This window comes from Pleuronectes platessa, chromosome 1 (assembly GCF_947347685.1).
Source record: "Pleuronectes platessa chromosome 1, fPlePla1.1, whole genome shotgun sequence".
NCBI lineage: Eukaryota > Metazoa > Chordata > Actinopteri > Pleuronectiformes > Pleuronectidae > Pleuronectes > Pleuronectes platessa.
The window spans coordinates 26,591,865-26,736,043 of NC_070626.1; the positions used below are offsets into that span (position 1 = coordinate 26,591,865).

General features: G+C 41.9%; 5 protein-coding genes and 1 long non-coding RNA gene across 11 annotated transcripts; 5 read left to right on the forward strand and 1 right to left on the reverse strand.

The window, feature by feature from the left end:
• Window positions 1-8,565: 8,565 nt before the first annotated feature.
• skor1a (SKI family transcriptional corepressor 1a) lies at window positions 8,566-14,927 on the forward strand. Its single transcript, XM_053444191.1, has 8 exons — window positions 8,566-10,344; window positions 10,941-11,016; window positions 11,110-11,181; window positions 11,351-11,413; window positions 12,356-12,430; window positions 12,580-12,654; window positions 13,275-13,340; window positions 14,830-14,927. Exons 1-8 carry the CDS (start codon window positions 8,566-8,568, stop codon window positions 14,925-14,927), a joined length of 2,304 nt encoding a protein of 767 aa, XP_053300166.1.
• A 5,836-nt stretch (window positions 14,928-20,763) lies between these two features.
• On the forward strand, window positions 20,764-68,299 carry LOC128436496 (E3 SUMO-protein ligase PIAS1). 3 transcript variants are annotated; one of them, XM_053418230.1, is made up of 13 exons: window positions 20,764-20,815; window positions 41,247-41,754; window positions 54,707-54,791; window positions 54,883-55,021; window positions 55,136-55,270; window positions 55,777-55,882; window positions 56,563-56,636; window positions 56,937-57,097; window positions 58,485-58,618; window positions 59,040-59,262; window positions 59,907-60,046; window positions 60,835-60,875; window positions 63,518-68,299. In XM_053418230.1, the coding sequence occupies exons 1-13, from the start codon at window positions 20,792-20,794 to the stop codon at window positions 63,884-63,886; spliced, it is 2,139 nt and encodes a 712-aa protein (XP_053274205.1). In that variant the 5' UTR covers window positions 20,764-20,791; the 3' UTR covers window positions 63,887-68,299. The 3 variants fall into 3 exon arrangements, with proteins under 3 accessions (XP_053274205.1, XP_053274197.1, XP_053274201.1); XM_053418222.1 differs by lacking the exon at window positions 20,764-20,815 and adding an exon at window positions 37,959-38,418; XM_053418226.1 differs by lacking the exon at window positions 20,764-20,815 and adding an exon at window positions 37,963-38,418 and having other exon boundaries at window positions 41,247-41,742.
• Window positions 61,119-62,240, reverse strand: LOC128436510 (uncharacterized). Its single transcript, XR_008338080.1, has 3 exons — window positions 62,138-62,240; window positions 61,320-61,392; window positions 61,119-61,247 (listed from the first exon to the last, which is right to left on the reverse strand). It is a non-coding gene; the product is annotated as an uncharacterized LOC128436510 (long non-coding RNA).
• Window positions 68,300-68,832: 533 nt separating the features above from the next.
• LOC128440949 (relaxin-3 receptor 1-like) lies at window positions 68,833-69,988 on the forward strand. The gene has a single exon (XM_053423733.1). The coding sequence runs from the start codon at window positions 68,833-68,835 to the stop codon at window positions 69,817-69,819; it is 987 nt and encodes a 328-aa protein (XP_053279708.1). The 3' UTR covers window positions 69,820-69,988.
• Window positions 69,989-73,769: 3,781 nt separating this feature from the next.
• On the forward strand, window positions 73,770-82,203 carry LOC128440316 (mortality factor 4-like protein 1). 2 transcript variants are annotated; one of them, XM_053423010.1, is made up of 12 exons: window positions 73,770-73,959; window positions 74,279-74,325; window positions 75,096-75,163; window positions 75,299-75,385; window positions 75,513-75,593; window positions 75,773-75,798; window positions 76,399-76,487; window positions 77,167-77,268; window positions 77,650-77,738; window positions 78,355-78,527; window positions 79,400-79,484; window positions 81,608-82,203. In XM_053423010.1, exons 1-12 carry the CDS (start codon window positions 73,920-73,922, stop codon window positions 81,690-81,692), a joined length of 972 nt encoding a protein of 323 aa, XP_053278985.1. In that variant the 5' UTR covers window positions 73,770-73,919; the 3' UTR covers window positions 81,693-82,203. The 2 variants fall into 2 exon arrangements, with proteins under 2 accessions (XP_053278985.1, XP_053278976.1); XM_053423001.1 differs by lacking the exon at window positions 73,770-73,959 and having other exon boundaries at window positions 73,999-74,325.
• A 4,376-nt stretch (window positions 82,204-86,579) lies between these two features.
• Window positions 86,580-124,818, forward strand: uacab (uveal autoantigen with coiled-coil domains and ankyrin repeats b). Of its 3 annotated transcripts, none has more exons than XM_053442674.1 (19): window positions 86,580-86,793; window positions 106,235-106,365; window positions 109,914-110,002; window positions 111,496-111,560; window positions 113,213-113,270; window positions 113,569-113,639; window positions 113,989-114,095; window positions 114,856-115,037; window positions 115,876-115,913; window positions 116,405-116,461; window positions 116,785-116,892; window positions 117,242-117,274; window positions 117,498-117,590; window positions 117,979-118,009; window positions 118,127-118,176; window positions 118,552-121,257; window positions 121,508-121,660; window positions 121,917-121,982; window positions 122,376-124,818. In XM_053442674.1, exons 1-19 carry the CDS (start codon window positions 86,746-86,748, stop codon window positions 122,445-122,447), a joined length of 4,158 nt encoding a protein of 1,385 aa, XP_053298649.1. In that variant the 5' UTR covers window positions 86,580-86,745; the 3' UTR covers window positions 122,448-124,818. The 3 variants fall into 3 exon arrangements, with proteins under 3 accessions (XP_053298649.1, XP_053298811.1, XP_053298731.1); XM_053442756.1 differs by lacking the exon at window positions 86,580-86,793 and adding an exon at window positions 105,236-105,635; XM_053442836.1 differs by lacking the exon at window positions 116,405-116,461.
• The last annotated feature ends 19,361 nt before the right edge of the window (window positions 124,819-144,179 follow it).

Genomic DNA, 144,179 nt, shown 5'->3' on the forward strand with positions numbered 1-144,179 from the left:
CTGGTGATTTCCAGACGAGCCTTGCGTCTTGAAATGCAAAGATGCTGTGGCACTGAATTATTCATGTTTATAATTCAATAGATTTTCAAAAACTCCACAGCTGCCAACCTGAGCCGGGCAATAGTTAGAGGGTCCATGGATTCATTAAAGTATTTTAATGTTAATAAGGTCCAGAAATAAATACTGATGAAAGTGGCCAAACTGTACACGTCCAGTGATCTAACAGTTCATGGAAGGTGTCTCCTTAATGAAGGTCAGATCCCCAAAGAGCAGCAACATATTTGTAACTTCAGGATCCTCTTCTGCGACCTGCGGAGGCAGATCAGTAAAGATGGAAAGTGTGAAGAGGAGAGAAAGAGCCTGATTAAAAACCTGTAATATCCAGAACATCCATCAACCGGTGGCCTTCATCCGGATTTTCACTATAAAACACGTTGAATAACATTTAATTAAGACAAGAATGAAGCCGAAACAAGTTCAAAGTTCTTTCCATTCATGTCCAGGCCTTCACATATATACGGCCTCCTCTGTACATGCTTTGATATCTACCCCTGAAAACCTTTCTGAACGGATGTATTCACAAAAAGCTGAAACGTGAATGATAATGAAGTAAAATTCTTTGGTTTTTAATATCAGAATGTTTGTAATATTTCCACCAGACGTGAAGTTATTTTAAAGGACATGTTTTGACACTTGGATCAGCGTATTCAAACAAATCTTATACGTGCTCGTGTCCTCTCGGGGCTTCTGTACAGATGCTCAGCCTTCACGCTGGCCTCACTTTGTTCTGCACTCAAAGACCCTGTATGATATTGTTTATAATGTGAGCTATTGACAGGCTGCTTGGGTGTTTCATGATTATGTGGCTGTGTGCAACATGAAGGCTTCTCAGGACCCTGACACACACCTAATCAGCACGTGGTCCTTTTCCATTGAGTCGTGTGTATTATCAACTTTCTCAAAAACATCTCAGAGGCCAGGAGCAGGTGAACCGGTTTGATTTCAGAGCTCGTCCCAATTTGGATTTTGTATAATTATGCAGAGAATTCATTCCCCACTTTATTTGATCATTAAATGAAAAGCGTGGTCGAGTGAGATGATCTTGCGATCAAGGCTTCCGTCACTGATCCTCCTGCTGTGACAGATATTTCTCTTGCTTTGTGACCCCCCCCCCCCCCCCCCCCCCCTCGTTTTTTTTACTCTGCAACATATTACAACAAATACTCTCCCGAGTCAGAATGCTGCTTGTCCTTGTGTTTCGGTTTCTATGATAAGAATCTGCAGAGGAAAGAGAAGCGGCTGTAAACTGTGTGAACTCGGTGCCACAGAAAAGTGTTTAATGTTGGAAGAAGTTCATTAGAAGTTGATCAGGAGCAAGGTTGTGCAGCATCGGTCCAAAACCCCTTAACTGGCTTCAACCAGGACGTTCATCATTTCGCTAAAGTCAAATGTACTGTAGTAGATTAAATTAATTTATACATTTTAGAAAACCTTGGTCACCTGCATGGTGGACCAGTACCGGAGTTTGCTTTCTGACGTCCAGCCCCTTCAGATAATGTCAGGGAGTTCCGTGAGTGTCGAGCCGTTTTCAGACCTGAGCTGCAGTTGGAACTTCACAGAATCCGGTCCTGGACTTCTCCACAGTTCACACATGAACAACACAACAGGTTCTCTGCTCAGACACGTTCACAAAAGCAACAAATTCTCGGCACCGGCTTCCGCTCTTATTGCCGAGACTTGACGTTTAACCCTGAGATATATTTTTTTCAGCAGTGGATCTCCTGCTGTCTTCTCCACCGGAGTTTCTGCAGACTTAATACCACAGGGCCAGATGGAGGAGGCCCACAAAGACTCTGGAGGCTCTTATGTACACACCTGCATGTCCTCCAGAGAACCTGCATGTCTTGGTGACTTAGTGCATGTCTGAAAGCAGCTTTAGAAATCTGCTGCTGTGTTCTCTTATGGCCTCTAGACATTAACCAAGTCAACTGGCATGAGATATGCGGAGTTTGACGCACGTCTGACATCAGCTGCAACTTATATTTCTCTTATTTCACTTTTATCATATTCAAACCTTGAACAACTATTGGCGTCGGGGGTCAAGCTGCAGCTCAGATGTTTCCTGCTGCATGTAAACTGCAGCAGCATCAGATGATCCACGATGTGACCTTTAGAGATAATGTGTGTGGAATGAGAAGCGGTGACGCTCCATGATCTCGTGTGTCGGGCCTCTCTCCGGGATATTGACCCGCTGCGTTGTCCGGAGATGCGTCTTCATTTCGGGGACGTGCATGTTGCCAAAAGGTTCCCACCAATATACAGTGTGTGGTTCCCATCAAGCTGCGTCTGATGATGACCGCCCCTGTAACACAACCATCTCCCACAGCCCTTCATCAGTGTCCTGTAATTAATATGTCACTGTTTAATTTTCCAGTCGTCTGCGGAATCGTTCCCCCCCCCGATAAAATAAATGGTGCGATCGAAATGCTCTTTTCACTGGAAAGAAAAAACAAAGTAGGGTGGAAAGCGTTAAAGTGAGCCGAGCAGCGAGGGATCAATAGACCCTTTAGTCCGAGAGGAGGATTGATTGGTCTCTAAAATGGGATTTATAGGGGTCAAGGTTTTATATGGTGCTGATACAAGTGTTAATTATAAAACATTTGGCCTCAATTGCTGCTGTTGTTAAGTCTGTGCTGATTGATGCAGGTTTGATTCATCTTTATACGTCTGTATGATAAAGTGCACATGTTTGAGGAATCAGCCTCTTAACATGAAACAGATGAAACGCACACAAACACACACACATACACATACAAACGTATACACACACTGGACAAAATATATAATCACGATTCAGCTTCAATCCCAACTCACACACACATAACACATGTGTAATTATGGCGTTTCTTTAACACACCTACCTTTTGTTCTTTCCTGCAGTGTCAACAAAAGCTAACACACATTTTTTAAATATATATTGGTTTTAATTAGACGATAATACAACAACTGATGATGAACTGATTAAATAAGAGACTTGGACTTTTGGGCAATGAAAAAATAAATAAAACACAATACAACACATGCTTTAATTCCTATAATCCAATTTCTCAAGTTCACAACATTGCCGTCATGTTTTATGAAGTCAGGCTACAGCTCAGTTATTTGTAGGATAAGTGAAAGTTTTTTTTTGTATTACACCTTTCAAACAAAGTGCACAACCCAGCATACAGAAATACTATAGAGTAAAGTGGAAAACGTTTTTTTCTTTATCAAAACATGAGAATAAAATCAATTAAAATAAAAACAAATGCACTGACATTGAAAAACTCTTCACTGTGGAAAATATTATTTTTTTAAAGTCTTTCAGTCAAATATTTACTTAAACAAGTGAAATGTGCTCACGTTTCCACAGGAGGGAAACAATCTTTTTACTGTATCTCCTCTGATGTTCATGCTTTCAAATGAGTTTAAAGCTTGTAAGATGGAGAAGCAGAAGTGAAATAAAGACAATGAGATACAAACAGGGGGGAAGTAATTGTAAGTGTGTGTGTGGGGGGGGGGGGGGGGGGGGGGGGGGGGCGGTTGCTGGAGCAAAGGAAGTGAAAACAGACTCAGATCTTGAGGATGAGCCGAACATGAGAACTTGTATTTGATGGGTTCAGTCACAATAGATGTTGGGAAAGCATAATAAAAAACATATAAGTTGATTCTTATCAAAATAAATGAAACATTATTGTTTCTTTTTAAGTTTAAAGACTTTTGGATCTTGAGTGAAAGTCGTGGTTCAATCTCTTTTTAATGAACAGATAATTACAGGTTATAATAGAACATGATATTAGAATCGAAACATTTCGGGTTACAGCTACTGCAAAGTGCAGAAAGAGTATATCAAAATATTTAAGACCTATTGGACTTTTGTCTAATTTTTATTGATGATAATTATAAATGTGGTTTTATCTCCAGTATCCACAGTGTCTCCAGTCTTCTGTGGCACAAACGTGCGTAAAATTACGCAAATGACGCGTAGATCTGACGCGTATGGAACGCTATGTCCTCCCGTCGATGTTGAATTATCCATCAGGTCTGAGGTGACTCGTGAAGTTTCAAACCTGAGGCGCATGAATATTTCAGGTGCGAGGTTTGTTTAAACAATCGAGCGCATATGAACGAGGCCCGACTCGTTTGTCTCCAGCGGTAATAACAGAGAGGCGCCTAAAATTACCGCTGAAATGTCTAATTAAAAACTCCGCGCTGCGGATCCAGCCGCGTCGGGCTCACGTTTCCCCGGAATAAGGAGCGACAATGGCCGCATTCAAGTCGGCGGCGTAAATAATTAAAAAGAGAGGAATAATTACAGTATAAACTTGTAATTATTGGCGGGGGCTGCAGGGGGAAGCCTCTCCGCGGTGAAAGAGGAGAGGATGCGCTCAGGATCAGGTTCTGCATCAATATTGCAGGGAAGTAAAGCTGGCGCAGCTCGGACTCGAACGCAGGCTGATGGTGCTTCACTCACCCTCATCACACACACACACACACACATACAAACACACACTCATACTTTTTTATATAAACCATTGGATGGTTTATCTCCTTTGGCGGATTCAATACCTCAGTCTGGATGCAGGGCCGGTGCTAGATTATTTGTGGTCCACTGGCTCCTCTCTCAGCCTCGTCTGTGAGGATTTACTGCCTCATATTCTAATGTAACAATAAACTGAAAACTCTTTAGAGCTGCTTTCATGCACTGAGTTCTGGACATTTTATTGAAGTTGTCCAGAGGATGCAAATATTAGAGTTAGTTGTAGACATTTTCTGGAACTTTTTCTGCCAGCCCCCTTGGAAAGTGTCTGTGACAGAAGGAAAAGTCTGTGGAAGAACTTATGACGTTTCTAACACGACGGATGAAAATCTGAAAGAATACAAATACTGTATCTCAGGATTAAAAAGTTGAGAGGACGTCTATTAAAAGGTCAACTTGGGAAGAAGAAGAGATCTGAGGTGTTTTGAAGTTCAGGGCCGACGTTGGTGTGGATGTGACTTTCACCAGCTTCATCTTCTGTTTGTTTAGTTTCTTTACTTGCAGAAGAATGAAGTCCTACAGAAGAAGGTGGTGAACTTTGGTCGTCAGCAGGATCATAACTCGAGGTTGGTGATTGTTTGGTTCAGCGTGAGAATGATGCCTGACAAAGGACTACAGCTGAAAGGTTCCTCTTAGTAAATCTACTTTTATAAATGTTTTATTTTCTTTAACTTTCGCGGTTAATACACTAAACTCGTTTTTGTCACCAGCCTTTGAGGGTTAAAATGAGGATTTTGTTAAGGTTCATTGTCCCCTTTCGTCCTTTGATCCCCGTCATAATTACTGCTACCACTAGGGGGCGTAGTATTTAACACATCTGTCTCTTTAAAATAATGATAAAGCTTGATTCTAACTCGCCACTTATCTTCTCCACTGGTACATACAATTATATTCAATAACCGTTGATGCTAACTTTAGCTTTGTAGTGATTTAGATTAAATCAATAATTTATTAAATGTTAGAAAAAAAACAAAATTGCTAATCAGTCTCTGCTCTCAGGTGAACAGATTGAAATTATTTATTTTTTGTTCCTCGTCAGTCAAACATTCAAAGACGCTGCATTTATTGTTATAGAAAAAAATCTATTATTTGAGAAGATGGAAACTTTGAGCTAATTTAATCAGAATTGTTTTTATATTTCTCTATCAGGAAACTAATCGATGAATCCTTCCAGCTTCAGAGGAGCAGTTGAGTCAGTGTCACTGTTTAACATGATGAAGCTGTCATGAAATGTGAGGCTCAATTGGGGCCCAATAACCATTTTGCAGCTCCTGATCCCTGCAGGACGTGAATCCGGCCATGAAAAGAAGAAGAAAACATTTTCTTTTAAGTGACATCTTTATTAACGGAGAATGATAAATGACTAACTTTTATATTTTCAGCCTGGATGCAGCCTCCACAATAAAACCAGGTAGGATGAAAAAAGAGCAGATGGACCTCTCACTAAATTTTTGTATATATATTTTTTGTTCTGTAGGTTGAAGCCTGGTTACGCCACTTGTCTGCTTATTAATAATTAATTAAGATTTTCAAGGCAACAAATGGGCTGAATATGTTTTCCCTGTTTGCATTTACACATTATTTGTGTGTTTGTACGCGTGTTAGTGTGTGTGTGTGTGTGCGTGCGTGCGTGTGTGTGTGTGTGTGTGTGTGTGTGTGTGTGTGTGTGTGTGTGTGTGTGTGTGTGTGTGTGTGTGTGTGTGCGTGCGTGCGTGCGTGTGTGTGTGTGTGTTGTGTGTGTGTGTGTGCGTGCGTGCGTGTGTGTGTGTGTGTAAGAGAGAGAGAGAGTGACGTGTGGCCTCAGGCATCAGCTCATCGCAGATCACTTCATTTTCAAATCATTGAAAACAAACGCTCACAAATTATTCTGTGAACTGATGAATAAAAACACCCTCCAAATACAAACCATCTTATATTTGGTTTGTTTATTTGAATTCCTACATCTCCTCTTCCTCCTCTTCCTCTTCTCTTCTCCCTCCTTCCATCACAGAGGCCTCGGATTGATTTGCCTGGCCGGTGTGGAAGCCTAACAGATGGTGGTGTAACTTGATAAATGAGCCCGGGCCTTTTGTCATTCCTCTTCCCCTCCATCGTGCCACTCGCGCTGCCTCTGTTTGTCAGCTCGCTCCTGCTGCGGTGGAAATAATCCTCAATACACACTGTGCGTGATATGGGCCAGTTATAGCCTAGTGGTTCCCAATGTGGGGTCCGGGGGCCCCCTAGAGGGTCCATCCTTGACGGGCTCCAGGAGGAGGAGGAGAGGGGGTGAGGAAGATTTGCATTATTAGAATTGTACTATTTGAATGCAGATTTTATTTGTTTGATTCTTTGATAATGCTTTTTCTCTTAATTGTAACCTATCTGTGATAATAAATAGTTTTTAATTGGAGGTCAGCAGGGCCCTAATTTAGTGTGACATTTTATTTGTTCTGGTCACGTTTGTGCGTAAAAGATGCACTTGTAAATTAAAACGGGTGTGTAGTAGCTCTGCACGCGAGGTGTGTGTGTGTGTGTGTATCTCTAGTGTGTGTGTGTGATAGTGTGTGTGTGATAGTGTGTGTGAGAGAGAGAGAAAGAGAGAGAGAGAGAGGGAGGGGGCGAGAGAGAGAGCGAGAGATGCCATGTGCTCCATTCCTACTCGCCATTTACCTCCCCGGGCTCGTGCAGGATGGAGGTCCTGTCTGCTGCTGCTGAAACAAACTGAAATTAACTGACTCCAGCTCCGAGTCTCTGCTGTCACCGCCTCGTCTTCACCTCCTGGACTCACTGGGCTTGGTTTTACATTTTCTCTGTTTTCACACTATTTATCACCATTTTCCCCTCCTGAACCCCACTGGAGCGTGTCGTCTTTTACGCAGAGAAAGGTATGTTATTATTTGTATTTGGTTCGTAATTAATAACCAGGAGCTGTGTTTGTTGTGTTTGTGTTTATTTAGCGTCACATCTAGAAGCATGTCAAACACTGGCTATCAATTGATCTGAAATAGTTCCTATTCGCGTCAGTCATTAAAGGAGAATCGATACAGCGGCCGCGGGCTGTTTACGCGCATTTCCGCGGCCTGCGTAAAGTGTCTGGAGGCAAAAAGTAAGTATGCGCAGGAGAACGTGAGATAGGCCCGATTCACCCTAATTCCGAGCAACTGGCTCCGGCTAATCTGCGCAGAAGCTTTAATTATATATAGGGCTGGTCTTTTATTAACAATGCGAAGACGCACGCCTGGATCTGTGTAATTATCGGGAAAGCAGCTTACGCTTGTTCTTTTCCTCTCCGCTAAGCGCATTGCTGCGGCTCAGGATGCATCTTCCTTCTGCCCTGATCCGCGCGTAAGGATCTTATGTGAGTCTTAAGCAGTTTCCCCATAAGTGCTGAGCTGATTTTGAGGATAAGGAGGAGCAGAGGATCCGTCGCCGCCGGTCAGGATACAGGATCACCTGGATAACCTGAGCGAGGAGGCCGAGGGACGCACGGAGGAATGAGACGAGAAATAATTAACCACACGACTGATTGATTTCACTTCTCACTGTCACCTCATGCAACACAGCCCGATGTTAGATAGTATTCTTTTATTTAAATGGATCAGAATACCTTAATTATTATTGTTAATATCCTTATTATTATCCTTATTATTATTAACCTTATTATTATTCCCTATGAACATCCAAATTAAAAGACATGTTTAAATACTATAATTGTAATTATATAAAATTATAACTGTAATATTATATTTGTAAATTATTTTATAAGGCCTTTAATTAATTGTTACTTATTGCAAGTAATTTATTCTCCTTTTACCTGAATTATAGAAACATCCTTCTTCCCTAATTTGAATTAGATTTTAAATTTTTCTAATTCTCTGTAGATTTGCGTGGTTTTTGTTTGTTGCCGTTTTAATTCACTCAAACTCATAAATGTTCAACATGTTGGGGACATCAGGTTATTTCTCCTCCGGTTCACTGTCTCGTCTCTGACTCGCAGGCTTCCAGGGATGGAGTCGATGCCCGGACAGCTTCGAGACGCGGGACGAGACGCCAGCTCTTCCCCGAGGTCCAAGCAGGACGCGCCGAGCTTCACCAGCAGCCTGAAGCCAAACCAAGTGAGCGAGACCTCCTTGTACGGGGTCCCCATCGTGTGTCTAGTCATTGACGGGAAGGAGAGGCTCTGCCTAGCGCAGATTTCCAACACGCTGCTGAAGAACTACAGCTACAACGAGATCCACAACCGCCGGGTGGCTTTGGGCATCACCTGCGTGCAGTGCACCCCGGTCCAGCTGGAGCTGCTGCGGCGGGCCGGGGCCATGCCCATCTCCTCCAGGCGCTGCGGCATGATCACCAAGCGGGAGGCCGAGCGGCTCTGCAAGTCCTTCCTGGGGGCGCACAGCCCCCCGAAGCTGCCGGAGAACTTCGCATTCGACGTGTGTCACGACTGCGCCTGGGGCTGCAGAGGCAGCTTCATCCCCGCCAGGTACAACAGCTCCAGAGCCAAGTGCATCAAGTGCAGCCTCTGCAACATGTACTTCTCCCCGAACAAGTTCATCTTCCACTCGCACCGCACCCCGGAGTCCAAGTACCTGCAGCCGGACGCGGCCAATTTCAACTCGTGGAGACGCCACTTGAAACTGACGGATAAAAAACATTCGGACGACATTAACCACGCGTGGGAGGATGTAAAGGCCATGTTCAACGGGGGGAGCAGAAAGAGGACTCTGCCCATGAGCGGCTCGTCCATGTCGTCGATGAAATCACAGGCCTCGTCCAGCTTGGCCCGAACCAGCTCCCCGGAGGTCCCCCACAAAACTTTACGGTGCGACGAGGACCAGGGGAGCACTAACCTGAGTCTGGCGAGCGGCGCACGGAGCTACCCGATCATCCCAGTGCCCAGCAAGAGCTTCGGCATGCTCCAGAAAATCCCCCCGCCTCTGTTCCCCCATCACCCATATGGCTTCCCCAGCTACGGACTGTGTCAGAAAAAGAGTGATGGAGTCCCTGACCCAAGCAAACCCAGTGTGCCCGGGATGTTCTGGCCTGGCGCAAAGGACACCCTGTACCCTGCTTTCCCCATGTTCTGGCCCACACCCGGCGGCCTCCCCCTGCCGCCTTACCCGGGCTCCCCACCCAAACCTCTGCCTGAGCTGCCCGGCGTCCGGCAGGGTGAGCTCGATCTATCTGACCAAAGTGACCGGGGAGCGAACACACCCAAAGACACCAGCTCCCACCACCCCCACCACCAGCAGGACGGCGGGGAGCGCTGCCCCAGCTCCCAGTCCTCATCCACCAGGAACGACGAGGACAAATCCGGCGACGAGACCCCCCCGAGGAAGATCAGCTACATGTCGGCCTTCAGGCCCGTGGGCAAAGACGCGGAGACCATCGCCAAACTATACAGCAACCGGGACAGCTACGGCGTGCGTCCTGGCTACTTGTCCCCGGATTTTATCAGCGAGAGCTCCAGCTACAGATCGTTGTCCCCGGACCGGGACAGCGTGGTGGACGAAGACGACGACGACCTGGACGTGGATGTGGAGTCCAACCGGGGACTGGACGAGGATGAGCCCATCCAGATCTCACCGGGAGGGGACCACCGTGACTCCCCTGTGCCGGAGCGCGACTCCTCGGGTGCTGAGGAGAGCCAGGAGCAGCCCGACGCCTCCAGCCCCGGAGCATCAGCAGCATCAGCATCAGCATCAGCAGCATCACCGGAGGAGAGCGCACACACTGGGTCATCAGACGAGGACCGGCAGATGCGTAATGGCTCTCCTCTTCATGAAGTAAGATTAGATTAAATGAAACTTTAATGATCCCCGTGGGGGAAGTTGAATTGTCGCAGTGGTGGAGAATATGATGGAGAGTTTATAGAAGAGAGGGGGGGTCGATCAAAATGTAATCAAGATCAAGTGAAGTGGAATTTAAAAAAGATAAAGGTGTTTGATGGGACGTGTGTCCTGGTTAATAGGGAGACTTGGTGATGGGAGAAAGTGCCCCTGTCCTGCCGAGGTGCCATTGCGCAAGGCAACAAGGCCGCTGTTTACCTCTGATCCATCAACCAGCCTCCATCTTAATTTACCCTAATGTTACCGCAGCTTTGAATCTGGATAATTAAACTATAAAACCCTAATTTATCCTGATTTATTTTTGATGCATTCATATTAAAATGCTCCTCTCCCCCCTCCTCTTCAGACACACGAGCTATTCGACCACTTCAGCCTGTTTCGGTGGTTTCATGTAGGAATCACTCACATGCGGGCTCCGTGTGTTTGTTCCCGAACAACCGAGGTCTCCAATTAAGTGAAGAACCGCAGTAAATGACGTGTAATTGCTGCGCGTTGTTAAAAGGGCCCGCATGTTGTGCGCTTGGTTTTTGCAGGTGTACGCTCATGAAAAGGAAAAGGAGCCTTCGTCCTTTGGGTCCAAACAATCGAGCAGCCCGCGCAGATCCAACGGTAATTATTTACCCAATTTATCTCATTGCTCACCGACGCAAATTGAGGCGTTTTTTTTTGTCTGAGAGATATTTGCCCTTGTTTTGGGTGCAGGAGCTCATCACGTATCAGAGATACACAACCAACGCACTGCAGCAGCCTATCAGGATCACAGGGACAGACAAGGTTTTTAATGATTACACTCAGATCTATTACCAATTTAAAATATTCAAGAAATACCAGATCTCTTTTAGTTTTCCTCGTGTGTTGTCCACGGACCTCTTTCACATTATGGTATTCACGGAGATGACTTAATTGCAGGTTTAATTGCGTGTTTTTGTTGTTTTCCGCGCAGCCGACGGGGCTTTACGCATCGACATCAGCGTGCATGAAAGAGATCTGGAGAACATGGCGAAAGGTAAGAGGCTGTTTTCAAAGGCAAATAAAGCGGAATTAGCAAAAAAAAACAGGAGGCAGGTGATTAATTATCCTGGAGAATTATTCCTGTTTTCATTTGGACGCCAACAGGCCCGTTCTCCACATTTAAACACGATGTGTTTGTTGTTTTTAAACGTACGAAATTACGTTTAATCATTCCTTAATTAAATATTGTGTTAGATTCATATAAATCCAACATTTAACTCTGTAAAATCGTTAATTGCTGAAGATAAAATTAAAAATATTCATACCTCACGTACATGTTCCTTTTCCTCCGCTAAAAGCCCAGAGCTGACGTGCCAAAACCTGAAACAGTGAATTTACATTTTCAAGGCCTAAAGTGTTTTCCATAGTTGTTAACCACTTAATCACGAGATGTGGGGGTTTTGACTTATTATTGTAAGAGGAAATCGTTTAGAGGCTATTAATATTTTAAGGAACAGAGCCATAACCCCGAGGCTCGCCAGCTAATTATTTTACAACGCTTGGAAAAACCCTGGGACTCCATTATTATCGTCTCAGGCTCCAGGCAATGCATGGCAATTACTGTGGCAGCCAGCGAGAGCAAAGCAGGGAAACGGTTGTTATCCGGGATGTGAACGCACCGGAAGTCGCTTTGCTTTGCTGACATGGACCCGAGTGAAAATTCAAAAATATATATCACAGGTCAAATCAAGCCGATAAGGACAGAGAAGGTGCTTTTCATATATTTGGTGTTAAATTCTCTTCCCTGATGGTTATTCATAAGCTCAGTGTGTGTGTGTGTGCGTATGTGTGTGCGTGTGTGTGTGTGTGTGCGTGTGTGTGTGCGTGTGTGTGTGTGTGTGTGTGTGTTGTGTGACAGATGGGGAGTGTTTTCAGTGGGTTTTGGGGGAATTATGATTCTTTAACTGACATGTTTTTTAAAACGTTTCCTTTGCAGAGGAGTTGCAGAAGCAGCTCGTGGAGCAAGTGGAGCTGAGGAAAAAGTTGGAGAGAGAATTCCAGCATTTAAAAGGTAGGAGCAAAGTGAGTCTGAGTCAAAGTCACAGAAAAGTATATTTTCTGGATCCTAGAAGAAGAGTTTTTGTCCTTGTGAATCCACGAGTGTCTCTACATTCATCAATGTCACAGAGTTTGCATCTGACGTGGCCTTCGGTTCTTCAGATAATTTCCAGGACCAAATGAAGCGTGAGCTGTCCTACAGAGAGGAAATGGTCCAGCAGCTGCAGATTGTTCGAGGTTGGTCTCCCTCTAAACTTTGCTCCTTGGTAGATCCTGACTGTAAAGAGGATGCAGATCAATGCTCTTTATGAGAGAAAACAATTCAAAAAGGAGCGTTTGAATATCATAGGCCTCATCAATCAATCGGGAAACCAACATGCAAAAGGAAAAGTGACACTTGCATATTGAAATATTGACCATTTGTGTGCAGCCCATTTCCTGTAAACTCCGTCTTTTCTTTCTCCTCCTGCTGTTGAACTGTGCGTTTTTTTTAATTTTATAGTGAGATATCAAAAGGTGAACCTGACACCGCGTTGTTTTGTATGCAAAGGTTATTTTCTCCTAAATCATGCTCTGGAAAATTGAAAAGACAGCCCATTATGTGGCAGTGTATCAGTTACATGCACGAGACAGCAACTAATGCCAGCCGGTAAAGGATTGGTTTAATGTTACAGTCGTTTAAATACAGGGTTCAAGTACACAGAGGGGTCACTCTAAATACCATGAGGGCAAACAGCATACATTACACTATCCTTCACCTCACATGCTACACAGCAGCTCACGTTTTCTTTCTTTTCTCCTTTTTTGTCGAAGTTATTTGAAATTTGTATCCGTTTTATTTTTATTTGTTTTAATAGACACTTTGTGCAGCGAGTTGGACCAAGAGAGAAAGGCTCGTTATGCAATACAGCAGAAGCTAAAAGGTAAATTTATCTGCTCCCAAAAAAGAAACATTAACACATGACACTTATTTAAAAAACCTACAACTATAAATAATATGCAAGTGCTACTTTTCTTTTGATTGAAAATCTCCTGTGATGGACATTTACAGTGAGACAGCATTAAAGGATTGGTTCACATTTATTCAACTTAGACCTAAAGCCATATTTATACGTCCAGATGTATATTTAAAGTCCTGTTACTCATTTTAGTTGCTCCTCCTCTTTCTACCGAGGATTTCATTTAATTATTAAAATAGAATAGAATATAATAGAAGACAAGATAATTTGAGGCTTCAACAGTCGAAATCCGCTCTTTTAATAAATATTCCCTTTGTCGTTACTAATATTCCAATGTTGCTCAGCATTGGAAACACTTTATTGTTTTTTAAATTTGCACAACATTGCAAATAAACTTAGAAATATCCTAAAAAAATATCAATAAAACATTACAAAAATGAATCAAATTACAACAGAATCACATGACAACAAACAAATATAAATACGTCATCTTCTGCAGCGGTTTAAAGAACCAACACGTTTAAGAAAACTAAACAAAAAAAGGTTAAAATCAAATCGTTGACTGAGGCTCTTGAAGGATTTTCTCCCTCATCACTGAGATCATCAGAAGAACAATCAGGACTCGACTGCCAACTTGGCAAATGCACACAACCGCCCAGGGGCCGCAGATCCCCGGGGGCCTCCAGGTTTACTCCATTTAATTTGAGTCTGCATCATTTGATTAACTGCAAATTTGTCAGAAATGTGTGCGCCGCTGAAGTGTGACTGCAACTGGGTCTGGTTCTCCATCCTCCATCTCCTGGGCCTGGACTTATCAGGGGTTTTCATGAATCTGCTTTAATTCTTTAATTGTGTCGAGACGTTAAATTCCTGAGGCTGTGTAATGTTTCCTTCATAAAGGAAATGTAAGGCTGCATTCAACTTTTTTTTAAATTGTCAATAATTAAAAATCATCAATCAATCTAAAAATCAATTATCAATTTCTTCTTTTTTTCCCCCAAACATGTTGAATTTATTGTCATAGAAATAAGGGAAACTAAAGCAAATATTCAAATTTCGCTTTTATGCTTTCAAATGCACATAACTATTAATAAACCATCAATTATTTATGAGTATTAAATTCATTAACTGCTTCCTGGTTTCTGGGCAATATGGATATAATGAGATCTCCATACTGGGCTCCATAGGGGCCCCAACAACAAATCTGTGCCCCAGTGCTTCATAACAGGTGAATCCAGTCGAGGCATCAATCTCAAAAACCTAACAGTACATGTGGACGTGTGAGTTTTTACTTTAAGACGCTTTAGAAAATGTGAATCAACCCTTTGACAACGTCTCAGGAGAATAAACTCCAGCTCACAGCTGATTAGCTGGACGACAGATTGTGGTAGTGTTCTGTGTGTGTATGTGTGTGTGTGTGCATGTCCTCACTGGTGGACCCGTTCCTCCCCAGAAGCTCACGACGCCCTTCACCATTTCTCCTGCAAGATGCTCACCCCTCGTCAGTGCACGGGAGCCTGCACCTTCAAACCCCCGCTGCTGCCTCCATAGTGCCCCGGCACGACCCCTGCACCCGAACCCCCCCCCCCCCCCCAGCACAGCCAAAAAAAAGAAAAAGAAAACACACCCACCCACACACACAGATTCACCTCGAGAGCTCTCATGTGTTCACCTCTCACCTGTGACCCCAGGATTTACCCACCTGCTGTACAGACACACCACTCATCTCAGCACTTGAGTGAAGACGTCGAGGCCTCGGGGAGGATTCCGGCGGCGACGTCTCCTCAGAGACACCGAACTCTTGAGTAAACGAGAGATCAGGATTTACTTTTAAAAACACGGAGTTCATTTTACGTTGCGAAATCAAAGGGATTGTGGATCCGAGGCTGCGACGCTGACACCAAGGAGCCCCTCCGTCCGTCGGCTCTTTAGCTATTCTGAAAAGAAGAAGAAAAAAAAAACAATATGCATATACATAAATATATATCACGTGACAATGTGCAATGGCTTGTATATTTGTGATATTAAGTTGAAGATGTATCTCATTTATTTAGATTTTGTTGCTTGATTGAACACGTTGAGTTTTTACATCTCTGTGTCATTTATCTGTCTTTGCTTTTGTGTATTGTTTAGATGAGTTGTATGTTGTTAAGCACTTTAAATGGGCAACATTTCTGAATTTGACCATGCCGTCCGATACCAAATTCTCAAAGTGGAGGGATTGCTTTTGTTTGAATGGAGCACATTATTGTGAGCACTTACTTCAGCAGCCGTTCAGGTTCGATATCAAACGTTAAAAACACTTTCTGTCACCGAGCTGCGTCTCACACGAACTTTGATGAAGTGATGATTAAAAGTCTTGAGCCATTTCTAGGTACCATGTACAGTTTACAGTATTTTATCACATAGGTTCCTCTGTTTCAGGGTTTTTTCTATCATCACACGCCTCTGTGAGTCCAAACAGACAAAAACCAAAACTTTTTCCTATCATCTGATGGTGTTTTTTAAGACTCTGTATAAAATACACATTAACTGCCATTCACACAGCTGCTTTTCTTTTCCTCTCATTTGTTTGAATTTGGTTTGTTATTTAAAAAAAGAAAGAAAAAAAAATACAAAGAGTCCTTCTAAAAAGAAATAAATCCTGGTTTCACAGTCTCATCATAATTTGACCATTCATGTATGTACCCATGTCAATATGAATAAAACGTGAAAGCTACTTTCTGCCTTATATCTTTAATGTCTCTCTCTCTGGTGTGAGCCTGACACCTGCTGGCTCCCGTACAGAACGACTCCTCCCGAGACGGATCATATTTCCTCTCATTGTATCTGAGATCCACATGATCTCTTTCATTAGGCGGCTACATCGGTGCATGACATGTCCAGTCAACTTATAATGTTTGACGTGGAGTCAGGGGAGCAGGCTGATCTAATAGTGAAATCTAATTCTTCTGATGGAGGGACTAATAGATATTGATTACACGGCCCTCGGTCCCTGGATGCTTCATACTGAGATAGATACTCACATAATGTCACTGACGCACAGTGAATGTTAATGCTTTGTGAAGGTAATTGCCCTCTGTGGCAAAACCAGTTCCCTTTGAATACTAACAAGGTCGAGGCTGAGCCGAGCTGAAGTCCTGAGGCAGCGATCGGCTGCTCTGCTCCTTTTTTGTTTAGATGTTTAACATCCAAACACAAAACCTGATTCAAGTGGATGTGTGGTGACAGTCAGGGATGGATTATGTGACAATGGGGATAAGTAACACCCTCCTCCTCCTCAGACATATAGAGGAAGACCCACAACTGCATGAGTGTGATTGTTTATCTTAAGTTTCTTTTCTTTCTAGGTGTTTTGCATCTGTTTGTATTGTATGTTTCTTGAATAGGTGCTTTATCAGATGGTGTCAGGAAAGTGACAGGAGACACAGGGGATGGAGACGGGTTGACTCCCAGCACACAGTCTGCTTACTGGTTGACAGTTGGCTCTTTACCATGTGATGTACTGGGGCTCGTTTCTCTTGACGCTCTGCAGCTCTATGAGGTTGTTTCGTGTGTATTTGTGTTTGTTTTTTGTTTATCTCTGACAATTTTGCACATTTTTAAAAAGTCATTTTGCATCTGTTGCCTTTTCGTGGTGGTTTTTATTCATTTTATAGCCTCATGTCTGCTGATTGTCTTTGTCTTTTGTGTGTATTTTGTATCTGTTTTGAATCTTTTAGTTATTTTGTGTCTCTAGTGATGACTTTGCATATTTTTCTGACAGATTTGTGTGTTTTTTGTAGTTTTCCATCCATTTGTTGTCATTTTTTTTGGTTTCTGCATCTTTTTTTAGTTGTTCTCTTATTTTTTCTTGTGTTTTTTTTTTTTTGCTGTTGTGACACCTCTTCGATCCCCAGGCATTTGCCCAGCAGGCCTGTTCATTCATATCTCTATACGATGAAAAAGTGGAGTGAACTATTTCCTAACCAATGTGATCTTAGGCTTTTCTAAATCTATCAAGAAAAGTAGAGTCTATGGTGAGTTTAAGGACATTGGGACTGAAAGCTGCTGACTACCGGCATGATCCATCATTTCATTATCGCTTCATTATGGTGCAAATTAAAAATTTAAAGTAGGATTCAAAGAGTTTATCCAAAATGTGTTCCCACATTGCTCCAGAGTGCAGGTGCTGTATGTGAGACCCTGAAAATAAACTACATGCAAACATGAGAAAATATGCATGAGTCTCATTACCACACTTCACACTGTACACTGATATATTATATTCAATAAGTAATTGAACATTAACAAACAATATGAATTAGAGAGATGGTGCTGATGGGACCAACAGTTTAAACAATAATCAAAACAATTAACTAAATACATCAAATATACTTTGTTACCTTGTAAATCATTTGATAGGATAAGATTAAAATCCCTCCTACACACAACATGTCGTTATACACTGTGTGTGTTGTGGATGGGTGATTTGACCGAACATTTTGTGACACATACTTTTCCTGTTTAATAATTTACATTGTGGTGAGTAACTTTTTTGTGTTGAAGTATCTTTAACATTATGGGTACTGAGTGTAGAACGATGAGCTAAATGTAAGACACTTGGAGGGGTCGGAATAATTTGTATATTCATATATTAAATATCACGACAATGTGGCGGTGGACTAGTGGCAGAAAAATTGGACTATGGCCAGAAAGTTATGGACACCAGACTGAAAGGTCTCTGGTTCGACTCCTCGCAGTGGCAATAAAAACATACCTGGAAGGACAACACCTGCATCTGTTCTAAAGTCCAAAGAGGACTCTCCCTACCCCCACTGTCTAAGTGCCCCTGAGCAAGGCACCTTACTCCCCCAACATCTGCTCCCAGGGCGCCGTGCATGGCTGCCCACTGCTCTGTGTGTCCTGCTATGTTCACCAGATGGGTCAAGAGCAGAGGACAAATTTCCCTCCTCTGTATGTAGTGTGACTGTGCATGTGTGTTTGGGATTAATAAATGTATCTTGTATCTAACAGAAGAATACATCCATCATGCTGACTCCTGGTGTTGGTTCAGTCTCAGCCTCTGAGTTGTTGAGTGCATGTAGACAAACTGACAAACATTGGATCTACACACTGAACAGTAACAGAGATGTTTTATCTTTTAACTTGTTTTATGAAAGATGATCATTGTGCACAAAGCCAAATGTTTTTTGGTGTAAAAGTGATTTGTTTGTTTTGAATCTTTACATTTAAGAATCATTGCTTTGGAACAAACAGGCTGAAGTTTAGTACAAAACACTGAGGAGAATCTGGAGCTGACGATTCATTCCATGTTATTCAGCTTTATTTGAAGTGATAGGGCGCCACCTACTGGCTTAATCAAGACTTAGGCTTTAACCTTTATCTTCTGAGTGTTTTTTTAATATTTAAAGATGATCGAAGCAGTGGTGTCAAATTAGTTTAAAGATTTATATTTTTTAAGGAGAAACCTCTTCATTTTATTCAGGGTTTATAAATAGAGTTTCAGGAAAACTGTGATCATCACATCTCAATTTTTTTGTTTAATTATTTAATGTATATTTAATTTAAGTTTTTTATTTTCTTTGTCATCATTTTGCATCTTTTTGTGGCTGTTTTGCATCAGTACTCATTATGTATCTATTTATTTGTAGTTGTTTGACATCTTCGTTTGTTTTGTGTCTCTTCTTTTGTGGTTTTCCTTCACTTTGTTTTGCTTTTTTCATGTTTTTGTTTTTGTCTGGCTTGTTTTCTTTGTGGTTGTTTTGCTTGTCGTAATGTTTTGCAGACAAATCTATACCTCTTTAGTTTTTCTGTGCCAATGAAAAGTCTGTGTCTATAAATGTTGGAATTTTAATATAGCAGTCACCATGTTATTCTAAACTGTAAAACAGAAACAAAGGACATGACGTCATTATCCTCAGTCCTGCTTTTATTTTGTGTTTTGCAGCTTTACTGTTGCATCAAATAAAAGACTAAAGTTCCAATCCTTACCAAGCTAAACCCCACATAACCAAAGTAAACATAAAGGGTTGATTATATCATTTTATTCAGTTTAAACTTGGGAGAGAAAGATTTACAGCGATGAGTTAAATTCAGCGAGCAGAGTCTGACATGTCGGTCACAGAATCCTTTTGTTTGGCCCGAAAACTTGAAGCTTCTAGTTTCGGACATTTCCGACAGGTCATTTGCGTTTCTGTGGCTTCCTCCACAGCCACAAACCATCATACAGTTCTCACAGGCTGAGTTTAACTCCCCATCAAAAGTAAACTGACCTTGATGTATGAAACATAAGTTTCCAGAGAAGAGGAAAATGAAAACCCCTGTGGAACCAATCAAAATGTGCCCGCTGCCCTACAGAGCTGCTGATATGATGCTGTAGTCTCATTCTTTGATGAGAAGTTCTACTCCAGCCTGAACTACTTTACTTTACTTTACTCTTCAGTGTGGACGTGCAACTTTGAGGAAACTCATTTACATTATTTAAAGTTATAAATGATTGATGAGGGACGTCAGAGAAATCATATATTAGAAGGAATTTAGTGCCACACTGACGAGTGCAGACAGTGTAGATGCTGAGACGCTGACTTGTAATAAAATCAATGCTGGATTTATACTTGTTGTTTATTTGGATCCACAATCAAAGCAAACAAGTGGTGACAAACAAATGTGTGATGGGTTCTGTTTCCCTCTGTTTATTATAGAACAAAAACAATATGAAGCACAGCATGTGGAGAACATGTGAACTCCAGTAGTCCATCGTTACTTGCAGCCTCATGCGAGATTTAAAATGAGCTGCACTTCAACCAACTATACAGCAGTAAAATGCTTCAGAAGTGTTAATGCAAGTGATTTATAATCTTATTATATAAAATATGATAATGCAACAGTCACAGGGAGCATTTTTCTACATTGATTATTTTTACTTTACTGTATATTTTCCTCATTGTACTTGTAATTTTACTTTACTTACTACTGGTTTGCAGGCAGTCCTGTGTCAATCTCTGAGATTTCTGTATCCACCAAACACAATGGAGGCGACTAAGATCAAAGCCCGGAAACAAAAAATACATTATAATATAAACCTCTTTTTCCGATTAATAATATCTCTGTTTTATTTACCTGTTAGATATACTGTAACTCCAGATTTCTATTATTGTTGTTATTATTATTATTATCTTTATTATTGTTGTTGTTAATATCATTGTTACTTGTTTGGTTTCTATAATCTATTTGGAAAAGCAAATTGTAGAATTGTAGAATGTAGAAAATTATTTCTACAGTTGATTCTGTTTTTTCCTCTCCTCTCGCGTGTTCTTGAACGCACCCTGGCCGCTCTGTGCGCGTTCACGCGGCACTCTGCGCGTCCCAGTCATGTGACAGCAGCTCACCGCGCCTGCGCAGAGAAATACAAGATGGCGGAGAGTGCGGAACTGAAGGTAAGGCGCAGCCCGAAATCATCTTAAATTTCCTGGCTCTGCGGGCGGCGGACGCTCCGGTGTCACTCCGCTGCGGCGGTTTCACGCTCCGGCCGCTCAGCCGGGCTCCGTCCCGGGGTTCACCCTTCAAAACGCGGCAGAAACTTTGTTGAATCCGCCTCCGGAGCGTGTTTGTGTTGATGCTGGTCCGGGCGAACGGAGCGTTTTCTCCTGCACACCCGCTGCTGGCGGCGGGAGTCACTTCAAAAAATCTCCCTCTGCTGGCGCCTCGTCCCCGGAGGAGACAGCGGGCTGCTGCTCAGCGAGCGGCCGCCTCTGGTCGCTCTGCTGGCGGGTGCTTTCAGGAGGGATCACCGCTGAGTTTCTCGGGGGCTGGGGCTCCAGCCTGTCAGTGGGTTTGGATGTGACAGCAGCGCCATGTGTGCGGGTTCATGTCAGATAAACGCGCCTCCCGAGCGGAGCCACGTTGTTGTTCATGTTGTCAATCATCTGTTTTTACTGTTGCTCATTAATTCATATAAAGTTGGAGTCGGTGCTTCACGTCGGGTCCGAGCTGAGGCTCAGTCCGGCTGCAGCTGGAGGGACGTTACCTGTTGATACCTCCATGGAGCCCGCAGCTTCATGCGGAGGTTCGATCAGACGCATGTGAATGAAAATGTTCTAATAAATAATCAATGCTTTTGCACATTGAGCAGAAATGTGCTTCTCTTAAAGTCAAAGCTCCATTAGTCCCAGATTAGTGAAGTTAATTAAGAGACTTTGAAGAAGAAGAAGAAGAAGAAGAGATGAAGACTGAGCAGCTCTGCTTCTTTTAATATTTAACAGTTATGTTTGTTAAGTTCTGCAATAAATGGAATCAACGTTTTGCTTTTGAATCTTGAATCCGACATACTCAGAGTCCTGGTGTTTTGCATCTGATCACTGGCTGTTCAACAACATTAACGAGTCAGTAAAGTGTCAGAACATGTTGAAGTTCTCGACCTTCCTCTGTAAAGTGAGTTGAGATCATGTATATTATGATTTGGTGCTATACAAATATAATAGAATTGAATTGAAAGAGCAAAGCCCAAACTTTCTGGAGCTCTTGATCACATTATAAACTCATTTTGACCAAGTTTAAAACTTCTTCCCCCACATTTCACCTGTGATAATACTAACTCATAAAGCTGTTATTCATTCATACTGCGCATGACATGATGTTTAATGTTTACATTCTTCTTCTCTGTGAACTATATGAAACTAGATATGACCGGTCAAAGTCCACTGAAAGTTCAAACCTGTACTTACGGTCTGAGACGTGAAATCTCAGAGCTGTGGTTTTCACATGTGACCAAATCAGCTGGACAAATTTCATTGAGCTCTGTGACAGTTTGATCTTTTCACACGGAATGACCACTGCATGTTAACACCAGTCTCTGAGATGGATCACAGGGAGAAGGTTCTCGGTTCGGATCCCCACGTCGGCCGGGGTCTCTCTCTGTGTGGAGTTTGCATGTTCTCCCCGTGTTTGCGTGGGTTTGCTCCAGGTGCTTCCTGCTGCCTCCCACAGTCCAAAGACCTGCAGATTGGTTGGTCAGTTTAATTGGAGATTGTAGATTGATGTTGTGAACGTGAGTGTGATTGGTTGTTTGTCCCGTGCACAGTGTCCCCGGCCTCTCGCCCAATGTCCACTGGGATTGGCTCCAGCTCCCCATTACAGCCCTCAGAGGATGAGTGGTGGAGTGAATGGATGGATATCATTGTGCAGCACATTCCCCTCAAAACACCAAATACACGCAGGTCTGGTTGCACAGGACAGGGTTTTTAACCAGAGGCTGTTGGTCGTGGGTCAACGACCACACGTGCACCTTGCTGCCCTCGACCTTTACCTCACCAGTGTCGGCATGGAGGCGACACTGAAACCACGTTGTTATTTAACTTAGTAAAGCAGAGTTGGAACCGATCTAGCTCATATCGATCCCAGTCCTGGGCTATTTTTAGACTTTCCCCCCAGTGTGTTGCTGTGGATCCATACGTGCTCCTTTGTGCCAGCTGCTGTTCGGCTCCACACCGTAATGAACAGACCTGCTGCCTCCCTCGGAAAAAAAGCCAGATGTGCTCTATAATCTACCAGCGCCTGTATATGATAGTGTTTCTCTGATTAATCATGGTTCATTCAAAGGCAGCTCTTAATGGAGAGAGACTTCCGCTTGCTTCTATTGCTTTTGCTCTTTCTCTTCATAATATATATTCAGTGTGCGGCTGCAACTGATGTTTATCATCCCTGTAAATAAACCTGCAAATAATTAGCTCCATCTACACAATGTCAAAGGCATCGTGAGAAATGCTGATTATAATCAAATGGATAAAACCCAAGTTGACATCTACAGATTCCCTGTTAAGTCTTGTTTAGACCAGGATTCAGAAATTAAAGCTGTTTGGCGCCTGGGAAATGTCCATAGTTTGTCTTAAACATGGGAAAAAACTCAGCAGGAGATTCTCCGGGTCAGACACGTTCACAACAACAGGAAAATGTCCAGAACACAAATGGGGAAATACGGCTAAATGTGCCCCAATGGTTAAGATGTTGAGTTTAATAATCACAGAGTTGCTCAGGATGCAGGAAAGCGATTGAAATGGTGAAGTAAGGATCCATTGCGTGTTAGAAATGTGCCAACACGCCCACTTGGTCGCTGTGGATTTTCTGGACATTTTGCTGCTTTATTCTCACTTGGACATTTTCCTGGAGGCTGGCAGGTACAGTTGTCACATTCAGCCCTTCCAGAACATTTCAGGAAAATCTCCAGACCTCAGTTATTGTCTGAAAGCAGCTTTAAAGAAATAGAATAAGAAGCAGCAATTCCTCGTGGTTGAGGCGGGAACATTTGGTATATTATCAGTTGTCCAAAATAATCGTGTTCATTCATCAATCAGGTGATCTGGATGCATCATGTTGAGCTCTGGTAATTCATAGCAAGCGCCTTTCACTTTTTTTTATGAACCTCTGTAGACAAACTCATGAATCAGGAAGATTAGATCAATCAATGATGAAAAATAATCATTAATCTCAGCCCTATAATTCGCACTACGTGACTTTTTCGACTGTCCATCAAACCCCCAATCGCCTGTCCTCCACTGATTTAAAAAAAAAAAAAAAATAGTTTTCTAGATTAATTGAATAATAAAGCCCTGATGATCTATGAGGACTTAGGATCGTTGAGGATGGACGTGATTTATGTGAGATGCTGAATGAAAAATGATGGAGAAGCGTTAACCTCTCACTCTGCTGTGGACATTTTATAGAAGCATAAATATTATCTTGGTTTAAAACATCAGCACATCGTTCACTCGGTGTAAAAAGATCTGACAAACAGGCCTCAGGGTTTTGTTTCCAATCCAAACAGGTGAGGTTTGGTTTAGCAGAGATTTACTGAGTTTGTCTTGGTGATATTTTATATTGTTAAGTTACAGTAACCCCACGGACTATCCCCCTCCGTCCTCCTGCATTATGAGAATAAACCCATTGGGACATTAAAGTATTAGATAATTAAACAAGAACCTTTAACTGTGGCCCTGTGTGAACTTCTTTTTCACACCTCAAATCATTTTGTTTTTGTTTTAAAGAATGAATTTGTTCATATGCGTCACATGAATCTTTTGTCAGCCACCATCGGGCTGCAGAGCCCGGAGCTGACTGTGATACTGAGCACTGGGCTGCAGACAAACATTCAACAGTGTCAGTGTGTGGCAGGAGTCATCAGTCCATCACAAACAGAGAGAGAGAGCAGGAGCTGTGGATGGAGAGAATATCAATGAAAGGATAAAAAAAACAAAACATGCCAGGGCTGCTGTTTGTATAAAAAAATTTTTGTTCTGTAACCTTTGAAACTTCCCAAAATAATTATGTATTTTTATTACATTTTCTGGAGTAGTGAAACATGCCTTCAGACAAGGTTTAGAATTGCGTGTTTTTGTCAAACCCACTACTAATTGTCAGTCAACCAATCCATTATTTGATTTATTCCAGCTCCGACATGCTGTATACTACATGTTGTGTTCACGGTGGCCTCAGGCTGTATATTATTACATCTGAACTGCTGCATAAATCCGTAATGCAGCTGCCCCAGACAAAAAACCAGAGCCTGTGAAATCCTCTGATGTTGCCAGGCCCCCGAATGCGTCCTGCTGCCTCGCATTTTGTTTCACAGGAGTCCCGATCTGCCTCAGCTTCTTTGAACCGTCTTCTCTCTTCTCTGGAGCTGCTGCAGCAGCAACCTGGCAATACAAATGACTGTCTGTGCGCTGGCGGCTCATAGGTGGAGACAGTCTATTTGTAGAGCCTGTGGCTAGGTTAATCCCTAATGATACAGGCTCTCATCTCCGCTCCCCTACATCCTTTCAGCACCTGCCTATTTCTCTTTCTGTCATCGTCATTATCGCCAAAGTTAATATTTGGTTTCAAAGAGAATTAGATGTTTTTTTGCATGGAAATTACCGATGTGGCTGATACCTGCTCGCACCTGCTGCTCTATTTAAAGCGTACGTGCACGTGCAGATGTTTGTGCACGTTTTAAAGCTCGTACTACACGAGCGAGAGAGGCTTCTCCTTGCACCAGCTCACAGAGAAAAGTACGGAGAATGTAGAATCTGGTCGGGGAGAGGCACATTAAAGATGTATGGCAGTGCACAGCGTAATGTATAAAGCTTTGCAGTGTGAGAAATGATCTCGTCGGGCACAGAGAAAATCAGAGGTGTTTAGCATCAAAGCAGCAGGAAACAAACTGTCAAGAGGGTTTATTTTCCCGTTCGCTGCATTTAGTGAAGTTTATCGTTTGTGCCGCCGTCAGATAAAGATAAGAAATATGTCATTGCAGGCTGCGTGAAGCCCTGAATGTTCTGTACAGTCGGGGCCAATCCAACCGGCGTAAGAGCTCTGCTATTGTCTGATATTTTGTCCTCTGAGAGCTCACGCTGGCTGCAGCCATTGACTTTCAAGCTAAAGCTTTTCTCGGCTCCTGTGGTGATTTTGTTACGCGCGGTCCTGTTGCCGTGGAAACGTGTCACATCTGAGATGGACACGGGCAGGTCGCGGTTTCAAACTCAACAGTTTGTCGCCAACTGCCCCCCCCCCCCCTCCTGGCAGATTTGGAAGTTGCCCTTTTTTAAATTTTTGGAATATTAAGGGATAATTTCTGTGTGAATTAAAGCTGGATGGATAAAAATGTCTGGTGAAAAGGAGGCTGCCGTCATAAAATATTTCTTTATCCTCCTGCAGGATTTAGGAGTCTGCTGTGTTTTATCAGAGCCTCCCCTTGAAGCTCATAAATCTCTCCACCCGAGGCATGTGCTACTTCCGTGCAGAGTTTAGATAAACTTTCACTTTTTGTACTTTGCGACTCATAATTCTTTCTCCAGCTGCGGCTGTTTGGTTTGAGGTTTTGTGTATGACGTGCTTCCATATCGCTGTTTTTCACTAAATTCTGAGATTTACGTCCCACTGTCTTCGGTGCAGTGTGTTGGACGTCACACTGCCAGTAACACCTGATGGCACCGACAGGTTACACAAAACACAGGGGAGGCAATCATTTGAGAAGAAATTTATGGCGTCTTGCTGCACGAATTTACAACCTAGTGAGATAATAAAATGTTCATGTTTGCCGATCACGATAATCATCATAATAATGTCACATTATTTATTTTAAGATTAAAGACTGATTTTTGCTCCTGAGTAAAGGTTGTGGAGACAAACGCTCGATAAACAGAAAATCATTTTATGAAATCTGAGGTAGATCCGTTCTGTTTTCCTCCTCCTCACCACCTACACAATGCAAAAGTGATATATCAATATTTGTTGAACTTTTGTCTGTCTCCTTTCAGATTCTGTGTGTAAAGTGTATGGGGTGTAAGTCAAGCTGCAACCTAAGGAACAGGGATTAAAAATCAAAGCTGTTCTATGTTTGGAAACATACACAAAACACATGAATGAATCCCCTTTATGTGCCCCTGGCAAATTACCTTTAATATCAGGCTATACCATCAAATGAAGGAGACGTCTGTACGCCCAGGTGTTTGTTTTTCTTGGCAGACAGTCTCCTCTATTGTGTCGCTTCAAAGTCATATCATGACACCTGCAGCCTTTCGTCCCAGGTGAGGGGATTTGTGGGTCTGCGGGGAGAAGAAGCCAGCAGGTTAAGATGTATCTCCTCAGCCCCTGAGCTGTGAGCTTGAAGGGTTAATGGCTAATGATAGAAGCGTGCGCTTGGTGACGTAGCGTCTCCGGTGACCTGTGACCTGAGGGACGCAGCTTAAGACACTGATCACCAAACACTCTTCATTCTTTTAGGAAGCGTCCTGCGACGAGCAGAAAATCCCTGCGGCAGGATTAAGAAAACAGCCGTGTCTGTGTGTGCTTTGCCTAAAGGACGAGATTAAACAACCCTGTGGGAGAATTGGCAGAGAGGAAAGATATGGATATTGTACTTTATTAATTTTGAATAAAATCAATGCATCTATTTTATTCAGAGACGGTACAAACGAATGCAAATCAAACAACTGAAGTAATAACTAGAACGCAAACCTCCGGAAAGTCCAAACAATCCAACATGACTTCAAAGTAAGAGTCTGATCTGCAACATGTTACAAACATATAGATCTCAACACTGTCTTAAAGTCTGTGATGTCTGAAATTTACAAAATGAAATATATGTTTGTTATACAGGTCATAGTTTAAGGTGGTATAACACTGGATTGTGTTATATCATGAGTTATGAGCAGAATATTTGGAGCACCTCTGAACATAATGCAGTCCAGTTCAGCGCCATCTCTAACTGTCACCTCAGTGCTAAAACATATGATTTAATTAACACCTCTCTGCCGGGGGCCAACAAAAATGGAACCTTACAGACGTCATAAGAATATAATTTGTGGTGAAACTGTTCTATGGGATTGTACACCTGTATTATTTGTTCCTGTATACAATGTAAACTGATTGCAGTTAATAATATACAATAACAATGTGCACGTATAAGAAGCAGATGAGACGTGAAAATGAAAAAGGGAACGACTTAAATGGGAACTGTACATGAATGTGCAAAGGTCACATACAAGTGGGCGAAGCTTTATGCTTCCTCATGTCAGATGTGCTTTTCTTTGCAGTTAGTTAATGCAGATTTCTTTTCAATCAACCATACCCAAGATCCAAATATCTATGAAAATGTAAAGAAACCCTATATCACAATATCTTTCTGTGATTTGCAGCCTAATCTGGATCCGCCTGAAAAGGTCATAGTGGAAAAGTGTGTATATTATGCTCCTCAAGGGATGAAGAGGATTTAAATCGGTAAAATAGTTTTTGCGCATTCTTGCTGACAGACACCTATTAAAACATAAAATCCTCGCCGGTGCCAATAAATGAAAATGTTTTTTTGATGATTTAGTTTTTTCTAGTTTGAAATAAACCATGAAGCCGTCAATTTGGTCTAGAACCAGAACTGACCAAGGATTAGTGGTGATGTGTTTGAGCTTCTTCATTAAAGTGACAATAGACCTCATTAGAAAACATGACAGGGTCTTTGCCAAAGGCTTTAATTTAATCTTTAACTCCAAACAAAGTTTTGAAGTGTGATGTATCATTAGCATCTTCTGAACTTTGTTTTTAGTTCAACTTTTTAAATGAATAATTTACACTGAAAGCTCTTTCTCTTCACTGTATGTCTTGGTATCAGCTGGAAAAAAACAACAAATTGCACTACGTCCCCCCCCCCCATCATTCAGCTGTAGTGAGATATGGAGCGAAAGTCCAAATTGATTTGGGAGACTTCATTCAGCACAGACCGGCCTGGTGTGCTTATCTATGAAGCTCAGGAGGAAAGCGCAGTAATGCAACTGCAGTTCCCCGATGGTCCTGAGCCCAACATCAGAGAGGTCAGTCAAATGCTCAAAACTCATCTGGGCCTTCTACCCAACCAGCAACGTGCTTGCTGCACAGTCTGAGGTCACTGACTTCTGTCTCTGTTATTCCACTTCATCTCAGCGTCTGCCGACCTCAACCAAGTCCTCAGGAAGTGAAGGTTGCAGAGTGCGAGTGCAGCTCACTGGTGTCTTCCTACTTTTCATTTCCTCAAACCAGTGCACTGGGATTTTGTTTGTCTCGTGTCTTCTTTTCTCAGCCTTTCAGCCTCTGTTGCTTCCTTTCTTCAACACATGGGTGAGGTTAGGGATGAAATACCGCTCCATTGTTTGAACCATTTTGCCATCGTTCATTGAGATTTTCTTGCTTTTGATTGTCCTCAAAAACAGCAGCAAAACCCCCAGCAGTGTGTTCCTGCACTGTTTTGACACCCGATTACAAACCTCCATGTCATCACAACTTTTTGCCGTTCAGTCTTGAAAGAGATGGGTTTTAGATACGCTGTCTGCCTGTCGCGAGCTGGGACTGGAGCTCTGTATCCCCATGTGTGGCGGCACAGCATTTAACATACTAATGATTAAAAGAGAAATCCTTCTGAGCTCATTCCAGCTTGGGGGAGGGACAGCCTCATCCATATTTTGTCCCAAACTCAGTTTTTCGACTTGATCCACAATGGGCACTGGTTCTGATCCCACAGAAGCAGGAGGGAGTGAAAACAACAGAGATATTTCAGAGTTAAGCCTGAGTCAGAAAAGCTGGAAGCCTAAAACGAGGGGGGATGGGAGGACAGAGAGGGTGGAGGATGGGGAGGGAGCTGGCACTCAGTACAGAGCCCTCTAGCTGAGAGTGGGAGCTTTATATAATGGCCAGGTAGTGTGCCTGCTCCCCCCCCCCCCCCTCATCCGCCTACACAACCCCTGCACACCCACACACACAAATGCACACATCCTGCAGAACCTTTAGAGAAACTGCTTGGCACAACATTATTAGCCTCACCATCTCCCGGACTCCTGGGACTCCAAAGAACTGCATTACTGTTCACCTCAAAACAAAGTAAAATGAAATGGATTTTTTTTTTTAGCTCTTCTAGCAAACGTGTGGAGCTCAAAGGGAAAAGATGTCGGTGGCTTTAAGCCACGACTTTGTTCTTGCTATAGGTGTAATGGACGGTATAGGCGCTAGATAACCTTAACTTCTGTATGACACTGTCACATAGGTAGGACATTAGTGGTTTCTGTTGGGGATGGAAATTCTATTTAATCCTATTGATGTTTTTAAATATAAGTTTATTGAGGGGAAAGCCAGAGAGAGCCTGAGTAAGCACACTCGATCGCTTCAGTGATTTCCCAATAGGTGTTAATGGCCAAGTTACTTGTTTCTAACTCATGAAACAGAGGCCTGATGAAAACCTTTTATTCTGACCCAACTGCAGAACATTTAAAATTGTTATATATCAGCTGGCATTAAATCAGATGATTCTTATTAGGGCTACGTGGGCAATAAAGCAATATCAATAGTTATTGCGATATAATTTTCAACAATAGAAAAATAACAAAAATCCACTGCATATAATAGCGATATCATGCTTTTTATTAACAGTGAGGAGGTATAACACAATTGATCTTAAATGTTTAGCTTTTTATTAAGTGTTTGTCATTTCCCATAAAGAAGAATTTAAAACCACAAACTTCACTCAAACAGGACAATAATTTGGTATTATTTATTTTAATAAACATTTGTTTCTTGATATTAATATTGTCAACATTGCGGCGCCTCAAGTCTTATTTAAAATGATTAATTGTAAATGAAATGATTATACATTTTGTGTGATTTAAGTATTTTCTCTCTCTCTTGTGCAGTTGAAGTTACTTGTAGTCTGACATACATATGAGCTGCTGGCTCTAAATCCCCAGAGACTGTCTCGTGAAGTTTGAGTGTTTGCTACAGATGATAAATTTGCAGTTTGAGCCCTAAAAACCGCTGGCATCCTCTGTCAATAAATACAGGCAACTTTTCAAAAATTTCAATGCATCTTCACCTAAATGCCTGCCAACAATTTCTGACTAATCTGTAAAGTTTTAAAGTAGAAAGACTATGATATTGCCAAAGGCTGCAATTGAAAGTCAGAATCAAGGTGTTTTTTTTAGAGACTCCGTTTTCACCACTTTACCTTTTAGTGTTTATCTAAGAAAATATTGATGGTGCACGGTGTCACCTCAGGCAATGTGGGAAGAAAGTCAAGCCTAAATTTGTCTTCCTATGCAAGCTAAAATTGTACTCGGCCAGTTATAGTTGCCATTTTGCAAACTGGGGATTTTTAAGCTCTAGAAGAGTTCATCATCATTACCTCACAATCTATTCCTCGACTTCTCTCAGCCCTGTGAAAAAGGAAGCTGGCTGTGGGTGGTTCTAATGCACAGGCAGCGAGTGTCATAGTGTGCCTGTCATTTGATGGTCATGGGACTGAATGGTACATTTGAGGTTTTGCACACATACCAGCCATTTGGCCAGCATATGCAATCTCTGTGAGCATAATTATCTTTCGTGTTGTTCATGGGTCCTGATGGGCTGATCGTGTGTGTGTGTGTGTGAGTGAGTTCTCCCCCTTGCATGCTAACTCTTTGTGTATCAGATCTGTGGCATGCATGCACTTAGCCTTTGTGACTGCCCTTCGCATGTGTGCTCAATTGAAGTGAAGCACCTCACATGACAACCACAGTGGACTTGTGTGTGTGTGTGTGTGTGTGTGTGTGTGTGTGTGTGTGTGTGTGTGTGTGTGTGTGTGTGTGTGTGTGTGTGTGTGTGTGTGTGTGTGTGTGTGTGTGTGTGTGTGTGTGTGTGTGTGTGTGTGTGAACATTATACTCATGTGAATTTCCTGTTTGCACTTGTCAGTGGTCATTTCCCCTTTTACAATTTTAAAGCAGAATGTGTTTGGTATTATATTCTAGATTTATAAAGAGCAAAGATTAAAAAGACATTGTACTGCTCTAGTTCTGACAGCCTGCCATGGATGATAAAAACTTTATGGATATTTTGAAAGTCCATTGAAGTGATGGGTTTGTTCCCACTGCTGCCGATGGCCGATCTGTCTCTTTGCCATGTTCTCAACTGCATGTATGTGTGTGTGTGGTGCTGATGAGCAGTCAAGGAGGAAAGAAGATCCTCCACGATGTTGATTTGTGCTTTGGGAAATTGTGAAGATCATTTGCTGACACGATTACGTCACATTATTTCTGCAGTTTTTTCAGCTGCACATTCCCGCTGCCAATTCAGGCTGCCAAAGGTTGTACTTGATCCATATCTGGTGACTGTGGAGGCCTCTAAGTTCACTGAACTCATTGTTATGATCATGAATCCAGTTTGAGATGTCTGTGACATGGAGCAGTATCAAGCTGGAAGTAGCTGCTTGAAGATCTTCACAGCTCTGATTCTCCTTGCTTGTGAGAAGCTTCTTGTATTTGTACTAATGTCCAGCAATATTTTTGTATTATTTACATGTTGTTAGATACTTTGATACGCACAGATCAGGTTAAATTTGCATGTGTTTGAGTTTTGAGACTTCTCAGTATCCAGCTCAACACAAAACCACAAATGCATCATGTGTTTAAGAGCTGGTGAAAAACTGGGACATCTGGGCTGTTGGCAGATCAGTCAACTTCTCACAGATGTCCGTGTTTTCCACAAGCACCTAAACAAAACATGCATGGGGTCTGTGTGGAGCTGGAGTCTGTAACAAGAGTCTTAAAACCTCATTGATGCAAATCAGGAAATCTGTCCTCACACATTTAATAATCTGTAAATAAATTCAAGGCAATGTTACAAAAAACAAAAATTATTAGTTATGGGTAATTAAAGTTAAAATCTACAGGTAAAATACTACGATTAGATGTTTTATGTGTCTTATAATGGCTTTGTGGATTTGTGTGTCAAACACTTATTTGATTCTAAAATTAAACACAAATTTGTAAATCAAAATTTCCTTTTTAGAGCTTTTATGACACATTTGTGGACGTTTAGAGTCTAAGTGACCTTCATAGATGAGCTTTCACAGAAACTTGAGCCACTCTCCAGTTTTGGAGGCCAGTGTTTCTCCTGACAGATGAAACCTTTGAGGACGGCTCGGCCACTGGCCAGTTCCAACCTGTCTCTCCTCATCAAACAGGCCTGCGTGCTGCCTGCCTCCTTTCATTATGGCTGCGCTGCAGTCGACTGCTCTCGGCTGCAGCGCAGTGGCGCTTACAGGTGTGTGCTTACGGTTGAGGTAAGGGTCAACTGGAGTGTGTCTGTGTGTGAGGCGTGTGCGTATGAGTGCGTGTGTGTGTGTGTGTGTGTGTGTGTGAAGAGAAAAACCCTTTCTGCAAGTTAGTTGCGTGCTTTGTGTGTATACATGTACATCTAAGCCTCTTACAGATGCACTAGTGTCACTCTGAACCTCTATCTTTGTTATACGAGGAGTAAAAGGAGATACTTGACTACAACTCCCAAGGTGCATTGAGGTAAAAGAAAAACTCAACTTCAAAATGAGGTTTTAAAAGAGGCTAAAGATGACACAGGATAGATGTTCTCAGTCTAAAGTCCTCTGCGTTGACCGTAGGTCCGACTCCGGCTTGTGGCTATTTCCTCCATACGTTCAGGTTTGTGAGTGTTTCTTTATCAATAATGTCAGCAGCTATATCAGGCTTTTTTCTGCAACCATCCATTAAAACTGGTGGTCGTAAGATATTGATAGAATATTGTTAAATATCCAGGAGAAAGATCCGGATTTATTTAAAGCAAAGTGAAATTGGAATTTAAAGTGCCCCAAAATCTTCAAGCTTCAAGCAGCTCCTCCCACTTAACGGCTCCATATACTCTTAGATTGTCACCATCAAAGTTGTATCAGCCTGGATGTGCTTATTTATGAAATATGTTGAATGAATTATAATCATCTGCCTTGCCCCATTTATTTAGCTACAGTCAGAAGTGTATATGTATTTCCAGCAGTAGTGTTTGCAGCCTGACCAGTGCATGACTGTGGATCTTTTACTCCACTGATAGTGTACGTCCATCTGAGCTGCCCCCTCCAGCCTCGACACCCTCCCTCCCCCTCCCTCCTGTGTTTTTCGCTGGAGCTGTGGAGAATTTCATTTGGTCTGGAGGCTCAGCTGCTCTCTATCTTCCCCCATCCCCCATCATCTCACTCATCCATCCATCACTCTCACCAGCTCTGGGCATAGCAAATTATTACCCTGCACACCGCTCTCCAGTCTGACAAGGATCTACAGGGTCTCTGCAGGTCTCCAAAAGTCTTGAGAAGCATTGAATTCAGTTTTCTTTTAAAGAAAAATCTTCCTCAGGTTTTATAAAGTCATAAATTTAAACTCGGCGAACCCCCGATCAAGCAAATAAATTGGAAGAGATAACATTGTAGTTTTTATTATTTAAGTCAGACTCAAAATGAACTCGCAGTGCACAGGATGGATCTATTCACCCATTCTGCTGCTGCAGCTCTTTCTCAGTCCCAACACAAAGGAAAACTCATCTACTGGCAGAGGGACTGGAGTCAATTGTCTTTTTTTAGCAGGTTCAAAAAGAAAGGGTGAATAAAGCCGGTGATAGTACCGATGGTAGGAAAACCCTTAAATTAGCTGAAATATAAAGACTACAAATGATTTAGACGCTCAGAATTTGTAATAGTGTGTAAGCTTAATTATTACTAAGTATTTACTATCAAATCATGTAAATGTGTCAGTTCTAAGTTAGGATATCAGAAGATAGAAGATACATAGGAAAACCACATTGTCCAGTGTTTTACTGGTTGATATCACCATACCCATTTTTTGTTATCAGTCGTGCAGCCCTAGTGTCTTACTGGTTGGAGTTTCTTTCTTTCTTTTGACACTAACACTAAAATCTGAAGTTCACAGTTGTTGTTTCTCCTTTCTCTTCTTCTTTTGGCGCAGTGGTTTACTTGCCTGAAGCAATTTCAAAACTCTGGGTTTTATCAGGTTTCAGTTTCAGCTCCGTGTTCAAGACATCAGAGAGTATCACGCTGGTGAATCTTCAGCCGTCACCTTCACATATTGGTGTTAAATGTACCCGTCTGGGAAATTTGCAAAAATCTCTGTTTTCAAAAAGCCACACTGGCCTGTATGCTGTGTGAGTTTTTGTGCAACAGCCCCTCTGCTACCACGAGCTATTCTCTTTGGGTTGTCTCCTCTCTTCCCCCCTCCCCTCCTTTGTTTAAGCTTCCCTTTGCACCTACATGTCAGGCTGTTTCAGTAAATCATTTCAATAAAGCACAGGCTTTGATGAGGTCTGGCCTTTTCAGTGTGCCGCAGTTTGTGTTTGAATTCAGCTCCAGTGTGAATACTTAGTTTGAGGAGATCAGTAAGTAATATCAACCACGTTGGCTGCTAATGTGACACTAAAATGTCAGAACTGCGCTTTGATATCACTTAAATCATTTCTTTGTTGACTAAACAAACCGATTCAGGCAAGTGCAGGAGGATTTGCTGTTGTAGGCAACCACATCATTTACCCACTTAACATAGCAAATGTCTAATGATATAATATGAAACAATTCTTCATTAAAATCTCTTTAAATGAATACACCCATGTTATATATTTTGTTGACTTGTGCACTTACATTATCCAAAAAGCTGATAAAATCCCCAATTTTATTAATCAATTATCAAAATCTTAGTAAATTCATTTTATGGTAATCAACTGATCAATATATTGGCTAGTCTTTGCAGCTCTATAGCAAATAATGCAGATTCTTGATTTGTTAGTGTTTACTTATATGAGATGGAGCTTGTGATGAGTTTAAGACGGGGTGGGGGGGGCTCGTCCTGTGTAGAACAGTTGCAGACGTTGTAAAGTAAGCTTGGTTTTAACGTTTAGTTTGTTGTGTTCTTCAGCTCATTAACTTTCTTACTTCTTGAAGACTGAAAACAAACGTGTTTTTCTTTCATCTGTTCGTCGTCATTTTCTTCAACAATGTCCATCAGGTTCGTTCTGTCTCTGTGTTTGAAGGACAGCCCGTCCTCTCTCTTCACAGACTTGAACTGGTGCAGTAGATTCTCAGAGTCCTGGTGGCCGGCATGTCTCGTCGAGTAAATCAACCCGTAAACAAAAGCTGGGAACAATATTTTATGCAGTGGTTGCTGAGCGGGGAAGATGGAGGAGTTCTGGGGTCACCTGTCCTGGTGATGACTGCGGGAGAGGAGGAGGGAGGAGGGAGGAGGAGGAGGAGGAGGAGGAGGAGGAGGAGGAGGAGGAGGAGGAGGAGAAAGGTGATGGTGAGAGCAGGGAGCTGTGCGTCTGCCTCTCCTCCAACACCACCCGCTCCACTGTTTTCTCTCCTCTGTTTGTTTTCCCTCGTTTTTTTTTTTTTGTGTGTGTTAGGCCAGAGGAATGTTACACATCCGCAGTATGGTGAAAGTGTGTGTGTGTTTGTGTGTTTCAGGTTTATGTGAGCCAGTGTTTGTGCTTGTGTGTATTTGTCTCTCTTTTGTGAGTGTTTGCTTTGTAGAGAGTGGGTGGGGGGGTTTGGTGTGTGTTTGTGTTAAGGTGTGTGTGCGAATGCGGGCGTGTGTGTGTGTGTGTGTGTGTGTGTGTGTGTGTGAGGGAAAGAGAAATTGTGGGCAGTCAGTGTCATCATTTTTCACATCCCCCTCTTCCACATGCATATTTCATGGAACTGGTCATTTATGTCACCAACTGGGGAGAAACTACACTGTGTGTCTGTGTCTGTGTGTGCCTCTGTGTTTGTGTGTTTGTGCTGTCCAAGTCTATATACAATAAACTGAAAAAATTGAATTATCAAATGATTCTCTTAGAAAAGCCTGTAAACGTGGAGGATCCATACACAGACAGCAGCTTCCTGCCTCCTCGTCCTCCTGTAGGAGCCGTCTGCGTTTGACTGATGTGTTTTTATAACCGCAGTGTGGCTCAGACTGAAGGCATCAGAATTACATTCACATATGGGCGACCGCCTCCCGATTCTCCTCCTCCTCCTGAATGTGTCTTCACCGTATGTGTGTCGTGACAAAGGACACAAACAGGTCTGTGTCCTGCCTGATAAAAACATCTGGATTTTTTTTTTAACCATGTTATTACCCATGTGCATGTGTGAGTAATTACATCACTATTGGTGGGGAGACACAAATCTCTCAGCACATTGACACATTATGTGTTTACTTCCTTTTGGGGGTAAGAAGATTTAAGGTTTAAGGTTAGTGTTAGATTTAGATTTAGAGTGTTGCCATGTATGTTATGGTTATGAAAAAACACAGCTGCAGTTGTATCACAGGGAAGTCGACAAAATGTAGCTGCATTATCGGGCAACAAAGCCGAGTCTGGTTCAACTTCTTCGCCAACACAACATAGTCTCATCCGACAAGGCAGCGTATCAGCCAATCACAAACATGCAACAGCACGTTGCTGGTGAACTTCTTAATCTCTGCTGTGTGCGTCAACATCGTCGCCACAGTTGTGAACGTGATAACTCTCCAGGGTTGTAAAAGCCTGTTGGTACAAACCTCTCTGCTGTGAACAAGCTTTTAAATACATCTATTTGTTCCTCCGACTGGACTTACAGGATCATATTTCGTTGTCTAACCTTGGTAGGCAGATGAAACGACACGTCCACGCCCAACACAGTCCCACATGTTTGGTAAATGTCTCTGTAAATCGTCCCAAGTCTTCAAAGCTGCTTTCAGACATGCGCCGAACTCCGCAGTTGCTCCGTATTTTCTCCGGAGGATGTGTGAACGCAAACCGCCGAGTAAATAAAGCAGAGGATTAGAAAACCTCCCTCGGCTTTGTGCATGTGTGAAAAACAAACTGCGGTTGAACTCTGCAGCCAGTTCTCAGGATTTTACCTGCCGGTCATGTCTGAAAATGACTCATGAAATGTGAGCTAAGGTAACGTCCCCTGAAGGGATGGAAACACGACTGTGTGTGCACGCTGCCTTACGTATGTGGCAGCTGTACACAAGATGCAGTGTTTGTTCAGTAAACAGCTGCCGTGTCACGTTGAGCAGTGTGAAGCTTGGTCCGAGCCCAGATTGTCTCAAATGGTCTGTTCCCTGCAGGAGAACAGCTTCATGAAATCTGAGGACTTTATTATTTTCTGTGGGTGTTAAAACGGTTTAAACATTTTAGATTGTCACTGCAGAATCTGACATCTTTCTACTAGAATGATTATTTTTTACTTATGTGAGATTAGATCAATGTGAAAGGATAAATCTATTCTTCTTCTCTTTAATGATGTCGCAAAAATCCTGGATTCATTTTCATTCCTTTCAAATCGAACACAACATCCATGGTGTGTTTTTCCTTATCGTTTAGCATCAGATGTTTTTGTTGGCTTCAGATGTCTCAACTGTTGTGCAGTTGTTTGAGACACTTGCGTGCTCTGAAAGTAAGGTTTGCAAAAACATGTTTTACAGTAAGCTGCAACACTTCGAGGTTTCACTTCCTCTCTGTTAATACGTCATTTATATTGATATAACACCGTCCTGCGGCTGCACCAGAGCGAGCTGTTTCTTTCACACCTGGGCCACTCGCACTCACAGAAAATGAAAGCCGTTGAAGTACAGTTCTCTCTTTTTTACATTTAGATGATTCTCATAGCAAAGTAGCGCAGCTGTAGAAAAAGTCTTTTGGCGGTATTCCTGCATCATGAAAACGTGCCCGGAGGAAATCAAACCAAAGCTAACGAGTGAGGTGAGGCCTCTGTCATTTCTAAATGATGTGAACTAATTCTGATATGTGGATAATTGTGCATGGTTTGTGTTATGCACTTGAGTGTTCTTATTTTTCATGTCTAAAAAGCTGCTTGTTAGGTTATAAAAAAAACTGCACACACCAGTCCTTCTAAATGTCAATTGGATGCAGAACTCGAGAGGAACCGAAGAAGGCATCATAATAAGAAAAGGAATGAGGGTGTAAAGGTTTGATCCTTTTATATGGACACCACACTACACACTTTCTGTGCATAGTAACAGTAATAACCACTGTGTGTGTAGCCTAATGGAAACTGACACGCTGGGCACTAATAGCCCCGTGCACTTTGTCATTTAAGGGGCGTGTGTTTGTGTGCATCTGAATTTTTTTTTTTTTTTTTATCCTTTCTCTGTCATTAAAGGAGATGAAGGCAGGAGGTTTTTACAAGACATGTCGACCCTGTGTGTGTGTGTGTCTGTTTGTATACTGCCGTCTTTGTTAGGACCAGTTTCACTATTAGACCTTGTGGAGTGAGTCCTCGCTTTCTGACACTTTTTAATGTGTGGGATTTTTAGGCTGTCGGTTTATATAAACACGTCCCATTTTTGTCAACACAATATCTCAACAATGCCTTCAAGGAATTTCTTCAGATCTGGTACAAACTTTCAGTTGGACTTTAGAATGAAATGATTTTGGTGATCGAAGGTCAACTTACAAAAAGCACACATGTTCCCTTGTGTATGCGATATCTCAGGAACAAATCAAGGGGACCTTTTCAAAAATTGGCACAAATGTTCACTTGGACCCAAGGATGAACTGATTAGATTTCTTTGGCTAAAGGTGAAGGTCACTGTGACCTTACAAAACACATTTTTGGTCTTGTAAATACAGCATCTTAGGTAAACCTTGAGGGAATTTCTTCATATTTTGTAAATGGTGGCCTCACAAACCTCTTGAAGTCTGCCCTTTGAGGAAGTTCTTCAGATTTTGACCAGTTGCCACTTGGACTCAAAGATGAACTGATTAGATTTCAGTTGTCAAAGATCAGAGTGCACAGTGACCTCATGAGTCTGGAAAAAAATCTATGTAGACTGAAACTACAAACACAGGGAGGTAATTCTAGCGAAGGGATAAGACCTGCTTTTAGGGGTTTATGTTAGATTTAGATTTAGGTGGTGGGGGCAGGCCCATTGTTTAAGGTTAGCTTAAGACTAGGGAACGTCTTATATCTTCACTTGTCCTCATAAAGATAGAAGTGTGTGTGGATATAGATCTGGTTCCAATGTGCATGTTTCCGCATTAACACATTTACACCCTTTATCTGACCACATGAAGAAGTGGTGCACCAAAGACACATTGACGACGCCTGTGAACGTCCATACAACCTCCAGAGGTTTTTCAGGAACGTATTGTGACCATAGTCTAAATAATGGAAATAATTTTAAATTCTTTGTCAATGCTACAACAACTACTCGGGTAAAAATAATAATCATGAGTGATTGCAACTGTTTGAGCGACGTAGCAGCAGCTAGCAGTCGTTAGCCAAACAAACAGATGAAGCAGTCTCTTCCTCAGTCTTAACGTGATTCACCTGTCGATGGAGGGAAGTCGGCATTAATGGCAATGCAGGCAAACATAATAAGGAAACGTCACTATGAATGTATTTTAAGATCCATGAGTGTGACGGCTGCAAATTCCTTCTACTCTTCATTTTGTTGTTGCTTTGTTGGACCAGCGCGAACGAGAGGAGGTTGTAACATGAGCTGGATCGTGAGAGATCATGCGGTCACATATGTGGACATCTGAACAAATAGTGTGGTGAGGTGAGGCGCTACCAGCACTGACTGTAGTTATGTTCAACCCTATGCTGAACCCTCAGTGCTTTTTTTACCCCTGGAATCCTGTTGCAGCTTCTCAATCCCACTGCCTCCTGGGACGAACCGCCCCGGCCTCACGTTGAGCCTTGTGTTGAGCCGGAGAAAATCCTTCGTTGGTTTTTCTCATTTCAACTCAGAAGAACATGTTCTGCATTAAGTGCTCCACTTCCCAGAATCAATGGTGTCTGTGGTATTAGGACAGGTGCCGATCCAGCTGACAGAAAATGAAGCTGTAGCTGTACTTAGACTTTTATTGTATGCACTGCAGTCAAATGCTTTACTGCCAGGTGGTGAACTACTCTGTGTATGTGTGTGCGTGTGCGTGTGTGTGCGTGTGCGTGTGTTTTAAACATCTGTTTGGCAAACAGCCAGCTGTGCTGACCTAAGGTATCTTTATGTATGGGAAACCACAGCTCTGCCGTTGGCTTTGTTACGAAGCAGCACACCTGCATCAAACCTAATAAATATTGATGCAAATATATCCATTTAAAATTCAATCCATACAATTACTTTCATACCCGACCAGGTTGAGGTTGGCAGAAGGACGAGCGGAGCAGCCGCATTCTTCTTAAATAACCCCGTCCTGCTCCTCCCTGGAGAGACCCCAAGCCAAGCGGAGAGTATCGCTGCTTTCACACAAAGTCGTAGATAGTTTGTGGCCTCTCGTACATCTGTGGCGTTGTCAGTGTGTTGTGTTACACGCTCTGTGGCCACTGCTCTTTACACAGGGAAGTATTTAATTTCCTGTTGTGCAGTTTGTTCCCAGAGAACAGGACGTCTTTTTAATAACAATAATAATGATTCCCAAAGTGGAAAAGACAGATTGTCAACTCATTACTGTTTTGGAACAGATTCCTGGCAGTTAAATGCATCAGTCAGGAGACATTGGTTTTGACATTGCATCTTAAGAGATGATTTCTGATCTGATATCTCATTTGCCTCCTATTTCAGCAAATGGTGATGAGCCTGCGGGTGTCGGAGCTACAGGTGCTACTGGGTTATGCTGGGCGCAACAAGCACGGACGCAAACACGAGCTGCTGACCAAGGCGCTGTATCTGCTGAAGGCCGGCTGCAGCCCCGCCGTGCACATGAAGATCAAAGAGCTCTACAGACGGCGCTTTCCTGCCAAAATGGTGTCCCACTCAGAAATGGCCCTGCCTGGACCGCACCACCCTGCCACAGCTGGAATGGTTGGTGGAGGGGGCGCCGCGCTGCCAGCCGGCCTGACACAGCTGGCTTACGAGGGTCATGCCGGTCACGGTGGAGCCCCGTCACCCGCTGCCCTGCTGCCCCTCTCACTGCTCGGCCCTGGGAAACATGAGCTGACTGGACTGACGCATCATCTACCGGCCTCAGCCACACTGCACCCGGTCCATCCAGATGTCAAGCTCCAGAGGCTCCCCTTCTACGACATGCTGGACGAGCTCATCAAGCCCACGAGTCTAGGTGAGGAAAGATGTGAGTCTAGTTTTTGTGTGATTTGTGTAATTTGTGTAAAGGATGTAATGGATACTTTTAAATGTTCTTTAAACGTTCTATTTGGAGTATTTCAACACACCGCAAATATTAAAATACATTTAAATTGGCTTTAATCAAGAGTTTTGTAATATCAATATATTAGATGGCAATGGCTTAACAAAACAAATGTAATGATGACGAAACTAAGATAAGAGTTAAGCTGTTCCACATCACAACTAGTGGAAACTGGTTCAGTCTCACTGTTCTCATTGGGCCATTTTCAGCCACAGAAGGCAGCTGTGAATATTGAATTTACTTTACCAGGCGGCCAGAAACACGACAAACGCGTCTGCTGAATTTATAAATAATTAACTGTTTGCTAACAAGTTCAGCACATCATCACAAAACTCTCTCTCCTCTTCTCTCATTTTCTCTCCCACTCTCCCACTCTCCATTTGTGTCATTTCTACCTCTTTATTCTCAGGGGTTGTCGTTATTTATATCCGTATATTATTCCCATACTAATCATGGCAGCAGTTGCAGAAAACATTGACATTTTTGTTTCGTCTGTTGTGTAAAATGACTTCCTGCCAGTCCTGGGGCTGTGCTTATGGACAATGCAGTGATGAGACTCAGAGAAGTTACTGCATGAAAAAAGTATTTAATTTTAAGAAATGCTCATTTCTCTTGTGGCGTAAGTGAAGATATTAATTAGGACTTATCGATCATTTAACGTAAAAAAGCTGCAGAACTCTTCTTCTGGGATTCTCCTGCATGACCTCACAGACTTTATAAACTTTATTAGTTGTTGCTGACGTGTTTATCTCCATTGATGATTCTGCGGTTAGTGACAAGCTTAAAACCAATAGATAAATAATAGATTATACATAACATATTTTATGGATCTGAATTTTGAGAACAGCATTCAGTCGCTGGATAGGTTTCCAGAATACATTATAGGTGAATAATAGCACTTATTTAGATGTTAATTGTTATACATGTGCTGCCATGCTGTAAGTTTGTTTTAAATGAGTTGTCATTATAGTTTCATATTATGTGTATATTTGTAGCCACAAGACTAATTATTCATCTCTGTGGAGCTTTTGAATATCAATGAATCACTTCATGTAGACCATCAACAACGCATGAATAATATACATATTAAATTAATCAAAATTTTTTGTAAATTTTAAAGAAGAGGAGAGCCTAAATATTTCGAAACATTTTTAATTTAATCTTTTTACCACATTTCAACCCTTTCGTGTAACACAGCACCTTCTTTCAGAAATTTTTTTTTTTTACTTGTAACAATTGTTATAGCAACTGAAAATTCGTTTTTTTAAGTTGGGAAATAAAGCCATTTTTACTTAAGAACCCATCACTGAGGATAAAGCCCCTTTTCTGCACATTGAAAAACCACTAAAAACATCAGGATATTGTCTGCTATGAGAATGGATACAATGGGCATTACCTCCCAGGTCTAATAACTCTGCTGATGACACTGGTTTCCATCAGCTGTGATGGAAACCAGTGTCAGCCGGGTGAACGTGGTGAGACAGTGCCTCAGTTGCTTCATGATGTCGAGATAGAACAGAAAGGGAAACTTCTCTACTGACAATGGGAGAGAGAACAATTGCCTTTTTTAGTGGTTTTACCTACAATGGGGGAAAAATCTGCATTTCTTATTCATTTTTGGTTTTAAAAAGAGACATAGGAAGCAGGCTGAGAGAATAATTCACACATCTGGTATGTGGTCCTGTCTAATTTCATGAAAACCCTGCATTGAAGTGTCACGTCTGGATCCAGTCTACCCTTTAATTTACTTCTTAAGAGACTTTTAATCTTGGCTTTATCCTGGTCAAATTTGTCATGATATTAGCTGTTCATTCAGCACCCATCATTCATTTAGCATAATAACACTCTTAGGGCTCTGGGATATATTGCAAATATATGGAAATGTCTAGATTTTCCTACATTAGCATTTTAATGGAGTACGAGACCATCTCGTGATTAATTTGCCTGCAGATGCATGTACAAACACAGCGCTTGCAGCTCTGTCATCACACCATCTTTCTTCTCTTCTCTTTCCCTCTCTCACTCTATCCATTTCCTGTACATTCCACCTCCCTCTCTGCCTCCGCACTCTCTCTCTCTCTCTCTCACTCTCTCCCCCCCTCCGTCTTCCATCCTCGCTCCGTCTCTGTGGCCGTCCTCGCTTAGAATTTGCATGCAAAGTGATGAAATCACACAGGCGTACACCTGTGCCCGCAAAACACACCCTCTCCTCATTCGAAACACTCCCTCGCACACGGATACACAACCGTCTGCACATACTGTACTTTCAAAAAACACAAACGTACTTTCCAATAAATAATGCATGTTGCTCATATCAGTCTCGGAGAAGCTGGGAGAGTGGAGGGATGAGTGGGGGGGAGGAGGCAAAGCCCAGAGGAAGATGGTGCACATCATTAGATGAAACGAATTGGCTTAAAACAAAAATGGAATTCAGCCGCAGCTTAGAGGTGATGACCCTCTTTAACCTAATAATAATGGAGGGCAGTAATGAAAGCACTTGATTAATTGTGATTCCCAAGACCTCACTCGTGACCACATACTTTCTCAGACTTCCTCTTCTCTGCTTGTTGACTTCCCTGTGATTTTTCGGATTACTGTTCAATGCTACTACCCCCCCTCGATCCCCTGCTATACCCCATTGTTGTTGATTCTCCTGTTGCCTTGCCTCCCATTTCATTTCTCCAACTCCCTTCCCCCACCAGCTTACTCCCCCGGTTTACTAGATTTTGATTTTGTGCTGGAGAAGGCTGATTTGTTGGCCCTGTTTCTGCTTAGCTGTGGTTCTAACAGGGTTTTTACAAGCGCACATGTGCACGGCAGACTGAAGAATGAAAGATTATCACTTGTTTGCTGTGTCCTTGCATCTAGAATTGGAATAAATAAATCTTGTTTTCACAGCTGAACTGGTTATTGGAAAATTCAGAGGCACGTGAAAGGGAAAGTTGAAATTTGCTTTGGTCTGCTTGTAATTACACACAAGCAATTTGGTGTCAAAGAAAATAGACAAATAAGAAATGGAAATGAGTGTCAACAGAGCTGTGCAGTCGAAAGCTTAAAAGGACAAGGGTTGGTCTGTGCCACTTGTCGTAAAGAGATGGAAGATACAATCAAACTGTTTAAATGCGGGGGCTAAAATAACATGTTTTTCACTGTGTTGTACTCGTTCGTTCACAATCCAAGAAAAGAATAAACTAAAAGAATCATCTAAAAGCAGCGTCAGATCAAATCTTATACCGACTCTTCCAGACTCGTGCTGCACAATTTCAGTTCCTCACTACAACTCTTCTATGAATCCATCTCTTAAACTGAAATACAGGTTTTTTATAACATCACTTCTGAACATTTCTTTCTTCTCCGTTTTTCCTCTCGTGCCATTTTTCCTCTCATTTAAAACGTTTTGTTGCTTTCATCCGTTATCGCCGTCTGGTCGCAGACGCAGGACTTTTGGCAGAAGTTTTGTCCCTTCTGCTATCACAGCCCTAAACAAACTGCATTGTTGACGCTGTTGTACAGATCCAGACTTGTGTGTGTGTGTGTGTGTGTGTGTGTGTGTGTGTGCTGTATACAAGTATAGATTGTGACATGAATTATGGCAGTTGTGTTGCTGTCTGTATGTATCTGACAACTAATCTGTTTCAGGCAGCAATTTATTATTTTACATTATACACAGGGCTGTATTACACACGCACAGCAGGAAGAGACCTGTTCTCTCTCTCCTCTCACTGTGACATCTGCCCAGATGCTAAAAACTGCTGCCGCTTGTATCACAAATAACCTTCAAATGTTTCAGCTTTGGTTCACAAACCTGTCAGAGGAGTTGTGAATAAACGTGATAACTGATCAGTTGTATGTACTTTCAGTTTCAAAATAACTGAGAAATTATCTGTGTAAACGTGTCCCTTGTTTTCTTGCCCTAACCTGATTTCTCACAGTATCCTGGTTCCTTGTGTGCTTGTAAATGTAGTTATTTTCACTCACAACCTCCTCCCTCTCTCCCTCTCTCCCTCTCTCCCTCTCTCCCTCTCTCTCTCTCTCTCACCCCCTCCCTCCCTCTCGCTCACTCTCTTCCTCCCAATCATTATCCCTCACTTCTCCTCCCCCCCCCTGTGCAGTCTCTCGCCCTCTCTGCTGAGTCTTATCAGTCTCTGGGAGAAAGCGATCTTAGGCCCACACTTTCAGCCTTGCCAGTACAAACTGGTCAACAGTCTGGCTTCTCTTTTATTACCACAGCAACCCCACTGGTTGAATTCCAGCCTCATCTCCATCATTATCCCTCCTCCATAGAGAGCTGCACTGTGCCTCTCTTCTCATTATGTATATCATTGTGGTGCACATGCATTATACATGATTTAATCACCATATCTCCAGGAAAAAGATGCAAGCCCATTTTGCTTTTTATGAGCGTTTCGTGCATAATGGATTGTTACATGGGAAGATTTGTGTGATATTCATACAATGGAGGGAAATAACGGGACAGAAAAATGTCAGTTTAAGCGTTTCAAACATCGCTTTCATAGATGAGCCTCTCCATGATTTGTTTCTGTGCTGGATGTTGAAAACTTCTGGGGAAAGTAATTGTCAGGATTACGTTATGATTTTTTTTTTATTACTCAATTAGACAATAGATGATGTTTTTCCTTCAAATGCGCAGAAAACCAAAGTATTCATATTTAGTGATGCATACTGTGAACTTTGGTGTCAGGACATGAATCGTGTCAGTATGGTGCCACCTGCCTAATGCTGTAGTTACACTGTGAACACAATTACTTTATAACAAATGATACCTGATACAAATATTATATCTAGAGAACAGGTTTCCTCACCAACAACTAGTCTAAAGGCCATTTACCACTGAATATCAATAACTTTTATTAAATTTGATTTGTTGATCACAAAGCAACTAACAACACCAAACAGGATGTCAGCCCCATAAGCTCCGGGTTTAAGGCGCAAAGGTGGCAGTTAACCACCCTGCTGAAGTGTCCTTGAGCAACCGGCGCAAATTAGCTGTCTGTATGTCTTATCATGCCCTTAGATTGTCAAGCCAATACGAGATTCTCTGTGTCAGAAGTGTTCACAACAACAGGAAAACGTGCGAAAAACATTCTGGCGAGAAGTTGCTCCTGGGTGGAGCAGGCAGGAAGCAGGACATCGACACGATGTTGGGATCTACTACGTGTTCATCCTGAGATCTTTGTATTCCGTTAGTTGGTTTGGTCAGTTTTGCAACGGTCGCATGTTTAAAATGTCCTCAACACTCCCACTCACTCGGTTTGAATTTCCCAGAAAATGTTCTACATTTTGTCCTCACATGGGCTCACTCAGACACTTTCTGGACTTTTTACCAAGGGGGCTGGCAGGAAACGATCTGGAAACTGTCCAGAGCAACTCACTGTGACATTTGCGTTCTCAGATAAAGCCTCGCTGGAAAATTTCATGAAAATTTTCTTGGACTTCTGAGAGCAGCTATACAGTATCAGCTGTAAACAACAGATTACGATGGCCATGTTCCCTAAACATCCACTGACTAGAAAACAACAAAGCTCCTCTTCACGAGATCAGAACACAAGCTGACATTTACCAGCACATACTCTGACCCCTGCGTGATCCACAGCAGAATCTTTTTCTCGCTGTAAACAATTCGTCCCTTCTCACAACAGATGAACATCAACAAAGGAGCCCTGGCTGCTCTCAACTATAAACACGCCGCGCAAAATGGCCTTCATCGCTCAGAGCCTATTAAACCAGCATCATTTTCTTTGAAGCCTGTGTTGAGGCATCATCATCATCATCATCATCACTAGCCCCCCAACAGCTGCCTGATTGCACAGACCTGAGCTCTGATTGTAACTGTCAACATTTGTTGCTCTTTAAGACTTCAGACATATACAACACTGTTCTTTCCACCGTATATTTCTCCCTCAGCCACAACATTAAAACCAGTTGCAGTGTTGCAACTGATGGTTGTGTAGTGCATGAAGCTCAAAAGATTGTTATTTGGGAAAATACCCAGTGCAGATATACATTGATAGAGATGACGCAGACAGCAGGGGCAAGCTGCCAGACAGACTTTTAATGCCAGCCTTAACAGTCCGCTAAGCTCACAGGAATGCCTTAATGAGCGCTGTCAGTATAGAACTGTACAGCGCCCTTATTCAGACAATAAAGGGTAATCAGCGCAGTGACGGGGAGAGGAGGTAGCACTCCTGGAAAGTTCTCAATTGTCGGTGTGGGTGGAACATCCCGACCTGACCTTTTGTTGCGGATCCTTCGAGCGCTGTGGTTTTGAATTTGAGTGGCGCTCAAAGGATTTCTGTCTTTGTTTGCACTGTGTGTGTGTGTGTGTGTGTGTGTGTGTGTGTGTGTGTGTGTGTGTGTGTGTGTTTGTGTGTGTGTGTGTGTTTGTGTGTTTGTCCATCATTACCTACAATTCTGGAAGTATTTCAGACTAAAGAGCAGTTAGTTGGAGACTGTTTGTCCAACTGGTGATAAAAGCTGCGTCTCTAACTGAGAGAAAGATGTTTTATGGGTCAGTGGTTAAGGGTGGTGTCAGGTTCAGCGTTAGGCAAGTAGTGATTAGGGTGAGGTCAAGTCTGCAGGAAATGATTGCAAGTCTATGTAATATCCAAAAAGTGACTCATGACAACATTTTGTGTGTGTGCGCACTAATTTTGTAGACTTCTTCAGGACCTTTTCCAGCAGAAACACTGACCTTGTCAGGACTAGTGGACCTCACGGGGACAAAAGCCTGGTCCTAATGAGACACAAATGTGGCTGTCCACAATGGATGTCAATGCAAAGTCCTTAGGAGGATAACTAAGGACCTGTGTGTGCGCGCGTGCGTGTGTGTTATCGCGTATTCAAAAAGCTGTTTAAGGGTTAAGACTTGTAGTTAAGGGTTAAGCATTTAGTTGTAATGGTTGGAGAATACATTATGCCAATGATTGTCCTCACTAAGATAGAGGTACAATTGTGGGTGTGTGTGTGTGTGTGTGTGTGGTGTGCCTAACACAGAAAAAGTAGCAACACCACTAACAAGTTAATAAACTCCAGCTGGGCTTTGTTGTGAGGCTGTGGAGCTGAGCACATTCTCTGTAGCTTAGCTCACACGTCTTCTCTTCAAACCTAAACTCACAACCAAGGCTTTTCTTGTTTTTTATTTACTGTAAGGTCAAAATCAAACTTGGCAAGATTATGCAAACGTTCCATTATAGATCCTATTGATAGCCACAATATAAATACAGACCATAACTGAGCCTCCTCCATATTTCCTCCATGACATACTGTAAAAGTGCTGGGTTATAGTGTAGCTGTAGGAGAACGTGTATACAAATCTCAATCTTAATTTAATAAGGGTCTTGAGACCAGATGTGACAGAACAGGCTCTTAAATATAGTGGTAGGGAGCAGGGTGCAAATACTTGTTTTAACTTTATTAAACTTATAGCCTTTATCTGAAGAATCTTTGTTATACCTCGATCCCATGAGAATCATGATTATAGTCTAATGCTCTGTAATAATTTCAAAATGATCAGTTTTTTGTGCAAACTGGTAAATGGATCACCAGTTCCTGTCAAATGCTCCATGTGAAAACTTTCAATCAGTGAATTTGTGTTTTTAAAACGTATTTCTGGGTTAGAAACACAATGAGGGAGCATTTCTGTTTCCTGTAAGAAGCTCTGAGAGCAGCGCACACTCAGCAGGCCTGCACGGCTCCTAGCAGCTTTTTAGAATGTCGAGCATTGTTAGCATAACTATGCTGTTTGTAGCGCAGTGGTTTTTAAATGGGGCTCCGCGACATGATGCCAGGGAGTCCACGAAAAGTTTCCAGATTCATCCATTCAAATTATCACAATATCTGTCTATAAACACATGGAAATAATCTCTTTCTAAGACATTTTATTGTGCTATTCTCACCATATATAGCTAAATGTTCAATTATTTAAAGGGACATACATGAGGAGGGGTTCCTGGTAAATGTTCTGTCTCGGGTCCTCGGCTGAAAATAATAAAATGCAGTGTTTCTGATTCACAGCACCATAATAAATAAATACCCACAACATGAGCCATTAGACCCGAGAACGAATGCTGAATGTACCTTTTCACACTGAAGAGCCAGATGTTTGTGTTTTTTTGGTCTAGTGTGAAAGTGACTTCATACAAGTGTTAATTTAACTTTAGTTACCATAGTTTATGTTGTCGTTAAACTGCATTGAATGCAATGCAGTTTAAGACTTTAGAGTCAAGTCTTTCTACTTTTAAATAAGGTAAAGTAAATATTAATTAGATTATAACCTGTAAATGGGAGGGACCAAATATTATAAATATTTCTCAGTATTTTTTTATTCATGATACATATTGAAATGGCAACTAAGTGTAGATTCTGGCTCTTCCGTGTGTGTTTTTTTTCTCTGTAGAGGTCATTCTCCCATCTGTTACCCTTCCCACCATCTGTCTCTCCAACACATACATTTTACATGACAAAGCAGAGTAAATGCAGCCGTATAGTGGCTGGTAGACAGTTGTAATGATAAACAGTCACTGCACCGTGGCCTTTTCTCAATGTGCACTTTTAAGTTTGCGATAATGACAAATTTAACATAATTCAAAAACACTTGGATTCATTTTAATGCTGGACATCGAGCACACAATTCATCACAAAAGCAGGTCGTTGGAAATCTGTAAAACACATTTAACACCCTGTAGAAAAGTGACCGAATCTGATTTCACCCTCAACCAGACAGCAAGGTCACATCAGCTGTGATGTTGAGTCAGAACAAACTCTTGCTATACTCCATGATGCGTGGCTGGAGATTTGCATTGCTATAAGCTCTTTTTTGTTTATTGTAATTAGGCCTGTTTCTCAAAATGAATGTCCTATTGATTTACATGCAGTGGCAAAAAGGATTCTGCTCACAGCGTTAATAATTTGGTGTCTTTTTTCACTGAAGTTAAGTAGAAACCTAATTTATTGAATTTATTCTGTATGTGACAAAAGTAAGTGAATTAAAAAGCGTGTGAATCTACAAAGGCCTTGGTTCTATTTTGACTGAGAGATTTTTACCTTTTGATGGCCCCAGTGAAGCTGTTTGCTCCTGTTTCCAGTTTAGATTCATATTTAACTCACAAATATGGGTTTTACAGATCTTCTCATCAAACTCCGAAGGTGCATTTCCTTAAAGGTCAAACTGTCCCTTTAAATGTTATCTGACACAAGCAGCCATGATTAGGTGAAAGGATGGAACAATTCTGAGCTGATACCATAGTTTGCATATAAAGAATGACATGACGGCTCCCTAAACGTAAAGTCAAAGCATCTCATTCGCCCTCTGGTGGCTTGCTGCAGTAGAGGTCATAAACCCCACCTTCTCAATGTTAGCACATGGGACACGGACCAAACTGGACTCCGGCTCCAAATGGCGTCATCGTCGCAAGATGGCAGCGTTCCAATCTGGGATATTTTTGGCGTCGTTTCTTGATAGTAACAGGAAGAGGAGACTCGTCCTTTATATACAGTCCATGGCGATGCCTCAAATCTTTCCTCAGTTTTGTATAATAAGGTTTCAGACAAATGAAAATGGTATAAAGTTAGTCAAACACTGCGTATAGGGGAGTTTGCATGCAGTAGTTATGAGTGTTCGAGTGTGTGTGTGTGTGTGTGTGTGTGTCTGTGAGAGGGAGAGAGTGTTAGAGAGAGGAAGACATCTATCAAAGCCCATTTCAACCCTTTTCATATCTCCTAATCACACACATTGAAACGCCAGAAACAATTCCACTGCCAGAGAGAGAGAGAGAGAGAGAGAGAGAGTGAGAGAGAGTGAGAGAGCAAGGAAGGACAGAATGAGAGAGTGAGAGAGCACTTTCTATTTATAGCCCGTGTGCCCAGAGAGGAGGAGGAAGGCTCACTGTTGTTCGAAAGCTCGCTCGGTGCACAGGATTTTTGTTCTGCGTTACACAGGCTGCCACTCAGAAGATGCAGGAGAAGAAACATACGATAAACGAACGCCATGCAAATTATATAGCATGTGGGTGGTGAGATGGGTCATTACTGGGAAAAAAATACGGCTGTTTGAAAGGCTGATGAGAGGAGGAACATGACTGGTCCAGTAATCATGTGCAGAACTGAAGGCTCGGCCCCCCCTCATCAGCCTACATGGAAATAAATTACCCTTCTGTGTGTGTGTTTGTTCCTGTACTTATCATATCTTTCTTATATCTTTGTGAGGACCATTTTAAACATTGACCCCCCACAGAGTGAGGTCCTCACTTTTTCAATGGGCTGTTTGAGGGTTAAGATTTGGTTTTAGGGTTAGAATCGGGTTTAGGTTCAGGTTAGGGATTTAGTTTGGATGGTTAAAGTAAGGGTAAGGGGCTAGGGAATATATTGTGTCTATGAGGGTCCTGACTAAGATAGAAGTATAAGCTTCTGGGTTTGGATCACACACAGCCGTCACTCACTGATAATTCAACGTTGCCTCAAGATAATTAAAGCCACCATCATGATTCATTATATGTAATTCTTTATCTTATCGTCCCCACTCATCCACGTAGCCTGGAGGCCAAAAGAGATTCAGCAATTATGTTCACAAAATAATATGTACACACACACACACAAACACACACACAAGCACACGCACACGCACACACACACATACAGGGAATAAAACATCCCAGTGTTTTAACAGTGGCTGTGGTCTGTAATTCTTAATCACCACTGTGGGAAGCATCTAGTGGTGAAGGCGGAAAGCTTCTGCTCGGTGGAGAGTTTGGAAAGCTTCACCTCAAAAACTCAAAGTTTTATTATCTGTCCTGCCTGAGTCAGAATTTAAAAATGTACGATGAAGCTGCTTTCACACGTGGACTGTAGAGTAATCTCCTGACATCATATAGAGGGGCTGTATGTGAGAACGCTAATGTCCAAGTAAGAGGCTCTGCACAGCCCCTTAGTAAAACCCTACTAGCACTACATCAACTTTAAAAGGTCCAACCACACACACAAGTTCTGAACTCTGTTCTTTTTGTCTTTTGTACTATAAAATGAAAGATTAATACAGTCTGGGTGAATCCCACTAGTGCACAGTATAGGTGAATCATTACAGGCCACAGAGCTCCAGCGTGCAGACTGCTCTGTCTGTTACCCTCTGGATTAGGGCTGCACGTACGACCAGACTTCAGAACAGCTTTTATCACCAGGCCATCAGGTTTCCAAACTCAGAATTCACGACACGTGCAAAAATCCTCTGCATATCTGTTACCTGCCTGTTTGTTTACTCACCTCTGAATATGTTTACACTGATTTACTATACAGTATGTGCTTTTTACTTTGGTTTTACACTTGCATCCTTTAACTTATATATTGTATTGCATTAGACTTTTTATATATTGAGCTCTTTAACTTTATTTGATTTAAATTTCTTCTGTCTCTTTTCCTTAAATTATATCCTTTGATGTCTTTTACCTGTCCTTGTCCAACACTTTTCATTCTATCGTTTCCCCTGTTTTAACTCACATGTGACTTATTAACTTGAAACTTGAACTGGAAAAGTTGAAACTACATTAATGTTTGATTTAAGAGGTTCATCATTAACCTTACTGAGACTTTTTTGTTGATGTAAAAACTGTTTTTGTTGAGTCAAAAAATAACTCGGCACATAATTCAAATTAAGATTTAATATGGATTTATTTAAACAAACAAAATGTAACACAGTTTTTGCTTTACTGCTGATGAGTGTATTTTTTTTAAGCTTTTGACATGTTTGCTTTTCCACTTGATTCCAGTCTTAATGCTAAACTAAGTTAATCTCCTCTCACCTTTATACTGAACACAGACATCATCCTCCGATATTCTTTTCAGTACTAATACAGAACACAGTCAGGTTCTAACCCTCTCATCTCCTTTTTTCCTGCTAAAAAACAAACTTGTCTTGCCTTTGCAAAACTGCTGTCTCTTTAATGGAGGTTGGGTTAGAAACACCAGTTATTTCTAGCACCTGTGGGTGGGCCTATAAATAGAACATGCACACACACATTTTCTTCTTCGTCTTCACCTCTGTGTGAGCTGGTGCGGTTTTCATGTCCAGGTGTTCTTTAACTTTTGAAATTTTTATTACAAGGTGCAAGAGACACTGTGAGACACGGCTGTGCACACACCTCTTGCTCTTTTCTCTCTATGTGCATTCAGTCAGTGTTGTATTGTACTTCTCTGTACATGCTGATGCTCTGTCTTACTTGGTTTGCTCTTCCTGATCACACAGTGTGTGTCTGTGTGTTGTTTTCTATAAAATGTTAATCTTTATAGTAATATATTGTATCAGTAGTAATAACAATAATGATTATAATCATCATTTAACGAAGAGCATGAGGAGAGAGGTTCAAGAAAATACAATATAATAATAAAGAATAAACTTATAATGAAAACAAAAATTTAGAATCTTATAAGTATTTAAAAATCCTAATAAAAATAATTATAATCTTGAAAATCTCAGAAATAAATACATAAATAAATAAGTAGAAACAGAAAGAAAAACAAGCTGTGTTAATTCTTGCTGTGTCTGGTCTTGTCACTACCAATTTTATTTATAACACCGGTAAATAATAACCATAGCTATTATGATAATTTCCTCACAATAACCATAAAAATAACTATCAATAATAATATTTATTGTCATTGAAATGTTACCATCATGGAGGGTCATGGAGCAGCAGCAACATTCGGGCAGGACCCACTAAGTTATTGTTTCACAATAACACAATTCAAACTTGTAATTGTAAGAAACGTTGTAGAGCAGAACATAATTCCTTGTTGTTTTTCCGATGTCATTTTCACAGTTATTATAACTGAATCTCCTTTCTTTCTTTCTCTCTCTCTCTCTTTGTAGCTTCAGACAACAGCCAGCGGTTTCAGGAGACGTGTTTCGCCTTCGCATTAACGCCACAGCAAGTCCAGCAGATCAGCAGCTCAATGTAAGGCCGCTCTGTCAATGGTTTGTGAATCATTCATGAGGTGCACATGTCCTGCAGATGTGTGATGGTAAACTTGTGTCTGTGCTCACAGGGACATCTCGGGGACCAAATGTGATTTCTCAGTTCAAGTTCAGTTGCGGTTTTGCCTGTCGGAGACGAGCTGTCCTCAGGAAGACCACTTTCCCCCCAACCTCTGTGTGAAAGTCAACGGGAAGCCATGTAACCTGCCGGTGAGCAGCTGGGAATTAAACACAGAATAAACACACAAAACAACTCGTGCCACTGGATGGGAAACTTATATAATATATAATGTAATGTTTCTAACATGGATTTCTGTTATCCAGGGTTATCTTCCTCCAACCAAAAACGGTGTCGAGCCCAAGCGGCCCAGCAGGGCCATCAACATTACCTCACTGGTCAGATTGTCCACCACTGTCCCAAATACCATCGTGGTTTCATGGACCGCGGAAATCGGAAGGGTAAGAACCAGAGTCTTTCACAACTTCTGTTTAAGTAACGATGGTGAAACAAGAACTGTAAAATATAAACAGTTGCTTGTTAAAGTTAGGGCTAATCTGATTTTAATTATGGAGCAAAGTGAGAAAATTCATTGAAAATTATTTGAAATGTATCCTGGGTGAAGGCTGAGGTTGCAGTTACTAATATTTATTTCCTCTAATGTTGACTTATAAAGAAGTGGGTGGAGCCTGACCCGCCATCTGCAGATAGACAGTAGAGGGCAGTAAAGGAAACATCTCATGATAGAGGGTCATACTGGCCTCACGTGTCAATTAACAGTCTAGAAGTTCTTATTTCCCTCTGTCCTTCCTTCCTCTGGTACAGTTAACCTTGAGTAAATCCGTTTGAAGGACAGTCTCTGTAACTGGCCCAGAACGCAGACGCTGGCAAACCCAAACTGTCTCTCTGTGGGATTTAAACTTTGTCACTTTGCCCATGATCACTGTATTGTCCTGTGTGTCTACAGAGTTACTCCATGGCAGTGTACCTGGTGAAGCAGCAGTCGTCCACAGCGTTGTTGCAGAGACTACGGGCGAAAGGCATCAGAAACCCAGACCACTCCAGAGCGCTCAGTAAGCACTGGTCTACTCGTTTCTTTAAATAGTCAATTACATCTGTAATTACAATAAATACTATATTAGTATCAATATTACATTACATACTATATCATTATCTACCAATATTGACATTATTAAGACACTTCTGATCTGCATTTTGAAATTCGCTTCCACTAAAACTGTTTTGTAATTCCAGTTTGTTGTTAACTACAGAAGAAACAGTAAAGTGAAGTATCATGATAACCTCAAAGATGAACTGATTAGATTTCAGTTATCAAAAGCAAAGGTCGTTGTCACCTTATATAATTCTGGAGGCGTACAGGCCCAACAGAATTATAGTTAATGATTTTCTTTCATTACGTTTTATTGAACGCTTGTTAAGTCTTGTCTGTTTGATGACCAGCGGAAAGAAGCTGGTGGTGAAATGAGTCTTTTGCAAAATAACGTTTGATCTTTTGTAGAAATAATGCTTTCAAGATATTTAGACATCTCTATATGCTGTCTACTGTATAATTAATTCAGGTACAGAGGTGATTCATTCAGCCCCACACAGATTGAGGAGTTTTATTCGCAACCTCGGGTTTGAAACGAGTAGTAAAAGGGAGTTACAGTCTGAAACAATTAACTGAGCATGTTTGTAAGAATCCTTCAGCTGCTCCTGTGCCTCATGTCTGTGTTCTGCCTCTTTTCTTCAGTCAAAGAGAAGCTAACAGCCGACCCAGACAGTGAAATAGCCACAACCAGCCTTCGAGTGTCGCTGCTGTGCCCGGTAAACATGCTCCCCCCCCCCGCTCCTCGTGAACTGAGGCCAGTGTTTAGAGATCCAGTCAGGCCCAAACATGTCCGTCCATTCTTTTCCTTTTTCCTTGTCCCTGAATATGACTCAACAGGCCTTCATGTGCTTAACTCCTGGTAAAATGCATGATCCTGTCAAATTGTCATCTCACCCCTATCAAATATTTGTTTTTCCATGTGGGTTTGGCATGTTTGTGCATTTTTTGTGTAACCTCCATCCCTGCTGCGTGTTTCATCCTCATGCCCTGACTACATGTTTGTGCACACTGTGCAGCTGGGGAAGATGCGGCTGATGATCCCATGCCGGGCGCTGACATGCTCCCACCTGCAGTGCTTTGACGCCACGCTCTACATCCAGATGAACGAGAAGAAGCCCACCTGGGTTTGTCCTGTGTGCGACAAGAAGGGTCCATATGAACATCTCATCATCGACGGGTAAGTCTCCAAACCCTCACCTGCAGGGGACCTGTTCAGAAAACTGCTTATTAAATGTGATGCTGTTACTTCTTCCCTTCTTCAGAGGATGGACACTCAGTAAACTCATAAGACTCTTTAAAGGAGTTTTAGGGAAATATGTTTATCAACTTTCTTGCTGGATACAGGTCAGATTTATTTATAAAGCCCGATAAAAACAACAGGAGTTGAGCCAAAGTACAAACATGCTAAAGGAAAGGCTATTCAAATATGAATACAAAATTAAAAAAATTAAACTGTGCAAAAGAAAGATGCAGTGAAAGACACCAAGATAAAAGTAAATAAGATGAAATAATTACAAACAGAAGCAGAAAATGAAAACAGAGCTAAAGCAATATTCAAAAGGTGATGACTCTCTCCCAGGAAGTCAGTGTTGGCTGTAGCTTCACAGTCACAGAAGGAGGTGGTTCAGATTAATTTGTTCCAGTAACGACAAACGGTTCCCAAATTATATCATCCAATAAGAAATGAAGTAACAAAACTAAACTCAGAATCGTCTTTCTGACTCTATTTTGGGAGCTTTCACTTCCATCTTGTGGGCTACTTAGGCAAGTCTAAGAATAGTTAGTGGATGATTTATTTCCGTTAAACTGAAATGTTCTACTCCCTGTTCTTAACTGACTTCTTACTTTCACACTGAATACAAATCTTTTAAAATCCATTATTTGTCATTGTGCTGTAATTTGCTATTTCTGGCTTGTTTACTCATCACTGTCCAACAGAGTTCATGTTTTTAATTCACACAGTAGCAGATCAGTGATGATCCTGTGAGGTCACAAACACAATCCATTTTTCGCAATACTGCAAACATTTATCAAACCGTAGATTCAGCGAGAAAGTCATTCTCTCCATCAGAGTTCATGTTTATTTTATGTTTTGAAAGAAACAACTTGCTTCATCTCTAACTATTTTATATATGATCATCTCAACACAGAGAGTTCCACAAAAACACAGAAACAAATTCTTTACATTTCATCATGCTCAGCTTTTGAAGTATAAAATTAGTTATGAGCATCTTGTAAGATGCTCATAACAACCCTGTAGGGGTGGAGACGATATGTTGGTTGTCTGCTTTGGTGAAATTTGAACTCTCAAACAGAAAAATGAATTAAGGATAAAAACTTCTCAGACTTCTCTTGCAGCAGATTCTCTGCATCTTTCAAATATTCACATCACTCTCTCAGCCACATCTAAAGCCTGCGGGTGGTATGTAATATATATCAGTAGGAAAACATCAGAAGAATAAAGCTGGAGCATTGCCTTTGTTTAAAAAAAACACCAATCTGTGTGTTTGTGTACATTTTAAATGTGTGTGTGTGTGTGAATGGCATCTTATCTTTGTTCTCAGGCTTTTCGTGGAGATCCTCAACAGCTGCTTGGACTGTGATGAGATCCAGTTTAAAGAGGATGGCAGCTGGGCCCCCATGAGGTCAAAGAAGGAAGTGCAGGAGGTGTCGTCTGGTTCTTACAACGGGGTGGACGGTGAGACGGGGCGTGAGGGATGGGATGGATGGATGGAGACAGGGTGGGGGGGGGGATAAACAGAAATGTTGTTTCTACATTGCAGCTGTGTGAAGAGGGTGTAGGTGATTAAATGAGGATTAAAGAGCTGGGTGAGAAGAGAGAGAAGGTGCTCTTACATCCTTTGTTTGTGCTTTGTCAGTTTTCATTTAGTGAAGCATCAATCATGAGGCCACAGAGTAAACTGCTTTTCTCCATAGTAACAATCATATTGTATCGTCTACCAGAGCAGGGAGGGGGGGGGGGGGGGGGGGGGGGGGGGGTAAATGCTCACACGTCTCGGCTGCACTTTGTTTTCATAAAACCATAAACATAAGATCATAAACATTCAAACAAATGCAAACCCATGTCCCTCTCCCTCCCCGTCTCTGTCGCTCTCCAGGTTCGTGCCGGACGTCCTCGGGTTCAGATCAGCGGAGCTCCTCGTCGTCCAGCCACGGCGACGGCGGCAGCAACTGCAAGAAAGTGGAAGTGATCGATTTGACACTGGACAGCTCCTCAGACGAGGAAGAGCAGGATTCATCGTCGCCGCCACCTCCGGCCCCTCCGGCCAAAAGGCCGTGTCCCTCCATGTCTCCGACCTCGCCGCCCATCAGCACCAAAGGGTGAGACACACGTTGAGACTGTGATTTCACCTCCACACTCATTTTGGATGTCATTAAGTGTGGAAATGAGGCTCATTCTAACTGCTCGCATGGGTGGATGTGCTTCTAGATGTTAAATGATTCATGAGTTGAAACACACAAGTATCTTTAAACAGCTCCACATCAACAGCACTCGCAGTAAGCAGCCAGGAGGGCTGACTGACAAATAATGTGTGTCTTAACTTTATTCTGAGGGTTTCTATAGATCTGAAAGAGCCGAGTTTCCGAAACAACAAGACTAAATGTATTTGCTTTCTTCATGAGCAGGGTTAACATTCAGCCAATTGTCAAAATGGAAATAAACACTTGACAAACCTGGATCGGGAAGGATTGTTAACTCTCACCTAACAAACAAAACCTTGCTGAGGATTTGAATCCAGTCATTGAGACTTTAACAACAGCGTCTTCTTTCAAATTAAAATTCATTATGTGCATCGTTTGACTTAAATGAGTCGTGACTGTTATCGTTCCGAGGTTTGTTTGGAGCTCAGTGGAGGAGACGGCCCGCCCCGTGACTTCCCATCAAACACGACGTGAAATAAAAGTCTAATTATAATTTAATTGGCTCTTAATCTCTGAAACTGTCCCCGTGTGTCTGCCTTCAGAGTGTTAAACCTGCACCACCAGGCCTCTCCTGTGAGCTGCACCCCCACTATGCCAGCGATGGACACGAGCTACATCCCCCCTGTACCCCCACTTATCCAGGATTACAGGCCCTACTACCACCAACCCAACGACCTCTCAGGTAAACACACACACAGTCACACACAAGATGGTGTAGTAACAATTATTCATAATTATTAATTTGAGTCAGAGTAATAGGACATTCAAGCACTTTAATCTAATTGCCTTTAAAAGTTATAAATGCTTCCTTCACAAAGCAGGTCCATATTTACATTACTTAATAATTTGCAGTCAACTGATTTTCAGACTAGGTCGCAGTTCTCTTAAGATAAAACATTGATCACTGAGATTTTTTATTTAAGCTGTTTTCAGACATCTCTCTGCAGAAAGTCTAGTTTTTGTTTACACCACTTTAATACCAGCGTTTGTCTTTATCACCACAATCACTAGGATCTTGTTTTTCTAGGTTGGCATCTTCGTCAGCGTCTTCTTCTTGTACTCCTCGTATTCATCCTGTGATGTTTGTATTCTTCCAGTTGTTAATGTCCATCACAAGTTAGAAACGTCATCAAGACGCCTTCTCGCTCACAGTCAATTATCTGGAAAATATCCTTCTGTATTCTCACCTGGATTCACATTTTACGAGTAGGCTGAAGGGAAAAAGTTCCAGAAATAAAATCTAATGCATCAGCACTACAGTAAATCCTCCTCCCTGAAAGAACTATTTTTAAGTTTCTATTGAAATAATTCAGAAAGGTGTGGAATCATTTATATGATCATTTTGGCTGTTTTTGAGTCAATATCACTAATATCAGACAGGAAGAGCCGATCATTGCATACCTTTATATGCAATTTAAATATGTGTTTATTGATGTTCATAACTGACTCTTGCTTGTTCTTGATTTGCAGAGTTGAACTTCTTCTCTTTTCTTCAAGGGGACAATCATCAGGTATGTACGAACGCTGCTTCACATTCTGTGGAGTTGCGGAAACCCGAGGCTACAGTTTGTTTTAGAATAACGCCGAGACCCTGACTGTAAACATGCACCTGCTGAAAAGCAAAGTAAACTTAGCTTAACCATCGATGGAAGATCCCACAGTCAGAGTTAATCACCTGAGATTGAAAAACAACTTTGAATCCTGGTATTTAGGGAATTCGCTGAAACACAACATCCTGGAACGCTGTGTACCTGCTTCAGGAAACATGAGAGAGGGACGTTTGACATGTGATGGTCACTCTTCAGTTACTGTTGGGCTGAAGTCACTGAAGCAGTGATACAACAGACATCTCCTGATCCCTGAAGTCCTCCCCTTTTATTCTGCTGTTATTTGAAATCAATGATTCAAAGAGTTGGTCGTCACAAACAACAAAATAAAACACTATGTGCTCTTACCTTCAGAGATGAAGAGATTTCTGCTGCCACCTCGACACAAGGAGGGTGAATAGACTTTCACATGTGGTTCCGACTGCATAAAAAATTAAATCAATTTAGCAGCAGCTGCATTTCTAGAATCAATACCCATGTTACTGTGGTCAGTCCACAGACTGCATTAGAACTACTCTCTCCCAATAGATAAAAATAGCCCCACATTCAATGTGTAAATTGATTTTTCTGTGGTTTCACAGTAACATTGTCCCTGGAAACGATGCTGCTGTTTAAATTCCAATGTTGTTAGCAGAGGACCACGAAAGAGGTGTAAGAATACAGAGGACACCCAGACTGTAGACTGTGTGTAAAGATGGCCGACATGTCTCTGATTCCTCCCACTATTCAGAAATGATGCCAAAAACACCCCAGATACAAAAGCTGCCATCTTGCACATTTGGAGCCACAGTCAGCAGCTGTCAATCATTTTTTTTATAGAATCAAATAACTGAACAAACACTTGGACAGACCTCTTTGTCATACTACCTCAAATGATATTTAGAAGAAATTCATTTGTACTTTTTAGTTTGGTCCATGTCCCATCCATTAACACGGAGGATGTAGAGTTTATGACCTTTACTGCAGCCAGCCACCAGATGGCGATCAAGATGCTTTGGCTTCACTTGAAAGGAGCTGTCATATTGTCCAATCTTTACAAACTGTCTATGGCTCAGACAAATAAAAACAAAAATAGTGAAACAGCTTGAAACAACAGGACAGTAGATCTTTTTTTGAAATGTCATCTGCTTCTCTTTCTTTCGGTCCAATCAGTTTCTTCTAGTTACCTCATGTCTAGTTTTCAGTCCAAATTCTCGAAATATCTTTGAAATGAAAGAAATACTGTAAACGTGAGCTGCTCTGTCTCCTCTTCTGATGTGTTCACAAAGCTGCTGAGAGGAAGTGAGAGAACACAGATAAGAAAAGGGCGGGGTCGTCTCCCGTTGCTGCCGATGACATCACTTTTGTCTCCGCTGTGACGGGCTGACAGATGACCTGTCAGCCTGAATCAATCTGTTCATCAGCACACAGGAAGCAGCACAGGGAGCAAATCCAATTATGACAGATTCACATTAACCATCTTCGTGATCAGCGTTAACAAATGTTTTAATGGAACAAAGTAAAATATGAATGTTTGATGGAGTCATTTCACATTTATCATCAGTAATTCAATGATAATAATTCAATGAGAGCCGAGAGATTATTTGATTGATGAATAATTCTGAGAGAGTTAAGGGCAGAGCAGTGAAAACCTTCTTGTCGGGTGTCATTAAATTCATTGGAGCAGTGAGTGTATTGTTATTAACTTGGCAATTATCATAATATGCTTTTAAAAGTTAGTTCATTTTCTATTTTTACTAAACGCCGGTGCACTCAGGCTCTTCACCTGCAGCAGCTCACGGGAGTTTCTCTCAGCTGCAGCAGCCTCGTGTCCGTTTACAGCTGAAATGCTTTGTGATTTTAAAAATGGACGACAGCAGCGATCGAGCGGTTTACAGCGAGTCCCAGTGTGGGATGGTTGATCTGCGTCTGACAGTACGATACCAGTTTGAGACGAGAAATGAGGGGATGGTGAATTAGACAAAAGGCACATGACAGCCGAGGTATGTCACCAGCTCCTGTCTGCTCGGCTGGAAGACGAGAACATGCATATTAATAATAATTATAGGGCGAGACACAGTGGTGCTCTGTAATCAGCAATGTCGCCTCGCAGCAAGAAGGTTCACAGTATGAATCCTGATTTGGCCTCAATTCAGAATATACATGTTCCCTCTGAGTAGATTGGGGTTAATTATGTTTATTGGAGACTCTAAAATGGTCGTGAGGGTGAATGTTTTTCTCTGTATGTTGAATATGAATTCTTCACAGGAAGATAGAATGGAGATTAAGAGAAGAGCAATAAAAACAAGGGAAAGATTTGAACATGTTCTTCTCTTGACTGTCAGCTGACAAAACGAGTTCTATTAGTGAAAACATTGGTCGGAGGCCTTGTGACTCCTTCTCGTGCTTCGGTTCTTCACTGGTTACTTTCTGTGGTTGACTTTAGGTTTTTCTTATGATTTCATGTTTCTTAAAATTAAGGAAAAACCTGCAGATTCTCAAAAGCCGACTTTAAGCGTCAACAGGTTTTGTCTCTGACACGTCCTCCTCTCTCGTGTTTCCCTCAGCATTACAACATGGTGATGGCAGCAGCGGCCGCCGCTTCGGCCTCGGACGACCACGACCTGCTGCTCAACCGCTTCCTGCCCTACAGCACCACCACCTCCTCCTCCGCCTCCCAGCTGTTCCTCGACCAATCGGGAGCCTCGTCGGCCGCCTCGCTGACCGCGCCGACCAACGGGGCGAGCAGCTCGGGCAGCAGCAGCAGCCTGGTGTCGTCCAGCAGCCTCCGCGACACTCACTCCACGCACTCGTCTTCACACTCGGGCTCGCACTCCTCACACACACACCCCGGAGCGGTGGCCGGCCGGAGCAGCGCGGAAGCAGCAGTGGCAGCTATTTACGGCGGAATCCCCGACGTCATATCGTTGGACTGACTGGAAAAGAGTCATGGACACCAGTTGGGTCCGGATACGATCCAGTAACAAACCACATCACAGACAGTTTGACTGCAGGGTGACGTGTTGATCCAGAAACTAGACTGGACCCCCCCCTGAGTGTTTGTGGAGTCGTGATGACGAGGCTGCCTGACGAAGAGCACTAATGTAATGACTGGGTGATCTGGGGGTTCCCTTCACGACACTGACCTGAGGACAGGACCGAGTTCATCAGTGACAATGTGTCGGTGAACTGACCTCAGAGCAGCAACCGTCACACTGGTGCCGTGGTACCAACCTGGCACAAAGCAGCGAAGACGCTGCCTGAGCAGAAACACAAAGGAGGAGGCGACGGCTCTTTTTTACGGAAGCGAGGAGCGGCCCCGTGTACAGAGAACAAAATATATTTTCCTCTTTTACTTTTGTATGTTAAACCTGAACATTCACAGTCGAGTGGGCTGCTTCTGCCGCCATTTCAAAGAAGAGGACTTTTTCACAAAGCTTATACATATGCCTGTTGCCATGTGGTTTTATTTCTCTTCCTCTTTTGTCTCTATCCTGTTTGCGTTTCTCCATTTTTAACTTCAAGTCTCTTCCTCTCATGCTCATTCTTAAACTGTTTTGTTTCAATGACAAGAAGTTTTCAGAGGCTGAATTTACGGTTTATTCATATACTAATAATTTTATTACGCTTTTAAGTTATGTATGATATTTAAACAGTTTATGCACACATATATATATATATATGTGTGTGTGTCTGTGTGTGCATTCCCTTTGACCTTCAGGTTAATGCTGTGGGGAGTGTGTAGGTGGAAATTAGCCATTTCTGGTTTTTCACTTCTTAATTTCCAGACTCAGCAAACAGAGACTTTTAGACTATTTATATTTACCAGTTACAATTTTGAGCTGGAACTTTCTTTTGCAATTTATTTTTAATTTTTTGCCAAAATGCCAAAAAAATAATACACGGTACCTATGAACAGTGATCACAATAATCAGAGTGCAGTTGCATCTGTGTGTTGCCACAGTGTTTTCAGTCCAGTGTCCAGACACTTTTACCTTCGTCCTTTTTGTCTCTCGTCTTCTGGTTTTGTGTTTTCTCTGCTGAACTGTTAAGAAGTAATTAGGACAGACGTCAGTATGTTGTAGCAGCGTCCTTTTGAAGAGACAGGCTTTCCCTGACATGTGCCACAGCTTCACTGGAGCAGGCGACCCAGTTCAAACTAGTGCCGGTTCAGAGTAATGTTTTCAAATGAATGTCTCATATGGTCACCCACCACAACCGAGGCCCCCCTCTCTGTCTGAGCAAAAACTTGAGCTGCGATTGATTTCTGACTCTGGAATTATCTTTTGGGGGGAAAAGCGAAGAATGAGCATAAGCAGGATGTTGGTGCCAGAGTGAAAGCGGCCTGATCTTAGCATATCAACGTAGACTGTGCACAGAGCCTGTTGGTTTAAAAATACATGACCTGTCTGGAGCCTGAAACACTCCGGGAGATAAGTCAGGGTACGATGTGGACGTGTCAAAGCGAGGTGGAGGTTTTCAGGATTCCTCCCCGTTGTGGCCATTCAGCTGAAAAATGTCGGGTCTGCTCACGAATGTATTGTACGATTTTAAGAGTCGACCAACTTTTGTTCCTGCTTTCATTACAGTTAATATAGACCCACTGTGGTCTGGTCACGTGACGTGCAGTTAAACCTGGAACACCTCCCATATCCCCCTGTCCACCTCCACCTCCTCCTCCTCCTCCTCCTGCTGCCTGTGCGTCCTTGAAACTTTCCCAGAGTCCCGTCTTATCAGCTTCTCCTCAATCGCCCACTCGCGGACGTCCGAGACAGGCAGCTCACGTCAAAGCCTAATTATCCCGACCACGATAACTTAATCACCTCTGACAGCAGCCCCGTGACCTGACGTCCCCTGTCCCGTCCTAACTCAGCGCTGCAGACGACCTAGCATTACCTCCAGCTCATCCCTCCCTCCCTCGCTCGTTCGCTCCCCCTCCCCCCCCTCCCTCACTCTTGTTATCTTTTGACTTTCCTCCTCGTCCTCTCATTGGAACCGAACCCCAGTGGCTCTCAAACCGACTGAATCGTTTGCCGGAAACAAGTCTCGTGTATTTCCTGTGTTGTCCAGTGTTTTATTTATTTCGTCATCCTATTTCTATATATTATATTTTTTACATTAAGTGTTGGATGTCCGTGGGTGAGCGCGTGAGTCGGCTGTTGCAATGTGATTTTATTTAAGAGGCGTTTTTGTTATTATTTACCAGCGGAGCGATTTTGCAACAAGGTCTCGTTCAGTTGTTTGTCTTGGAAACATCTCCGAGTATTGACTTGGGTAACGTTTTATAATAAGGGCACCAAACGCATGCTTAATTAATACGCGTATGACTCATGATGTTATAATGGGTGAATTAATTCAGGGTGTATTATAAAATTTGTCGCTCACCATTAGCGAGGAGTCAGCGTGAGTTTGTGTGATTAGGTAAAACCTGATGATTCGTTGATTAGCTATCTTCATTTATTGATTTTATTGCCACCAAATTAGCTTTTGAGGCTATTTTCTAAATCAAATTGTTTGTCAGATGAAAACATGAACGTGTTGCTGAAAGAACCTCGAGTTAACAGCTGGGTTATCATGAAGATGTGAACCTGACATGAGTCATTCATCCTACTTACTCTCGAAAATTGGCTCTGGACATTCTTCTGGACTTTCACATAAAGAACTCAGTAGGAGATGGTGCGGTTCAGACAAAGCTAACACAACAGGAAATGAAAAATACCATGATGTATAAATCCTGCTGCGGATATTCATGTTTTTGTGTACCGCACTTCTACGTGGCCAAAAGCTCTAGAAGGTCATGTCTTTCAAAGTTGACATTTTTGTCAGCGTATTGTACATGAGTATCTTTTCATCCTAAAATATTCATCTTATTTCAACAACAACATTAAATCTAGAAGGGATCTCGGCGAGCGCATCACCAAGGCTCACGTCTTATATCAAAATGTTAAAGAATCTGGATCATTCACTCCAAAAGTAAAAAGGTTCTTCCTCTACTCGAACCACACCCATTCACCAAGTTTCAAGAAAATCTCTGCTCTGTATTTTGTGCGAGCGGATTTTGAGCTTAAGCTGCTTGTTGGAGATAATTCTACAGATGAAATTAAGACCAATCCCTCGCTAGCTTGTTAATGTGACCCAGAGAAAGACGACTGGTTCTCTCAGCAACATGTCCATGTTTGTCCCTGACTGAGCTTCATCACTGGATTCCAGTTAAATTAAAAATGAACGAGTTAAGTGATGATCTCTCGAGTCTGAACTAATCACATGAACCTGCGTGCTGGTGCCTTTATTATTAATGTCCCCGTGACTCGCTTTACTCAGGAGGACGTCGATCCTTTTCGTTTCCATCGCGTCAGTTGAACATTAATCACCAGTGTTTGGATGCACAGTTAATGATTTAATTTATTTAATCTTTCTTCAGAGTCTTCATGCAGTAGATCACTCAAATGGAGTGTGAGACCTTTCTGAATGTGTTTCTGTTGAAGTGCTCTAAACACTCTGTCCTCTCCCGGTGCATCGTGTTTCACCGAGCGTTCACAGCTCCCTCCTGTGGCTCCTGCTGGGTGGTTTTAGGGAGAAGCAGTCGTTGTTGTGCGGGTGGGGTTTCTCCTCCTTTCATTCTCTGACTAATGTCTGTGAGAAAAGTTGCAGTGATGGAAAAGCACAAGGCTCAGTCCCTCTGAACCTGCAGTTTATACACACAGCATACTTCTCAGCAGCTTGTGTGCAATTCTGTTTGAGGACACAGGGACAAAGTTTTATCAGTAGTTGCTCTTAACTGTGTTTTTAAGAGCTCGGCAAGCGGCTCAAATCTTCAGATGTCATCACGTCTCCGTAGATAAAAGGGAAAAGCTCAACAATGTGTATATTATGTCTGTATGGAAACCTGACACCTGAAAGTTCAGATCCACACGTGTGTATTTGATGTCCGTTTGTACGCTTTTTTTTGTGTGTGTCAATTCAGAGCGAAAGAATAAATTAATTTATATATTTTTGGGAAAAATGAAAGCTGCACGATTATGGAGAAATATAAAAAAAAGGACTGTGGCCAATACAGAGTCTCACCAAAAGGGAAATAATCTCAAAGTCAGACTCAAGTCGGCATCTGCACTCACTGCCTTAAAAACATTCATAGGTTCTGTTTCACAGCTCCGATCCAAGGAGAATCACAAACAAGGCATTTGGAGGAGGGGGATAGAAAAGACGGTGTACAGTAGACCCTTGTCAATTTGTACAAATATACCAAGTGGAAAAAAATATTTATTACCTGCATTGGAAGAAATTGTTTACTTATTGAATGTTACCTGTTTATGTAGAAAAGTTTAGATGTAATAAAATGCATTCTGTTATTTCTCCGTGTTGTTGTGGGTTTATGTCAGTTCTGAGACTGAGCACTGGGTGGCAGCAGAAAGTCGTTTTGGTCTCCTCTTCCCTCGGCTGTCTCTGTGCTAATCCAATTACGCACGACTTGCCAACTCCGGTCAGCTTTTTAAAGGAAACGACACTAGCTTAACTTAATAGGAAGTGTCTTAAGTTATTAATTAGGGTTTTACTTTAAGATTAAAAGTAATGGGGAAGCCTCATGCCCCCGAGGAACCTCCGTTACGCACAGGATGGATGGAGACCTCAGGTGTGATGTTCACCAGTTCACACCTCAACCACCTCCCCCGGCCCTGAGAGAATGGAGGGCGGGTTTTGGATCAGGCAATTCATGCTGTCAGAGCAGGGATGCTGGGGGATGAGAGGAGTCAGGAGGGTGGGGTGGATTCTGACAGACGGAGGAGCGAGGATGGCACCATGTACCCGCACATCCAGCTGCATTTGGACAGAGATGTTTTAGTCTCACCTTAACGCAAAGGAGTGAACATCATCTGCTGACACTATGGTGGAGGGAAACGAAAGCGTGTCCTTGAACAGGTCACTGGCGGAGCTGGACCGTTTCAGCAACCTGGAGGACATCGACGTGTCAGCGGACGGGAGCCCGGTGCTGAGATTCCTCATCTGCCTGGTGTACTCCGTGGTCTGCGCTGCGGGGCTGGTGGGGAACCTGCTGGTCCTCTTCTTCATCAGGGTGAAACGGGAGAGGAAGATGTCCAGCGTGAACTTCTTCGTGCTCAACTTGGCGGTGACGGATCTGCAGTTTGTCCTCACGCTGCCCTTCTGGGCCGTGGACACCGTGATGGACTTCAGCTGGCCGTTTGGAGACGCCATGTGCAAAATCATCCTCTCCATCACCGTGATGAACATGTACGCGAGCGTGTTCTGTCTCACCGCGATGAGCGTGACCCGCTACTGGTCGGTGGCCTCTGCCCTGAAGAACAGGACCCCGCGCAGGTCCTGTTCTGCCAAATGGGTGTGCGCGTTAATTTGGACTCTGGCGACTCTGGCCACTACGCCAACCTCGATCTTCTCCACTGTGAGCAACGTGACCGGAGAGAAGCTGTGTTTGCTGCGGTTCCCGGGTGGACAGTACTGGTTGGCCGTCTATCACATACAGAAAATACTTGTGGGTTTTGTGTTGCCGATGTCCATCGTGTCCATCAGCTACATCATGCTGCTGCGCTTCATCCGCAATCGGAGCATGAAAACCAGCAACCCCAAACGCAGATCCCAGGTCACACGATCCATTACCATCGTCGTGTTGTCCTTCTTCCTGTGCTGGATGCCCAACCACGCCATCACCCTGTGGAGTGTGCTGGTCAAGCTGAACGTTGCAAACTGGGACAGCGCCTATTACATAGTCCACACGTATGTGTTCCCACTGACCGTCTGTCTGGCGCACACCAACAGCTGCCTGAACCCCATCATTTACTGCCTCATGAGGAAGGAGTTCAGGAACAAACTCAGAGATCTCATACACAGAAGATAGAGGGTTTTGGGAGCGTGGTGGAGAATTTGACAGAGCGCGTAAAGGGTTGGGAACCTAACCAAAGCGCACCGGTTGCGCACGACAGAAAGACATGAAGTGAGATGAGAGACGGGTCAGAAAGCACAGACAGGACAAGCAGCCTCCTGTCGAGAAAATCTGCTCATGGAGAAAGTTCCTTTCGTCAGCTTCTTGTCTTTAATGCTGTGCGTAATGTCGCCAATTTCTATAAATAAACCTGCTTTCGTCTCAGAGTTGCTTTTGCGATAAATATTACACGCATGACTCCCGTGAAGTTGCTTGTTAAATAACTATTAGGTGTGCTGTATGTCGAGTCCACGGTCTCAGTGACTGCGTGCGTAATTACGCATGACAATTAGCCTTACCGCTGGTGATGTAATTCAGCAAGTGATGAGTGGTAGGGCGCTTTCTCCATCCACATGTCATTCAATAATGTAACCAATGTAAGATACGTGTGTTATAACAGATTAATACAAACATCACCTGTTCACCTGCTGAGGCAAAGAACCAAAAGAACTAAATGTATAAAATAGGTTGTACATGTGCGAAGAATGTGTGTCTGTACTATAATGTGCTCAAATACTCAAGCGGGTCCCACCGGCTCATGAAAGATGAAGATGAAGATGAAGGTGGAGATGAGATGTGAACAGCAGGTGGTCTCAGTGAACAACAGAACAGAGGAGTTGGCCTCCTCCACTGTTCACGCTCAGGAACGACCCGCTGACTCGAACTCAAACACGCAAATGGAAGATGAATCAGACTCTATAATGGATTTTTTTTTTTATTCTCAACACCAAGAAGTCTACACAATCACTCTTGTCGGCTTTAGAGAGTGGCCTGTGTACGCAGGAGCACCGCATGAGCACAAAAGGCCTGAGAGTGGGTCAGAGGAGCTGCAGCTGTACACGTGCACGCACAGCCGGGGGTCGTTCACATACATTCACATCAAAAACTAGGCAATTTCTGACAGGACCCTGGCTTCTGTTGTGGGTTGAATTGCAATGAATGTGAAACGTTGAATATAACAGAACACGATTTGAATCTGTTATTATTCATATTAGTTCTTGAAGGAGCCAGCAAATTGTTTTGTTGTTGTTCAGATGTGCTGGCCGGATTTTCATTTTTATGTGCTGCACATATTTATTTATTTATTAACCTGTCCAGTCGGTTTTTAAGATGTTGTTGTTAAGCTCATTGTTAATCAGTCGTGCCTGTCTGCCTTCTACTTTCATTAGAAAGTGAGATACAATAATAAAACATTATTAAAGAGTCTTAAGTTTTAAGTGACATGGTTTTAGAAACACTCCACTTGTCTGTGAGGTGTGTGTGTGTGTGTCTGTGTGTGTGTGTGTGTGTGTGTGTGTGGGTGTGGGTGTGTGTGTGTGTGTGTGGTCCAGGTATTGTTGGTGTTGTGGGGGCATAAATCTACACAGTCACATTATGGGGACTTATTTTCCCTGGGTTCCATGATGTAAATCAATACATTTTAATAAGATTAAGATTCAGATTAGGTTTAGGTGAAATTAGGATTTGGGTTATGTAAATTGTGGTTGGAGGGATAAAGTTGTAACTAGGCTGTCCCAATCCGTGTTTGTGTGGTTTGTTGTGGATTCCATATAAAGTAGTGAACAAATTGACATGTTAAAGTAATAAAAGTCCAATTAAAGGGCTGGAGAAGATCTACAGTTATGTCTTATTTCACAGAGGATTATTAGAAATATTATATATAACTAAGAATATATGTTTCACCTCAGCGGCACCGATCCTTTCTGTCGATGTCAGTTGCTGACTCTGGGAAGTTTTATCACAATCTTAACATTCTGTCGGCAACACGGCTCTTATAAGCCACTATCAGGCCTCCTCCTCTCGCACCAATTCGACGCTGAAACTGTCTTTCATCGTGTCCCTGAGAAAATAAGTGGAGGACAAAACACTTCACTGAGATCGATACCTCGGAGTGTTTTCTTCCAATAACGCCGTCTTGCTATTACAGACCATTATGAGCTCAATAAACCTGAACCAGGACAAAACCAGACGAGGATCATGAGCAAAGAAAAAGCCTGTTAGCATTCATTAATTCATTTATGAAATGAAAAGACACATTTCCTGTTCATCTTATATGAGATAAGAAGACACTGTTTAACAACAGTTTCTAAGTCCTTGAAATAGACACAACTTCATCAAACAATACTAGTAAAAGCAGCAATTATATGAAAGTATCATCAGCAAAATGCACTGAAAAAAGACATTACATACATTATTAGATTCTTAATACTGATGCATATGTGTGTGAACAGTAATCATTGATGAATATTTTATATAGAGATGATATTTTTTAATGCAGTTTGGTAGTTCTGGTTTCCTATCTAGGGTTTGGGTGAGATTTCAAAATGGGATTACAATGAAGGAAAAAAAACAAAGTTTGGCAAAGGTTTGCCACCATTTTTGTAATAATTAAAAAAATCGCCTTACTTTTTTAAATTTAGAATGATACCTCTTTAAGCCTCGGAATACTCAATTAAAGCAGCAGTACCCTAAAAGTGGACCGAACAATCGTAGATATAAAAAAAATATTCATCAAAACCACAAAGGACACACTTTTTAGACTCAATATTGTTCCTGAGAAACACAGGAGGACATCAAATATATCTGCAAACTGCCTTAAAGGTCCCAAAAACCTAAACAAGCCTCAAATGTCACTCAGTCAAACGCATATTGCTGCCAAGGTCCAAATGTCACCTTACATTTATTAAACTGCACACACTCATAGATATCAATTCCTTAAATATGCCTATTATTCCCTAGGAAACTGGTGAAATCGTCCCCTCTCTCCCAGCCAGCGTCTGGTTAATAGGAGATGAAGGAATCATTTTCTCTTCGAAACATTATTGATGTAGGTCTCAATTGCATTTCGTGAAGGTCCTTGAGTATGATGTGAATTGCAGCCGTATAAATGAAACTGAATTAAATTGAATGAACTCTGTAGAGTTTTAAACGGGTCAATTACCGACACGCGCAGGGACGACATGTAAAGAGACATAAATGGATCCTGTTGACATCAGAGTAACGACCTGCAATATGACTCACTGACAATACTTATATCATCTCCTCTGCTTCACACCCAGAACAGAAACGGGTTCATCCATGTGTATACGGACGTAAGTGTTTTTATACATGAAACTAAAATGTGTGTGTGTGTGTGTGTGTGTGTGTGCAGGTATCCCTTATGTTGTGGGGACCTAGTTTGAAATGTGACATAATGTGGACTTGTCCTTCTTATGGGGACAAAAAAAATGTCCCCATAATGCAAATCCTTGGAATTTAAGGTGAAGGCACAGTAACTATGATTAAGATTAGAGTCATTCTCCAAGAGGTCATTGTAAGTTAAGATAATGTCCTCTGAAGTAATGAAGACAGTAACGTTCTTGTGTGTGTCTTTGTTTGTGTGGGTGTCTGTGTGTGCCTGTGTGATCCAGTATTATCATTATTTCGTTGTAGTTAAGCATCAATGCCTGTACGCTCTGATTGTTGTTCTAAATGATGTGTTCCATCATTTTGAGACTTTAACTGAAATATTACAACACGCAGCTCTCATCCTGAATCCTTCGCTATACGCGTAAACAATTTTAACTTAATCGTGAAACAAACCTTTATGGAATAAGAATTTAACACTTCAGAAATGATGCCACCATTAAGACAGATTATCAAAACAAACAAGTGAAAACATTTGAGTTATTGTCAATAAACAACAGCACCAATCTGATCAAACACAAACCGGTCTAAAATACAGCAGGCCAGGGGATATGAAAGCGAAACAACAATCACACAACGTCCGAGTATGTGTGAAGTTCAAAACGCAGCGGGAACAAAAGAAGTGTTTGTTTTTCCGGGTTTCTCGGGGGGCTCTGGAACGCAGCGCCGCTCCCGGGGCTGGGTGGTCAGGTGACCCGGCGGTGGGCAGGCCAGTCTCGGCTTCTCCTTCGCTCTGGGCTCCGATGTCGGGGGTGATCGCGGCTGGAAGACATGGACTCTGGAGATGCACCGATTTGACCCGTCAGACGAGCGGCCCGCTGAGTCTGTGAATGGCGCCAAAACAGGAGCCGAAACCCAAATTTCAAGAAGGTGCGTACGGAGAGGAGAGAGCGCGCGCGCGCGGAGGGATCTGTGGGAGGGGGGCGGGTTTGTTGTTGTTGTTCCTTGCTGGAGCTGCTGTGAGCTGTGATGTCTCCCCAGCGCAACACAACGACTTTAAAACTACACACAACCGCGGATGATCGGTTTTACTACACTTAACCGTGTCGCGTGTCGAAGCTCGTCGCAGGGGAACGAAGCTAGAGGGAGGGAAACCGGACGTTGACGTCAAGCTAACAGCTAGCTGGGTAGCTAGCTAGCATGTTGTTTATGCTATGTGTTTCTCACTGTTGTGTTTCCCTCCTCGCAGGTGAAAGAGTCCTGTGCTTTCATGGGCCATTGCTCTACGAGGCAAAGGTGTGTTGCAGTGTGTGTGTGTCTACGTGTGTGTACTTTACTTGTACTTGCATCTTGGAGAGGACTATTGGAAGTAGAACCAAAACACGAAGGGAGGAAATGTTGGGGACATTTTGACCAGTCCTCAATTTTTTTAAGGGTTATTTAAGGTATAAACCTGCTTCTATGGTTTAAGTCAGAGTTATTTGTGTCAATTACCAGCCTCTGAGTGGGTGTACTTGTTCTTATATCTGTCTGAAAACCTTATCGAGTACAAACCCTATAGAGCGAGGAGACACATGTCAGATATTTAGGCCGGTCCTCACTCTTTCAATGGGTTGTTCCAGGGTGAAGGCTTTATTTTAGTGTTAGGGTTATAGGCATGTAGTTGTCATGATTTAGGAATACATGATGTCAACATGTGTCCTCACTGAGATAGCAGTACAAGGCTCTCTCTCCCCCTGTGTGTGTGTACTTGTACAGTTACATCTTTGTGAGGACCCAATGAACTTATGGAGTGATGCTATTTTTGACAGTTCTTCCTTTGTGACCCACTTGCAATGGGCTGTTTTAAACTTGAAACTTAAAAACTTGCTTTTAGGGTTCAAATTCAGGTTAGGTTTGGGCTACAGCTGGGATTAGGACTAAGCATTGGACTCTTTAAGGAATTAAGCCAACGAGTGTCCTCACAAGATAGATCTAAAAGTTACTGTGTGTGTTATGAGGTAATAATTAACTGCAAAACAAATGATTGACACATGCCTGTGTGTGTGTGTTTTCTTGTTTTACAGTGTGTAAAGATCAGCATAAAGGAAAAGCAGATTAAATACTTCATTCATTACAGCGGATGGAACAAAAAGTGAGCAGCTTGGTTTAAATACAATTAGATTTTCTGTCCGTTCTCTCCTGTGTGTCAGGACGTATGTGTGTTTGTGTGTGTGTGTGAGAGTGATAGATGTCAGTACTGGACTCTCTTTTATTCTCTCTTTTGCAGCTGGGATGAATGGGTTCCTGAAAGCAGAGTTCTCAAATATGTGGACAGCAACCTTGCGAGACAAAAAGAGCTTCAAAAGGCTAATAAGTAAGTTTCCATTTATATACACAGAGTTTTATCAGTTGATGTTGGTGAATGTGTTTTTTGTTGATTTATGGGCTGAAACAGTAAAGCCTGTGTATTTGTGTTATGATCCTAATTATCTCCTCTACAGGGACCACTATGTTGAGGGAAAGATGAGGGGTTTAGCACCAAGTAAGAAGATTGCTGCTGTGCAGCAGAAAAATGTTGATCTGTAAGTGTCCACCCTGTTTCACATCAAACAAGCATATTTCAAACACATTATTTAAGATGAAATAGTGTTGGCCCAATGGTATGTAAACTATTGAGTGGAGTAATGTTCATGTGTACAGTTTGGTCTGAGTATAGTCACTGTCATCACTCACCATGTTGTTTTTTCTTTTTGGCTCATAGGAAAGTGAAAAAGGCAAAACAGAAGAGTAAGTAAAATGTTTTTACAAGACATCTTCATATTGGATATAAGCCACATTTGGTTTATATAATGCAAATGACAGTTTGCATGGTCATTAACATGAGACAGTTCACTTTAAATATTACAAAAAAATGTTCATCGGCCATTCTACGAAGCTCAAAAATAAGCAAAGACGTTTCATAATTTGATGATATTAGATGATGTTTTCATTTGCTATTTTGGGCATTCATGTATTTATAGTGAGGTACGATGAGTCTGAATTCAGCGTGTCAGAAATAATGTTATTACATCCTGACTTTTTCCAGATGAACCGCCTTTTATCTGTATGTGATTCATGTCACACTGAATCTGTGAAAATAAAGCATATTGAGAGTTCCCAGCAGTAGATCGTGCTGCTTCATTTATAATTTATAATATAAATGCAGACCATATAGCACGTTGTTGTTTTCCTGCTCATCCATTAAGCCCAAAAGCAATGTCTCATTTGGGGAATTTGGTATTAATTTGCTCAGTAATTGGAGAAGCTTTTGATCTCAGTGTTTTTCTTTAAATCCCTTAACATCAATTTCTATGGGATTTATAATAATGAGGTATTTTTCTTTTTTAGCCCCAGGGCCGGGTGAAGGTACCAGCAGCGGAGAAACGCTGCAGGGACCACGGAAGAAGAGGGCTCGGGTCGATCCCACTGTGGAGAGTGTATGTATCATCCGTTAATGTTAACCCTATGGAACTACATGGAACAATTTGATCACTTGTGCTTATAGTCTGTCTGAGGAGAAAAGAGTGGCTTCGGTATATCTGTAAAAAGCAAAAAAGAAACAGCACCAAATGTTGGTAACTATCTTGGTCTCCTGAAGTGGTTTTCACACGCCCTACAATGGATCTGCAGAGAACTGAGTCACCTTTCACACATGTACAACACAGCAGAGGGCTTCTCTGCTCAGGCACAACAGCAACAAATTGTGTGCAGGATTCAGGTGATTGGTGGTGCGGACAGACAGAGGCAGGATGGAACATTTTAAATTCTGCTGCAGAGATTACATGATTTTGTGTAAACATCTTTTTCACCCTCAGATATTTGTTTCCTTCAATAAGTAATTTAAAAAGAAATATAATGGAGAAATTGTCATTATTGTAAAATAATATGTATTTGTATACTGCTTAGAAATCATATTTCCAACTTTGTATAGTAAAGTGCACCACATGCACGGTTCTTTATTCTCTGCACTGTCGTCCTCGTGGATTTCATTCTTATCATACAGGTCAGTACTGCTGCTCTTATTTTTATCCGTGTGGGGGTGAAGGACAGACACTGCAGTTCTCAAGCGACCATTGTGATAAGCAACAAAGAAAAAATGTGATTGTTTGTGTGCAGGAGGAGATGTTCACCAACCGTGTGGAGGTCAAAGTAAAGATCCCTGAGGAGCTAAAGCCCTGGTTGGTGGACGACTGGGACCTCATCACTCGGCAGAAACAGGTGGAAAGAAACATACATTCACGAAAACACTTCACGGTCCCATGGTTTTTCTATAGTTACTTCAGCTAAGATGACATGATGACGTCAAACTGTACGTTTACAAATCCATATGGTTGTCCTGCTTTTGAAATACAGAATTAACAACTCTTTACCATGGTTATTAATGATTATAGAATGGACCAGGAAGTGAATCACTCCATGGACACCAATATCGATCCTCAACTGGGCGAAATTTGTCTTAGAATAAAGATTTATTCCTTATCTCATATTGTTGTAGAATCAATCATACAACATTAACAGATCTCACCCTCACAGGGATAAATTCTCAATGTGATAAAATGAAAGATCTGGATAAATCAAATTTTTTTCTGTTGCTTACAGTTATTTCATTTGCCTGCTAAGAAGAATATAGAGACTGTCCTGGAGGACTATGCAAACTATAAGAAATCAAAAGGAAACTCCGACAACAAGTAAGAATACAAAACACTCCAACTCCTTTCAGATGATGTGCAAAAGGGGAGAAAAACCTGCTAAGCACCGCTACATGTGTCCACATCATCACGTCAAGTGTCACAATATGGTCAAGCATTCTCCTCCACAATGACACAACACAATCATGAGCAATTTTCCCAGCACGACGCCAGAATGTCAAGATTTGGCAAATCAAATATGCTGCTGGCCATTTCCTGCAGGTATACCACATCTTTGTAGGTGTGTAAAGGTCATGGAAATCTACTTGCTATGACTGGATACTCGCAATAAATGAATAAATGTATACACATCTCAATCTAAGTTGTGTTGATGTTGGACGGTAATAAAAAGGACTGATTTGAAAGAGTTTGAAAGACTGGTGCAGTCATGTGAACATATCAGACTCTGAACTGTCAAAGCAGCGTCACATCTCAACGATTACACAACTTTGAAGTAAATAAATCCAACTGTGAAGTCAGCTTTGACCGATTTCTTATCTCAAGCAAATTTTCAAAACTATATGATTGATGGTTCTGTAGAAGCTGTGATCTCTCTCGTCTCAGTGGAGCCGGCCCCCAGAGAAACACGTCACTCCTCTCTTCTCCTTTTACTTAGGGAGTATGCAGTAAACGAAGTGGTGGCAGGAATTCGTGAGTACTTCAACGTGATGCTGGGCACGCAGCTGCTTTACAAGTTCGAGAGGCCGCAGTATGCTGAGATCCTAGCTGAACACCAAGACATGCCAATGTCGCAGGTTTACGGAGCTCCACACTTGCTACGGCTATTTGGTAAGGATCCCTGAACAGTTAAAACACAAACAAACACACACACAATGCCATATGGCCAAAAGGCCAGGAGTGACTCAATATATTGTTTCATTATAGTACGAAAAAATATTTAATTGGACTCCTAGAGAATTCTTCTCACACAGGTACAGTAGTTGTGGGAGTGAATACAGTTGTGTGGTTCTTGTATACGCTTTGTGAGAGAAATGTGAATGCTCTCTACAAAAACTGAAGAGAGATGTGGCAATTCATAAACAATCACTGAAGCAGCAGTGTGTTAACGATAATGGACACGAAAACTGATTGTCCGGTTCGGAGTGAACAGGTGAAGAGCTCTTTGTGCAGCCCCATGGCTCTATGGACTGATTCATGCATTCGGTCTTTACTCCAGCTCAATTACTGCAGGTCCCTTTAACAGTTTTAGATAGAAAACTGCAATCAGCATTACCACAGGCCAAGTAAACAGCCCATTCAGAACAGGCAGGTATATAACAGGCATTGCGTTTCTATTATTCAGGAAAAGCACCTTTCTAAACAATTCCAATTAACAACACTTACAACCTTCATAAAAATAGATTTCATGATTTTCAGCCTGTTTTTCCTAATAAACTGCCAATGTGGTGCATATCGCGAATGCAGTGAAAAGAAAGAACAGTGGTACTGCAAATACATTTTTTATGTATCAAAAACAGCAGATTTATAGTGATATGACAGTATTATCGGCATGCCTCAGTTTTAAATAGGTATGTCCTTTTAGAAAACCTCAATAGAAGTTTGGATGAATTATTCACCTTCAATATTTATCTCACGAATTAACAAAATGTCTGAGTCTCCTCCTGCGTTGTTCCTCACACACACACTCTTTCCTCCAACAGTTCGTATCGGAGCCATGCTGGCCTACACTCCACTGGACGAGAAGAGCCTGGCTTTGCTGCTCAGTTACCTCCAAGATTTCCTCAAGTGAGTTCTAAATCCCACCACACCACCACAGACTCCATGACATGCTTGGCCAGATCTCGAATGCCATGCTACATTGACATTCAGATTAGTGCAGCCAGGCTTGTCGCAAATGCTCAAAACACAAGTCATGAAATCAATTTTCTGCTCTGGAAAACATATTTTGCTCTGAGCGACTGTGAAACAGCTTTTTATTATAGTTTGATATAACTTTTGGGCACTTCATTCAAATGCAATTTCAAAATAGCTTCAACTGATTTGTGTGATGATGGATTACTTTCCATGAATGAAGTAAAATCTGAATCAAAACAAAAACTGAGCTTCAAGATTGTGTCCTGTAAAGCAGAAAATTCTTTGAATGACAAAAGTTTGCGATATTCTTAAGTGGTTGAAATTGGGCCTAACGTGACATTTAGGAATGGTTCAAATTTAGTTTTGAACCCTGATATATTACTACAATTTACATACATTCAAATTGGCAACTAAAAAGCACAGTATTATTTTTCAAGGGAGCCAAAATGACCTTGACATTTCTTTTTGTTTTTAATGTGGAAGTGAAGTCTTTTTAGCTCTGGCACCAGACTGAATTGTTTTCCTTTCTTCACTTATTACACTGCTACATCTGCCAGCATAGATTTACTCACTATTCTCATTTGTGCTGTTAAGGACCCAGCGACACCACAGAGTAGATGTAGAAACAAGGAGGAACATTTGCAGAGATCTCTGTTAATTCAGTCTCATTATTTCATTTTGGACACGTCAGACGCAAGTGTTATGGAAGTTTTCTAGAAGTGGGTGAAAGGAGAACTCAGGCAGCAGCTGATGTGCAGAAGATTTTAATGTAGACTTGATTCATCAGGGAGACCAGAAGATGAAACAATATTCAAACGGCAACAGAGTAACATGAGCCATTGTCATCCCCAAGATGTTTCCCACAGCATCCCAGTATATCTCCCTCTACTTGCGTCACCCATTCCAACAACGCGTCCATGAAAGGCTAGAATTGCTGTCACTCTCTATGTTACATGTAGCTGTTCGCACTCTATTGGATAGTTAAGCCTAAAGTTTGCATTCCTAAATCATATTGTGACCTTGAGTTGGAGTTGGAACTGGTGCCTCTCGGTCTGGGGCATCTGAGTTAGATATGAAAGTCCATGAGAGTAGACGCTACAATGCACTGTTGGTTGGTCCTTTATCTATAACCTGACCTTAGGCACTGCAAAAAGAGAGAGAAGGGAGTATCTGTGGAATTAGACACTCACCATTCTCCTGTACAGATATAGTGTAATATACATGATAAAAATATAAAGTGGCATATACAGTAATGTGTGAGGATGGTCAAAGATTCCTCAACAGCAAGGCCACCTGTAAACCATTCAACATCAAGTATAGATAGATGCAGCCCACAGGTGATGATGACAGGACGTACACATGTCATATGAAATCAGCTCAACAAATTATATGTGAAACTGAGACTAACCAGATAGAATGTAAACAATGTAACGCAAACATGGATGAAGCGGAGGGAGTCATCAAAATCGTTTCCACACACGATCAACTCAGCAGGAGATTCTCGGCTCAGACACGTTCACAACAACACAGACATCTCTGCAGGCAGGAAGCAGGATGTAATGTACAAATCCCACAGTGGAGATCAAGTTTTAGTTTACACCATATGAACACCGGCGTCACCTTCTCACCAAAAGATCTCTTGACTTTTGTTCCAAATAACATCATCAACACACTGACTCGCAAACGGTGAATCTTGCGGAGGATCTCCTGCTGTGTTCTCACATCAGCTCATTCACTGCGGCCCGGACGAACTCTGACATTTGCATTCTCACATACAAGCCCCTGTGGAGTTTAGTGCATGTCTGAAAGGAGCTCGAGATAGATTTCACTTTTTAACCCTTAATTACTGATGCAAAACGTCTCCAGTCAGACAAGCTGCCCCAAATAACCGGTTTATATGTGGATATTTGTCTGGAAAGGCAGGAACCCAAACACAAACAGCTGTTGTGGCTGGTAACAACTCGGAAATGATGACAGGAACAAATTTGTCGCTGTCTCCAGCAATAATCATAACCACCTCCCCACAATGACAACAAATTCTACATGTCCTCCAGGTACCTGGTGAAGAATTCATCCACCCTGTTCATTGCCAGTGACTACGAGGTCGCACCCCCAGAGTACCACCGCAAGGCAGTTTGAGAGCTCCCAGCACACAGCGCTCCTCATTGAGACGCATCCTCCCAGTCGCCCAGAACACATGTAAAATAACCATTATCTTTTGAGTGCAGACTTACAGGATGAGATTTTTCACTTGAAATGATGCGCTTCCTCCTCCTCGGTCTCAGGAGCTAATCAAATAAAGTCAAATATTTGAAGTTTCACTGAACCTTGCTGAACCTTCCTCTCTTTCTCTCTCTCTTTTCTCCCTTTGTGCTTTTTTTTCTCTCACTTCTTTGAAAAGACTCAAGAAACAATGTTCTCCCTGTTGTGAAGTTACTGTTCCACAAGCAGCTCTTTGGTGTAATTGGTGCATTCCATCAGATATTTGTTATTGTTGCATGCATGTATTTATTAGTGTTTCTTCTGCCACACCGGTGCAATCAAATGCTGGACCACAAGGTCAACATTCAACAGTTTCTGTTTTTGTATCTCTATCTTGTGTATTTGTATCGATTTGTAAAAAAAAAAAAAAAAAAAAGTTTCTACACAATCTCTGCCTTGTTTTACTTTGTCCTCTTGTTCCTGTCCTGTCTATTATTTTGTGTCATCGCTGTTCTCTCTGGATTCATTCCATGTGTTTTTGCTGATAAAATGAGCTGAAAAACCTGGAGGAACAGCTCACAGTGGCATCAACACACAGCTCACCACTGCAGCACAGCACATCAAAGACTTCAAAGACCCTGTGGAACATGGTTTAATATTCATCTGTCAAGACAGGAGCAAAAACATCAATCTTTCATGCACATGTGTTCAGCTCAGGAAATGTATAGGTTGTGCCACGTGAAGGAGTCATAATCCTCAAGATGTGCAAATGTGAAAATATCCAATATACCCATAGCAATACTTTTTAACCCTTTGTTAAACCAGCGTGGGGGGGGGGGGGGGAGCCTCTCTGGGATTAGTTTGAAGAAATTCATCTCCATGACTTTAACAATGTTTTCTAATTTACTTAAAACTTTGGGAAAATGCAACCCTCAACATTTGAGTAAATATATTTAGTTAAATGTAGAGAAAGATCTTATTTTTCAGTTCTGTTTGTATCCTAAATAAATAAGTTTAAATATGGCAAACTATTATTACTTCATTGATTCATGTAAGTGACTTGCCCACGGCCCTGTCAAAAAAAAATCTCAAATGCTTTATTTTGCACTGCCCCTTTCATTTAAGTCAAACTCCTGAAGGAACACAATACTTGTCAAGTCTGGTTGTTTGTCTTCGCAGAATCATTCCCTTGCTCTAACAACTCGAGGTCTTTCCACAACTGAGCAGCTGACATCTGGTCACACTGTAACTCTTTGTGCCATCTTGATCCGGCTCTGCAACTCATCTTGGTCTTGAAAGATGTATGATTGACATGAAAACTATTAATTTTCCATGAAAACCATAGTCACTGTTTGAGTTCAATGAGAGTATTCTTGACGATGGTGAGTGGGACCTTTTTGCTTCTTCTGACATCTGTGACGATTGCCTTTGTATTGGTCACAAGAAACTGTCTGAACACCGTCCAAAGAGGTTCCACGAAACCACCCAAGTATGAGTTGTTAGGTTTTTTGTTTCCTCACCGAGGCGGTTTCATTTGTTTACTTCAGCAATGTGTGGGTGAGACTGACGCTCCACACATGACTTAGTGGAGGTATGTGCTCTCCTCTGCGCCATTCTAGTTGGTATATATAGTGGATTCGGTATTGAAGAGACAGAACTCAGACCTGAGGGGGGCCTGCATGTATGAGCTCGGGTTATGATGCAGCTGTGTCAAATCTGCCCTCCTGGGTACGATTCAGCAGAAAATCATTAATCCACAGAACGAGGATTGGATTAACCCCAAGTTCCATCCGTGTGTGCACTGACAGTTGGCATTATAATGTGGGGTTTGCACACAGCAACATCTTCTATAAACCCTTCATGGAGACGGAGGTGAAGGCAACCGGCCGCAGGTCATTCCTCTCTCCAGGTCTGCTGAGACATTTCTTTAGAAAGTATATGCAAATGAATCAGTGCACGCCTGCAGCACTTTACAGTCAATACCATAGACTGGTGGGTTTACTTGGACCCTAAGATTTCCACTGAGGTAGCAACCCACTGAATTTCTCTGGTTTTGTTTGGCCAGTACACTCCAGCAGTGTTGTAAATCAAAGGGCTGCTCTGTGGCAGTGCAGCATGATCAGAGGTGAGGATAAGAACTTTGGTCTGTCAGGTTTTTAAGTTACTGACAGTCGGGGCTCACCAACTTTAACCTTGTTTCTTTCAATGACGCATTTTACATTTCACACAGAATCAAACCATTCAGTCGGCTCATTAACTCAGACGTGAACGTATAGATTCATTAAACATGGACACACTGTGCGTATGTAAGAAACATTAATTTACATTCATCAGTTGTTAGGACCTGTATAACAATGTGTGCGTTTCTGTGAGTTACAATCCCATTAGTATCCTAAGGTCAGTGCACCTCCAGCCTGGACGCATTGAGCAGCAGTGGCAGCTCCATGGTAACTCTATGGTAATTCCATGGTAACTCCGTGGTAACACCGTTGCTATGGAGTCACAGACAAAGACGGAAACCCATTTAAGGGCCAGTAGAATTTAGTTAAATGTTTCCTCAAAGTAAACAATGCCATATATAATAGGAGAAAAGGAGGAGGAGTGTTGTTATAAACAAAAATGATATCCATTTGTTGATAGACACAGACGTTTGACTTAAAAATGCTACATAGAGTCACTCATCGTAAGTTTGTAGTAAACATTCTAACACATCTCAAATTAAGCAGTTCAGATTTTTACATCAAATCATTTAGTGGTTGAGGCATAAAAAAATATTTTTAAATGGTAAATGACTTTGTATATATATTGCGCTTTTCTAGTTTTGATGACCACTCAAAGCTCTTAACAGTACAGTTTTACGTTCACACAGTGCATCTATTCGCAGCACTTTGTTGTTCTATGGGGGGGGCATTCAGGGTTTAGCATCTTGCCCGAGGACACTTCGGCATGCAGATGGGACAGACTGGGGATCGAACTGCCGACCTTTAGGTTGGAGGACGACCACTCTACCCCTCAGCCACAGCCGCCCTTTACAAATTAAGCTATAGGTTAAGGTTTAAGTAATGATATACACTGCATTATAATTACTTGTGCATTAATATGAAAACATATATTATCCTTTAAAATAATACATCATAGCTTTTTTGTTGGTTGTATTTTATATTATTAATCTATATCTGAAGAGTAGCTACATTTGTCAAATTAATGTTTTGGTGTAAAAAGTGCAACACAGCCTTCTGAAATGTATCGAATTACAAGTATAAAGTAACAGAGAAAGACAATACTCAATAAATTACCTTACAGTAGTTGAGTGCTTTAAGCTCAAGCTCATAATTAGAGACCACAAGGGGGCAGCTATTTCTGCCCAAAGCCTTGTCCACCTGTTTTTTTATTTTCCTAACTCTGCTTAACAAATATAGTTATATAAACAAAGCAGAAGGGCAAAATGTATAAAACAATCATTGGTAAAATGAGAACAAGACAGAATGTGAATTGTTCCCATATTACTCAGTTTATGTTCACTGGCAGAATGTATGTTCCTTACATTTTTCTGCATTTATATATTGAATTGACTACAGTTTATTTATGACACTAATATTCAAAACTGACTTTTATCTTATCAAACATAAGAAGTAAGTATTTAATCACAAGACAATAAGAGTGGACGGATTGTTCATCAGAATATTGATAATACTGATAAAATGTCCTGCTTTGAATATCAATTGTCTAAATAGAGTGAATACAAATTAAACATCTATCTAACGTTAGATCACAGCTGAATATTCTCCTGTATCTTCTGCATGTTGTGTGCACACACGCGCAGAGAAGAACTCTGTGGTTCAAAGATCTACAATTATTTCAAAAGTCAATTTAAACATACATGTGACTGTGTAATAAATAGAGACTTGGATATAAAAGAGATGTCTCTGATTATTCAGTGGTTATTATAATATTTCAGATGTGACCAGTCAATGATGTACTCATCTCATAAATCATGATAAAGGCTGCATATGTAAAGTAGTGAAATATTTGTAGTAAAAATTAATTAGTGTATTCTCCCTCCAGGTTGCTCATAGATTTACATGCACCTTCCTTGTGCTTTTGTTTAGAGAAAATATTATTTTTCACATCAATACAAAGGAGAGAAATTAAAAAAGGCGAGAACTGGTTTATTTCCCTTATTGAAAAGTGCATTGCTCTTTTGTTTAGAGTCTATAAGTTATGTGTTAGAAATATGTGTTCAGTCCTCAGTGTGTGTTCAGTGTGTGTTCAATCCTCAGGTCTCAGGTGTGTTCAGTACTCAGGTGTGTGTTCAGTCCTCAGGTGTGTTTTCAGTTCTCAAGATTGTGTTCAGTCCTCAGGTGTGTGTTCAGGTCTCAGACGTGTATAGAGTGTGTGTTGAGTCTTAAGGTGAGTGTTGAGTCTCCAGGTGAGTGTTGAGTCCTCACGTGTGTGTTTAGTCCTCAGGTGAATGTTGAGTCCTCAAGTGAGTGTTGGGTCCTCAGGTGTGTATTGGGTCCTCAGGTCCTCAGGTGTGTGTTGAGTCCTCAGGTGTGTGTAAGTCCTCAGGTCCTCAGGCGTGTGTTTAGTCCTCAGGTGTGTGTTGAGTCCTCAGGTCCTCAGGTGTGTGTTGAGTCCTCGGGTCCTCAGGTGTGTGTTCAGTCCTCACAAACCAGCTTCTCTTCCTCGCTCCCATGTTGCCTACAACTTCTCCCAAAGACACTTTACCAGGAAGTTCCGCCCTCATAGCTCGCTGATTGGACAGGAGCCAGAGAGCGTCGCAGAAACCCCCGGCTCGATTGGCTCGGGGCGCCGTCAGTCAGAGGCGCGACGGGGATTTGCGGCCGGGCGTCAGGTGAAACTGGCTCCGCGAGGAAAACAGGAGCCGATGAAAGTTTCTTCGTGTGAACTTTGTGTGAAGACTTTTCCATAACTTATGAGCGAGTTCCCGACCGGAAGCTTCTGACGAGCGGAGGCGCTGACTTCCACCATGAAGAGCCTGAAGTACCGGCTGAAGAAGCACGAAGTGACCATCACAGTAAGTGAAACACTGTTTCTGTCGCTAATGTCCGCGGCTCTCCCCGCGGGAGCTGCCGCGTGTTGATAAACCGAGCTCGGGCCCGCCGGTGGGTTCTAACACCGGGGGGTGGTTATTGTTCGAGACCCTGACTCCCTCCACCCCTCCCGTCCTCCCCGACAACAACCGAGCAGACCGCGGGCTCGTTCCCACGGTGGCCCCGCTGAGGCCGTTCAGGCACCTGCCCCTCCGCTGGAGGATGATCCAGCTTTTTGCTCTGTAGATCCGAGCTTCACGTACAGCAGCAGATCCCGGTGGTGTTATTCACCAGAGAGGAAGTAGTGCAGGTCCCATATGAGCAGGTTTGAACCCTGTGCTTCCCTGTGGGAGAAACGTCTTTCACTGAGGCTTCCTTTGTGTCCTGTCAACACCCTGGGAATGAACCCAGCTCCATAAAAACTGCCTGCTTCCCAAGTTTCACACCAACTCATGTGACATGTGAGAACTTCTCTGCTGCCCAGTGATGAAGCACTGAAGTGTTTAAACTCGCATGTTACTCGAGAGATCCAGATCTATGGAACTTTTGAAATCCTGTGCTATTTCCACTCTTCATTTATTGGGAGGTTGAGTTATCAGTAACTTGACAGAGTCACAACTTTTGTTGTTCCTGAGTAATGTTGGAACTTCTTCAGCAAAGTTCACAGTTTTAGTCCAGCTCCCTGATTCAATCAGGAAAACAATCAGTATGTTAAATAATTCTTGTTTTACACAATTTAATAATATATCATCAAACAGTATATTATTAAATAATATAATTTAGAAGTAGGTCACCGCCTCAGCTATTTCTCTTAATAATTGTTAGATTACTAGTATTGTTTCTCCACCTTTCTGTGGGAATATTGGTTTGTTTACTTCACTTATTTGTAATCTTCTAGTAAAAGCAGATTCAAGAGTTTTGCATAAGTGAAACCAGCTACCAACATAACACAGTGTACTACTAGAGCTGACATATTGACACACATGTAGTGGAAACTCGACTTTGTTTCTTCCATTGCAATGAGACGATTTGTTGCTTTTTCATTAATCAATAGAATTCATCACTATTTTATTAACTTTGAGTTTGGACTATTTCACAAGTAGTGAAAGTGTCCCTTTAAGCTTTTGGCAGTTGTGACATTATCTGTCTCTGTTTTTAATCCTTGTTGAAACCAAATGAGTCAATGGATTAACACAAATGGAAGAAATATCCTTACTTGTTTTATCATATCATAATCATATATAATATAGTTAAGATTGAGCTCAGTGAAATACAGCAAATTAACGTATAGATAATAATAGAATAAAACTCACAGTGGCTATTTTTTCTGATAATATGCCTTATATATTAAATACAATGCATTTTTAAAAGCAGCTTACGAAAAATGCAGTAATCCTGAAAGTAAAATACAGAAGGAAGATATAGAACTTTTACATTGAAAAGTCCTATTTTTTGTAAAGAATTTGTTTCAATTAATTAATCATCAGGTCTTCATAAGTCCCACCAGGAATGTTACCGCGATTTTTTCCCCTCTAAAATAGTCTCAAGATATTATAATGTCGAGAGTCCTGAATTAATAACACTGCACAATTAGTGATAGAAGTATAGCAGATCCATTAGGTCCATGCTTTTCAGCTAGCTTAAGTAACCCCATCACTGCCTATAATGTATAAGTAATTCTACACAATCCAGCTATGGCCTATTAACTTGGCTTAATGGACGGTCATTATAAATCTGCACGGTTCAACATGCAGTGGGCGTTTGGAACTGCACCCAGCTCACAGCAGTTAGCATGAGAAAGACACAAAGCAGGGTGTGTGTGTGTGTTAAACTATTGAGCCTTTTTTAGGGAAGAGGGGGGGTTGCGGCCTTTCAGGAATAAAAAGGTATTGTGTCTGCACTGATGATTGTCTCACTCCTTTAGCTAGAAGCAAAGATACAAAGACGATTGAAATTCAAGCAGAAAAAGCTTGTTTTCTGGCATGCAGCATTTCCCCCAAAAAAAGCCTCAGGACAAACTGTCGTGCTGCAGGAAGTGAGAACGACATTCACTCATGTCCGAGAGATGATTCCAGAACATTCCCACGCTGCATTCCTGTGAATAAAATGGAGAGCTCGCAATACGACTTCCCTGTAGGTCCACGCACATTTATTTGAAGACACTCTAACTTAGTTCTGATTTGTCTGCTGCCAAAGGTATTTGAATATTTATCATAAATCTCACATCGGCCCATCACCACCTCATCTGTCAACCTGAAACCTTTTGATGCTCGTACAAGATGAATAAATCACCCCTGGCAACAAGCCATTACATCGACAGCATTGAGCCCTTTTGTTAATGTTGTAAATGAAGGCTTCATGCATTGTTACACAATGCTACAGAGGTGAATTCACCAAGTCTTTCCTGGTGGGGTGATTAATAATTGAGAGTATTACACAAACCTTTCCGAGTGGGTGAGGCTCAGGGGAATTCAAGGGAACCTTCTTTTATTGTGTGTACAACAAACCCATAGTAAAGAGAAGATACATTTGAGGAAACAGTGTCTTCTTCCTTGACACTGATCAGATGTATTAATTATTCTGGATATAGCTTTTGTTGAAGGAACCATGACCTTCCTTTTCGCACTTTAGTTTACTTTGTTTCCAAGGTGTGCTTTGCTTTTTTTTCCTGTAATGTCTCTTATTCTCCAATCGGATTAATGCTCCAAGTATTCACATGCACTAATATTAGCCAAAGACTGGTAACTATGCTGCCACACCACTTTAAAGTAGCGGAAAGAAACAAGAATTCCTACACATTCCATAACAGCTGTAGATTATAAAGGCGGGGGGAGATCTGTAGGTTAGTCTCAGGTTTACAACAGCCGAGTAAAAGTGACAATTTTTCTCATTTCTTGTAATAATCGAAAGGCTTCTCATGACGAGCATTATCTTGTGTAATTGAAATACTCTCAGGTGGCGAGAGGATTCCTGAAATATTCATCTTTCCTTTAGAGTCTCTTTCATATGAAGCTATTTTGTATTTTATGTCCCTCTCTGCACATTTCCCATCCTGAAGTGATTCATCTCAACTCAGTATTTCCTTGACACCGAAACCTTCTTTTCTAATAACACTTAATATATAGTATTGGATGATGATGTGGAATAGCAATCCAGTGGGACCTAGACCTCCAGCTCAGGGTGTCCCAGTTCATGCATTATTATTGCAAAGGCCTATGAGACAAATTGTGATTTGTGAATATAGGCTATACAAATACAATGGGATTGAATGATTGATTGAGTGATTAGTTTGTCTAGTTATTCTGTAAATTGGTTCTAAAATATACTGTTAAAAAAAAAAAAAAAAGCCCTTATTTTGGAAGTGATACTTGATTTGAAGATAAATCCCTTAATTGATCCAGAAGGAGAAAAGTTAGTTTTGAGATAAGTTAAAGTTGTCACACATTGTCATCGCTTGTCCCTGCAAATATCCCTACTGTCTGAAGGAGAGCTGGAGTGTGTCTGCTTCAGTTTTTTTCTTTTTTATACTGTCTCATTGAGGGAGAGAAGTCAGAAAAAATGTCTTTTCAGTCTGTATTCATCATTTATCTATTCTTTAGTCAACTTGAAATGAGGCATTTCTAAGGCAGACTGATCCACGTCCTTGCCAGACCTAAATAGAGAAGGTAACTTGTCTGGTTTCACAAGGCCTTACCTGTTTTCACAGCATAATTTGTATTCTTAAGATCCAACTCTCCAGATCTTAGTGACCCTCTGCTCACTGGAACATCAACAGGCAGGTCAGCCAGGAGAGACTTCAAATGACAGTTGAATAATAGAGGAGGAGTAGATGGGATATAAATGAGATTCCTTTGGCGCTAAATCCTCTTTGTGATGTCATCATTGGAAGTGTGTGAAGTGAGGATCTGAATGTGATGATGAGTGGACTCTGCTGAACCCGACCAGGGCTCTGGATATGACCACTAGAGCTGACTGGGACAAAGGAACTTGTGCTGTATCGATTCCCTCTGCTGTATTGATTCTGTGTTGTGCTTATTGTGTTTTTTTTTGGGGGGGGAGAAATGTCAGGTCTTATAACACCAGTTAACTTGAAATTAGGTCATGGCCAAAGAGCATATCATCTATTTTCTGGTGCGAATCTTGCTTCAGCTTTATCTTGATCCACAAATATTTGAAAGGATTTCCTAACATTGCAAGATATTGACCTCCTGTGATAAGAATGAGCTCATAAATAGTCTGGCAGTACGTTTGAAAAGAGCACCGCTTGTGCTTCTTGTGGACATTGGCATGTTGGAAAGATTTGCAGTGATTGGCTCTGACAGCCGTAACATTTCTGGAGCGTGGTACAGCCGTGCCCAGTGGATGTTCAGGATCACACACTTTACCACTGTCTGCTCAGCTATGATACTCTGGTCTTGTCATAAGCTGCAAAGTGTTGGGAGCAACACACTCTGCTGGAGGGACTACTGGGTATTACAAGAAGTGTTTTCACAAGTGGGTTCTGCTTGTATTTTGAACATAGATGCACTAGTACTAATATCACTTTACAGTTGTGTGATTCAGTAATAACTAACAATTTAATGCGTAGCTATAATACTAATAATAGCTTTATTTGTATAGCACTTATCTAAACGAGGCAACAAAGTGCTTCACACAAAAGTCCATGGCAAACTGTAGAATTGATTGTAATAAAAGATTCTGCCTAATTTAAGAATCATCGTAACATAATAATGTCAAAACCTTAAGTTTCAAAAGAAAACCCAACAGTTCCCACAATGAGCAGCACTTTGGCGACTATGTTACATGCACAATAATATTGGTGTTCAACAGGAAGAGTGGGTCGTTGGTGGTTTGATATTCGCCTCCTCCAGACTGTACACTGAAGTGTCCTTGGATAATATAAGAAACGTGCTCCATTTAATATTGCAGTTATTATGTTAAGGCAGAAAAAAGACAGAGCTTCACCAGCTGCATATACTCATATCAGACAGGTAATGCTAGATTCTAACCTCTGTAAAGGAGGTTATGTTTTTGTTAAACCACATGTTTACATTAAGTTTTGTGGTAGCAAATATGTGGTAGTGCTCAGATAGAAGACCCCATTAAATGATTTTTCACTTTCTCTAACATTCCAAGAAGTGCATTTTTTGAAATATTTTATTGATTTCTTAAAGTAGGCCTGAGAAATTAACATTGATAAACATAGTAACATTCTGATCAAGTTATGAAAATCCACCCACATGTTGTTCAAAAATGTTCACACACATAGACAAGGGGGAAAACAATACTCTGCTTCCAGCTCCATTAACGTTCAAGCTAATAAAGTCTGATCACAGACCACAGTAATTTGGTTAGGGAAGCCTTCATCAGTGATGAGTGGAGCAGTCACATAATGAGAAGCTTCTTCCACACAGACACAGAATAGTGTAATGACAGGGCCAAATATATAATAAAGCATTAAGTCCTGTGTTTTCTGACTCCCCGAAGTACCCAGCCTTGTTCTTCACTGCTTATTACAGCTTCAAGTGGCATATGTTACGCACAGCTGTTACGCACCTGGGCTATTGATTCAGTCTGTATCAGAAATTGACATTGATTTTTGCTGCTATACTCAGAGGTCACTACTGTGGCTTTACTAGAATCAGTATATTAGCGTCAGGCTTCTCTTTGTTTCTGTCTTCACATCATCACCTCCCTCGTTAATGATGGACTCTTGAGTTTCATTTTATTTCGAAGTTTGGTGTTTGTCTTTTGTCCTATTGATCACACCCAGTCTTTCCTCTGTCCTCTCCCCCGTAGTAATGCTCCATTAGGCTGAAATGTAAGAGAGCCTCCCTCCCGCAAAGTGGTGTTATTTTACAAAACAGAGAGCAGGGCTGGGTGTTGTTGATGATGGCAGAGTAGGATAGAGCAGCCAGATGCAGTTGGAATGTATTGTTGGGAAGTTGGAACGACTCTTATTTCAAGGTTTGTCTTTTTTTTTTTTTTTACAACAAAAGAAGAGCTGGGATGGGTGCAGGGAGCATGATGGCCCCAGGACATACCTCTGTGATCACTATTAGCTGTTTTGTAGTTGTGTGTCTGATAAGATTACGAAGTTTGCTGAAATATTCCTCAGACAATTACCACTCTTCTCCACTTCTGCCCACTATCTAGAAATAAAGCCCAAATCTATTGGATACAAACTGCCATCTTGTGCATTTGGAGCAAGAGTCAGTAAAACATCATGATTGACAGCTGCGACTCACGATTGGTCAAGATTGTGTATCGGTGGGACTTTGGTTCTGTGGCTCCTTTAGCCGATCACTACTCTGCACTGTTTTAGCTTTATTTCTGTAGTGGAAATAGAGTGGAGACATGTTGTCCATCTTGATATATAGTCAGTGGTCTCATGCACTAACATGGAGGAGGCAGGTTTATGACCTATACTGTAGCCAGCCACCATGTGGCGATCAAGGTCCTTTGGCTTCACATTGGGGAGCAGTCATGCTTGCATACATTTTAAAACTGAGAATTAGTGTTTATAACAAATTGACTCATATGGCAGCATGTGATTTCTCTCAGCAACATTCAAAACTGCTTTCATAAAATCAGGGAACCACTATTTTAATCACTATAATGAAATGTAAACACTATTTTCAAAACTCAACAGAAAGATGAGAAGTTTGTTTGTTCATAACAAAAAACTCCCTGCAGTGGGAACTTGTATGTTTTGCAGCCTTGCATTATCTAGTGGAAGCTTACTTTAGCAGGGTTTTGGCTTCAACTGGGAGACACCCAGCAGGCAGTATTAACCCTCTGCTGGTGGGGGTGAGGTTTGGGATTTGAAAAATCCTCTTTTCCTCCCTTTTCTTTGCTCATTTTCAAAGTATGCGTCTCGCTAGCTTTTGGGGTTTGAGTTGCGATCGACTGAAGGTTTCCTTTGAGTTAATCCGAGGTCAGACAACGAGGCTGTTCAAATCTCCTGTGACAAGTGACTGTCAGACTAAATTACTACTCTGCTTGCGGCCCCGTCAGGAAGACGTTCATTCTATACAATGGAGTGAGGACTGCTGTCACACATGAATACAAGAGATCTCACAGTGCCCAATTTTACCATTCATGTCTTAAATGTCTGAAATGGAACAATAGAATAATTTATACATGTACTCTGTCATTATGTTTTGAGATATTTCTATACCTTTGTTTCTATACATTTGTTCAAAGTAATGCTTTCAGGTGAGCTTTTGAAATGAACGATAGAAAAGACAACTATCAGTTGGAGTAAACAAAACACTTTAGGTAAATGGAACCCAGGCTCTCAGCTTTCAAATGTCCTGAGAAATGAAGTATGTGGAAATAAATCTGTGAGTTTGATATGAGGAAGACTCAAAATTGCAAGAATGTGCCCATTGTTACTGGAACATTCCCATCAGATAAATCTCCCTTTTTGTCATTATACCGATTAAACTATTTAGCCTTAACAAAGTCTGTGAGAGTCAGCGTTTAGGAGACTGCAAAGATTGTTTGATTGCTAAAATAGCTGCTAATAAATCTTCTGTCTTAAGTGGAAATAAGTGCACGTGGTAATTTGTCAGATGTAACGGATTCATTTTGGTACCATACACATCTACATTGGACACATTTTCTTCAAGATTCAAGACTTTATTTATCATGTGAATAACAATTCCATGCAGCAGATGCTGGCAAAGATATTTTTGTGTCACAGGCTCCTTTCTAGCCGTGCTCAAAAATATTTGAAAAACCACATAAGCAAAAATGAATAACAATGTGTGTTCAGTTTATTATTCTTGTAACAAATGATGCGCCACAATCTCTATTATTATTTTTATTCTGTTTATTTTCCTCTCGATCTGCTGTTTCCCCCATTAAACAGGAATTTCTATGCATTTGTTGACAGAGGCATTTTATTTATATTCCCTGTAGAAGACAAACTGGGAGACAGGATCAGCTGAAGATTGGTTTGGGGTTGGATGTTTTGTCGGCTGTATAGTGGGTGGTAGCGCGATGGTCTGTGTTTTTAGGATTATAGTCTGGCTCCGGTGGGGAGGCATGAGGTCATGGTGGCGGTCTGTGTTCCCATGTGGCTCCAGAGGCGGCCTGCGAGGGGCAGGACCAGAGAGATCACTCTGTAATAATCAACAGGTAACAAGTGTGTGTGTTCTTTTGTTTGTATCCATGTTTGTCATGCTTGAGTTATGGAAATCATGGTTTCACTATGTCCGTATATCGTTAGTATCAATTGAGTGTGTGTTGGGCTAGTGATAGAGAGATTACAGTGTTGGGGGAGGGGGGCATATTAGAGGGGCTGAGCTTATTGACTTACATTGGGTGGGCTGCAGCGCACACACACACGTCGGTACAGTGAGGCGTGCTGAGCAACAGGGGCACAACGATTCTGCTGATGAGGGACAATCTGCTGATGAAATGGCTCAGACTAAGCCTCATCAAGCTGTGCACTGTGTGTGTGTTTGTATGTTTCTGTCTTTCTGCAGATCAGACAAGCGTCTCTGCTTGGGCTGCAGTCTCCTGTTCCACTGGTCAATATGCTCTCATCCCAGCAAATACTCATGGGTCAGACAAACGCTGGTGTTGCATTGGACAGCCTTTCTGGTTTCATGCATTCTTTTTTTTGGCAGCAGGAAAGAAAAACTGCCCAAGCTAATAGAGACTGATGGGTTTAATTTATATGATTTAAAAAAAATGTTGATAGAAAGGTGTGAACTTTGCAAACAATAGTCTTTTTATCCTGGCTGAAACACCACCTTGGTTGACTATATTTTGTAAAAATGGTTAGGTAACTTGTCTGGGTTAGTTAGTCCCTGTAAACTGTGTGTTGTGTTATGTGAATTTATCAGAACATTGATTATCAATAAGCCATTCTGCAGTAACGTTATCTGTTAGCTGTTGTATAGTAATTAAGATTAAATTGAGTTTAGACTCATGGAAACTACAGTGGCTACCGTAATGTTTTTTTTTTTTAGTTCGTGGAGATAATAGATAATATCCCCAATTCAAGAAAAATATGATTTTTGGGTCAGTGGTTGAAATAAGGTTAGGGTTAATCTCCAGGCATTTAAATCAATGTAATTTCCGAAAACTGGCCCATAACAACATGTACTGGGACTGGGAGTGACAAATGCTCCTGAAGCAATGGTGCAAAACAGTTTGCTAAAGAATATTTTCGGTTCATTATGAAACTTTGGCAGACCACTACAGTCTAATTAGACTGTGGCTGGCTGCCACACACTATATAATGAATCTATCAAAGTAATTAATGGACACTGCAGTATGTGTCACAGTAATGAATCAAATGTATTGCAATGCATTCCTCTTCCACTTCGACAGCATACATTGTGCAGTGAGTTTGTCTTTGAGAATATCTCAGCTTATTTACAGTATAAATATGACATCTTGCTTAGACCTGCACACTAATGCATGATATGAAAAGGGAAGTAAAATACCAGCAGATGTTAGGTTGTTCTGGTGGAACTGTATTACGCATTGAAGATTAAAATACTGTTTACTGTGTCAGGGTTAAGCAAAAGGTTCATCCTACTCTTGTGTGTATTTCATCCTCCATTATGCCATGTTTATCCTCTATTTAATCTGTCGTCTATGTTTTAATCACCTCTGACAAGGAGGTTAGGATTTGACTTGTGTCGTTTTGGTGGGTTATTTATCTGGTTGTTGGTTTTATTTTGTTTGTTAGTTTATTTATTGAAGGATTATGCAAAAACTACTCAATAGATTTTGACCAAACCTGTTGGAGGCAAGGGGCCTGGGAAGAATTCAATACATTATGATGCGGACATGGATTAAAGAGGGGAAACAGGATTTTTCTCTTTCTTTAACTTCCTTTTGTCTTTTATCTTTCTACACATAGTGACACACTAGTTTATGAATATAGTTGCATTTAATGCGCTTAATGTCTATATCTTTGTCGTGGCAGCTTTGTCTTTGTCTGGAGTGCAGGTTGATTGGTTGTTCTTGGGGTTGTTTTGACTGTCGGGTCCTCCCTTGTTCCACATGTGTTGACAGTATCTTGAGAAGCAGGAAGTGACTTTTCTAGATATTCTTGCTGACTCAGAACTCGGTCACAGTAAAGAATAGGTGGAGCATTTGACATGTTCCTACTTGCTCTATAGCTACCTGTATTTGATTTTGTGCTGTGGGACTTGTGTTGGGAATTTGAATCTTTACAGCACTTTAATAGCACTTAAATTCGTATTATATTCGCATTAAATATCTTATTTCTTAACATTAAGTTAGTTTGCCCTTCAGAGGTCGTTGCATTCGAGATTTGGCAAATGTGATTTATGCCGTTTAAGCCACATCTGATATTCCATTGTGTTCAGTAACTGGTGACACACTTGATTATTGTGGCTAAGTTTTTAAACTGACCAAAATCATGTGTTACCACACAGCAAATGAAACTTGAGCTTCGGCATTGAGCAACTATTGTTTAATACGTTCCATGAGACTATGAACAAATATCATGTTTTATGAAGCTCAGTCCATCTGACCAACCCCCCCAGTCACATTCCTAACCGTGCGTGTGTGCGTGTGTGTGTGTGTGTGCATGCGTGCGTGCGTGTGTGTGTGTGATGACTTGTAAGTGCTGGCCAAACAAGCCTCATCATCAGTGTTTCTGGCCAAGTAGCAGCATGCCCATAGAGCTCCTCATTTAACCAAATACGGGCATGTAAGGCACAAGACTCCTGTGTTGTTTTCCCTAATACCACTTCATGTTGTTCCAGGTGAGATTAAAACAGCAGCCCTCATTCTTCACAACACTCCCCTGAGCCACGTGACATTTAAGTGTCACTGTCACGTGTATGAGCTCATGTGGTGCAAATGGTTCCTCCTGGGTTAAAAAATGCTGATTTGTATACCTTATTTTGAAATATAATAGTTCTTAAACAAAAGCAGTACCTTGTTAGTACATAATTTTTGCATTAGACCTAAATACTTCCCTTACTAGCTGATTGGAAATCATTTTATAGCCCCAGGGCTCTTTGTCTACCTTGTTCTTTTTGTTTTATCTCAACATAATCCGACCAGCTGAAATAATATCATCCATCAGCAGCCATCTACAGCCAAAACCCATAACCCCACTTGTTTTAATGGTACTACTGGGGGACATCACCATTTAAATGATGGCTATAACTATGTGTCAGATACACTGCTTACACAATTAAATATTAAACCACAGGAGCTGCAGTTACTCCATTTTTATTTTTGCTCTAAGTGCTTTTCAAATTGTCTTCTTTTTAATGTCGGTGCAGGTGACTAAGATTCTCCAAAACATTTAATTATCCTTTGCAAAAAATATATATTTGATATCACTTTCTGAAATTACTACTAATATTACAAGGCTACTACATCGATGATGGCTGTGCTTAAAAAAAAAGGCTGTGAACATCCTCACAGAGACGGGTTTAGGGGTCCAATAAATACCATGCAAACCATTAGCATTTTAGCATTTGCTAATTGTCACATACCACATCAATGCATTAGTGGTTGAAGGGGAAGTCAGAAGGTTAGTGGGTATTTGGACGTAGCAAACATTTCTACCAGTTCATCATGTAGATGTTTGTTTATGTGAGCCAGAACCAGAAACCAACATCCCCAGAGCCCATCATCTGACCAACATCCATCTTGGTTGTGGGCTAAGGGTTTATTTAGTTTTCTAAACTTGGTAGCATCTTATTGATACTTTCTTTATATCAATATTTTTGTATAATTCATTTCCACTGTAGAGTGCAATAAATTACAGGCTTGCTTCATCTAAATCAGTATTTAAATTTGTTTCCTGAAATTGTAAACTCATCCTCCTGCCATGAAATACACAAATTTATTCTGCATATTGTGATTTAGTTTTGTCTCAGTGAATTCAATTTGATGAAGGACATGATGTGCACTTACTTTTAGATGCTTTTAGCGTGTCGACAGCCCTTGGAGCCCCGTTGACATTAATGTTTTCTCTCTTCACACATTCTTCAGTAAACTTTAAAGGTCTGATGAACACATTAAGTTTTCATTATAATCCCTTTAAATGTATTTTGGGTAGAGGTGAGGAGTTATTACTGTAAGAAATTGTATCTCCACTTTACTCTGGACTGGTTTGACCTGTTTCTCACTAAAGTCTCTTTCTAGAACTGTCTTTCACAAACAATATAATGGCCTTCCTGTGTTTTTATGATCCTGATGAGAGTCTTTACTGGAAGTTGCCAGGGGCAAAGTTCGTAGGGTTTGGGCTGCTGGAAAGCCGAGCTTCTGCCCCGGCAGCATGTGTTGGAAGTAGAGGAAAATAGCAAAGACAAGCGGGGCTCTAACTTCACTGAAATGGTGTTACCCTTGCAGATTGATGGACAATTCTAGATTTTTTCGATCATTGGGCAGCACAAGTGAAAAAGTGAGAAGGTGAACAGGAAACTCCTTGTAAATCAGTTTAATATATTTGATTGTCCTCTTTACAGACTCAGAGGTAGCTCAGCTATCACAAAACAGACCGATATTATCATTTTATCAATTTGGAGGGCAGCTTGCTCTGGGTAGACTCAGTGCATGAGAAGTTATCCTGTGTCCTTCTTTGTACAACAGACCTGTCTTTATGATTCTTATTATGCAACTGTAAAACAAATTGGCTTCACGTTTGATGTTTTAGGGTGTGTCGAAGAGGGTGCATTCTTGGTAAACGTGTGTTTAGAATTTGTGCTGAATTCAGGTCAGTTTGTACGAAGGTGTATTTTGAGATTAGTTTTCTGTTGCTCGTGGACGTCTTACTAAGGCACACCACTGAGATTCACTGATGTAGAAGCAATAAAACATGAACAACTTTTTATAGGGACCTGTTCCTAATCACATAATGGTGCCTTCACAAGTGTTGCTACAGTTTAACAGGGCAGTGGCATCTTTCCAAAAATGAGTTTGCAACTACTGCGAGTATTTACACAATCACTGTTGCTGACAGGGCACATAAAGCTGCAGAGACGATGGTAGATGGTTTGGCACAGGGATCACAATGTCCTTTAAAATATTTTGTAATATATATTTGCTTTACGGGAACAGCATGGTGGTGGTATTTCTTTGTCCTGTCTGCTAGTTTCTGCATTGTTTCTGCAGGGTTTCTTTCCAGGTGCTGCAGCTTCCACCCACACTCCAAAGACAAGCAGATTGGGGTTAGGTTAAATGAAGTCTCTAAATAAACCGTGTGAATGGTTGTTTGTCTTTATATGTTGGCCCTGTGATTCCCCGGACCCGATGTCCGCTGACCTTGACTCCAGCTGTTGCAACCCTTGAATGGATAAGAGTTATAGATAATGGATGAATGGACATATTTGCTTTAAATCCAGCATTAAGCAGTTTGACTAAAATATCAACACCTTAGACAATCCTTGGTAACCCCTTCCTCTTGTTGACCACTAGAGGGCGAGTCTGTCTGTCTGTCTGTCTGTCCTGCATCTAGTCCACATTCTGCCCAGCAAGAGCGGCCCTGTGTTTAGCAGCCACCCAGATATGCCGCCAGTGCCTCATGTACATACCAAAAAGAGAGTGCCTCTTTCCTCAGGACACCTGGTCTGAACCATCAGTGCAGGCTTGTCCTGATTCCAGAGGGGCTTTCATTCTGAGGCTTCGACTTACCTGTTCGTTAATGACAGATCGACTCCAAGCGCGCTGTATCTTGTCACTTTCTCACCTCAACCCTTGTCCTTTTACACATTTATTGTCTCCGTCTGTCCTCCTCCGCTCTTGATGCATGTGCCCCAGAGGGGTTTCACTTACGCTCTGCATGCCCAGACAGTTGCACAGTTCGCCACTTCATGCACTGGGTTGTGGTCACAAATTAGAGGGGGGGTTCACGTTGGGTTGATAACGGGTGTAAAACTGCTAATGCTAACAGCAGTCCCAGGAGGAGCCTGATGATTGTGAGACGGCAGCAGTAGTCTGGAGGGAGTTTCATGTATTTAGCACAGAACATTTTCCTAAAAAAATGAATTATATAATAATACAATAATAGCTGTGGTCCACTACTCAGCAGTTGTTCTTGGAATGGCCGACTGAAACAGCATATTAGATTTCAGGGCATTTCAGGCAATCTCTCCCTCTGTTATATCCCCTTGTTTCTTAATAGATGACACTGTGACTTGCACTGTTTGTTCCTTCTTTGTTTGTTAAACTCCACTGAGTTGTGACTCATGTAATTTCTGGAGATTTCCGTGACACACTTTCTGGTATTTGAGCCGGGCCTTAAGGTTCTCATTAACACTTACGCAGCTACAGTTTTGGCTTTTCACTGCCACGGTATATTTCACCAATGAATCAACTTGTCACTGTGGCATCCACACAGCACGCGGCTATTTAAATGTCACAAACAGGTATCTCTGAGGATACAAATATAAATAGATAAGTGGTGTCATCTCAGGGCATCTTCACATTAAACTATAGGTGATGATTTATGTGCTTCATGTTGAGACGTGATACATGTCGTCAGAATACCTGATTTCTGAGGCCATTTTCTCACCTGTTGTTTTGTTTGAACTGGTTTTTATTTGGATTAGGTAAATTTAACTCACACCAATAAACTATCCAAGCTGTTTTTAGGCAAAGCATAATTTTTGCAAGAAGATGTATGAGCGGAATATCATGAATTCAAACAAGATGTGGTCAAGGCAGTGTCATCACTTTTAAAATATGAGTTTCCCTGTTTTGTTTTGATTTAATATTGCACTGACAAATAAATGTTGCCCTTGCATGGCCATTGTCGTAGGTTTTAAGTGGCGTGAATATTTTCTTTATGCCGATCTTATTCTCAGCCCTGCTCATTAAAACACTTTCTATTTTACTTATATTTTGTATCCGCATCAATATTAGTTTAGGTAGCCATGCGACCATCAGCTATGTCAGTTGTTTCACTTTCTTGTCAACTACTGGATGAATTGATATGAATTTTTGTACAAACAATAATGGTCCCCAGAGGATGAAATCCATTGACTTCATCATACCATCATGAAGTTGACATTTTGGGGATTTTAGCAAGAGTTTGAGAATACAAATTCAGCAATCTGTTGTGTATCGTTAGTTGTCCTCTCACCGAAACAGCCCAAGGAAGAGAACTGGAGGATGGTGTCATGTTTTTCAAGTTTGTTGTGAGATATCCATCTTGCCCTCATATGTACTTTGTAAGAGTTATTACAGCTACCACGAGTTCCACGAAATGTGGTGGAAACTTGAGACATGGACCAAGAAATGATACCCCATTAAATTTAGCAGCAGATCCCAACAAAGGGCCATATCCAGGAATGTTTTATTTACTTTCTTGAAGATTGAGTTTTTGACATTTTCACAGATTCATGGAGAATAATTCATAACTCTGATGAAAAGTATCAGGCATATTTTGGCAACGTACCTCTGAGTGTGCGATATTTTGCAGCATGATTCGATTCAAGAGGACTGTCGGGCGTCGGTGGAAGTATGTGCTCTGAGTGCCATTCTAGTTATTTGCTGTAAACATTCTTTTTGCCCATTCAGGCCATGAATCTATGTCTACAAAACCCATAGTGCTGATTCTGAGAAAAACAACATTGTCTTTGATGTTCTCCTTGAGATTAATTCAAAGGTTCAATAATCCAAGTGAAAAGAATTGTGGATAAATAATCCATCATTACTGACTCATCCATTAAGGCACTTTTAATGTGAAACTGCCGTCTTCCTTTTGTGTGACATCTTTTAATCCCAGATGAAAAAATATGAAAGAAAAAATAAATGAAAAACTAAAAGTACTTCAGAAGGTCTTTTAGTACTTTAAAGTACTTTAAAATACTAATATCATCCGTGTACAAAATGTCATTGGTTTACATTTCATGACATGGTGTTTTTTCACAGATGTCTCCTACGTTCACGATCATTTTAAAGTCGTCATCCTATGAAACCATATCCGTTTGGCATTGGACACCGCTATCACATGACTTGTTGTTGTATAGCTTTATGTTTTGGTCTTGGCTTCAGTCTGTTATCATATGACCAGTATGGTATTTTCTACTGGTGATTTCATCTGTGGGGACATCGGAGACATATTCGTCTGGCCAGGAGCTTAGAGAGGCAGGAAACTGAGGTGTTGGAAAGAGTCGCAGCTTGTAAAAAGTGATGGAGAACCTGAAGTGAAGATGGCAAGAGTGTGTAACTGAAGTATTACCAGACACCCAGAATAATGTGTGAGGACAGGTAGAGGTCTAACCTGGCTCATCGAGTGTCAGCTGATGTTTTGTCCCAAATGTCAGGGTTTAAAATAGAAGCTTTAGGTAATGTTTGCAGACAGCGAGGGTTGAATACCATTTTCATCATCAACATCATAATACATTAGAGAGAATACTATGCAATGAAGAGAAGAAGCTGCTGGTCCAAGCTAGTTTGTGTTTCTTTTACCTATTAACGCCCTTATTTCTCTGCATTGAGTGGTTCCGTTCTAATTTGTAGCCATACTAGTGACGTGGCTTTATGGATGTGGACGATGGTCAGTGGGTTCAATGCTTTAGAGATTTGTTCTAGATATTCATGGTGCCCATAGGATGAACCACAAAGATGAAGGTTTTTGTTTATTCGAGTTTTTAATGAAATATTTGCGAGCAATTTAATGGATTGCCTTGAAATTTAGTACAACCATTCATGTGCTACTCAGGATGTATCGTAATAACTTGTGCATCATCAACAGCACTGAGGTTAATACACATCAGACATTCCCATTAAAAATTGGAGAATCTAAACTGACCAATGGTTTGAATGCGAGTGGGAATAGTTCTTTGTCTCTGTAGATGGCCCTGTGAAAATTAGGACTTTAAACTGCTTGAATATTTTTTTAGCGTTTGAAAGTAAAGCAGGGAGATACGTTGACATCATATTGACGCCAGGATATGAAATAAGACTTCTTGGTGTTGAAAAACAAAGAGCATCTTATACATAAACCCTTCCTCTGCGACCACGTCACCCTAAAACAATCCAAACCAAATATTTTGTGATGGCACACATAATCACTGTCGTCAATTATACATTTTATTTTGTCAGTATAAGTGAGTGACTTCTGCAGTGGCAACACTAGCTTGCTAACAGCCCTATTATTAACTAGTACATAAACAGATTCCCAAACAAATACGCACACACACACACATACAGCACACCCATGTGAGATATTTACGTGACCGATGTACAGTATGCTGCGTAGCTAGGTGCCATTTTGGCGCCTTTGTCTCCATGCAAGGGTGAGCAGCTTTCGTAAGTTGACACCTACTTCTTCATGTGACGGGTCATGCGGAGGAGGTCTTTTTGCATGTTTGTGGATATCAGTGCTGCTCTGTTCACGCCAGTCTGGCAGCGGACAGTAACACAACCCTGCAAAGAGCTGATGCCGTGTGTAAATTGAACGGGTCTCCCTATACCACCCCTTCTATCCTCCGGTGGCTTCTCTGTGGCTGTTTTCCTGTGATATTTTTACCTATTGAAAATGAAAGTTGTGCTGTTGCAGTGTTAACTGTATGGTATTAGTGTAAGTAAAGCGGCAGTGTAGTTTATGGTCGGGCTACAGTCTCAGACAGACGGTTGTAAACCGGCTGACATCTAACCTTGCCACTGTGCAGCGAGGATCAGGGGGCTTTGGAGCCACACCACTCTGTTTAGATGGATGGGTCGAGGTAGCTTTTCCCCCAGTAGTGCCCTGTGAGGGTCAGTGCCAGAACCACTTCAAATGTGCAAACCATAATCCCCCTCTGACATGAATATTTTCAGATGAAGGCAAACAGGGAGCACAGCGGGGGGTGGCGGTGTAAGCAAGGTCTCTCTGGCTGGCCTTGTTTCATGCTGGCAGCAGTGATGGGCACTATCACCATTACTCACGGTGCAGGCATGTCCAGAATGTATTCTTAGCCCCTGTCTTCCTATCAGTCACTACAGAAAGGTTGGAGGGTCAAAAAATAAAGAGGTAACCAGTCTGCAGGGCTGTCTGCACCACCGACGTTTACCAGGGAGGGGGTGATATTTTAAACCTGGGAGAGCTCACATATTTACCCCACTGAGCCTGACTGACCTTGCCATTTGGTCGGGTGAAGACGCTGGAGACCAGTCATAGAAGAGAGAAGAGAACAGAGAGGAGCTCTGAAGATCTCACCTGATAAACAAGCTCCCAGCTTCTGCTGATAGAAAACAATTCAGAGAAGAAGTGGAAGATCATCACAACAAGAGAAGACTGAGAGAAACAGAAGGTTTGAGGAGAAAGGCGAGAATAGAGGGCAAGACACTTGGGGGAGGCGAGCGGTAGCCAGGCTGAGCTGACTTTTACCCCCGAGGAGGAGTTGCAGTTGCCGGCCAGGGCAGGTCCCAGGGCTGGCAGGGCTGGCCCATCTGCTTCTCCACCTCTATTCCTTCCTCCTCTTTCACTCCTCCTTCTCCTTCCTTTTACCATCATCAACCAAACTGCTGTGCAGTGATGAACTTACAGGCAGAGCCTATGAGCAACACAGGAATGCTTAGAAAATCCTGCCAACTTAATTTCGCTGCCTCAAGTGCGGGGAACTCCAGAGGCTGAGCCTTCCGTAGGAGGACCTCCACTGCAGGAGACTGTCATTGTTTTCTCTTCAGATCCATTTTTTGTTGTGCTCACTGGCTGAGTGCACTGAGGAACTGAGGGGATTTTTTTATATTGTTTTTCTCAATTTTTCTCAATTTGTGTTTTTTGTAAACCGGAACAGTGGCGTCCTTTTCAGTAGCGAGGTGCAAGGACCAGCTCCACTCACCCAAGATGAGCCGCTGGCTGAAATGCACCTCCATGCACTTTGTAGGTATTCATTGTCGGTAACTTCCGTTAGTGCTGCTTGTGTTTTGTGCTTTCATCACAAACTCAACTCCCTGAACGCTGTGCTTTAACAAGTGGTAATGCAGTGAGGAAATTATTCTTGAGGCAAATGGGGCAATAATCATCTGTGGATCAATTTGGTGACTCGTTAATTGTTTCTTAACTACCGGATAATGTGCATGTTATCAAAGTGATAACAGTATGTCATTTCATTTTTGATCTCCATTATGAAGCACTCCACCTTGAATGTTATTCCCAGAAGCCTTAAGAGTACTCTGTTTCCATGCTTTGTAGCTGTCACTCATCAGGGAACTTAGTGAATCTGCATTACGGCACATTTTTGGCACATTTTGTATTAACACAAGTTTATTGTTGTGCTACAAAAAGAAAAATCACCTTGCCATAATGTTTGTTGTTGTTTTTGTGTCAGATCTTGACTTTGTGTTTGTCACTGTTGTGTTTATTAGTCCGCTTAAAGAAGTGGAAAGTAGTGCTGTTACATGTATTTGGCTCATCTGATTGGTTTGTGAAACGCCATCAAACCCACTGCATGTCTGATGGTTCCTTATCATCATTGTCAGAACACAGACTGGAACAAGTATGATGATCGGCTGATGAAGGCGGTAGAACGGGGCGAAGTGGATAAGGTGGCTGCTGTTCTCGGGAAGAAGGGCATCATCCCCACGAAGCTTGACGTGGAAGGCCGCTCTGCGTGAGTCAACACAGACACACACACACTGTCACCATCTACAGACACAAACACATTTGCCAGCAGTTGTTTCACTCTGCAATGCCTTTTTGAAAATGTCCAAATCTCAAAATGCTAAGCGTCACAAATTCCAAACATTGCAGTGGACGCCTCACTTCGAATTCCTGACCCTGGTTCCCAAATGCTTTGACAATGAGGTCACTCTGACATTAAAATTATGTTGTACCTCATACCTTCTTTTATGACATCAAGTCTCCAAATCCTAATAAATCCTGCCTGCTCCAAATTCCCATGTGACTCCTTCATCCAGCTGCACTTCATGTGAAAGCATTTGCAGTTCCATATTATTATGGGACCATTTTTATATCCAGAAATGGCCCTGTTGGTGTCCATCTTTCTAACTGGAGGTCAGTGTGGGAGTTTATGTAAAGAATGTTTGTGGCCACTGAAGGCTTGACCACATTGGCCTGAGACTGTTTATGTAGTCCTCACAGGAAATGACTCCCTGCAAATTTCGGATCAGAACCACTCTGGTGCTTGCAACACCAAGTAATGCATTTAGACCCAGCTGCAGGCCATTATAGGGATCAGGTGACATTTTGAAGGCCCATATTTATATTGTATTTTTCAATGGGAACCTCAAGCTTGAGGTTTGTTTTTGTTTCTTTCCTGTATAAACACCTTACACAAGTTGTTATAAGAGGGGGAGGTTTAACAGAAAGATAGGATTCGAAATGATATAAGGTGCGTGGGGAAAATAGGTCAAGTTAACAGAAATATGTTCAGGGAATTCACTGATGCTGATTCCAAAAAACCACAGATATTTCAGGTATCACATGCAGACCTTTATTTTGGTCCTATCGGTGATTATAATGTCCCAGCCTTGGGAAACAATACACTGAGCTGTTTAAAAAAGCAGGTACAGATTCCAGCAGCAGCATTCTGGGAGTCCGGGCGCCCCCAGTTTAATCCCCAGATAGATGAAGTCAGTGGTGTCTGGCCTGAGCTTCAGGTTTATTTTGACAAAGGCTTTATTAAAGCATATAACTATGGAACAGCAGATTCCAAGTATTTTCAGCTGTGTGTGAAATTCTCCTGTCACACCATTGCACGGACTAGTGACTGTACATATGCATGGGTGTAAATAAACAGAATCATACAAACAACCTGTTAAATGTCCGGTCCCATTATAAGGTGCTGGAATTAAATCCAGAACCTGAGGCTGCCAACCGTGCAAAGACAGACTGTTAGAGGTTGTTGCAGCTAAACACAGTTGCACTCATTATTTAGTGTTCCCCTGCAGGGCAGACAAACCACAACTAGTTCACACTAAAATCGACGCATCACCTTAACTGGACTTTTATGGAAAGAGGTTGCACACTTGCCAGGTCTGCCCAAAACAAAAGTGAACCACAATCGCAACTCAGCAAGTCTGCTTATAGTTCAGTGGGCCACACACAGACCAACATGTGTCGGTGGCATTCTGAGTGCTGCAAACGCCTTCAGAGGAATGTCGAATGGTGATCCCATGTAATCACGGACCTCTGCGGGGCAACTAATTACAAACTGTTACCTCCAATATATAATTTGTTGGGTCCCAGATTAACCTCACTGTGTTCAGCTAATGAATTCAGCTCTAACCTTTCCATCGCGGCCTCCAGCTGAGTAAACGCTTTACATCTCTGCTGTGGCATTAGCTTGCTCCCAATGAGGTGAGCCCGCCCATCACACCTGCTCATTCTGTGCAGTTGTCAAAGCGAGCTGGCACGACCTTCACAAAGCAGGCTGGCACGACCTTCACAGCAAAAGAGGTCCACATGACATCACAGCATTTGCTTGGCCCTGCAGCGTGAAACTGGCACTGACTAAAGGTACCGGTGCGAGCCCATTATTTGTCAGAATTAGCAGAAAGTGTCTTTTTAAGAATAACAAGAGTAAGCCTTGATTTCAACCTGATCTCATGAAGATGTGCAGGTTTTGTCTTTAATGGGTATTTCTTAAAATACTAGATAATCCTTGATATTTATTTGAGTGTGGTTCACAACTCAGCTGATAAAGACTTTAATCTTGCTTAAAGTTGATAATCCCAAGGAACCTCATGATGAAACCTATCCCTGTCAGAGTGATTCATATGTTCATGTGCTCTTGGCACACTGACACTACTTTAGAAATCCAATGAAGACAAAAAAAGTCAACACACATGGACTTTAATGAAAAGGATTATGGGCATTACTTTTGGTTAAAACGAAGATTTGAAGGATTAATAACCACAAAAGGAACAGTGACCAGAGACCACAAAAATGTATTAACCATATACCGTTCTTCAGTAGTTTGCTTGGCTACTGTTTGGTGCTGATGCATGAGACAATGCGGTTCTCAAATTACTGCAGAATTCAGTGAAGTGTGGGCTCATCATGAGTGACCACTTATATGATGCCCATCAGATGGATGCTGTGGCTTCTGACTGGCACATCAAGCCATCAGTGGACCTACAGACAATGTGCAACAATATTGGAGCAGTTTGGACAGAGAGAATCAAGAAAGAATACATGCACATTTGACCCTGTCTAGAAACATTCTCTCCTTTAGTTTCTGGAAAGCGCTGTGGCTCATGAACTTGATGATTCACATCAGTTCTGCCCTCAGAACTTGGGGAGCTGTGGTCTGCTTCCTGTCTGCTGTTTGCACCGAGAGGTCAGGACCCTCCACTTCTCCTCAGAGAACCAGCATCTTGTGGCCATCAACACGGCTTTTAATACCCGCGCCAGTGTTGAGGTGGCAGCCTAGCTGTCTCCTTGGCAGATACTTTGGGGTTAGAGTATAAACAGGTTCATGTGACTTGACGGGCGACAGACTGAGATAGGTTTACACACAAGTCCTCTGCAGAGCTTCATGGCTTGTGGCGGCCATGCTGCTGCTGGTTAAATCAGAGGAGGTGAACGGGAATGTTTCAAGTCAAAAGTGATGATGAAATACAGGTTGGAAAACACTTAATTTAGTATTTAACAAGCGAATATGCTGACTTTGTGCGAATTAAACATGGAATATAAACAATCACATGTCATTGTTCATTAAGTAACTTCTCTGGTTCTTTTAACTGAACCACATGATCCACAAGCTGATGAATTTATTGTTAATAAAATGTAAATATTAAATTTTAGGACTTTAGGACTAATAGCTCATACTTTGTTGGCCAAACTAGACTGTGAACACAGAGCTAAGCTGTACTATTTGTGCAACTTTGCCAAATGATTTTATAATATTGCTGATTCATATAATATGGGGGGTTACAGCAGGAAGCAAACAAGTTGCTCCTGGTTTGTTTAAAGTCAATACAGGCCCTGAGGGTTATTTACTTTGAGACTGCAGATCCTGCTGATAGCCAGGAGCCAGGCAGACGGTTGCAGTCGCCCTCTTGTCCTTAAGTTTCACCCTCACCCCCTTTTCTTAAACCCTATCCCTTTTTCCCTTGCCCTCCGCTGCACCTCACTCTGCCGCATGCCCTGTCTTTCCTTTCCTAAAATGTCTCCATCTATCTTCTTGATTACTAGGTTTCATTTGGCTGCGACACGAGGACACCAAGACTGTCTCAATCTCATCCTGGGACACAACGTTGATGTCACTGCGACTGATGCCACAGGTGAGGATCAAAGTTGTACCCTGGAGCTGTATTTATATTATATTTGTTTGTGTTTATATTTGGTCCATGTCCATCACATCAGTAGCAAAGAGTTTATACTGAAACTACTTTAACATTCAATGCACATTGCAGAAATTGCAACTTCTCTTTGAAACGATTAAAAAGTATACCGCTTTGTGTCCCTCGTTCTTACCTTCAGGAGATTTCATTACCACATTTTTCTCTTTCTCTTTCTATTCATCTACTACACAGAGGGCTGCTAGCAAGCATGTTCCTTCTCTTCATGGCAGCTTATATTGAAGAATAATTTTAATTAAATCTAACACTGTTCAAAGAGGAATGTTAAAGTGGTGCTGTCTGTCCATTTCAATGCCGAATATAAATAATTTAAATGAATGTCATACCTAGAATATACAGTTACTGTTCCACGTTACTGCTTTCCCTCCACACAAATACTGCGAACAGTTACGTAAAATGATGTTTGTAAAAGGGTTGAGCCTCTCTTTCTTCATTTGCCTTCTTCCATATTAGCTACTGAAATTCCCTGTCACACTCGGATCATCTATGTTTATCAATGAGCATGATTGTTTAAATAAATTACAACCAATAGCAAAAAGAGGCGTAAGCTTAATTTATAATGAATTATTAAACTATTAACCGATATCCTCAGACACTGCACAGACATAGACTTCATTACTTGCTCATTAAACTATATCAATAATTTTATATTGGTTTACTCCATCTGCTAATGAGGATCATAAATTGGTATCACATTATCTTTGCATAACAGGAGCTGTCAACTGCTGCATTTTAAATTTGTCCATTGACTTTTCCAGAAGGAAAACAAACTTAATGAAGCTGGAAGTGTTTGTTAATTTAATCAAATTAAATCAGTTGGGAACTCCCTGCTAAATATTTTTAGAAGCACGTTTGTAAATTGTGATTTAAAAAAGTTATGGAATTGCTTTCACCAAATTCTCAACAAGTAATGAAATGGAATCGTGACTCCAACATAATATTTGTAAATATAATGCTTCTCAAATGGAATATTGAAATATTAATTGGTTAACTTTTTTGTTATTTACAATGTATAACAGTATGTAGCTGTTATACATTGTAAATAACAAAAAACAAAATATATATATATATATATATATAATGTTGACCTTATAGTTTCATCTGCAGTTGTGTACGTACCTACAAGTGGCAAGCAATGCAGTTTTGTATTTCTCATGAGGGAACTTGTCTCTCACCCTTTAGCCTGTGTAACTGTCGCTTAAAATCTGTTGTGTGTGTGTGTGTGTGTGTGTGTGAGTGCCATGTTTGTGCACGTGCATGCTCACCATTGCCACAGATTTAATCAACTCTGTGGGAAACGCTGCTCACAATATTCATGATAGGATAATTGCACATTGCATATGGCTCCGAAAATACACACATTCACACATGAGGGTTTGAATGTACTTCATCTTCACTTCATTTATCACTTTCAGGTAAAAATGCTCTTCATCTGGCTTCAAGAAACGGACACTCGGTGTGCGTGCAGAAGCTCCTGCAGGTAAACAACCGCTGCTCCACAAACACTCTCTGTACCCGACTGTTATTTACTCCTGTGAGGAAACACGACACAACACAGAATAACAACTTATATTCTGTTGATCTTTACATCGTAGGTTTTATTTTCTTCCATTCCTCTACTTGTTGATCATGTTGCCGTGTTGTTTATCGCCACTGTTGTATATGTGTCCCAAAGAGTAGCTTCTCAGTCACTGGTCGGTCAGTTTCCGTCACAGCTCCTTTAAATAATTGTTGCCCAACAGCTCCGGCAGCTGTGCCCAGTCTGTATTGGTCGACAGTGGGCCCTGTTGAGTCACCATGCCCCTCTTTAGGATTTATGTGTTTACAATGAGGGGGCTACCTCTGTAATATTGTGCTCTCACAGCCTCGTAGCCCCGCCCCTATCTGTCACATGGCAGTGATCTAACAGAGGTAGTGGCTGTTGGCAGCGGACTGTCAGTGGTGTTGACAAGCCTTCCCTCCTGCAAACCTGGCGTCCATTCTTGGTGCCGTCATCACACCAGACATAGCAGCTGGACGCCATCACCCACCACCCCCACCCCCACTATCTCCCCTCTGTCAGCCCAAACCCTCAAAGTATAGGGTATCCCCCCCCCCCCCCCCCGACCCTCCATGCTCTGCCGTCGGCTCCCGTTGCCGCTCTAGCGCCTCCAACCCCCCCACCCCACCCCAAGCTTTGTCACTTGAGAGCACAGCTACTTTTTGGTCCTTGTTGCTGGAGAGAGTTTGGTTTTTATAGTGGGGGGGGGGGGGGGGGGGGGGGGCAGGCAGGCAGAGCTCGCTGGCAAGCTTACCCAGCAACATCAGGCCCCTGTTGGCATTAAGTCCTCAAAGCTTCCACAACATGCGCACATCACCACAGTTCTGCAGATACGTCTCAAACGTGTCAGCGCAGCTCATGACTCGCCTGCTGTTGCCTACTTGGGTTCCATTGCCTTCAAGTTGTTTCTTCAGTGAAACAATTTAATTGTTTTATTTAAATAATTACTTTGTTTTCAAACAGTAGACTTTTTGAGTAATTGTCTGAATTCAACAGCCTTGTAACTTGTGTGATTTGGTAAATAAGTTTCTTTTTCACTCTTTTAGCTTTTGAACAACTTGAAAATCCAGGCTCAACAATCAACAGATCAAGCTAACGTCATTATCCACTTAGAGAAAATGGTCATATATGACCTGCCTCGTTGGTCAAGGGATGTAATGCAGAGAACCAATTATTACTCTGCTGTAATTTGATCCACTAACATCATTATATACTTAGAAGAAATTACGTTTGAGGGCTTTTAGTGGGTCTTTGTTATTATACTGTGCTGTGTGAAAACTTCTCGTGTTAATACGCGTCTAATGTACACTGCTGATTACACTTGCGTGTTTTCTTTAAATCTGTGATGTCTCATATGTGCTTAAATGTCACTAAGCATTTTCATTATTTACAGAGCAACTGTAGGTTTTTGGTGTTAGTGAGACGATGCTGTTAGAGTGAGCTTTAAATAGTGCTCTTAGATATATGACAAATGTTGTACCTCATTATTTTACAGATCTAGTTTATGATTTAATCCGTCATGTTTTAACATCAGTAAAAATCATTTGCTTCATCGTTCTGTCGAGCCAACCCATGTCTATGCTCTTTTACAGCACAACAGTCCAGTTGGAAATGTGGACCTACAAGGAAGAACAGCTCTACATGATGCTGGTAAGACTCTTAACAGACACTCTGCTGTATTACTCACTTCACTAACTTTCGTCCTAAGTCTATTTTACTTGACGTTCACAAGGACTAACTAAGCTTTATCCTACTCCGCTCTGAATGTTATCATTTACCCCGTTACCCAGGATCATAGTGAAAAAGTGCTTTCTTTTAGTTTTGACTGCAAACCTTCAACATATACAGCAGGGTCCACGCCAGCACTGAGCTGCTGAACACATGTTTCTCTGTGTTACTGTCAACGGGATGAATTGATTGCAGTGGTTTCTCCTCTTTCTCTCTGCAGTCATGGCCGGCTGCTCATCCAGCGTGAAGCTTCTTTGTGACAGCGGAGCATCTGTGAATGCCACTGATTTTGTGAGGATTAATGATGCACTTCATTTCACACACTTTGTTTTTAAATGGTCTCCTCTCATGTACATTTCTTTCATTGCACCGTGCAAACTGTGTAGTGGTCATTGTGGGAATAGTTCACTACATGTCAGGTCTGTTAGAGCAACACACAATCTGATTCACTAAATCTCAACCTGGTCCACTTGAATGAACCTTTTGTAAACTGTGGGTTACAGTGGGTGCTTTGAGGTAAGTGACATATTGACACCTTGAATGGAGCCGTTCACTATGTAACTGTCTTGTGTTGTACCAGTGGGACTTTGTGGAAATGTGTGTATCTATATGTCTGCCTGTGTGTGTTTTTTTTCTCCAGGATGGCAGGACACCTTTGGTACTGGCAACCCAGATGTGTCATTCACGCATCTGTCACCTGCTGCTGGAGCGAGGGGCTGACATCACCATACGGGACAAGCAAAACAAGTAAGAGACATAATCTTTGTTCGAGTTGTCAAATATCAATTTCAATCACTTCGAATCAAAATGTGTTACATCTTTTGACAAGGGGTGTTACACTTTACATTCAACAAATCAATCTATTTGCATCTCTATTGATCTCTTTCTGACATGAAATTCGAATCACAGAAACACAAATTGTGTGCTAGGTCTGAACTTTCACCACACACCTCACTGATTTAGCAAAAGGGACCCTACACACATATTCACTAGACCAGTGTCGGACTGTTGATGAACACCAGCTAAAGTAGAAATGGAAGAATAAATTACAACAGAAATTAGAAGCCACAGATCATTAGTAGTTCATTTGCGTATTTTTTTGTCAAATAATAAACACTGAATTTGCATATCAGGCTCACAAGGCTGAGTTGAGTCCTGGAAACTGTTGGCATGTGGATTAATTTTACTCATTGTATTATTGACATGATTACAATTTTAAATGCTTTTTTTTCAATTTAATATAATATCCAACATCACAACAGTAAATAACCCATTTTTACTTACATATTTATTGGGGTTTCTAACCAGCGTTTGTAAAAACAAAACAGTTCTCTAAAATTCAATCATTAACATCCAGATGTGATCTCAGTTAAGCAAAGTACACAGTGAATTCTTGTTTTTGAGATGCTTTGCTTTGTGAGCTTCGCATAAATCACATCAATAACACAGTTGTATCACAGTTTGTGTTTGTTTTTGCTCCTAAACTGTCGTTGTGGGTCTCCCTCAGGACGGCGCTGATTCTGGGCTGTGAGTATGGCTGCAAGGACGCGGTGGAGGTGTTGCTGAAGAGCGGCGCTGACGTGAAGGTGGTCGACGGCCTGGGTCATGATGCATTTCACTACGCGCGCCTCAGCAAGAACCAGGAGCTCGTTGCAATGGTCAAAAGTTACCTCGACAAAGTCACCCGAGGTAAATGGAAAAAACACCACCTGAGGCGGAACGTGCTAGAAAAACATCATTAGCAGTTTGAAATTAATAAAAGAACAAGAATAGCATATTTAATTTGACCTCCGAGTGCAACAAAGCATCTGAAATTTTAACTTCTGTCTGACACATGTTAGCCTAGTGTGTGCAGTTGTGATGATCCTCAAATAATGCCAAAGATAAATCATCTCGTGTTTTTAAAGACCACTTTATTAAATTTTAAACAAATGGGAAGTAGACTGTTTCAAATCAAATTCCAGTTTCCAAGCTGTGAAGTGACTCAGTTGCATGGTAACAGGGTTCTGAGACTTTTGCTTGCTGTGTTTAAGCTACGTGGCGTAATACGCATCTATTAAGTGAGTCACCTTTTTCAAAACCATAATACATACAGTGAAAATGGCACATCTATAAATATATATATATGTGAATAGTCACTTACCACTGGTTTGATAACTGTACCTATTAAAACACAAAAAAATAGTTGTACACAAATGTACAAAATATACAAATGACACAGAAAATCAAGGCAGTTTTATTTCAAATATCTTGTAGAGGTTAGATTTGACCGTCTTCCAGAATATGAACACACACTGACATATGAAAATAACTACCATTTGCTGTTAAGAGACAAAGATCAAACTTTTCTCTGATTTATTTTCTTTTCTTCTGTCTTTTGTTTGTCTCTTTTCCTGGAACATGTTTTCAGGAGCGACTGAGCTGTAAACACTATTATTTGACTTCACAGTGGTAATCCTGTCAAATCTTTGTTACATGTGGGAGGACAAGTGGAATCTGAACTTGCTGTTTTCTTGCTTTGTTGCAGATAAAGAAACTGCAAAGATGGAACAGTGGAAGCGACAGGTAGTTCCTGCAGCCTTCACTTTACCCCTCCACATCATCCATTAAACCTCACCTATAGAGAGGAGAAGCTGCAACACCCTCCACACACTACTCTACATATTTAAAAGACCTTCCTATGTACATGTAGCAGGAATACTAATGAGGTGACATTTGTGTTGCCATTCTGTTTCGATAAAGCTTTTGTTAAAGAGGAGAAAGGTCAAGGTTTGCTCGTATCCCAAAGCTGTTGTTGACATTAATAAGTCAAAGTCCTTCCCTTGCAGCATTCAAATGATTAGATACTGTGAAGCCTCTGCTGTAAAAACACACAGGAATTAGCATTGTCTCACATCCAAAGTCTTTTTCTTTTGTCGAGCTGCTCCCGTCTCTCAGTTGAACTTGACTGCCATCTAGTGATAACAAGTGGAAGTTGTTCCATACACGTTTTAAGCTTGTGACAATGTTATAACCTGTAAACATGGTTGTAAAAAAAGATCCTGTCTCATCCTCAGCACTCAGTGGAGCGATCAGAGGCTTCTGAGGTTAACACAAGGGATCTGATCATACACGTATGTGTCGCACACACATTGACTCTACTTTATTATCACTCATAAGAATCTCAGGGCATTCAAAATATGTACTTGAATTCACTGCACTCACATTTAAGTACAGTAGAGTGTATACCAGTCCCCCTGTTAAACAATATTTAAATGCACTGGATTGTTGCACAAAATTGCACAAAATCTGAAACATGTCAGTTTTATTTATCAAGATCAATGAAATCTTCTCGGCCCTTTGATCCGTATCCTGAACACGTTTTAATGCCAAGTGTTAACTGATGACGCTTTCTTAGCTTTAAACCTTTATTTGTGTGTGTGTGTGTGTGTTGTAGGACCTGGAGAAACAGAACAACACCCTGCAGGAAAGTCTGAGGAAGTACCACCAGGAGCAGAGGACCCTGGTAGATAAGGTCAACATACTTCAGCAACAGCTCTCACAGGTAAACAATACACCGTCACAGGAGGCTTTTTCCAATGCACATCGTTTTCTGTCGGCAGATCTGAAGGACCCACTCTAGGCCTGGAAGCTGAGATATATCATTTCGTAGTCTTAGGTTCTGCCAAACTAATGACAATAATGTTTGATTTAGGACCGTGTTTCTTTAAGAGTAGGCAGAGCAGGCTTCTAACACTGATTGCTTTTGTAAAACATCACCTGCTATGTTTAGAATGCTGCATTCTTTGAGCATAATTGATGAGCTATCAGAACACTTTACACTCACAAGAGAATGAGGACATTTACTGAAATACTGTATTGTTAGTTATAAATCCTCTTTTTCTAATCTTCAGGAAAAATTGGCATCTGAAGACACTCAAAAAGAGGTACGAATCTTTTCCTCCTTAAAAGAGTTTTATCAGAATCTTATACTGTCATATATTAACTCAAGCAAAGCTACATAAAGTCGTGAAAACAATCTTCCAAGGATATCGGTGCTGTTGTGTCATCAAAGAACCGCTGCTGTTCTGTAGATATTATTTAATCAGTCTTTAATTTTCTTAACGTGTAGTTTCCCTTGCTTGACTTCTTTTTTTCTTTTTTTTTTAGAAGGATCACTTGAAAGTGTTGCTCAGTGCCAAAGATCGAGAGGAAGGGGCTCGAGGCCCGGAGACTGTCAAAGTCCAGCTTCGGAGTACTTTGGTCAGTGACTTTATAATTATATATGTGTATGTATACGTATATATATATATATATATATATATATATATATATATATATATATATATGTATGTTTTCTGCTTTGAGGCTATATTCCCCAGGGCAATGTATTTATAACATCAGAATTAAAATATACTTTATTCAACTAGTTTTTTACTTGAATTATAAAACATTTGCAACTGAGTGCATCTCCTATTAGAAAATGTATAATATATCTTTTCTATTTATTAATGTAGTGCATGTATTTTAAATCTCCAGTTCGTTTTTTACACTGCTGCAGCCATAATGTTCTGTTATATGTATTCTCTAAGTCTAAAAAGTCTAATTTCAGCCATTTGTAATGAGTATATGTATCTGTGTACATTCACAGGGAGACTACTCTGGCCAGTCTGTTATCAAAGGTTAGTCTCCATCTATTTCTTTTATCATAAAGACACATTTCAAACCGTAATACCAAACCTCACCAGTACATTATGAGTTGGTTTGAATGATTTGTTTGTTCACTTTTGTGTTTCCAGGCAAAGAAAACATTTTGATCAAACAAACTCACAGCTTGGATTCTGATCAGGTACATTTTTATCTGATTAACAGTTACATATGATGTAGAAAATGACCAGAACTCGGTGTTAGTTTGCCTCTAATCATTTTTTGTTTGCTGCTAATACAATTTTCAGATCCTGATGGGTTTCATTGTCTCCTTCATTAAAAGAGTTGTGTGACTCATTCAATTCGTTCTCAATCTCAAACCTAATCAGTCTGCATTTTAAAATGGGGGAAAAAGTCTGAGGCGACCCAGAACAACCTTTTGTGAATGTATCACAAAGGAATCAACAGCTATTCTGTACTTTCAAATGAAGTGTCTGGTTTTCCATTAAAATAACATAATGATATTGTTACACTTGCTTTGCAATGGTAAGAATTAGTTTTTCCTCATTCTCTGCAGTTGCTCCAGCATCCTGCCATTTCGCGTTCACTGTCCAGAGCCGGAGAGAAGAGTCCGCCAGCTGTAGGATGGGACCTCTCTGGTGAACTGGATTCGCTCCGACATGAACTGGAGACAGTCAAAAGAAGACAACATGCGGCAGAGGAAGAGACGGCGCGGCTTCAATCCGCCCTGAACCGTAAAAACCGAGAGTGCCAAGAGCTGGTTCAAAACCGAGACGCCATCCAGAGGCAGGCTGACCAGCAGATTCAAGAACTCGAGGACGCCTTGGGAGACGTCCAGAAGAGGATGCTGGACTCTGAGTGTAAGGTCAAACAGCTCCAAGCCCACGTAGTCGCTGTTAAGGAACACATGGGCGGCCAGGCCACAGACGAACTGCGGGTCCAGCTCCAGGATGTCAAAGCCAAGTATGAAGGTGCTTCAGCGGAAGTGGGGCGCGTTCGTAACCGACTGAAACAGAGTGAGAAGGCCTTGGAGGAGTACAAGACCAGCGAAAACCAGTTAGCAACCGAGGCAGAGAGTCTGAACCAGGAGGTGGGAGTTCTGACTGCAGAACGAGAAGAACTCGCCGAAGCCCTTTTAGAAATGGAAACCAAGTTGAAGGAGAGCCAGACTAAACATGGCAACACCGTACCAGCTGAGAAATTTGACAACATGAAAAACCTGCTGACCAATGCTGTGGATGAGAAGGAACGACAGCTCGCGGAGCTCAGGGAAGACTACGACCGGGTGCTGGAGGAAGTGGCAGATCTCCATCGAAAACTTGACAGTCCCTCATCCCAGGGAGGATCAGGAGGGATGTCAGCCGAGGAGCACCAGAGGATACGAGCGGCTCTCGAAGAGCAAAATGCTTCACTGAAAAGAAAACTGGTGGATGTGACCGCCAAAAGCCAGGCCCTAATTCAAGAGGTGGAGGAGAGTGAGGAGGAAAGGGATATCCTACGAGAACAGCTTGATGAGCTCAACAGCAGGATTGAAATGTACTACATACCTGTAAAGGATCACGAAGACGCTCGGAGGAACATGGTCACAGCTCTGGAGGAGCTAGAAGACAAACTAGTGGAAGCTAGTGAACGTTACGGAAAAGCAGAGGGACAAGTCCAGCAGCTTCAGACCGAGAGAGCCACCCTGCAAGAGAACATCAGGAGTTTCCAAACTGCCAGAGAGAAAAACCAGAGTGAAATGGACGTTTTGAAGAGTCAGAATGCCGATCTGACGAAGAGACATGAACTGCTACAGAAGAAATGTGAAGACAGAGATCAAGAGTGCGTACAGCTGACCACACAGAGCCAGACTCTGAAGCAGAGCTTGGAGGGGGAGTATATTTCTAGACAGCAGCACGAGCAAGTGAAGATGGAGTTAAGTTCCACGTTAGATAGTGTTAAAGCTGAGATGTTGAAGTTGGAGACCAAGGGAAAAGAAAGTGCGGAAGAATTTAAGTATTCAAAAGAAGGAAATGAAAAGTTGAAAGCTGAGTTGGAAAAGGTTCTGTTAGACGTGAAACAGAACTACATGAGCATAAAAGACCACAGAGCGACCACAGACAATCTGAACGCTGCTGTGGTTGAGGCAGAGAATAGAGCAAAAGAAGTGTCAGATATGTATGAGTTGGCGCAGGAGGAAACAGTAAAGCTTACCCAAGAATTAGAGGCCCAGAAGAAGGAACTTGATACCATCCAGGAGGCAATTCAGTCCAAGTTTATTCCACTGACAGCAGCTGAGGAGAAAGAACACTCCCACAGTGCCCAGGTGAAGGAGCTGCATGCCAAGCTCATGGGAATGGAAGAGAAGTGCAACAGAGAACGATCTGCTGCAGAGGGCAGCAAGCAGGAGAAAGAGAAACTAAAACTTGAGATTGAATCTGTTCAGCAAAGACTGGACACAGCATTAGTTTCTGGAGAAAAGCACAAGGAAGTGGAGGAAGGGTTGGTGGGTAAATTTGAGGAATTGACTCTGCAGTTGGTCAGATTAGAGCAGCAGCACGAGGAGGTCACACGTCAGAAAGCCGATCTTCAAGAGCAGAACGCTCTCTGCAACTCTCAGATCCGGAATCTCCAGGAGCGTCTGAAATCCGAGTTGACCCGAATATCAACGTATGACACGGAGCTCAAAGCCCTGAACGACGCCATGCAGCAAGCCCAGTCCGACTGCAAGAAAGCAATAGAGACTCGGCAGGAGGAGGCCCAGAGGGTTGGTGCCCTACAGAGAGAGCTGCAGGAGCTCCGCGGGGATCAGGCATCTCTGCAAAGACAACAGACCAAGGGAGAGGAGGCCATGGAGGCTGAAGTCGCTCGGCTACAAATGGCTCTCCGTGAGGAGGAGGAGAACAACGCCCAGAGGGCTGAAGATGTGTCCGCCCTGCAATCCGAGCTCCTGCAGGCCACACAGGCTCTGGAGGAGATTCGCTACAAGGAAGACCAAATGAACCAGCTGAAGAAAGAGAAGCAGCAGCTGGAGGAGGAGGTGGCCAACCTCAGCAACAAGCTACTGAGCTTATCGGAAGAGTGTGAGGAGGCCCATCAGGAGGCTGCAGGAGCACGAGAGGCCGAGAGCAAGGCCAGGGTGGAGAGGGAGGCTCTCCAGGAGAAGGAACGTGCCATCGAGAGAGAAATCAGAGAGCTGAAGGAGAGATACGAGGAGTCGCTGAGCACCATCTGTGACCTTCAAAGGAGGTCAGCTCAGCAGACTGAAGCTAAAGACAAGAAGGTAGGAGATAACAGACATTACAGCTGAGTTATAAACAGACTCTTTCATTGTTTAAACATACTGTGGTGCAGTCAGTGTGTGTGTAGTTTTTCAAATTGTGATAATCCACTATTAAAAATGTGTAAACCTTATTGATCCAGAGGGGAATTCTAAAACTTAAAATGTGCAGATTTTGAAAAGAAACTATAATTTGTGGTGAGGAAAAATCTGCCAATATGAAATTTTATATCTGTGTGTGTTTGTGTGTCAGATCACAGAGTTGCTGACGGACGTGGAGCGGTTGAAGCAGGCGCTGAACGGTCTGTCCCAGCTGGCGTACACCAGCAACGCACCCAATAAGAGGCAGACGCAGCAAATCGACACACTCCACGGCCAGATCAAGATCCTACAGCAGCAGCTGGCTGTGAGTGGACACACAGATTTATATATGCAATACAGAATATTATGTAAAGATAACCTGCTTTATACTGCACGGTAAATGTCTCTCTGTTAGTGACTGACTGGAAAACTGCATAGGTGACAATAATAAGTTCTCATTTTCTATTACTTTCAGAACCTTAAATCTCCTCACATTAGTAGTGAGACCTTAGTAAGAAATAGATTCAAGCAATAACCCTGAATGCTCTTGTTGTCTTTCTCCCTCCCTTCTGCTCATTAAGGATGCTGAGACGCAACACCGGGAGGTGGTTTCAATTTATCGAACTCATCTCCTCAGTGCAGCGCAGGTAAGATCCTCATCGATCAACTGGAGTAATTTCTTTCTCTAAGATTTTAAAGTGCATGCTGACCACTAAGAAACTTTGTCTCGTTCTCGTTAAGGGTTTCAATTAAAATATAATGAGCTCCATCGTTCAGAAGGTTTTTAATGAACTGTTCCCAGCAACAACATCAGACAGCCAGCTGATGGGCAAAATAGGCTTATGAAATAATTGCTCCCCAGCAGTAAAGCTATTGGGCCTTGATCGCCACCTGCTGGCTGCAGTTGGTGTATCCTCCTCATCCTCCATGTTAATGAATGGGAGATGGACTAAGTTGGAAAGCCTAGAGTACACATTAAACAATTTTTTCTCAAAGATGTGACCGATTGATTAACAGAATCCTTGTTGTTGGTCTCTCAGGGTCACATGGATGAGGACGTCCAGGCCGCCTTGCTGCAGATCATCCGCATGAGGCAGGAGTTTGTGTGTTGAACCTTCCTCTGACAAAACACGATGCTACCGACGGACTCGGATTCATCATTTTCCCAGAGTCCCTTGCTGTGGCCCCTGTGGGTGCTCAGTGTGTTTGTGTGTTTGTCTCTCGGCAAAGTTCTGAAATTCATTTTGTTGAAGTATGATTGTTCCCAGATATCATCTTTGTGTTGTGGATACAGACAAATAACTGCAGGATTGATTGATACTAATGTGATACTTCTATAGAAACACAGCCAACTGGAATTTACTTAAAACCAGTCTCTTTGTATCAGACTAACCAGTGGAATCATTTTGACTTCATCATCTACCTACTGTTTATGTAAAACACTTTGTAGTTGCTGGTACAGTTTGTGAAAATACAATTCCGTACATTTCTGTCAAATCCTTTTCGGAATGAAAATCTCTGCTCTTATTTTGTGACTTTAATCCGTAATATTTGAAAGTTATTTGAAACGTGGGACACCTTCCACAGATTACATGAAAAGATCAGCTGAAATGTGAAATGGACATGAACACAAGACCACTTTTCACATTCCCACATGACAGTCAGTTCTCATTCAGCGTTTTCCTATCTAACAGCATTTTTGCTAGAATAGTAAAGGTTGGTTCACATTATTTTTCAAGTTGACCTTGATACGATGCTCACAAGCCTGCATGGGTTCTACCTTCCAATGAGCTATTGGATGATATAGTTATTCAAGTGAACAGATCCCTTTATAACCTGACGGTGGCCAATCCATAATAGGCAAACAATATTTAACAACAAAAAAATATTAAAACGTAAATGTATGAAAAAATGTAGGTGGAGTTATCAATGTAGTAATGAGGTGAACAGACAATTTCTTGTCCTTGATAATCTAACATCCATGTTTTGTTCTCCTTTTGAAAAAAGGAATGTAGACCTGCAAGTTTAAAATACTTTCATCAAGAAGATAAAGAAGATTTTACTGATATTTATACTTTTATTTAGAAGAAAAGCTAATTTTAACTTACTTCAGAAAATAAGATTCATGTTAGATCCATCTGACATTAGAGTAGAACTAAAGAGGGAATCTACATTTATGTATATACACATAAATGCTTGTGGGTTTTGAATTGAGCAGAGTACAGAGTTTCTTTGAATGTGAACCTACCTTTTTAACCATGTTCATGTCTGTTGTAACACTTCAGCTACTTTTTAAGTCTAAACATTGTGCGGCGCAGTTCTTGTCCTCTGGACGTCCAAAGTAGCACATTTTCACAATAACCCCAAAAGCTGAACTTCCTCCAAATCTAAAATCCTGCTTTGCCATTATGGTAGATGGTCGACAGTTGGATGGAGATCTCAGTTAAGTCTGGTTACGTGAGGTTCTGCTGGATTTGAGTCGTGGAGGTGCAGTGGAGACCTCTTGCTGTGTCCCACAGATTGCAGTGACACGTCGTCCTTTTGTTGAAACCAGAGTGTCCTCTAGTGGAAAGACTTGGCTGGCCAGGTTGATAGAAGCTGTAGTAATCAGTGCGGCTCAGGGGTGAGCAGCGGTTGCTTTTGGAAGCTGGAACATCTGCACACTTGTGTCAACACTAAGCAAAACAATTAGAAATGATTAGGATATGAATTTTGAATATAAAAAACATAGCTAACGACTAATCTCTTGTTTTGCATTTCTTAATTCAAACCAAACTCACTTGTTATTTACAACAAATGTTCTAGCTTGAGTTTGACTCTGTGTAAAACATAATGTTTGGACTTTGCAGCTCTCCTGGAGCAATGGTTGCGCTCCCCTGAGCCGGCTCTTTGTGAGTCTTGATGGTGTAGTGTAGTGGTGTTGTGATTGTTGAGCGAGTCTCTTGTGCCTTTACACTGATATATTTTTCATAGCTTGTACTACTTTAATTGATGTACTACAGTGTGACGATTGTGATATTCAGCAGGTCTGGAAGTAGAACGGCACAAAACACGTTCAGGGTAACATTTACTGTAGGAATCCATTTGATAGGAATAGAACAGATCTTTGTTATGAGGATAGACATCCCCTTTAACGATTAGTATTTTTGACGAACTCCTGTCTTTCCCTTTGAAGCTAACACTCTTTACCAGGTTTTTGCTTTCTCTTTTTATACTGTGGCCAAAAAGTCTGTTTACAACAACAGATAGTTAATGAAAACTATACTTCATGCAGATATTAGAGAGTAGCAATAATTCTTTTCAGGTATTTCTCACTTTCTTCCCTCTGCTATTTACATTAACTGTAAATTGAATCCAGTTAAATCTCTACATATACATACGTTGTATACCAAACTGTTTAAATTTGTTGTTTTCAACATTATTTGCGTTTGTGAATCAATAATACAAAATTAATAAAAGTGCCTAACATAGAAAACTACACAATGCTTCAGTGTATTTTGTTATCACATCACCACAGAAATACTGAAATAGCTTTTAGCTTGGTTACCATTGAATAATTTGCAAATACTAGCATGCTTCATCAGGGACTGGGAATGATTCATAAATTAAACACTGAAATGCTAATTTTCAACATATTTTTTGTTGTAAAAAGCAGCGTTTCAATGCTCATGTTCAATGCAATGACAAAGGAACAAATAATGAGCAATAAACCTGCACAAAATATGACGCAGACACCAGAACTCTGTAAAAACGATGCCAAACAGTGTTTTCATACAAATTGCATGAAATCAGAGGTTCACACAAAACTCTCTTCACAATAAGTCACTGCATGGTTAATAAAAAGTCACTAAAATCATGACTCTTCATTGATGGATTGCTTTGGTCTGGCTTTACTCGTCACTGATAGAAACCTTCCTGATGAAATGGACAAACAGTTATTCCTCAGAGGAGTTTGTGTTGAGTAGCTTCCATTAGACCAGATTCGGACAATGTTAGCGGTGGTGCGTGAGCTAACGGCTAACAGCTTGGTCACTACAAAGTGATTGTTTGTCGTGAAGAACTGAAATGACACAAGATATTGAAAAACACAGAATGGCATCACAAGAAATGTTTTTTTTCTTTCTGGGCTGCGAGGAGACAAGAGAAAGAGGAACTACTGCCAGAGGTAAGGACTCGTTTCAGCAAGGAAGAATCATCATCATCCTCATCATCCTCATCACTACCATCTGATATCAGATTCGTGGCCAACGAGAAGCAGCAGCGGCCTCATCAGAGAGGTTAGGGGTCAAGTTTAGGTGTAAAGAATCTTTTACATGTTAATGCTTCACATCAATTGTTGAAATAACAACATACATAAAATGAGGGTAAGGACACAAACAAGTACAAAATATAAAATGTGCTTGTTTTAAAAGTTGTTGACGTTATTCAGCCTAAAGCACCACTGTGTCTAAATATAACCTCACGAGCTGCAGGGGGCTATTATTCTTTATAACGGTCTCATTCAGCATTTTTATCTGAGCCATGTGGTTTTACATGAAGAAAGAAACTTCTGCCAACAGATTGTTTTTACATGAGAGATTTCAGTCTTTGTGTTTTTGTCCTAACTTTTTTCATTGGTTTGAAATTGATGATGTGGCGTCACACATTTCTGAACCAATCAGGATTTACAGAGTTAAATCAAAATCTGATGGCAGATGTGTTTTCTTTAATGCCAGATGATCAAATGGGATCAAATCATACAACACAACTTTATTAATCATGAGGTAAATTATGATTAAGCAGATTTACTGTTTTTCTGAATTAAATGTGTTGACGGCAGCTCATTCAGTTCATGTTTCATGTTGCATTGACCTGCTGAGTTGTCGGGGGGGCTCCAGGTCATACAGTATATGTGTGTTTTTAGCTCCCCACACTCTGCCCCTGTGGGAACAGCTCGTTCATGTGGTTTCACTTTAAGTACAATCAACCCAGGAATGAGAGCGAGTAGCTCTTTGGCACAGAGCTCTCACTTTTATCTTTGAACTCGTGCCTCTGTTGATTTGTCTCCTTCTCTTTTCTTTTTCCTCCGCGAGATTTATTTTTCATTAAAGCTCTTCAGCAGGATGCTGAGCGCAGACGTCAGGGCTATTTCAGTTAGCTCATTTCAGATAAATTCATGGCATGCATGGTGACTGAGCACGGGGGAATTTTCCATTTAAAAGGTACAATATGGCAGAATTGGCCTTTGCTTTTGATAATCAAGATTACTAATGCTACAAAGAATATAATTTAATACGGCCCTCGAGCAGAACTCCAAGCTTAGGAGTGCGAGCTAATGAATCCCTCGTCCTATCCTGTGTTCACACAAACACACAACAGGCACACACCCTCAAATTGATACAAGACTTGTCCTGGGTTTGATTTCGGTGAGGAACGCTTGCTGGGTTTAATAGGCAGCCCTCCTGCCCCTGCACTCCTCCTCCTCCTCCTCCTTCCTCGGTTTTATGATTCCCCCCTTCTTTGCGGTTTGCACTGAATAAGCTGTTCTCAGCAATCATGGCAAATACAATTCAATCTGTTGGTAGATCTCTCTTTAATCTCATTTCCAGGGTCCTAATCAGTTCCATACATCCACTTGCGGCCATTTGGTTAACCGTCGTAACCCCTTCCCCGGCCGCAAAGAATCCCATCTTTATAGAATTCGTCATCCCCAGAAGGATCAGAGATGTTATTTATGTTGGAGTAAGCCCCGGCCTCCACCACATGCCTCACGAGTGGTAAACTGGCTGAGGAAGCAGCCCGGGTGGTTATATACACATCAGATACATGCCCACATCTTTGCTTCCAGTCCTGTGAGCTGTCACGAACATTTGTTATCTGCAGTCCACCTCCGCAGCTGCTCCTCTCTCCTCCCGCTCCTGCGGTGCCTTCTTATCTGAACATGCAGTAATCGTGAGATTGTTTTGTTGTTGTCGTGAAGACTCCACATGTCAAATAGTTTTTTCTAATCCTCCTTTCTTATTCACCTTGGTTTTTTATCTCCATCCTTCCTGTCCTACATGGACAGATTAACCTGTGGGGGCCCAACAGCCTAAATTTACTCTCTTCTCAAAACCTGGCACTGGAGTTGCTAGTTTGTTTCCCAGCTGCTCCAGTCCAAACAATGAAATGTCTTTGGACAGAAAACACTTGACCCCAAACTTTGAACCAGCACCTTGCACAGAGCAGCAGTGTTTAGGTGTGTTTGTGTGTGTAAATTGGTGAATTTGACAATTTTAATTCATCCACCCGATAATCAAACGACCAATGAGAACATGATGAAACTGGGACATTTCAGGCCCCTTGAGTTCTGATAGGCTGCTGCAGTGTCGGCCTTTCTGTTCTTTCCATCCCTCACTCCACTCCTTCCTCCCATTCTACCTCTCGTCTCTCATCCTTCCTTCCTGGTTAATCCCACAGGTCAGGTCAGTCCAGAGGTCTGTGGCATATTTGTCTCCCTGGTGTAATTGCTAACTATGTGTCTGTCACTAACAGGCCATTACCCGGGCGGTACTGTCCGGCCAGCCTGTAAGGCCACGCTGAGGGCAGCAAACACGAGGCCGGGCGGGGGGGGGGCCCTCTTTTTTTTTCATTAGTCCCTTAGGAAGTGGACCGCTCTTGGCTCCGGGCCGAGACAGGCGAGGCCCTTTTTTTTAATGTTTTTGCAGAGCTCCGAAGCACTTTGTTGCCTCAATAAAGTTCATTTATGGGATAATAAGGCTCTGGAGGACACATGGTGCTGATTTGACTTGAATGGTTTCAGCCTGGGTCACATTCCTAAAACCAGCTCACTTCTCACTCTGCCTGTTCTCCATCTCTGCCTTTTTTATTTCATCTCGTTTCTTCATCTTTTTCCACTTCTCACCTTTTTCTCACCTTTTATCCCCTGTACTCTGGATCAGCCATCATTTATTATTCTTCTTTCTAACACTTTGGCCTGATCCTGGGTTGACCTGGGATTTGCACACCTGGGAATGAGTAGCAGCGAGGGGGCAGGGGGGGGGCCTCTCATTTCCCAGGATTTATTCCAGAGCTTTGAGGGGGACGGCGGCGGGGGGGGAACAGGGGGAGGAGAGGAGAGGCGATCAGAGGAACGAAGAAAAACCCGCAAGCCCCGAAAAACCTGGCAGAAGGTCAAGCTTTACATTCTGAGACTACACCAGAGCTGAGTGCCCCGGACACTTGGGTCATGTGGAAGGTGTGGAAGAACATGTTTGGGATACGTGCGTTAAAACAGATGTGTGAGGACGAGTTGAAACGCTCACGCACGCCTCCACCTCTTTTCTATCTCCGGCGGTTATTACACATGAGGCTTACGTAAGCGTTGGCCGTCTCTCCTTGAAACCCAGTAAGGACATTGTACACCGCTGTATGCTAAACGGCTTCATCTGAGCCCAATGTTTTTCTTTTCCCTCATTAGTCGTCGGTTAACCACTAATGCTGAGTGTATCTGCTCAGCTTTTCTTCCTCCCTCCATTGACTTAGCGAGAAACAGATGGAGCCCAAAACCGCCACATCTCCCGCTCCCCTCCGAACTGTCATCCTTCCCACCGCTTCTTTTCACAGTAATCCCTTTCTCTCAAACGGAAAATCGCCCCAGTTCTGCACGTCTGTTTGTGGCGTAACATACGAGACAGTGCGTGTGGTTTAATGGGATAAGGCTTTTGGGGTTGCTGGGTGCTTGGAAACATGGCAGAGGCCACTTCTGGTTGCTTCAGTCATCTTAAAGACATTAGGGCCCGGGGGTGTTAGCTTGAGCTTGTTAGCGCGGTTGGAAAAGGGCTGTGTTTGATTCCGTGATGAGGACGGGATGAAAAGCTGCGAGTCTGGAGGGCTGACGCTGATTTGATATTTGGCGTTTGGGAGTTGCTCTGTCTTCAGCTGCGGTGACTCAGGATGTCGTGCTGGTTGGGAAGCCACTTCAGCCAAAACCGACCGCCACTGTGAAGGATGGCTCGGAGCTACAGCGAAGATTTATTACATTTAAAGGGGATAAGTTTACATTCAGATAGAGAATTGAGCTGTGTGGATATTTAGGCTTTGACGTCCCGTAGCTGTAATTGAATGTATCGCTTCAACAGCATTTTCACTGTCGGAAGGCCAGGGCCCACAATGTAGGACAGATGAAAACTGCATTTGGGAATGAGTGGTCTCTGTAAATCCCCTTTTCTGTTTGTGTATGAATTAAAAAAACAGGATACAACATTCTTATTAATTAAAACACTATAGTCGTTTTCAGACATGAACTCTGGAAAAGTCTGCACAATTGGGTCCAGACTTTCTCCGGAGTTTGCCTTTCACACAAGAAGAATGTAGCAGGAGATTCTCTGATCAGACACATTCAGAACAACACAAAATCCCGGAGCACTGCAAAGATCGCGTCTTCAAAGCGTAAAATATTGTCGGCTTTCAGCGTTGTTATGTCCATTTGTATTATTTTTGTTTCCTCCGATTTTTGTGTGTGTCTCGTGCTCGACAAATCTTCAAGGCTGGCAGGAACAACTCCAGAGAATGTCTGCAGCAATGGATTCGGACGATTACGTTCTTAGACTGCTGTGTTCTGGCCCCTCCGGATAATGTCAGGAGATTATCCGAAGTTCAGTCGCTGGTTGAAAGAGGCTTATCTTGTTTGTCTGATCTGTAGACAAAAAGAAAAGTTAATATCATATTGTTTTACATGGTTTATGTGCTAGAGTATCTCACAGCTTGGAACAGCCAAGCTATGACTCCAGCTCGGGACTAACTGTTCATTATTGATATGAAAACCTTGTTAGCAGAAGTGTCCAGTCTCTGTCCACCTGGTAAACAGAGCTCTCATGTTCCCTCTCTTTAAGTTCTGGTCTCTGCCAACTCCTGAGGGAAATCTCTGCCTGCTAAGCCTCTAAACGCTGCACCGTGTCCACCGGCTAGTTAGAGCACTAACCGCGTCTGTTTCCCGGTCAGTGCTCCACAGGATGTGTAAAGTGGGCTTTTAGAACTTTCCAAACCAAAACCAGCTGCCGCCTGTGACCAAACCATGTGAGATCAATAAGAGGGGATGAAAAGAGGGGATTTTCTAATCAGAAGCTTATGAGCTGTGACTTGATGTAAGGATTCGTAAAAAGCAAAGGAAAGCTGCCGACTCAGGTGAGATCTCAGGAATCAGCCTCTACACAGTACTGATCGTAATATAACAGTTATATAACTTATATTACCAGCTGTATGCTACTAGCCCTGTTTAGAAGTGTGGATGCTATCATTGCTGTCCGGCCTGGCTCAGGTTAAACCATTTGAAGACCTCAAAGCTGAAATCTGTTTTCACTTGTGGGACTTTCTAGAGTGAAATATGTTGCCAATATTTCTGACATTTTAACGCAACAGGACCAGAAATCACGTCTTCTTCGCCGCTCTAAAAATAGAACCTGTCAGTGGGAGTACTGCTGTTTGGAGAGAAGATGATGATGAAGTGATTTCTGGGACAGGAAAGTAGCAGTTTTTATCTTTGTGAAACTGATATACTTTAAAGACGTGCTATCGGATTGGTGCGTAGATTCAAGTACTTGTCAAAGCAAGTATCATTCGAGTATCATGGGAATTAATACAGTCAGGTATAACTAGATATCTGGAAAGACGATTTGTGTTTGAAATATTAAGGTTATAGAAATCTGGTGTTCTTTAACTGACCCAGCAACAGTCCCTGTTTGATTTCATACAGCGTCCACGTCCTGGTCTAATTTGCCGCCTCTCTTCCTGACGCTGGCTTGGCTTTGGGTTTTGCTTTGTAGTGAACTGATGATGATGAAGTGGTTCAGGGGTTCATTTCCTCACCAGAGCTGGGATTTCAGTAGCCAAGAGGTCAAAGGGTCAAACACTCAAAAACTCTTTCTTGTCCCAGCCGTGGTTTCAGAGTTATTGTCTCGCCGGGGCCTACAGTAGATTAATTACTCAGACTGACTTCAAATCAACTTTATTGGACGCGGCGGTTGGCGGTTAAGAGCTGAGCGAGTTATACGAGGCCATATTGTCACACACCATCTAATTAGACACATATTTAAAGAGGGGAGACTCTTTTCTTTGGGCAGGAGTTCACAGGATGTAAACAGGCTGTAAAACGTCCGTCTTCATCTTTTCCTCTCGTCGGCATTTGTAGAATCAACAAGAATCAACAACTCGTGTTTGGATTTTCTTTGAGCCAAATTTTTAATGAATTGAGGGCAGAGCTCAAATACTCATGGTTTATTACTGACTTATATTTCAGGGGGTAATATTATACTTTTTACTTGATTGTACTGCATTTATTTGATGTTATATTTGATGGTATGATTAAAGCAAATACAAACCAAACGATGATCTTATGAAATATAATATACAATGTGTTTAACAGTATGAAGATATGAGCTAATTATATTATAGCACAATCAATGTCAAGCACATGACGCAGCTCACGTAGTTGATGATGACCAGCCATCAGACAGAAGTCTTTACTGTGCTCGTTAAACAATGTGAAACCAAAACTTACCAGATTAAAAGTAAACAATGACATGAACCTTGGTTTCTACTTTCAGGTGTGAAAACGGACATTTTCCACCTTCACATTTATCTTAATTTAATAAAACTCTGGTCTTCATCAAACGCCTGCTTGTTTTGCAGTGACGTTTGAACTGTATGTCTTGATTACATCATTGCGTTCAGTGTTTCTAGGTAAGATATACGATTTATAAACTTTTATAAACTGCTTTTCCATCATTGCTAATGTCAAGTCATGCCCTTGGGTCTTTTGAAAGGAACTATATCAATTCAAGCTATTATTATGTGATGGTGGGAAAAGGTTTCACTCAACTGAATACGTCTTCAGAGAATGAACCCTTCTCGCCATGATCCACTTTTTAAATCTATCTGGAGAAAAACCTGAAGAAAATAAATGAATGAGGACGTCCTAATTGGATTTTAAGATGTTTCCACTCAGTGAATGTCACGTTCTTTTAATCATTGACTCTAACCTTTGATGTTCAGGCAGAAAAAGACACGTCTTGTCACTTAACCTCATAACGTCTCCTCCCACTGAGCAGAATCCGTATTTAATTGATGCCCTTTTCTCCTCATTAGGGGCGAGTCGTGGCTCAAAACACAGAGTGTTCTTCAAATTGTTGCTTTCATGGCAGGATACTGAAGTGTTTGCGTCTCTGTGATCTCGGCCGGGTTGCGAGTTGACTGCCTCTTTGTCTCTGAGCTTTGATGCAAATTCACAGTGATTGGAGGTTTCCACCATCTCAGTTTGTAGTCTCGTGGGAAGTGCTCCTGTTCACCTGATCTGGGTTATTTGTCTTTGACAATCTGCAGAGGCGTGTGTGTATGTGTGTATGTGTGTGTGTGTGTGTGTGTGTGTGTGTGTGTGTGTGTGTGTGTGTGTGTTTGTGAGTGTGTGTTTCACAGTCAATTGTGTGTGTGCAAGGAAGCCAGCATCTCACAGACCTGACTTTCATGGCCTCACTTCAGAGAGAGCTTTTCCCCTGCCAAGATATCTCGCCCTTGGGGAGACCAAAGGGAAATATTTATATATCATCCACACAACTAATATTGAAGCCAACCTGTGAGGTCAAAGCCATTCGATGGACACCCTCGCCAGAAATGTGCAAACACACCTCTGAGGCCGCCAGCCGACCCACTGGAGTGTCGATGCAACCACATCTCTGACCCACTTATCCGACTTATGTATGATACACACAATTTGGACCTATTAATACCAACATGCTCCCTGTGGGACTGTGAGCTGCTGCCTGCTGCCGGAGGATCAAATGTAAACATCTGGTACTTCAGCGATGAAAACAACTCCAGCATCTAATCCCAGCAGCCGCTCGGCACCACACTGCATCTGTTCTCTGTTGTTTTTCTAGTTCCTGTCAGACTCATTTGATTTGATCGTCACTTGATGCCTCAGATGGTAACGCGGTACCAACTGAAGCCGTGTTTCCCTCAGTTTTTTCTGATTTGATGTATTATTTATTCCATCCATCTGTTATCTATACTGCTTATCCATCGGGGGAGCTGGAGCCAATCTGACATTAGACGAGAGGTGGGTAACATCCTGGACAGGGCTTCAGCATTCAGAGACAACTGCTCAGGTTCACACCTACAGTTTGAATTTAGAATCGTCTCTCATCAACCTAACAACAATCTGCATGTCTTTAGACTGTGTGAGGAAGCAGGAGCACATGCAGAAAAAACACACACAACACAGGGAGGTCATACAAAGTACACAAAGAATGATTCTGATACAGCTACATCAGCCGATAAAAATACAATTTTCATTAATTCCTAAGATCAAGTGATGATAACCTAATGACAAAGAAATCTGGACTTAATAGATTTAACCGTTAAATTTGACATTAATCTGCATCTTGTCATTGTTTTGTTTGTTCACGTACAACACAATTTTTTATATATTTTATTTATGTAGAACCTCTCAAAACAAAGTGCTTCTCAAATAAATAACACACAAGTAAAAACACAACATAAAAACGTATTAAGAAAAGAATAACAACACTAAGCACCACCTGTTACAATAATAAAAAACTAGAATTAAGAGAAACCAGGGAAAGAGCTATCACAAATGTACATTTTGAGCTTTACATATGAGGAATGTTTTGTTCTCTGGAATTTAAAAAAATCTTAATGACGTCCACATAATAATTTTATACAAACGCAGACAGTAAATTAATGCACATTTTTACCTCAAGGGGAAAAGGAGCTACAGGTGCAACATACAAAAATAATGCAAGGACACATTAATGTCATTTAAAAAGAAAATGTTATCAGAAGTTGATTTACGCTTCATGTGCAGGTTTACTGTTTTATTTTGACGAGTGCATATTATGGTGATAGGTTTTCAGTTCCATCCCAGCTGCAGCCTCAGTCGTAACCAGCAGAGGGCAGCAGAACCCCGTCTGTTCCCTGCTTGATGGCGGCGAGCTCCACTTTCACAGCAGCAGAACGAGTGGATTGATTCCGTGACGGTGCCGTCACCCTCACTGGAGACTGTGCTGATGAGGGATGAGCTCAGGGAAGCAGCATCCATCAGTGACGCTGCAGGCGCTCAACCGTTTTAATTATTTACAATCGTTTTCACAGATTTCATCATTGTTGTGAAACACGCCCTGATTGTTGCATGAAACGCCAATCTGCGGCTGTTTGGGTGTTTTCATAAACACGTCCAGATGATTTTCACACATTGACCTTTCCTCCACTCAGAGACACGGGTCAGATGGAGCGTGAGGACGACGCTGACGTGCACACAGGCCATAAATAACCAGGCCACCTCTGAGAGCACTTCACTGAAAAGTGTGATTTCTGGATACAGGAAGGACAGGAAAGAGGTTGTGGGTAGAAGAAGAAGAAGAAGAAGAAAAAGAAAAAAGAAAAAGGCTAGTAGCTGAGCAGAGTAAATGAAAAGAGGATTCTTGTTTCCAGCCCTCTTGTTATTGCAGCCTGTTCTGGCTGTCAGAGGACCTGCCTGAACCCTGACCTCTCTGCCAGCAGCATGAGGAAGTGGTTAAACAGACTCATAACAAGAGAGCGAGGCGGAGGAGCCGCGGCGGAGGGGAGAGAAGTGCTGTTTCTTTGGCACGGCACCTCGGGCCGCCGGTTCCTGTCCCTCACAAACTCTGTGGGATTGTCTGCTGACGACCCGGCTGCATGTTTGTGTGTCGACCTTAAACCACATCTCCTCGTTCCCCGAGCGCCGGTGACCTCATTCTGCGTCTGAACGCCGAGCTCTCATGAGAAAAACGGGCCCCCCCCAATCCCATTAATTCAACCACTCTCCACTGACCATGTGGCTGCAGTGCAGATGGATAAACCAGGCCGCTGCTCCAGAGCACTCGGGCAGTTTCACGCTCATAAACGCAGTCAGGGCTCAGTGAGAGCACAGTCATCCCGCCCGCCCAATCCCTTCATGTTGTTGTACCAAAGTGTGTGTGTGTGTGTGTGTGTGTGTGTGTGTGTCTCTCTCTCTCTCTCTCTCTCAGCAGTCTGGAGGGGACATGCCAGATGTCAGTGCTCCGTCTTGGAGCAATTAAACCGGTTGTTATGATGAAAGAATTTATTTGCCATTTGTTTCTCCTGCTCCAGACTAATTGAGTGATTGAGATCTTAATTAGATTAGCGCGCTGTGTGTTTTTTTTTCTTTCCACCTCCGTTCTCTCTCTCTCTCTCTCTCAGGCTCTTTAATCCCTCATTTGTATTTAAACTCCTCGCTGTTGAAGTTACACCTCTGTGGTTAAAGTCGGAGCTGGAACAGGATCCGACTGCTGCAGGTACTGAACTACTGTCAGTGCTGTGATCAGGGATGAAGTCCATTCTTGAGCTGAGAAGAAAAACCTGTGTATTGTAATGGGGCCTTGAATATCACCTGCTGGGATCAAACCATTACAGTCAAATCTTACACCGTTAATCTTTAGTTACTATAATTACCTTCACAGTAGCTGATATTTTTCCTGACGTCTGCACTTAACACAACAAAGGGGTCGACCTGCGGTTAAAAAATGACAATACTAAGTTTCTGTATCAGTGATTTTTAATGAACTTCATTAATAATATATTTTAATAATTTGTCACCTGTAATTAATGATGTTCAGATGCAATTTCTCCTTCTCGATACTGATTCCAATACCTGGACTTTGGGTATCGGCCGATTCCCGAGTACTGATCCGATTCCATTTAAAAGTACAATAACTTGTATAACATAGTCTAACAGCTCTATGTTACTAACCCTATGTGAAGTCATGATTAATATAATTTTCCACATATGGCTTGGCTCAGGTTAAACCCTTTTAAAAGCAAATACACACAAAGAACAAATGACATACAAATTCTTTCATTATCTGAAATAGAACAAAAATAAATCATTGGGCACTCATCATCTTGTTCTCCAGTGACAGTGCAGCCTAACTGCTGTTTTGAAGCAGCAAAGTGATTTCCGGGAAAATAAAAATTGTAGATTTATCTGGTGACACTAGTTTGGTTCATAGAGTTGTGTAGTTGCTGTTTCCTGACCCAGCATCTCCAGAGACGTTTCTGATGCTGCCATCGGAACATGTCTCCCTGTTGTCACGCACATGTAAGTTCATCAACACTGTTTTCACAACTGCATGCGCCTGATACACTTCATCTCCACAATGTCGTGTCCTCCGCCAAGCAGGTTATGTTTTCATTTTTTGTGTTATAGAACAAGAAAGAACCCAAATATTCTGAGGATACTTTTTTTTTATTACGTTATTTTTTAGGGACATTTTCTTTGTTTTCCCAGGAAATAATTCATGGATCTTGATGGAGAGAAAAATTAATCCGGCATATTGAGGGACAGATTCTTATAAATTAGAATTTGGTTCAGATCCCCCCAAAAATTATTTGGCATGTGTAGTGATGATATCTGTGATATATCTGACATCAATATGCAATATGGTGATTGAGCAGCGGATCAGCCTTGGTGGAGGTATGTGCTCTGAGTGTGGATCTTGTTTTCCATTAAATTATTTCAAATATTTGCAGCTCTTAGCTTCACATACCGATAATTATTTTGGACTCACTTTGACTGAAGATTCCCTGGCTTCACACATTCGCATCAGTTTTGGCAAATAGGAAGAGTCCTGGTCCTAAATTCTGTCCACAATGCCTCAGCTTCCTGTCCCACAACATCTGCTCCAATCATCACGAAGAACACTCGGCACGGCGCCTTGTGTATTACAGCATCCATATGTCGACAAAGAGATGGAGGCAAACACTGCCGGTGAGACGCTGCTGCTCTCCCAGGTTCTTGAAGTGGCCACGAGGAAGTCGCTCCAGCTCAACACCATAAGAAACCTGATGCAGCCTTTACCTCGCCGGGCTTCAAGTCGTCTGTTTGTCTCTTGTGTGTAAAAGTCTCTCTGTTCCAGAAACCAGCCGAGTGGTTTCGCATTCTAGTTCCTTGCGAGACATCAGTTGGGTAAAAGCTATAAATTATTTATCCATCGGTTGATAGCAGAGATACTCTGGATGCTAATAAACTCCTGCAGTGTTTGATCTGCTCGGTACCTTCGTGCTGAAAATAGTTGATTGTGCCCGAGCTGTATTTCAAAGGGGCCTCCGCTATTTGATGTGTAACAGGCAACTGGTGCATGTGTGGTTAGACGGAGGTAGAGTTAATAAAAAAGCTTTGTGATATTATACAGTCAATGTATAGATTTGACAACCTGTGTGTGTTTGTAGATACAGATTTTTCAGTTGGAAACCGGATCAGTCATTATTAAACTACTACTACTAATAAAATAAATTGTTGTCGTATATTGTGGATTCAAATAATTCTAGACAGAGATGTTGAAGTCTTGAACTTTGTGTTTTCTTCTCCTGCAGCAGTTTTACATAAATGTCCTTATACACTCGTCCTTATTTCAGTAGATTGATTTTCCTGTTGATATATTTTATTTGAGCTTTTTGTCTTGAGTACTTTAACAATGAAGGCAAATATTACTTTGTGATAAAGCTGTGTAATTTTTCTTTTTCTGGAAGGAAGTTGATTTTTCTTTCACACAACACACAGAGGAATCAACCAGTCCCTGCTACAGTCCTCTAAGAGCCCATCCACAGGTTATGTCTGGAGGAAGGAAAGAAACAGTTTCAGTGACACATTTGTTTCCTACACAGACTCGATTCCACTTAACGGCCGGTTCTGGTTCTCTGCATCTAATTTGTTATTTTTGGTCGGTGGTGATGTGGGGAGGGGGGGGGGGGGGTTCATGATTATAACCATCCAGTCCCCGCAGTGCAGAGTGCGTGTTTGCTCCCGGTGAGTGACGAGGTCGGAGCCCAGACGCCCGACACCAACCCCGACATTTTCTGTATTCACACATTAATCTTTTCCACATGAGCCGGCCGACTGAAGTGCACTGTATATATATTTCACCGAGATGTTTTTCTAACTCTGCGATAACATTAAACCACACTCTCTTTAAATTATTTCCTCCTGCGCTTGTCAGAGCTGCCACTCAAGAGCCGGGGGATGGCTGCCATAGGAGAGAGAGAGTGCAGCGGACAATCAAAGCTTTCACACTCTGTGAACTTTTATGTTAGCATTACAAGGTTAATGTTACCGTGGGCCAGAGCTCAAAAACAGCAGGTCGGTGCAGGCTGCGGATGATTGGTCGGTGGAAATCTCACGCTCGCTGGAGCAGCTCTTCATAATTGCCCCGCAACACTGACACACTGGCTGTTGATGAACTCCTCGCTGCTCACCACAGGATTCAAATGGGAAACAGAATATAAAAAACTGTTTAGTTCAGTTACTTAGCATCCGATCGAGGATTTGGGAGGAAAAAAGCAGCAGTGTATTGGGAGGGAAGGCTGAGTATCATCGGCATCTGGGTTATTGCAATCATGTCAACAAGTTAATACATACACACACACACACACACACACACACACACACACACACACACACACACATGCCAACCTGCCTCCTCCACCCTCCTCTCAGAATCTAACGCACATTAACTTCCAGCTCAGTCAGATTGGCTTAATACATCCACCAACTCCACGGGGAAATTACTCGCAAGCCGAGTATTGGCAGACCTCCATATTGTTTTCCCCCTTAAAGACATATTACTTATGAATCAGAGAGGGAACTGGGGGGGGAAAGACTTTTATTACAGAAGAGTGAAAGTTATCAGAAAAAGTTAAAAGTGATAATTTAGCACTGAGAAGTGTGTGTGTGTGTGTGGGGGGGGTCTGGGGCTAAGAGACTTGTAAAAATCTATTTCAGCGTTTTCACCAAGGAGGTCGGAGTTTTTTTTAAGATCAGACGGTAGCACCGGCTGCGCCGCCTCCTCCGGACCACGTGTTAACACTTCTGCAAACAGGTGAGAGCACAGTAAAACGTCTGTGTCCGCTCTGTGCGGTGTCAGAGTTTCACGAGGTGACGCAGGGGATCTGTTTCCTGTGCTCAAATTATCCACAGGCGCTGAAGGCTGCCGAGGCCCCGAGAACAGATCTGCTTGTAGTGGTTCTCCTAGGGATGTGAAGTCGAATCAAGAAACAAATTCATCATCAAACCACAAGTAAAAGGCTCCTTTATGCTGCATTTACAAAAAGATATGACACATGTGGTTGTGTTTGTAGTGAATTTGAAGTAAAGTCTGGGGAAGTCACAACCCCCCCGTTGTGACCCACGAGTAAATGATGGATGCAAAAACTATTTCTGGCCAAAAAAACTGGAGAAACTATAATTTATGACCCAAAGACAGATTGTGAGGATTCAACAGTTCTTCATATCAAATCATTTTCTATTAATCTCTGATAACTCATCTTCTAATCTTCTTCTAATAACTACAAAAACATTTGGCCCCAGAGGGAAACGGCTTTAGGGATGTAAACATGTCTGTGCACTTCTCATTCACCCAATTATTTAACTTTAATTTTGACTCCATGGGAAAAGGGAACAAATCTAAACATGTAACATAATATCAACCAAACCCAGCTTTTGTACATTATGTTTACAACTGATTTAACATTTAAAGGTCAGGTGCTCCCCAGTGTGAGAAATGTAATTTCACTCTTCATACAGTCCAGGTGGTTAGTGCAGTTAAACTCAGGATCAATCACTCTCCGCACATTGAGCCAATTGTACCTATGACCAAATTATTGCAGTTTTGCATTTGTTTCATAGGGCAGATTGAGCGTGAAAGGGTAAGAGAGTGAACGTGGGCTGAAGACTTGGGCACTTCTTGATATTGAAAATACCAGGGACATATTATTTTTTCATCGTGGTTGCTACAAAGTCAAAGTGAATCTTTGGCAACATTATGTGCAACTTCACATTTCACGACTTCTTCTCACGTGTGTATAACTTCAAGGTCGTCTTCTTCTCCGAGGTCACAAAGGGTATAATTAGAAGCTTGTATATTTTAAAGTGAATGTAGCCTGACACTGGCAAGTTTTCATCCTGGAAGTTTAACTTTAATGGTGGCTTGGGCTCTGTCTCTGAACCATGTAGGAAGTTGAACTTCCTAAAAAGATCTGGTAATGAGAAGAAACAGCTTGAAGTGATTTTTTACTCCTTGTTTGATTAAAAGACTTAAAGCCAGGAAGCTCGGAGTCCGAGCTGCAGGCGGCTGGAAGAGGCTCCTTCATGCTCGTGTTCGGTATTTGTATAAACTCTGATATGTTACTTCTCTTATACCGCAGGGGGGCCATTTTGTTTATGGCCCAGGCCGGGGTAGACCACCGCGTCTGTGTTCACAAGCTCTTTCCACCATGAGAGCTGTAACAGGTCAGAGCTGCTCCAGAGAAGTTCCTGTCATGGGTTGAGCCCCAGACGGAAAATGGCACTCTGGGGAACCACAGGCACCCATAAATATTCAAACCCGGAGAAGTTTATAGAGTTTGTCGTTAAGGATTTATGGTGGGCTGCAGAGGCGGTCATGGGGCGGGGGGGGTGGCGGCTGCGTTCTGGACTCATTGCTGTTGAGAAACGGAAATAAGTGTTAAGATTCAGTGATGCAAACATCGCACCCTACCAGTGAGAAAGTAATTAAGTCTGGTGGCGTTGGGAGGGTTTAATATTCCTGTTGAGTTGTTGCATCATGGCGTCGGCCAATTTCATTCTGCTCCATTACTTCCTGTCTTGTGAGGAAAACAGTTTTGTGGATTAGCGTCTGTGTGGTTGTTTGAGTTGGTGAGAGGGAAACCCCAGAACACTGGGTTGTCATGTTTCTCCATTTAACATCATATTGATGAACGGATGATACAACACTTGATCCCTATGGCCTCTGCTCTCACATTAGTGTCTCCCTCAGTGTTTTCTATGGGGGGGGGGGGGGGGGGGGGGGGGGGGGGGGCTCTCTATATGCACTCTGGGTTTTTAACTTTACCCGATTCTGATGGTGGATACCTCCGCCTCGGCTTTTGCTCATCTTGCATTTCAAAGCTGTACCTCCCATTAGTTATCTAGACTGTGGCAGCTCACCATATTGTTATTTGTGCTGCCGCAGTTTTATATTGCACCAGTTCTCCCAATAACCTCAGAGATCTCTAACGTGGTGTTTTGCTCCACTGCTGCATTGTGTGTGTGTGTGTGGTGCTGTTTGCAAAGAGCTCACCTGTGCTTCCATCCATAAAGTTGTTACCGTCCACGCAGACAGTCGGTCCTCATAGTTTCAGCTGCACTTGTGCTCACACCTGCAAGTGCCTCTCAATGCTTTACACGTGGGAACTTGTCTTTCACTCTTAATCTGGTGCAAGTGAGGGCAACATTGTATAGAAACCCGTTTAGTGGTGTTTCATGAAAAATAACTAACAAACATACAAAAAGCTTCTTGGTGGAGGAAATTCTTGTTTAACACATTAAAGTAAATAGAACTGACAAAGCCTGATATCTTCTTTAAAAGATGAATAAATGATTAAGTACAAGCAGTGGCAATTGGTCCCATTGATTCTTTAGTGTTGGGGCTAAAAGGAAAAAAGGGAAACATGACATGTTCATAAACTGGAATGTTCATTGCGCGAACCACTTTTAACTTTTGCGGAACATGGTGGGTTTGGGTCAGCATGTTTCACAACCGGCTTTTCACGCCCATGTGCACTCGCCACAACCACATGATGCTTAAACTAATACCCAACAAAATGACCACTTCAGCTCTCATTTCACACCCACTTCTTTGCTCATCTCTTCACTTCCCCTTTCTCGTTTCTCCTTTTCGTCTCCTTCCTTTCCCTCTCATCTGCGTCCTCCGAGCCTCTCTCCTCGCTGTCTCTTCTTCTTACTCCATAATGACTCTTTCTCTTACTGGACTTTCTGTTAATCCCATGAGCCTCTGTTCGACCTCAGCTTCCCTTTTTTTTTGCACCGCTCGCCCTCCTGTGTGTCATTTCAAGTCTGACCCACAACCAAGCTTCGTTGCGACAGCGTCATTTCTCTTGTAAAACTCTTGAGTCATCGGTGTCGCCACATCAAGCCAAGATAATAGTCATTTTAAAGGAAAAGGTCACACTGACGCTGTACTCTCCAAAGATATTTTCTCTATTTAGATAGTTCTGAAAGCTTTTAGGAAATCATTTTGCAGTGGCTGAATACAGATTGCTACCTGGCAATGCTGATGTTACAGTGAGCAGCGTGAGTGATGTTACCATCTCAGTGAGTGACAGGCAATTTATTAAAATAACTCCCTTCAAGACGCTGGATGTAACCTTTAATGTCCCGGTGTCTTTCCTCCTATAGTCCTATCTAAGCCTCTGTCTTTTCATGTGTATTAATATTAACGTTTATTGTGTGTGTACATGTGTATATCAATTAATCTGTTTAATGATTTGTTTTTAAATAAAATAGCCATTGCAAATCTACCATATTCCTAGATGGCCTCTAAAACTTAAAGAAGCAAATTAAAAATATTAAAACCAAAACCATCAAAAGCAGCTTTCCTTTAAATTAATAATTTATTAATGTAAGTTTGAGATAATTGCATTGAATGTTTTAATTAAAGAAAGCTACAGCCTTTATGTTCACAGACATGTTCATCTGAGACGAGAGACACGTGACAAAGCCACCAGGGTTTTACTTCTTCTTCTTCTTCTTCTTCTTCCTCCCACAAGCCGCACATCCTCGGCAGCGTCGTGTGATCCCACCTGCATCCCAATAAAAAGCAGGAAGCTTAATTTCCTATCCTGCCAGAGAATTGCTCATCCGTTCTCCCCTATCTTCACAAGCACTCAGATTTAAATAAAAGAAGACGCAGAAACAAGGCCGATGTTACAAGAGAGTAAACAAGGCTGCCGTGTGAGGAATCCAGCCGCATTTCTGCAATATATAAAAGGGGAATTGTTGATGTCTATCTCTCTGTGACAGATGGGGTTACAATAAAAGCTGGGCCAAAGGAGATGGGGGGGGGGGGGGTTGATACCAGCTCAGATATATAAAAAAAACAAAAAAACAATTTAGGAATGCGACAGGCATGTACTGCTCCAGACGTCGCTTCCTGAGAGAGAATTTTCTGCATCTTAAGTACAGATGCCTCGACATGTATTTGGTCTTTTGATGAAAATTGTCAGACTCTTAACGTAATATTGTCCATCACCAATATGTCTCTTTATACTGGCATTAGTTCAATTCTTTACATCATGTGTGTGTTTGTTTGTGATTCCACTCACAAACCAATTAGCTCACTGGAGTTTGTGGCTGGGTTTGTTTGCTAACTGGCAGTTTGCTAAGAGGAAGCATCCATTTAAAATGAACCAGTATTTATCACACAAACACACTGGACCAGTGCTGATTAAGGGCAACTGTAGAGATGTGTAATGGGTTAGCACCCGGAGCTGAAGGGAATTTACACTGCTGTGTTAAAGGTCTCATTTCATTACCAGTAGCGCTAATGGGACTAAAGAGGGCTGTTTTCTTATGTGTCATTAGTTTCTCTTACACTCGCCCTGGTGTCTGAACACAGGAGAACTGAAAATAACCCTTTTCTGCTTTCCTTTTGATTAATACTTTTTTTTGTCTGCGAGCCCACGAGTGAATATAAGATATTTGATGTTGTTTCGCCGTCTGTCTTTCCTGCACCCACTCCTCCATCAGTTATTTCACACGCAATCATGCACATATACGAATGTGTACCCACACGCTCTTCCTCTTAGTAACACACGCATGCACACACGCACAAACCTTAGAGGGGAAAATGAGGCCGACCGCCCTCGTGAATTCCTTTTAAGGTGAGATTATTGGGACGGCAGCCCTTGCTTGTCGATGTCAATCATCGCACTTTATGCCAATTGCGATAACAACATTTATTTTCAATGTCTTGAGGTCCTATTACTCATGCACTTTA

Coding starts and splice junctions, on each gene's coding strand:
- LOC128440316 (XM_053423001.1), top strand. CDS start 74,230: ATGTTGTTTATGCTATGTGTTTCTCACTGTTGTGTTTCCCTCCTCGCA. Junction 75,386..75,512: donor GAGCTTCAAAAGGCTAATAA/GTAAGTTTCCAT, acceptor TCTCCTCTACAG/GGACCACTATGTTGAGGGAA. Junction 75,594..75,772: donor CAGCAGAAAAATGTTGATCT/GTAAGTGTCCAC, acceptor TTTGGCTCATAG/GAAAGTGAAAAAGGCAAAAC.
- LOC128436496 (XM_053418222.1), top strand. CDS start 38,374: ATGAAAACGTGCCCGGAGGAAATCAAACCAAAGCTAACGAGTGAG. Junction 55,271..55,776: donor GGACCGCGGAAATCGGAAGG/GTAAGAACCAGA, acceptor GTGTGTCTACAG/AGTTACTCCATGGCAGTGTA. Junction 59,263..59,906: donor CCGCCCATCAGCACCAAAGG/GTGAGACACACG, acceptor GTCTGCCTTCAG/AGTGTTAAACCTGCACCACC.
- skor1a (XM_053444191.1), top strand. CDS start 8,566: ATGGAGTCGATGCCCGGACAGCTTCGAGACGCGGGACGAGACGCCAGC. Junction 10,345..10,940: donor ATGGCTCTCCTCTTCATGAA/GTAAGATTAGAT, acceptor TGGTTTTTGCAG/GTGTACGCTCATGAAAAGGA. Junction 12,655..13,274: donor GCAGCTGCAGATTGTTCGAG/GTTGGTCTCCCT, acceptor TTGTTTTAATAG/ACACTTTGTGCAGCGAGTTG.
- LOC128440949 (XM_053423733.1), top strand. CDS start 68,833: ATGGTGGAGGGAAACGAAAGCGTGTCCTTGAACAGGTCACTGGCGGAG.
- uacab (XM_053442674.1), top strand. CDS start 86,746: ATGAAGAGCCTGAAGTACCGGCTGAAGAAGCACGAAGTGACCATCACA. Junction 116,462..116,784: donor CAAGGGATCTGATCATACAC/GTATGTGTCGCA, acceptor TGTGTGTTGTAG/GACCTGGAGAAACAGAACAA. Junction 117,275..117,497: donor CTGAAGACACTCAAAAAGAG/GTACGAATCTTT, acceptor TTTTTTTTTTAG/AAGGATCACTTGAAAGTGTT.